This window comes from Bufo bufo, chromosome 1, assembly GCF_905171765.1.
Source record: "Bufo bufo chromosome 1, aBufBuf1.1, whole genome shotgun sequence".
NCBI classification, from domain to species: Eukaryota; Metazoa; Chordata; class Amphibia; order Anura; family Bufonidae; genus Bufo; species Bufo bufo.
The window spans coordinates 245,711,845-245,856,023 of record NC_053389.1 but is presented as its reverse complement, the minus strand read 5'-3'; the positions used below and the strand labels follow the sequence as shown (position 1 = coordinate 245,856,023).

The following is a 144,179-nucleotide window of genomic DNA, read 5'->3' as shown; positions in this document are numbered from 1 at the left end:
TTAACCTCTCAGTGTTATTGTTCAATGCTCTGCTAGTTCTGGCTGACCTGTGCTCAGGAAGTTAACAGTCACATCCCTATCTTTCCACTCCTCCCTCCACCATCGTCAGGAAGGGGCGTCTCAGGAATGTAGTTAACAACATTTCAGTCCTAATGCTAAACAGAGGTGGTTGGGAGTGCAGAAGTTACTCTACACTCTGTACAAGGCTGGAGGCCTGGAGGATGTGCTCTTCTTTTAGTCTGCACACATAGCTGTTCTAGTGTCACATCTGTGACAGGTCCCAGAAGGTCTGAAAGATGATCTACGCATTAGTTGTCTGACAGCTTCTTTTGGTTTCACTTTGTCTGTGTTACTGGTATGTCCACACCTCCTGTTCAGGTGTGGATCATGTGACCTTTACCTCGCCCTATTTAGTCTGACTTTTCCCATCACTCCTTGCTTGGGATAGCTTCATTTGGTCTTGGAAGAGCTGGAGTGGGTTCATGTTGAAGTCCTGTTCATCCTTCATTCCTCTGAAGTTAAGTGTTCCTCTTGTCGTGTTTTGTATCCCCCCCCCCCCCCCCGGTTGTTTACTAGGCCTCAGTGAGACGCTAGTTCCCTCACCAGGGAAGGAACAGGTGGTCTTTGCCTTGTCATTATCTTTAGGGCATCTGAGGGTCACCAGGGTTTTCTAGGTTCCCATGTATGGGTATCTCTACAATCGAGAGGCGCCCATACGGATAGGAGTTAGGGCCAGAAGCAGGGTTTTATAGGTGGTGACCCTTTTCCTTCCCTAGCGGTGAGGCCTTGTGTCTTTCCCCTTCCTTCTTGATTGTCTTTTTGGTGTTCTCCCCTACTACATCCGTGTTATTATCCCAAGCCCATACCGCCATTTTTTGATCTGTTGCAGCTATGTCTTGCAGATTCAGAGTCCACAGCTGCTGGTTCCGGTGTGGGTCCCAGGCCTGTCCTGAACCAAAGGTGGCTCTCCCGGACAGGTTTTCCTGGGGGTAGTGACAATTTCATCCGGTTCAGGGAGTCATGTAAATTATACTTTAAGCTGCGTCCATACTCTTCTGGGGATGAGTTCAACGTGTGGGTATGATTATTTCATTGCTTAAAGAGGACGCCCAATCTTGGGCTTTTTCTCTGCCGACCGGATCACTGTCCCTCCGGTCGGTAGATGAATTCTTCAGAGCCTTGGGTCTCATCTACGATGACCCGGATCGGATCTCTCAGGCCAAGACCAAGTTACGGAGTTTGCGGCAGGGAGATCGTTCCGCAGAGACCTATTGCTCTGTGTGACGAACTGCAACCGCCGCGGCCACAATACGTCACGAAACCGTCACAGCGCCCCTAGTGGTCAATCCGCAATTAGGCCTCCCAGCCACCTTCAGCACACCGACAGTCTAACTTGAGTCCGTACAGTCGATAGGCTGAAAGCGCAGGGATTGGACCGCCGATTGACCGCAAGTAAGCGTGTGAGCAACCGGACCAGAACCACACACAGGGTAGTTTAACTGCCACCACCTTGCAATTTATGGGAGCAAGGAACCCACTATCTGGATAACAGAACTGAGTAGCTTTCTCTTCGGAGAGGCTAGGGTAAGTTTTGCAGTGTTTGAAAGCAGGCATATGGCTAGAGAAATGACTGGGGGGTCATTTATTATATATATATATATATATATATATATATTATACAATACAAATTATCAAGATGTACAGTAATTATTAAAACAATAATCAAGGAAAGTATAGTCCAATAAACAAAAAGGGAGAAAAGAAAGAAAATACTTATTTTCCGCAGAAAAGATGTCCGTTGGTGAAATAGTCCGTTGCAGGGATAAAGTCCAAGAAACCTTTGTCCAGTGTAATAATCCGAATATGCCTACAGCACACGGGTTCTCTGGCTGAGGCCCTCTTCAGGTGTTGTTAAAAGTGGAGAACTTCTTTAGCAGATTCTAGGCCCTTGTTATAAGGATCCCAGAATCAAGGCGGGGAATTGAGAGTCCGCCTGCTGGGGCAGGCTGTATTTCTGAGATGAATGGCCAGTTCTGAAATAGGTATTTGCCATATCTCGGGATGTCTCCGCTGTACATAATTAGCAAGCACATATTCACATTCCCCACAAAATATGGAGTTCAGGATACCAAATATAACTATTATAACTGGTTCTATGATGGGGTAACACCATAACTTTACCTGGGCATCTCCTAGAATTAAGTTTGTCATATGTAAATGTCCAGTGAATTCTGAGTGACACGATGATGTAATTTTTACGTCCGTAAGATGCATGGTCTCTCTTAAAAAGGGTAAAAATCATATCTCAGATTCATGTTTCAATCTGGGAACCTGGTGCCGGCCTGTCTGACTCAAGCTAGCTTACAAGCCCCTTATGGCAGCGACACCAAATGGCTCCCCCCAGGTGTAGTCTTCACACCTAGTTGTGAATCTCTGCAGAAAGGGAAGTTCTTTTGTGTAGGGCCAACCTAAGGAAACCAGCTGTAAATTGCGTTATCGGCTGGGCATCTATTGACTGACTTGAACAAAAGTACCCTTTTGTTCTCTGGGTACACAGAAGGAGAACGCTCTGAGTAATCAGATTGTAGGTTCTGGGGCCTGTAGCTTCAGGGCCCTATGGAAATAAATACTGTTTAATAGACCCATGGATCAATAAGGGATAGGGATATTGATAATATTGGGAGGACGGTTCAATATTCTCGCGGATCATCCGTGACACCTCCCCAGCGTCTGCGGCCAGATATCCGTCCACAAGACGGGTGGCGTCGCCGCTAACCTGCGCTGATCGGTCTGGATCGCCGCTGCGGCTGGGAATGTCCACGCAGAACCGCGTCGTCTTGTCTTTCTTGGGTACTGTGGCAAAACCAACCTCGCCACTGGGTTTTGGAGAGGACTGGCTGCTGGCCTCTTGCCCCTGGATTATGGGCCATATACTAACTTTTAAACCCCTGAACCTATTCAAGTGAATTTTGGATAGGTTTGTCCCCAAGTTATACTGTTTAAATTAATGTAAGTTATATGATGGCCAATGTAAACTCACAAAAGTTGTAACAATTTATAATAAGTGTAACTTGGTCAGCTTGGGAGGAAAATGCTGGGTGTGTTTCTATTGTGCCATTGTCCCATTGTGTGTTTAAAGGGTGATGTTTGTCCTATTGTCCTGCACATGTGTATTGGTGACTTCTCTTTGTCTTGAGAGATAATTGGATTATGCCTCGGGTGTCCGCGGGGCAGAGAGGAGGAAACCATGATGCATTGTGGGGATGTGTTGTGTCTGTGTGTCCTAAGTGCTGTTATCTGTCCTATGTCACAGTCTTCATTCCTGGTCCCCTAGGGGCGTGTACTCCAGATGGGCTGTAGTTACATTGTATGTGTTGTTAATTACTTTTTTCGTTGTATTTCAAACCCCTGTGGGCAGTACTATGTTTGTGGTTTATGAATAAAAGAGGCTGTACGTGAAGTACAGTCAGACCACTGCTTGACCCTCAACACGGAGCCTTGTCTCGTTATTGGGGGGATTCGCTGTATGCTGTTAGAGGCTGATTGCCAGAAGTGTAAGCTGATTGCTGTTCGTCTGCTAGCAGCTATTCGTGAGGTTCCAGTTTGGAGTGCTACTTTGTATCCAGTTCGGGAGTTGGTGTTCTGCAGTAGCTGTGCCTGTCTCTCAGAAAGGGGCTTATCGCCTGAACGGATTTTAACCCCTTGTCTGCTGAAACGGTTCCTTACATTGGTGGCAAGCAGCGGGATCGTTCAGCCAGAAGGACAGCTACAGGAGACACCATTTCTGTGGATTCTACAATTGAGGGGCAACGCATGTCCCAGTACAGCGACCCTGACAGCACCAGAATGGAAACAGCAGTGGAGTACGATGAGGGTGTCATTGATGACCGAGATGCAGTCCGCAAAGGCATCTGGTACCAGGTACTGGGTATTGTGGAGTATATGCAGGACGAGAGACTCACCACGGAAGACCAGCGTTGCAGAAGCGAGTAGCCCTGCGGATGCCCCTTCCTGGGAGAGCAGCCCCGGGAGGAATGGGTAAAGGAATTGGAACTCCTAGCATGGCGGGAGCTGTGGCTGGAAGATGCCTACCAGGCGCTCTGGTGGTATGGGGCACAGTACCTACCCAGGACAGCTGAGCATGACAAGACCGAGGGAGAGGAGTTTAATGGTCCTGGCTTGTTATGGGAGACTTTTTTCAGAGCTGGAGTTTGGGGAGCCCTACACAAGCCCGGTTTCCATGATCTCTTGGAATGGAGGGAGAGCAGGTATGACTGGGACGACACTCATGAGATTGAGCAGGACCTGGTCCACCTGGTGACCCGGGAGATAGAGCTGGAACAGGGCTACCAGCAGCTGTTCCACGCCAGTGAGAAGGCTCAGCAGGACAGTAAGGTGACAGACCCAGTCTCCATTCCCCAGCGGCAGTGTGAATTGCAGGGAATTGGGAGCCCAGTCTCCATTCCCCAGCGGCAGTGTGAAGTGCAGGGAGAGGAGAGCAGCGTCCTCCCTCCCCAGCGACAGGCTGAGGTACAGGGGGCAGAGGTAGTTGTTCCTGCCCCCCAGCAGCAGTGTGATATGCCGGGAAGGCAGTGTGAAGTGCAGGGAGAGGAGAGCAGCGTCCTCCCTCCCCAGCGGCAGGCTGAGTTACAGGGGGCAGAGGTAGTTGTTCCGGCCCCCCAGCAACAGCATGATTTTTTGGGAATTGGGAGCCCAGTCTCCTTTCCCCAGCGGCAGGCGGAGTTACCGGGGGCAGAGACAGTCGTTCCTGTCCCCCAGCGGCAGAGTGTCCAGCAGGGAATAGAGAGCCCAGTCTCCTTTCCCCAGCAGCAGGACACTGTATTGGGAGCGGAGACGGTCGGTCGCCCTCCCCAGCGGCTGGAAGTATGTATGGGAGAGGAGCTCGTTACCCCCCCCTCTCCCCAGCGGCAGCTTAACGCACCAGGGGAGACAGTAAGCCCACAACAGTGCAGATGGGACCGTGGTCTCTGCACTTACAGCACAGGGGGTAGAGACAGTCGGTCTCCCCCTCCAACAACCAGGCTCCAACCAGGCTTCTTCCGTGGTAGCGCTGGCACCAGGGCAGAGTACCGCTGATCCCTGCCCACAAAGCAACCTCCACTCCAAGCCAGGGAGCAATACAGAGACCGGGAGTACCAGCTTCCAACATAACCTTGGTGGACTCACTGGACAGAGACAGGCTACCAAATGCAACAGGTCCAGTATTGGGTTGTGGGTGGGCTGCCAGACTAACTCAGGTACCGACCGGCGTGAGGTCAGGTACCTGGTTAGTCTTCCCTGGGGGGGGGGAGATGTGTGGCGAAACCAACCTCGCCACTGGGTTTTGGAGAGGACTGGCTGCTGGCCTCTTGCCCCTGGATTATGGGCCATATACTAACTTTTAAACCCCTGAACCTATTCAAGTGAATTTTGGATAGGTTTGTCCCCAAGTTATACTGTTTAAATTAATGTAAGTTATATGTATGGCCAATGTAAACTCACAAAGTTGTAACAATTTATAATAAGTGTAACTTGTCAGCTTGGAGGAAATGCTGGGTGTTTTTCTATTGTGCCATTGTCCCATTGTGTGTTTAAAGGGTGATGTCTGTCCTATTGTCTGCACATGTGTATTGGTGACTTCTTTGTCTTGAGAGATAATTGGATTATGCCTCGGGTGTCTCGAGGGCAGAGAGGAGGAAACCATGATGCATTGTGGGGATGTGTTGTGTCTGTGTGTCCTAAGTGCTGTTTATCTGTCCTATGTCACAGTCTTCATTCTGGTCCCCTAGGGGCGTGTACACCAGATGGGCTGTAGTTACATTGTATGTGTTGTTAATTACTGTTTGGTTGTATTTCAAACCCCTGTGGGCAGTACTATGTTTGTGGTTTATGAATAAAAGAGGCTGTACGTGAAGTACAGTCAGACCACTGTTTGACCCTCAACACGGAGCCTTGTCTCGTTATTGGGGGGATTCACTGTATGCTGTTAGAAGACCGATTGCCAGGATTGTATGCTTTTCCTGTTCGTCTGCTAGCAGCTATTCGTGAGGTTCCAGTTTGGAGTGCTACTTTGTATCCAGTTCGGGAGTTGGTGTTCTGCAGTAGCTGTGCCTGTCTCTCAGAAAGGGGCTTATCGCCTGAACGGATTTTAACCCCTTGTCTGCTGAAACGGTCCGTTACAGGTACCAAGACGACGGGTGCTGCCCATGGACTACAGGACCGCTGAACGACCCCCAGTTCTAGCATTTCTTCCACCTCACGCTGCATGTCAGCCTGCACCTCCGGAGAGACCTGATAGGCGGATTGCTTGATGGGGGGATGTGTTCCGGTATCTTCCCGGTGAGCGACCAGATTGGTCCGTCCCGGGATACCTGAGAAGGTCCGGTGGTACCGACCTAACACCTCCTGTAACTGCTCTCTCTGGGACGGGAGAGCTGCGGGTTGACATTTATGTCCCCGTCCGTCTCCCGGGTGTCAGCCAGCAGATCTACCAGAGGGTCTGTCTCGCCCTGTTCTAACCGGCTGCACACTGGGAGTACATACTGGGTTCTATCGTGGTGGGCCTTCAGCATGTTGATGTGAAAGGCCTTCTGTTTTCTACCCCCTGATGGGGTATAAGTAACTCCATTTTGTCCTGTCAGCAACGTGTATTACATTTGGTCAGTGCACTTACAAAATCTCCCTTCTCCCTTCCCCCTTTTGGAATGTGAGAAACTTCCTTAGTTTGTAACAGTCCTACCATATAAGGTCATCTTGGCTCAAGTGTCTGCTGGCCTATGTGTGTATACCTGATTGGTCAAATGCTGTTACTATGAGTCATCTATTATGTTAATGCAGAGCTCATGTGTGATCATACCATAGGTCAAACAAATGCTAACAGATGATTGGATGTCAAGGAAGCTCAACCCCCTCTATTATAACTGTTTGCCAACTGTGAAATAAACCAGAATGGATTGGAACCAGACATGTGTTCAGTGTTCATCTGATTCATTCTCCCGATACCGGATAGACTTAATTCAAGCTGATCACCGAAATCATGTGTCAGGGACACGTTAGGCAGAAGAGTCAATAATGCCCAACACCCCCCATGTTCACCAAGTATGTCAGGGGGTTCAAACGCTTCTCTATGGTGTATGGCCCCTCCCATGCGGCCTGCAACTTATTGTGCCATATGGGAAGAAGGGCATAGACCTGGTCTCCTGTTTCAAACGCCCGATCTCCTGCGGTGCGGTCGTACCATAGTTTCTGTTTGGCCTGGGCCAGATTCTTCGTTACCATGGCAGAGAGTGACTCCATTTTGTCTCTGAACTTCAGGACGTAATCCACTACAGAGACATCCGTGGGATCACCTTTGCCTTCCCACGTCTCTCGCATCAGCTGTAGTGGCCCTCGGACGTTCCTGCCATACAGGAGTTCAAACGGGGAGAACCCGGCGGACTCTTGCGGTACTTCCCTGTAGGCAAACAGCAGATGAGGCAGGTATTGTTCCCAGTCCCCACCTTGCGACTCAACGTACGTGGCCAGCATCTGCTTTAATGACTCGTTAAAGCGCTCGCAGAGGCCGTTGGTTTGCGGGTGGTACGGACTGGAGACGAGATGCGTCATCTGGATCTTTGCCGCCAGGGCATCCATCAGTTCAGACATAAACTGGGGTCCCTGATCTGTGAGCATCTCCGCAGGGAACCCTACAAGCGAAAATATGGTAATTAGCGCGTCTGCTACCTTGTCTGCCCTCAGGGAGGAGAGGGCGACCGCATCTGGGTAGCGAGTCGCGTAATCCACCAGCGTCAAGATGTATCTCCCGCTGCGGCTGGGAATGGGCAGAGGTCCAATGATGTCGACTGCCACTCGGCGAAATGGCTCACTTATGATTGGCAGTGGATAAAAGGGAGCCTTGTGCGGATTCCCAGCTCGTTTTACCTTCTGACAAACCTTACAGGAGCGACAATAATTGATGACATCTATCCTCATTCTAGGCCAGTAGAAATGTCCCTGAATACGGTCAAGTGTCCTGCGAATTCCTAAGTGTCCTGCCAAGGGGATGTCATGTGCGGATTTCAGCACATGCCCCCGGAAGGCACTAGGTACCACAAGCGACTTGGTACTCACGGTCATTTCGCCTTCGGTGGGTTGTATCGCCTCACTATACAACTTCCCACCTTCGCAGTACACTTTGAACCCGGCCCCGTCCGCGAGGGGCTCAGCAGCCTGTCTTCTGAGACCCTCGAGGCTAGGATCGGTTTGGAGTGCGTGCTCGAAGGCAGCACGATCCGTTTCAGCCAGCTGGCCCGTGGCGTACGAGGCCTGCTGCTGACAGTCACCCTCCCTGGGGTCAGAGGAGTGGGAGGAGACCGGAGCCTCTACCCCCTGTTCGGAGTTCAAGTTTTGGGTGGCCCGACTCCGAGTCACAGCTAGGACAGGTATGACTTCGGAGCAAGGCAGATTAGCATTTTAAACATCACATGTAGACAGGGCCGCTGATAGAAATCATGGGGCCCCGTACAGCATACATGACGGGGCCCCCTTCAGCTCCACCCCCTGATCCCTCCTTCAGCCACACCCCTGGCCCCGCCCTTGGCCCCTCCCCAGACGCCGCCTTGAAACAACATGCAGATTTGTCTACAAGTGATATTTATGGCGCTGGGGGGTCGTCTGTGAATGGCGCTGTTATGGAGGGGATCTGTGAATGGCACTGTTATGGAGGGGATCTGTGAATGGCACTTTTATGGAGGGGATCTGTGGATGGCACTGTTATGGAGGGGATCTGTGGATGGCACTGTTATGGAGGGGATCTGTGGATGGCACTGTTATGGAGGGGATCTGTGGATGGCACTGTTATGGAGGGGATCTGTGGATGGCACTGTTATGGAGGGGATCTGTGGATGGCACTGTTATGGAGAGGATCTGTGGATGGCACTGTTATGGAGGGGATCAGTGGATGGCACTGTTATGGGGGGATCTGTGGATGGCACTGTTATGGGGGGATCTGTGGATGGCACTGTTATAGAGGGGGATCTGTGGATGACACATACCGTATATAGCATCTTATGCTATGTGTCATCCACAGATACCCCTCCATAACAGTGCCATCCACAGATCCCCCCCATAACAGTCATCCACAGATCCCCCCATAACAGTATCATCCACAGATCCCCCCCATAACAGTGTCATCCACAGATCCCCCTCCATAATGGTGCCATCCACAGATCCCCCCCATAAGTGTCATCCACAGACCCCCCGGCCCCCCCCATAAGTGTCATCCACATGACAGACCCCCCCCCCCATAACAGTGCCATCCACGGATCCCCCGCCCTCCCTATAACAGTGCCGTCATGACGTCATCCATATAGATCCCCCCCCGCCACTCACAGTAGTATACATTAATAAATCGGTGCAGCCGTGCAGGCTGCAGACAGTAACTTTAATTTTAGCACAGGCACAGCGCTCATCTCTTTACTAAAATACTACCTTACATTCAGCTCCTGCCTCCTCCCTCCACCCTCCAGCCTCCAGTAACAAGTGCGGGCGGCAGCGCTCACTCACTGACGTCACGCGCCTGCGCCGCCTAGTGGGAGGAGCAGGCGTGTGACGTCAGTGAGTGAGCGCCGCCCCCACACTGCCTGCTGTTACTGGAGCCAGCCCACTGACAGCAAAAAAATTAAAATGGCTCGGGAGTCGGCAGCCCGGGCCCCCCTGCCAGCCGGGCCCGGTACAACTGGGCCAGCTGTACTGGCCTATCAGCGGCCCTGCATGTAGAAATCACATTAGCAGGTATGTCATGCATATCATCAACATTAACACTGGATACATTCAACCCCCCTCCCCCAGACTTTTGCCCCTGGGTACCAAGCACCTGGGTGGGGGCAGAGGGCGGACCCCCTTCCTGGGATCCCAAGGGGTTTGTGGCGGCTTCATAATAGGATACCAGCTTGCCCAAATCGGACCCCAACAAAACAGGAACTGGTAGCTGGTCTAGGATACCAACTACCTTTTCTTGAACACCCACCCCCAGTCGATGGAAACCAGGGCTTGGGGAATGTGAGAAAGAGTGCCCCCCACCCAAGTGAGGGTGAGATACTTGTCTGGGATAATATCCTTTGTTGACACAAGGTGCGGACGCACCAGAGTGACATCGGCTCCCCTGTCCCGGAAACCGGTGACGAGCTGGTCATTCACCGTAACAAGCTGGTGATTGCTGGTGATGGGGTGAATCTCCTCCCCACCAGCGAACAAAACAGTTGAAGACGATGGTTCACGCTGGGGTGCGATGGCTGGCTGTGTCTGTCGTGGGCGAGGTACAGGTTGTCCAGATGCTGGCAGTGGCTGTCTCCGCTCAGGACAGTTGAATTTCATATGTCCAGGCTTGCGGCAGTAGTGACAGGTGATTCCATCAGGTGCCCCAATTTTGGGTACCTGGAGTCGGAGTCTGCAAAAAATGAACCGACACCGACTCCTACTAGATTTAAATTGGAATAAAAAAAAAAAAGTAAGTTTAAATGTCCCAATTCACAAAAAGTTATAATTAATTACCGTATTTTTCGCCCTATAAAACGCACCTGCCCATAAGACGCACCTAGGTTTTTTAACTAATGGTGGTCTGTGGATGACACTATTATGGGGGATCTGTGGATGGCACTGTTATGGGGGCATCTGTGGATGGCACTGTTATGGGGGCATCTGTGGATGGCCCTGTTATGGGGGCATCTGTGGATGGCACTGTTATGGGGGCATCTGTGGATGGCCCTGTTATGGGGGCATCTGTGGATGGCACTGTTATGGGGGCATCTGTGGGTGGCACTGTTATGGGGGCATCTGTGGGTGGCACTGTTATGGGGCATCTGTGGGTGGCACTGTTATGGGGGCATCTGTGGGTGGCACTGTTATGGGGGCATATGTGGATGGCGCTGTTATGGGGGCATATGTGGATGGCACTGTTATGGGGGCATATGTGGATGGCACTGTTATGGGGGCATATGTGGATGGCACTGTTATGGGGGATCATTGTGGGGGCATCTGTGGATGACACATATATAGCATCTTATCTTATGTGTCATCCACAGATCCCCCCCCCCCATAACAGTGTCCCTGTGTAGTGAGTGGGGGCCGGCATCTGTTTCTGTAATGGCAGTGGGGCCCGGTGCCTGCTTCATTCATAAAGTGGGCGGAGCAGGCGCGTGACGTAGTGAGCTACGCTACGAGCGCCCACCCGGCCTCCTGATTGCCAATAAGTTAGTAGTAAGTAGTACAGCGCTAGATTTAAGATGATTGGAATACTTTAACAATACCCACAAGTTAGATATGATTACTGTATACTACAGTGAGCGGGGCCCGGTGTAGTAGAATACAGTGACTGCACCGGGCCCCGCTGCCATTACAGAAACAGATGCCGGCCCCTCCTCCCTCTCAGCCTATTCACCGGACGGTCGCAGCATTCGCCCCCATAAGACGCACTGCTATTTTCCCCCCACTTTTGCAAAAAATGCGATACTTCTCTACTGTAAGAATAAAGGCCAATACATGCAGTGCGTCACGTTACCGCAAAACGAACACGTTAAGTGACCATGAAGCATGCTTTTCATATGCTTCACTATATGGCACGCAACGCACGGTTAAGGAGCGGCAATACTTATACTTTCCATTGTGTTGTGTTCCGCTGTTACAGGGAACGCAACGCCCATGGTTAACCTAGCCTCTCACTGATAACTGATTAAGTAAATATGTTTTTTGCAGGACTAGAGACACTTGTATAAGTGAAGGGAATGGATAGTCAATAGTTCAAGACTGAAGCTGTAAACCATTTGAAAAACTGCTGTCATTCAGCTAAGGCTATAAAAACTTGTAAACTCCGATTGTTAGCTTAAACTTTAAACATGACTATGGGATTCTTCTAGGGAAATCAGGTTTTAAAATAAATGCCCCTTCCCCTGCCCCGTCCTGGATCCTCCCACTGCCCGATCTTCAGCAGAAGATCAGCACACAAAGGAGAAGGCAGCGGCTTTCTAGCCAGCAGTTCTGTGGTAATGACATGTATGTTGCCTTTCTTTCCTTCAAGGAATGTATAAAATACATTTGCATATTAAATACAGAGGAGTCGGAGTCAGAAGTACCAAAAACTGAGGAGTCGGAGTCGGACCATTTATCTACCGACTCCATAGCCCTGCTTTATTGTAGAAAATCCATTACAGATGATGCTCTCTTAACATGGCAGCAATTAGAAACGATCATAAACACAATCTTAGTCATGGTGCAAGGTAAACCAACCTGGACTTCAAAAGTTAGGGCTCTTTCACACTTGCGTACTTTTCTTCCGGCATAGAGTTCCGTCGTCGGGGCTCTATGCCGGAAGAATCCTGATCAGTTTTATCCTAATGCATTCTGAATGGAGAGAAATCCGTTCAGGATGCATCAGGATGTCTTCAGTTCCGGACCGGAACGTTTTTTGGCCGGAGAAAATACTGCAGCATGCTGCGCTTTTTGCTCCGGCCAAAAATCCTGAACACTTGCCGCAAGGCCGGATCCGGAATTAATGCCCATTGAAAGGCATTAATCCGGATCCGGCCTTAAGCTAAACGTCGTTTCGGCGCATCGCCGGATCCGACGTTTAGCTTTTTCTGAATGGTTACCATGGCTGCCAAGACGCTAAAGTCGTACGGACGGTAAGTATACTGCTCCCCCGCTCCCCACTACTACTATGGCAGCCAGGACTTTAATAGCGTCCTGGCTGCCATAGTAACACTGAACGTATTTTGAAGACGGATCCGTCTTCAAATGCTTTCAGTTCACTTGCGTTTTTCCGGATCCGGCGTGTAATTCCGGCAAATGGAGTACACGCCGGATCCGGACAACGCAAGTGTGAAAGAGCCCTAACCCTCATGATATATTTCTACCTATATGTGTATTCAGAAATCTATGGGGGAGATTTATCAAAATGGTGTAAAGTAGAACTGGCTTAGTTGCCCATAGCAAGTTGACCAATCAGAAGCCTCCTTTCATTTTGGACAGTTCCTTTGGAAAGTGAAAGGTGGAATCTGATTGGTTGCTATGGGCAACTAAACCAGTTTTCTTTTACACCAGCTTGATAAATCTCCCCCATTGTTTTTCCTCAGGAAAAGCATGGGATCTTGCACTACTTTGGTCCATCCTCCAGGAAGAATGTGACCGTTGTGTTATAATAGGTCCATGAAAACAGTTTTCACAGACAACACCCAGATGCCATCCATCTATGGCCGTTTTTTACTGATCCATTGCATAGAACAGGGGCGGATCGGCCATAGACCCTACAGGGAAATTTCCCGGTGGGCCGATGCCCCAGTGGCCCACCCAAAACATCCTCAATGCCATTGACCAGGTACATAATGAGTTCTCAACAGTAATTAACACTGTGAGAATCAGGTACCCATGTACCCAGCCAGCGGCTGCCCATGCCCTCCTGAATACAACTGCTGTGGCCCGCATCTCACCTCCTAAGCCCCCTGCTCCATAGACAACTGGAGGAGGAGGACATAAGATGTCAGCTATTGATGGCCACCACAGAGGGCCAGCTTTTGGGGCAGTATATTGTGCTACACTGTGTTATTTGGTTCTGCTGGGATGGTATTTTGCAGTATGCTATTGTTGACCCCCCCCAGGGCCACTTTAAAATCCCAGTCCGCCCCCGGCATAGAAATTTGATGCATGGTGTTGCCACATCTTTTCCGCAATGGCTCAGAATAGGCACACCTTTGGCGTTTCGTGGCACAGCATGCCAAGGCTGACAGGACATTTGTATTTATGTATGATTAGCCGCTGGGGAGACAAATAAGGACGATTAGGAAAGCGTCATCTGTCATGCATGGAATAAGGTTTCCCATCAATCAGTAACAGGGAGGGGGCAGTGGTGACAAATATTTAAAGCTAAAGAATGTCATTTGTTTCTCTTTTCTCTGTATTTCAGGTTTAAGCTTGAAGCAGCCGGTCCGCACCCCTCCCCCAGCATCTACTCAGCATTGTTCAGCAGAAATTGGTATGACTGGCTGGAGATGCTACACCCTTTCCATCGAGCCCAGGGTCTTTGCTAGGGTCTCAAAAGATCCTGGGGCTCAAGCCCCAATGCATATGTGCCATATTCTTCTAATATCTGCCCTGTCCCCTCCCCCCACATAATCATGTCTTAGCACTAGAAACAGATTATATTTTTTGGCCATTTCCGCCTGAGATCCGTTTTTTAGACAGAAAAAAAAGTACGGCATGCAGGACTCTTTTCCAGCTTAAAAAAAAAAACGATCTCTGATGTTCATAATGGATGCGCAGGATCCGTTTTTTTTTACAGGATCAGTTTTTTTCCCCTGTTCTTCAGAATGTATCAAAAGAAGGGAAAATGAAAGGTTATATATAGTTAAGGCTGCATGCAGCCTGTAATTGTGGGAGGGGCCAGGTCCCCCTTCTTAAACCCCCTCGTACAGCTCACCGCACCGCGCCCGCCGACTCGCACTTCCTGTGACTCACGTCACTTCCGGTAAGCATGCTCCCCAGGTAAGTATCGCCGCACGCCGCCCGCCTGGAGTCTCCGGTCCGTCCATCAGGGCCGTGGCCAGCCGCTGGCCCGCTCCCCCTCACCTCTTTCGGCCACCGCGAGCTCCCTTCACCGCCGCCCTGTCGCGTCCGTCCTCTCGCGAGAGGTCGGGCGCATGCGCAGCCGGCACTGGTCCAGCTCCCGGCTGCCGCATCGAGCGCTGCCGCTGGCCGCTTAAGGGGGGGGGGGACACCGAGGGGGAGCTCCGCTCACTGCCTCCGTCCCTCTGCCTCTGTCCGGCCGCACACCACGGCCGCGCCCGCCTCCCACGGACATCCCAGCCAGCCCATGGACATCGTGGTGGCCAGCCTGCAGTGGTGCAGGAAGGCCAGGTCACGATCATGGAGGTACAGAGTTGGGCTGGCAGAGATAGCGCTTAGGTCATGACCGCCACATGCGGGCGGTCATGATTCCTGACATGCGTTAATTGCCCATCACGTGTGGTCCACTGATGGGCAATTAACGGGCCGCACCCCTTCACGTCCCACCTTGCTCCATCCAGGTCGCCCGTTCCTGGCTCCGGTGCTTCCACCTCCAGCCCACCCGCTCCTGCCAGGCTGGCATGTGCCACGGGCTCCGCCACGCACACTCAGGTCGGACCCGTGGCCCTCCAGCCCCGTTCACGCCCCGGCCTACCCACGGCCTTCCAGCCGGGCCCTCGGGGGCTCCGGCCCTTGTTGCTCCCAATTTTCACATATGTGTTCCTTTCCCAGGTGCCAGTAGCGTTCGTGGTCCCCGACGTGTCTTGTCGCGACTTCCTGACGTCAGGTTTAGGTCCTGCAGAAGGTCGCTGCCGGCCACTCGCGGGAATTCTCAAACTTGAGGGTTCAGGTAGGTAATCCTGGGCTGCTCCCAGCAGTTCCTCTTACCCACATCCCGGGTTGCCTCCCCGGAGGCACGCAAGGATGTTTTCTCTCTCACTCAACCTGAGATGTTCAGGTGTCTTCTCTGTCCTTCTTAGCCTGAGGCGTTCTGGTGTCTTCTCTGCCCAGGTACCCTGAAGCGTTCAGGTGGTTTCTCTGTACATCTCGGCCTGAGACAGTCAGGTGTCTTCTCTGTCCAGGTATCCTGAAGCGTTCAGGCGTCTTCTCTGTCCATCTTGGCCTGAGGCGTTCAGGTGTCTTCTCTGTCCAGGTGCCCTGAAGCGTTCAGGTGTCTTCTCTGTCCAGCTGGCCTGAGGCGTTCAGGGGTCTTCTCTGTCCAGGTACCCTGAAGCGTTCAGGTGTCTTCTCTGTCCATCTTAGCCTGAGGCGTTCAGGTGTCTTCTCTGTCCATCTTAGCCTGAGGCGTTCAGGTGTCTTCTCTGTCCTAGCACCCTGAAGCATTCAGGTGTCTCCTCTGTCCTTCTCAGCCTGAGACGTTCAGGTGTCTTCCCTGCCAGGTACCCTGAAGCGCTCAGGTATCTCCTCCGTCCACGGTGGCCTGTAGCGTCAGGGTCGGTCCGGGTCTCTTCAGCCACGGGTGCAGCCACCTTTACGGTAGTCGCCGGTGCGTCAGGTGTCTCCCAGTTCCACGTATCTTGCAGCACTCAGGCACCCGGCTCACGTCGCCAACCTGAGACGTTCAGGTCACCCCTCGCCGCTCGTCCTGGAACTTCCAGGCCTCCTTCTTTTCGCAGTCCTTAGACTCCGCCTCCTGGCTCCCCAGATACCCCTTCTTTTTGGTTCATGTTTCATCCACGTCTCCCTGTTTCCGCTATTAGACGTCCCTGCGGTGTGTCCGCACGCATCCGCGATAGTTTTCAGGTCCCGCGCTGCAATTTTCTCACGTCGCTCCTAACTTTTCCAGTCCTCAGGGCCAGCCGGGTCGTTCCCGTCGTTCCTCAGACGGTAAGGCAAGGGTGTTGATTCCACGCTTTCAGGTACGTCCTCCAATACGTTCACCCACGATCTCAGTAGTCATGGTTCACGTCCCCATGACCTCTCCAGCTGCCATATTGTTGTCTCTAATTCCAGGTCTCGCAAGGTCTCTGCTATTTGCGAAGCCATGTCGCAGGTCTCAGACGTCGACGACGCTTTGTCCCTCCCGGGTACTTCAGTCTCCGGCCAAGGCGGCCCAGTAGCCCTCCGAAGATGGACTGTGCCAAGGCTCATTGCGGAGTTGGGCAGAAGAGGTATCAGGCACCCAGCTTCAGCCAGGAAGGCCGAGCTATACCGGCTATTGATGACCGAGCCCTGCCCTCCCGAAAGAGAAGATCCACCCCCAGCCATCCAGCAGTCCCTGGTACAGTTACAGGCCTCCTTGGATTCGCTCATCTCTTCCGTTGCCGACATCAGGACCAGGGTGGTGGACTTGGAGTCCAGAACACCGGCGTCATCCCAGGCGGTGGTCCCCTTCACTGATCCCCCTCTATCTCAACTTCCGGCTCCAGGTACGTCCCCGGCTGCTCCGGTGGTGGCTCCTGCGCACTTGGTGCCGGACCACATCAGGAGGGACATCTTGGCGGGCAAGGACGTGAATCTCGCGTCCATCCTGATTGCGTCCCACGATGCCGCAGACAACAAGACCTTTGACTGCGGGGAGGTCTTGGTGGTCCTTCGGGCCAAGGATGGCCGTCTCAACCGCAAGCTCTCGGTACCTGAGTTTGTTTTGGCCTTTGGCCTGTTTAGAGACGTGTTCTGCTCTGCCTTTCCGGCTCGCCGGGAGGAGCTGGACACGTATCTACACAAGGTTACTGGACTTGGGCACAAGTACGGCGGCACGGCTTTTTATGATTATCACCGCTCCTTTTCAGCCAAGGCCGCCGCCACGCTTACCCAGTTTCAGTTTTCCGTCAACTGGGCTACGCTGGACATGGAGTTGTTCTGCCAGCATTTCGCCGGTCTCCGGGCCCCCGCTTGTTCGACTTGTCAGTCGATTTTTCACTCCACCGAGTGGTGTCCTCAAACTGCCACGGCCCAACCAGACAAGGTCATTCCAGGCCCCTCCGGGGTCCCCCGCAGTCCCTCCGCCACTGATAAGTTGGGCAGACCCATTGTTTACCTTGGCAACAGCCAAGTTTGCAACAACTTTAAATTTGGTTCCTGTCTCTTCAGCGGTTGCAGGGCCCTGCACATCTGCTCCATCTGCTTCAGGGCTCACCCCAGATCCACATGTCCCAAGAAGGCGTACAAGCGCCTATGACTGGCCGATTGCGACATTGACCTCCTGGCCCTCCTGTTACGGGAACATCCGGTGCCGGGATTCGTGGACTTCCTGATCTCTGGCCTCTGCTCCGGCTTTGACACAGGGTTGGTGGCACTACCCCATTCCAACTGGGAGTGCGACAATCTGCAGTCAGCCAGGTCAGATTCCGCCACTGTGCAGGAACTCCTGAATTCGGAGGTGGAGAAAGGGTTCCTCCTGGGCCCTTTCAACCAGGTTCCTTTCTCTCGCTGGCGGATCAGCCCCATAGGCATAGTGTCCAAGAAAGAGTCAAATAAAAAACGTTTGATTTACGATCTCTCCGCCCCCCATGATTCCGTCATCCCCAGCATTAATTCCCTCATTCCCTCCGAAGAATTTGCCATGAAGTATGCATCCATTGACGAAGCCATTGCCCTCATCCTTAGCGCCGGGAAAGGCGCCTGGTTGTCTAAAACTGACATAGCGGACGCCTTCAAACTGCTGCCTATCGCCCCTCACCTATGGCAGTTCTATGGCATTCGGTGGGAGGGCAGGTTCTATTTTGCCAACAGGTTGACTTTCGGCTCCAAAAGCAGCCCGTGGTTATTCGACCAACTGGAGCAGGCTCTACACTGGATCCTGATCCACCACGGCAGCGCCCCAGCGGTCATCCACTACCTGGGCGACTTTCTCCTCATTGAACCTCCGCTATGTCGGCCATCCGGGCTGCACTCCCTCCTGGAGATCTTTGCCGCCCTTTCCATCCCAATATCGCAGGGGAAGACCTCGGGGCCGGTCACTTCCATCACCTTCCTGGGTATTGTCCTGGACTCAGACAGGATGGAAGCCAGGCTTCCAGAGGCAAAGCTGTCCCAAATCCGGGAAGTCGTGGCCAGGGCCATCACCTCTTCCCAGGTGGCCAAGGTCGAGCTACAGTCCATCCTGGGTCGGCTGAACTTTGCCTTGAGGGTGATGCCCCAGGGCAGGGCCTTCATTTCCCGTCTGCTCTCGCTCCTCCCCACAGCCTCCGAACCCAGCAGCATTGTCCACTTGGACAGGGCTGCCATGGCAGACTTGCGCATGTGGGACAGCTTTCTTTCATCCTGGAACGGGGTCAGCCTGTTCGTCCCCTCCTGGTCCCAGTCATCTACCAGGGTGTTTTCCGATGCCGCGGCATCCCGGGGTTTCGCTGCCATCTTCGGGTCCCAGTGGTTGGCTGGTCCGTGGCCTCCTCAGGTCAGCTCCGACCCTCAGTCCCTCAGCTCGTCACCGTTTCTGGAATGTTATCCCATCGTGGCGGCCGCATCCGTCTGGGGTCACCTCTGGGCTAATTCCAGCGTCATGTTTATCTCTGACAGTCAGGACCTGGTGGACATCATCTCCAAAGGCCGAGCTAAGGTCATGTCCCTTTTGCGCAAACTGGTCTGGCTGGCCATGATCAATAACTTTCATTTCTCATGTTCCCATATTCCAGGTGCCAGCAACACGGCGGCCGATGCCTTATCTAGGTTCAATTTTCAAACCTTCTTTCAGGTATGTCCAGAGGCAGACCGGACCGGGGCCCGGATTCCCGGCTTCAGCGACCTGATGTTGGATTGAGGTCTCTGCTGGCAACCGCCAAGGACCTCATGCACCGATCCCTCTCGGTCAACACGGCTCGCAATTACAGCACAGGTTGGAACCTCTTTCAAAAATTTTCCAGGGACCATCCCCAACAGGATACGGCCTTCATTTCTTACATCATGGCTTTCATGGCCCATTGCCATGTCAACCTCAAGCTGGCACCCAGCACCATCCGTTTGTACCTAGCCGGGGCGCAACATTTCTTGGTCCTACAGAATCCAGAAGTTCGCGCAGCGTTCACATCCCAAGCCGTCAAGGCCACACTCAGGGGCATTGAGAAAAACAGTAAAGACTCCAACCCGTCCCGTCGGCCGGTCTCCGGCGAGCTATTCAGGCAGCTGTCTGCATCCCTAGATGGCAATCCTTTTGGCCCTTCCATTAGTCTGGTCATCAAGGCCGCTATGTATCTAAACTTCTACGGCTTCCTTCGTCCAGGAGAATTCTCAGTTTCTTCCCAGAAGACGATCTTCCTGAAGAAGAAGCAGCTATCCTGGAGCCAGGATCATCTGGTGTTAAGCCTTCCTTCCACCAAGACGTCCCTGTGGCGAAACCAACCTCGCCACTGGGTTTTGGAGAGGACTGGCTGCTGGCCTCTTGCCCCTGGATTATGGGCCATATACTAACTTTTAAACCCCTGAACCTATTCAAGTGAATTTTGGATAGGTTTGTCCCAAAGTTATACTGTTTAAATTGATGTAAGTTATATGTATGGCCAATGTAAACTCACAAAGTTGTAACAATTTATAATAAGTGTAACTTGTCAGCTTGGGAGGAAATGCTGGGTGTGTTTCTATTGTGCCATTGTCCCATTGTGTGTTTAAAGGGTGATGTCTGTCCTATTGTCTGCACATGTGTATTGGGGACTTCTCTTTGTCTTGAGAGATAATTGGATTACGCCTCGGGTGTCTCGAGGGCAGAGAGGAGGAAACCATGATGCATTGTGGGGATGTGTTGTGTCTGTGTGTCCTAAGTGCTGTTTATCTGTCCTATGTCACAGTCTTCATTCTGGTCCCCTAGGGGCGTGTACACCAGATGGGCTGTACTTACATTGTATGTGTTGTAAATTACTGATTGGTTATATTTCAAACCCCTGTGGGCAGTACTATGTTTTTGGTTTGTGAATAAAAGAGGCTGTACGTGAAGTACAGTCAGTTCCTGTTTTAACCCTCAAGGTGAAGTGTCGTCTCATTCTTGGGGGGAGGATTTATGGTATGCTGTTCCAGTTTGACTGCTAGGATCATAAACCTATTCGTATGGTTTCCTATTCCACTGTCTACAGCATTCATATATTTGAAGAGGATTTATCTGCTTCTTCGGTTCGGTGATGGTGGTGTCTGCCAGAGTGCTTGGAGACCTCAGGAAAACGCTAGGAGCATCGTAAACGGAGGTACCCAGTCGGGGTGCCAGGTGATCCGTTACAGTCCCAAACCGGTCCTCCCATACAGATCCGCTTCTTCAAGTCCGAAAACGCCTGGTGTCCAGTGGTGGTACTCCAACGTCTCCTTGTTTCCACACCATCTCCAGATCCAGAGTCTCCTTTGCTTCCATTCCAAGGGAAACCTCTGTCCACGCCACAGTTCGTCTCTCACATCAGATCCCTGGTCGCAGGGTTGGGGGTGGACCCCAAAACTATATCAGGACATTCATTCCGCATCGGAGCTGCCTCAGCAGCTTCCAAGCACGGGACGCCTCCGCACGTCATCCGTCACATGGGTAGGTGGAGGTCTGCCTGTTTTTCCCGGTACATCCCGGATCCGCTGACTGAAACCCGGCAGGTATTCCTTTCCTTGGTTTTGTAATACTGTTCCAACATGCATTAAACAGCAGCACTTATCCTACTCGGTGTCTTTTTGGCCCTCTTTTAGGCAGGCCCACGTCCCGTGGCTCCAGGCACACACCAGCCACTGTTAAAGCCCCCTCCTGTCACATTACTGACCGTGGCCGCGGCCACAAATAGTTAAGGCTGCATGCAGCCTGTAATTGTGGGAGGGGCCAGGTCCCCCTTCTTAAACCCCCTCGTACAGCTCACCGCACCGCGCCCGCCGACTCGCACTTCCCCCCCCTTTTCCCACCCCTTTCTTTCTACTCTCCCTAGGGTTGGCCCTCTTTTAGACAGGCCCACGTCCCGTGGCTCCAGGCACACACCAGCCACTGTTAAAGCCCCCTCCTGTCACATTACTGACCGTGGCCGCGGCCACAAATGCCCATAGTCACATCACAGGGCACTGATGGCGTGACAGAGGGAACCCCCTCCCTCTCTTTAACCGGACAAATGTGTTCACATACAACCCCTTAACGCTTATGATGTACAGTTCTGTCATATCGTTTTTAAGGGTTAATGGCTAGGAACTGTTGGCTGTCATTTGGGGTCTTAGATGGGGTGTTTCATCTAGAGGCTTTCTGGGGGATTTTTATTTGGGGGTATGCTTGTAGATAAAGGGTGCCACAGGCAGAGTCATTTACTCCAGGCCCCTTCCATAACTTATTGGAGTGATCTTGGAATAAGCGTACTTTAACACTAGCGTTTTTCTTTTCCGGTATTGAGTTCCGTCACAGGGGGAAAAAACTGATCAGTTTTATCCTAATACATTCTGAATGGAGAGCATTCCGTTCAGGATGCATCAGGATGTCTTCAGTTCAGTCCCTCTTACGTTTTTTTGGCCGGAGAAAATACTGCAGAATGCTGTATTTTTCTCTCCGGCCAAAAATCCTGAACACTTGCCGGAATGCCGGATCCGGCATTAATTTCCATTGAAATGTATTAGTGCATTAAAATTGCCGCATTGATGTATCTGTTCTTCCGGTCCGCACATGCGCAGACCTTTAAATCTGTAAAAAAAAATGATACCGGATCCGTTTTTCCGGATGACACCGGAGAGACGGATCCAGTATTTCAATGCATTTGTCAGACGGATCAACATCCGGATCCGTCTGACAAATGCCATCCGTTTGCATCTGGATTGCCGTATCCGGCAGACAGTTCCGGCGACGGAACTGCCTGCCGAAATCCTCTGCCGCAAGTGTGAAAGTACCCTTATCGGGGAACACAAATCAGCTTTACATTAGTGTACAGTACAGACCAAAAGTTTGGACACACCTTCTCATTCAAAGACTTTTCTTTATTTTCATGACTATGAAGGCATCAAAACTATGAATTAACACATGTGGAATTATATACATAACAAACAAGTGTGAAACAACTGAAAATATGTCATATTCTAGGTTCTTCAAAGTAGCCACCTTTTGCTTTGATTACTGCTTTGCACACTCTTGGCATTCTCTTGATGAGCTTCAAGAGGTAGTCCCCAGAAATGGTCTTCCAACAGTCTTGAAGGAGTTCCCAGAGATGCTTAGCACTTGTTGGCCCTTTTGCCTTCACTCTGCGGTCCAGCTCACCCCAAACCATCTTGATTGGGTTCAGGTCCGGTGACTGTGGAGGCCAGGTCATCTGGCGCAGCACCCCATCACTCTCCTTCATGGTCAAATAGCCCTTACTTTCAAAGTTTTCCCAATTTTTCGGCTGACTGACTGACCTTTATTTCTTAAAGTAATGATGGCCACTCGTTTTTCTTTACTTAGCTGCTTTTTTCTTGCCATAATACAAATTCTAACAGTCTATTCAGTAGGACTATCAGCTGTGTATCCACCTGACTTCTCCTCAACGCCACTGATGGTCCCAACCCCATTTATAAGGCAAGAAATCCCACTTATTAAACCTGACAGGGCACACCTGTGAAGTGAAAACCATTTCAGGGGACTACCTCTTGAAGCTCATCAAGAGAATGCCAAGAGTGTGCAAAGCAGTAATCAAAGCAAAAGGTGGCTACTTTGAAGAACCTAGAATATGACATATTTTCAGTTGTTTCACACTTGTTTGTTATGTATATAATTCCACATGTGTTAATTCATAGTTTTGTTGCCTTCAGTGTGAATCTACAATTTTCATAGTCATGAAAATAAAGAAAACTCTTTGAATGAGAAGGTGTGTCCAAACTTTTGGTCTGTACTGTATATATTTATTAGACTTAGTAGAAATACAATGTAAGTCTGCTTTTTGGTCCCAGATACTGTAATTCCAAGATCATTTCAATATAGTATGGAGGGAAAGTGGAGTGAATGACATTTGACTGTAGGAAGTAGGACAACGGAGCGAGGCGCAGACGTAGCGCAGTGGAAATTGACTTAGGGGAAAGTGTGAAGACAGGAAGGGGTTAAGTTTAGAAGTCTGGGAGGAGTTTTTATGGGAGGGTGTAGGGGCGGTGCGGCAGGTTCGCGGGCTGTATATAATCTGGTGTAGAGGTGGGGCGGCACCAGTGGCCGTTTTTTTTCCGTTTCTGAGCGAGTTGGCAGTAAGTTGGTAGTGGGTTTTTTAGAGTAGCGCAGGGATATGGCTTCATTGGAAGATTTGTTAGCGGCGGTCAGGGCGAGTGGCTGCAGAGTTTTCAGGCTGCTTTGGAGTGCGCCTTCGGCAGCGCTTGTAGGAAAGGTCAGGGCCAGGAGGTCTATACCGCCCGAGCGGCTGGGCGGCTGCGGCGACGTTTGAGGGGCCCCCCTAGGGACCCTCCGCTGCCGTCGGCTGGGGTTGCAGGTGTTACTGCCAGCCGGCGCAGCGGGAGGAATCCTGTTCCACGTCGCGTGCCTGCAGGAGAGGTACAGGGTGGCGCCCGTATTAGGTCAGAGCGAGTGCGAGCTGGTGGCCGGGCATTCCTGAGCGGGAGGATGGCAGGAGTTGCGCCGGGAGTGCGAGGGATGTTGCGGCCCCACTTACCTCTGGGGGGGGCCTTCCTGCGGACGGGTCATCCAGGACGAAGCGGGCAGCGTCGCGGTCGGTGCCTTCCGGCCGGCGGCGATCTTCTGTTAGGCAGCGGCAGTGTGAGTTTTCCGGGACAGCGCCACCTGCTGGGCGGTCCGGTAGCGCAGGCAGAGTTCATCTTAGTAGTGCGTTGGCTGTGGGCCTGGACTTAGCTCCACCCACAGTGCAGCCGGAGGAAGAAGTGGCATTGAGGTTTCAGGATGCGGTTCACGGCTGTATGGCCAGGGAGCTGGGAGTGGCAGGGGCAGAGTCTGGAGGTGAGCGGGGACGTCGGCTACCTGATGGTGGGCCTATCATCAATGAGTCATCGGCATTACAACCCCGTCATACGGATCTTGGCGGTGGGTTTCTGGCGGACCAGTCTTTAGAAGAAGGAGAAGTCAGCCGGGAGGCATGGGAAGCCGAGGACAGGCTGGAAGACGCGGACGGCGCATGTCCATCAACGTCCAGGACATCGGCTGGGTCATCGATGAGAGGAGCAACGGTGCGGACGGCGGCTGCTGGGAGGATGCCCCAGGGACAGCCAGGTGAGAGGACGTCGTGTCAGGCTCCTGTGATGGGGGTTGGGGGTGTCCAGCTGGGCGGGTTGGGGGAGGAAGGTCTAGCGCAGGAATTGTTGTTGGGTATGTGGACACTTTTATCACGTTGGAGATAGGGTGCGGTGTCGTCACCTGCTGCAGTGTGGGCTTCTGCTCCGGCGGCTGGAGCAGGGGAGCGGTTGAGTGCGGTTGGCGTGGTGGGCACTCCTGCCATAGGGGCGGGTTCGTCAGTGGTAGAAGTGGCTGGGAGCGGGGATAGTAGAGAAAATGTTGGGGAGGAGGTTAGGCTGGCGGACGCCGCGAAAGGTGAGGTCTACGTATGTTTTGAGGGGCCCCTTGGGGCTCATTTGAAGGTCGAGGTCAGGGAGAAGATTTGGAAGGACGAGTATGTAGAGATATTTTCGTTGCTTCCGTTGGACAAGTTTCAATTGGATAGGGTAAAGCCGGACGAGAACAAAAAAGAGGAGGAGAAGCGGCAGTATAGGCTGATTCCCCGAACTTTTTTAAATTGGCTGCAGGCGTTTGCTATTCTAGTGAGTGTGGTGGGTAAAAAAAAGGCGCCTGAGCATTGTTCTGCTCTTTTTTTCTATATGGATGCCATAGGGGAGGCATACCGGACTTATGGGGGGGTGGCGTGGCTCAGGTACGACAAGCAGTTTCGCCAGAGGAAAGCGGTCAGGCCTAGCATACGTTGGGACCATAAAGACATTGGCCTTTGGATGTGGTTGATGACGGCTCCGAAAGGGGTTAATCAGCCCTTTCGGGGTGCAGCCGGGGGTTCCTCGGCGTCAGATGCAACCAGCGGGAATAGAAAGGGATGCTGCTGGCAATTCAACGAAGGGTACTGCAAATACCTTTCCGATTGCCGCTTCAAGCACGAGTGCTCAGGTTGCGGCGGTGCCCACAGCTTGGCGCGATGTTTCAAGCGCGGTAGAGGGAGGGGATTTGAGGTTGCACAGAAGAGGGGTGACTCCAGGGAGGGTGGACGTGATGGAGCCTTTTTTAAGGAATTATCCAAATAGGGAGGCGGCGGATTTTTTGTTGGCAGGGTTTAAGGATGGATTTAGGATCCTGTGTGCTTCGGTGGGGTCGGGGGTTGTTGCGCGTAATTTGTCCTCTGCATTGCAACGTCCGGAGGTGGTATCGGATAAGATCGCAAAGGAAGTGGCGGCAGGGAGGGTAGTGGGTCCCTTTGCCGAGTGTCCTTTGCAGGATTTATGGGTTTAGCCTTTGGGGTTGGTCCCGAAGAAGGAACCTAACAAATTTCGGCTCATTCATAATCTGTCTTATCCGGCTGGGGGCTCTGTGAATGATCGTATCGACGATGATTTATATTCTGTGTCATATACGTCGTTTGATGAGGCGGTTCGGTGGGTGCGTCGCTTTGGGCAGGGGGCGTTGTTAGCTAAGACGGATATTGAGGCAGCGTTTCGCTTGCTGCCAATTCATCTGGATAGTTTTCACTTGCTTGGTTTTAAATGGGATGGGCAGTTCTATGTTGATTGTTGTTTACCAATGGGATGTGCTATCTTGTGTTCGTTGTTTAAAACGTTTAGTTCGTTTTTGGAATGGGTAGTGAAGCAAGAGGCGGGAGGGAGTTCGGTGTTGCATTACCTCAACGATTTTTTGTTTTTGGGGCCGGCAGGATCGAGGGTATGTTCGGTTTTGCTGCGCACTATGGAACGGGTGGCTGCGATGTTTGGAGTTCCGCTGGCGCCAGAGAAAACGGAAGGGCCTTCTACGTCAGTTACATTTTTGGGGATTGTGATTGATAGTGTAGCGATGGAATGTAGGTTGCCTTTGGATAAATAGCCGATTTGAGCAGCGAGGTGGTTTTCTTGCGTAAGGCAAAGAAAGTACAGCTTTGTCGTGTGCAGTCCGTTTTGGGAAAATTGAGTTTTGCTTGTAGGATTTTGCCTATGGAGCAAGTTTTTTGTAGGCGCTTGGCCATGGCCACCGCGGGGGTAAAGGTCCCTTTTCATTTTGTGCGGCTATCTGCCGAGGTGCGTGCGGATTTGGAAGTGTGGGAACATTTTTTGTGTGAATTTAACGGATGTTCAGTATGGATGGAGGGGCCCATTTCTAGTGTGGATTTAGAATTGTTTACTGATGCGTCGGGTTCGTGTGGTTACGGCGCCTTCTTTCAGGGGCGATGGAGTGCGGGTACTTGGCCGGGTGACTGGAGTGTTGCCGGCTTACTTGGAAACTTAGCTTTGTTGGAGTTGTTCCCTATTGTTTTGGCTACCGAATTGTGGGGGGATTTGTTAAGGAATAAACGTGTGCGTTTTTGTTGCGATAATTTAGGGGTGGTACAAGCGGTTAATAGTCAGTCGGCTAACTCACCCCCAGTGGTGCGGCTGCTTCGGCACTTGGTTCTTAACGGTTTGAGGTTGAATGCTTGTTTTGTGGCGGTGCATGTACCTGGTGTTGATAATTCCATTGCTGATGCTCTTTCTCGTTTCCAGTAGGATCGTTTTCGCAGATTGGTACCGGCCGCGGACGCAAAGGGTCTGCCTTGTCCTCAGTGGCTCTGGAGCGTGGCCTTGGGGTCTCCTTAGATCTGATTCAGTGGTCCGTGAGTAGCAGTATGTGGTTGGCTTATTCTTCTGTGTGGTCTCAGTGGGAACGTTTAGTGGATCAGGTGGGGGGTTGTGAGGTAGTTGAGGATTTTCATTCATTACTGGTTTATTTTGTGGGAATGTCTTTTAGTGCGGGTGTGTATTTTTCGGTGGCGTCAAAAAGGGTAGCGGCAGTTGCTTTCTGGTTGCGGCTGCGTGGTTTGGCGGATGTGTCAAGAAGTTTTGTCGCTAGCAGTCGAGTGCGGGGTGGTGGTTTGTTGCGTGATGATGTACGTTTTTGCGAAGACAGATTGCTATGTGTATTGCGTAGGTCAAAAACTGACCAGGTGGGTAGAGGGGCATGCATTTTGTTGTGGCCTTTACTGGGGTCGGTGTTGTGCCCAATTCGGTGTTTGGAGGATTTTTTTACGCTTCGGCTGTGTTTGGCGGCTTCGTTGTTGGTACATCAGGATGGTTCGGCTTTGTCTCGCTTCCAGTTTGTTGCGGTCTTTAGAATATGTCTAACAGCAGCGGGTTATCCAGCGAATGAGTTTGCGTCTCATTCCTTCCGTATAGGCGCAGCAACTGAGGCTGCCAGATGGGGTTTAGGTGAGGATGCCATTATGCAGATTGGCCGGTGGGAGTCGGCGTGCTTTCGTTCGTATATTCGTCCTCATATGTTGTAAGGGCTGTTTCATGATGGGGGGTGGTGCTGCTTTGTTTGTTATTTGTTTTAATTGAATGTGGAGGCCAAAGTTTATTTTGTTTGTTTGCGGGGTCACCTTCATGTCTGGCGTGGATTTTCGGTCACTCTTATGTTTACTGGGGAGCTTTGCGAGCCGATGTTTGAAGGAATGGACGGCAATTAGGTTTTCAGCCGGATGAGTTGCAAGTCCGGTGGTTAGGTTTGCGGGGCCTTTTGTGGGGGCGAATGTTACCCGAATTCCATGCTTATGCATCCTTGGATAGGCACCCCGACATCGTGGTCTTGCATGTGGGCGGTAACGATTTAGGAGTACGCCATTCGAGGGATGTGATTCATGACATTAAATTGGACCTTTTACGATTGTTGAGAGAGTTTCCTGATCTGCTGGTCGTTTGGTCGGACGTGGTGGCGCGGAGGTCATGGTGTTTTGCAAGGTCGGTAGACCGCATTAATAGGGCTCGAGCGAAGCTGAACAAAGAGGTTGGGCGTTTTGTACGTCGTCAAGGTGGTTTTGTGGTGCGCCATAGGGAGTTGGAGGCGGCATCGCCTCAATTCCTCAGGGCAGATGGGGTCCATCTCAACGAGGTCGGTATGGATTTGTGGGCCTTAGGGCTTCAAGAGGGCTTGGAGACAGCTTTTTGGGTGTGGCAGGACGTCCATAGGTGACGTGTCTCCTATGTTCGTCGGTGGCAGGTTAACGGGGGGTCCTGGAAGGCAATACAATGTTTAATAGGTGCATGACACGTTGGAGCGTGCATCTTATGAGGTTCGGTAAGCTAAAAGCTGGAGGCTCCTGTTTGGGCTAAAAAGGCCTACAGGGGTAGATGAATATTGATTTTGGAGGATTTGGTGCCCTTGGGTCGGTGAGTGCGGCCAAAGGTAAGGAAAAGATGTGGGGAGTGAAGAACGCAGCTTGCTTGGGTTGCCTTCTAGGATCCTTCCGCAATGTGAATGTTATTGCATTGTATTATATGTTTATATTATTGTCTTCATTAATAAGATGTTGGATAATGTTTTGGATTAATAAACTGGCTGCTATGGCCTTTTTCACCAAGAAGTTGGACTCAAAATGTTATTTTGAGGGAGATGAGTAGATGTGGGTTTAGTAGGGGTCTGAAAGGATCTTACATCCTTAAAGAGGACCTTTCATCAGAATCAAGTATGTAAACTGAATATACAGACGTGTAGAGCGGCGCCCAGGGATCCCACTGCACTTACTATTATCCCCGGGCGCCGCTCCGTTCTCCGGTTATAGCCTCCGGTATAGTCATAGTTAGGCTCCACCCACTTGAGCCTGCCGGCGTCTCTTTCTCCTATGCTGTAGCGCTGGCCAATCGCAGCGCTCAGCTCTTAGCCAGGCTATGAGCTGAGCGCTGCGATTGGCCAGCGCTACAGCATAGGAGAAAGAGACGCCGGCAGGCTCAAGTGGGTGGAGCCTAACTATGACTATACCGGAGGCTATAACCGGAGAACGGAGCGGCGCCCGGGGATAATAGTAAGTGCAGGGGGATCCCTGGGCGCCGCTCTACACGTCTGTATATTCAGTTTACATACTTGATTCTGATGAAAGGTCTTCTTTAAGTCATCACTCTCCCCACCTTTCGAAAATAAAGTGAGTGTAGCCTGCATTGTATCCACAACCTTCCCCTGGAATGTGCAGTAGCCGTCCTGCTGCCGGTGCCCTCATCCACCCCCTCCCCACACATAACAACCACCACATTCCAAGAACACAGTTGTAGAACATACACTGTGGCTGGCTGTGGCTGGCTGTGGCTGGCTTTTCTCATGGTGTGATAGAGCCGGCCAGCGCTTCCAGCTCGCTCTATGTCAGCGTGCAGGAGGAGGCTCTGATTAGTGGAGCAGCAGCAATGAGAGAAGTCTGCTGACTGCTCCTCCACCAATCAGCGTAGGTATTGAAGAAGAGAGTAAGGAGCACTGCTTGTCTCCTTATCTCTGCGAAGTATTAATGTATCACACTGTGCCCTGCGACTGCCATAACATTCGGTGCCCTGGACAAAACATCCGGGGCTCAAGCCCCGAATGTTTTGACCTGGCAACTCCCCGGATCGAGGCCAATATTCACTGGTGAACGCTGGGCTCAGACAGACCTACGGGGAAGTAAATGAATCCCTCAGTGGGCCCCTAGTCCCCCACCACTTGCACTGGTTTTACATGGCACAGTACACTGACTGCACTACACACAGGCAGCGTACAGCATATCAACCAGCCTATGCATCCATGTAAAACTAGCTATAAATGGTTAATAAACTACCCAGTGACTTCCAGGGACCGAGGCAGACCATCAAATAGTCTCTTGGACCAGAATAGCTGCAGGGCCCCCATCATCATTTTGCAGACAGGGTTGCCAACTATCCAGAAATTCCTGAACAGTAAGCAAAATTAGGACATTTTTTGGATAGAGTCTGTGATAAAACATAGATGTGTCCTGATTTCTTTAAAGAGGTTTTCAGAGACTTATATAGGTCATCAGTATCTGATAGGTGGGGGTCCGACACCCGATCAGCAGTTTGAGAAGACACCGGTGTTCCTGTGAGCAGCGCAGCCTTCTCTGTGCTCACCAGGCACACCACTATATATTGTATGGCGGCTGTGCTTGGTATCGCTGTCTAAGCCATGTGACCGATGAACCTGACGTCACTTGACCTAGAGAAAGATGCGAGAAGGCCACGGCACAGGTGCCTTCTCAAACTGCTGATTCTGGTTGTCCTGGGTGTCAGACCCCCACCAATCAGAGTGCATAGGTCATTAGTATATAAGTCTCTGAAAACCCCTTTAAGACTGGTGGTACCTGAGCAGGTATTGTGACTGCAATTATCATCATTTCACGGCTCACAGATTGGGGGACATTTATCAAGACTGGCATATCCATATGGCTATGGCAGTCATGATCTACCTGCACTGGCCTCTGAACAAATTAGTAGCATCTCTTCCCTGCCATTCGCTAGAAACTGAAGTCTACGCCACAATAGTGGCATAGAGCACTTAATAAATGTCCCTCCATAGGTTGCTAATGCGGTTTATTTCAGTATATTGAGCTATAGACATGTATTACTTATCATTAGAGATGAGCGAATTTCCGCTTATGAAATTCGTTCACACTTTGTTGGTTAAAGGTGAATTGCGTCTATGACGGAAAGCCTTTAGAGGCATTCCGTTATTTAATCCGTCATAATAGAAGTCTATGGGCTGCAAAACGGATCCGTCCCGTTTCCGTTATGCAGGGGGAGGACTTATAGACTTCTGTCATGACGGAATGAATAACGGAATTCCTCTAAAGGCATCCCGTCATAGAATTGCGTTATGGTCCGTGGTAACGGAATCCATAACGCAATTCACCTTTAACCAACAAACGAAGTGTGAAACGAATTTCAAAATATGAACTTCGCTCGTGTCTACTTATAATCTTTATCAATCATTGTCGTTTTCCAATTCGTCAGTAAAAACTGTTGGCAGATTTTTGGATGACTTGTCCAGAAAAAGAAAAATTCAAGGTTAGCAAGACTGCTTGCAGCATGTTACTGCTGCCTGCCCCCTGCGATATGTTCCTGGCTGAGAGGGCCCTAGTCCAGAGTAAGAGCCAGTCAGCAGGATACCCACAGGGTCTCCGAGACAGAACAGTCTGAGACACAGGCTACTATAGAAAAAAACATATTTGTTGGGGATACTGAAAAAAATGTGAGTTGGCACAGTTTATTTGCTAATGAGGGTCAGGTAGTTACATGTAGCGGTACAGTGGGCCCCCAGAATTTATTATTGTGCTATTTACTTCATGATCATCATGAACATAGGGAAATTCAACAGAACCATTTTTCTCATCAAAGAAACACTGAATGTCTACTTGTCAGAGCTCTATTTTTTGAATACAGAACTCCAAATTCCCTGTAAAAACATGGATACATGATACAATTCTGTCAGAAGCCACCACTAGAGGGAGCTTTGTGCATACTGGTCTACTGCTGATGTCTTAAGTGTACAACCTTAACACTGGTTATGGAAACAATGGAATAACATACCTAGAGAAAGTTAAAGGGGTTCTGCACTTTGTTTAAACTGATGATCTATCCTCTGGATAGATCATCAGCATCCGATCAGCTGTTTGAGAAGGCAGCGGAGCTCCAGGAGCGCTGAGGCCTTCTCACTGTTTACTGCCGGCCCAGTGATGTCACGACTAGTATTAACTTGCCTGGGCGGGGCTAAGCTCTGTTCACTTGAATGGAGCTTAGCCGTGCCCAGGCAAGTTGATACTAGTCGTGACGTCACTGGGTAAACAGTGAGAAGGCCTCAGCGCTCCTGGAGCTCCGCTGCCTTCTCAAACAGCTGATCAGATGCTGATGATCTATCCAGAGGCTAGATCATCAGTTTAAACAAAGTGCAGAACCCCTTTAACTGTGAAGGAATTTCATAGTGTGAATGCATGGCCTCAAGTTACTATCAAAATCCTGGAAGATGTAGATCTGGAAATATTCTTTAAGACCCAACGCTGATTGTCAGACTTCATTCTCTGCTGTGTGAAGATGTTTGTACATGTCTGCCTAGAGTGGATTATGTGGAATAAAGCCAATACCTCTCTGCCAGTATCAAAAGCTAGACTATTTCGTGTAGGATTGCATTTTCTAAGTGTCTTTATGATAGGTTGACCCAATTTCCCAAAATGTGAACAGAATAAATATACATCAATGTGTACATACATAACATTACTTATCCTGTATTGATCCTGAGTTACATCCTGTATTATACTCCAGAGCTGTACTCACTATTCTGCTGGTGGAGTCACTGTGTACATGCATTACTTATTCTGTACTGATCCTGAGTTACATCCTGTATTATACTCCAGAGCTGCACTCACTATTCTGCTGGTGGAGTCACTGTGTGCATACATTACATTACTCATCCTGTACTGATTCTGAGTTACATCCTGTATTATACTCCAGAGCTGCATTCACTATTCGGCTGGTGGAGTCACTGTGTGCATACATCACATTACTCATCCTGTACTGATCCTAAGTTACATCCTGTATTGTACGCCAGAGCTGCACTCACTATTCTGCTGGTGGAGTCACTGTGTACACACATTACTTATCCTGAACTGATCTTGAGTTACATCCTGTATTATACTCTAGAGCTGCACTCACTATTCTGCTGGTGGAGTCACTGTGTACATTACATTACTTATCCTGTACTGATCCTGAGTTACATCCTGTATTATACTCTAGAGCTGCACTTATTATTCTGCTGGTGGAGTCACTGTGTACATACATTACTTATCCTGTGCTCATCCTGAGTTACATCCTGTATTATACTCCAGAGCTGCACTCACTATTCTGCTGGTAGAGTCATTGTGTACATACAATACTTATCTTGTACTGATCCCAAGTTACATCCTGTATTGTACTACAGAGCTGTGCTCACTATTCTGCTGGTGGAGTCACTGTATACCTATATAACATTACTTATCCTGTACATTACTTATCCGTGATATCACTGTGACCTCCTGCACCGGGTCTCAATTGATCACATCATCGCACAAGACCAAGCACAGTAGGATGCAACGATGTCATTGCGACTGCCTGCGCTAAGATGAGGCAACTTGGGCCACAGGCCGGAAGAGGACTGTGGTCAGCATAGGGGCGAGATGGAGCATTTTATATTCCTGGCACTATGGTGAAGTATTATATACTGGCATTAAGGGGGGGGGGTGTTGGAGCATTATATACTGGCACTATGGGGGAGTGGAGGAGCATTATATACTGGCATTACAGAGGGGTGCAGAGAATAATTTATATACTGGCATTACGGGTCAGAAGAGCCTTATACCCTGGCACTATAGGGGGAGCATTATATACAGGTATTAAGGTGGGCGTTGGAGCATTATATACTGGCACTATCGCGGGGGAGGAGAAACATTATATACTGGCACTGCAGAGGAGCAGTATATATACTGGCACTTTAAGGGCATAGAGGAGCCTTATATACTGGCACTACAGAGGAGCATTATATACTCACACTAGAGCGCAGGACAGAGGAGCATTATACATACTGGCAATACATGGAGGGGGGAGGATCATTATATATACTGGCAATAAGGGGGGTATTATACAGCAGTATGACACTGTATGGGCACCAGGAGGAGGCACATAATCGAAAAGTGAGAAATGTAATATGTCTTTGTGGCAAGCTTTACAGGGACAAGACATGGCTGAAAGAACTCATCATGGCGGTCTGCTCCCAGTGGATAAGATGAGGAAATAGAGCATTTGCATCAAAGGAGATATCATTGGATATAAAAGGTATGTGATGCTGATTTCTTCTGTATGTTTGGTAGTGCGGAATGTAATGTCCATCCAAATATGTCTTTAGCGGTAGGGCTGGTGGGACGCCATCTAATTTTTTTGGCCTCAGGCAGAAAAGAGTATCTAGAATAGTCCCTGCCTATAACATAGACTTTACCAGGATCAATAGCACAACAAGATAAGAGATGTAATGTGACTCAACCTGTTCTGTGCATCACTTCTATATGTTCAAAGGTGAATGCACACATAATCTCCACTATTTACCTAATATCGGCCACTAGAGGGCGCATATTTAACAAAAATAACAAAAATGGGTTGTCATCATTATTCAGCAAAAAGTAAAGTATATTAACTTTGACCGGGCTTAGGCTACTTTCACACTAGCGTTTTAGCTGGATCCGGCAGGGTTCAGCAAAAACGCTTCCGTTACTGATAATACAACCATCTGCATCTGTTATGAACGGATCCGGTGGTATTATCTTTAACATTGCCAAGACAGATCCGTCATTAACTCCATTGAAAGTCAATGGTGGACAGATCCGTTTTCTATTGTGTCAGATTGTGTCAGAGAAAACTGATCCGTCCCCATTGACTTGCATTGAGGGTCATGACGGATCAGTTTTGCTCTGCATCCCAGGACGGAAAGCAAACCGCAGCCGGTTTGCTCTCCGGTATGAGAACGGAATGCATTTTGGAGCACTCCGTTCTGTTCAGTTACGTTTTGTCCCCATTGACAATGAATGGGGACAAAATGGAAGCTTTTTTTTTTTCCAGTATTAAGACCCTATGACGGCTCTGAATACCGGAAAATAGAAATGCTAGTGTGAAAGTAGCCTTATACATTAAAATTCACAGCGATATGCTTAAATGTACATGAAGGCTTCTTCACAGTGGTGGATATGACCTCTAAGGAGTCTGCTGAAATGGGTAGTAATAGAGCACACGCCATAGAACGACTACATGAATAGATCTTATTCATAGAGTTGCCTGTGCTAATATTCATCATGATAAGGGTATTTTGGATGGTCCTTCCACCTATGCAGACATAAAAAAAGAAGAAAAAAAAACGTTATTTAGATATAATTCAAGGAAGAAACCACGAGCAGACAAACAGTTAACAAGACAGGATAGACCCAGGTTGTCAGTGGTGCTCTCTACATTAATAGTGGTCAGTCCTGGATCTGTCAGATGCAGAATTAAAGTCAATGTGTCATCAGAAACTGACCTATTCTTTAAATAAGAGTTTTATCTTTTAGAATTGTTGGTGATTTATTTTATTTTTTCCATGTCCCTATCTATATTTAAAAACAATACTAGAATTGTGCATTTCTCAAACTGGCCTCTAGGCCTAAAATATGTGAAGGCTTCCTGTTTTTTGAGAGTAGCCACAAGGCCATAGACACAATGGACAGGAGGGGACCTCATTGCCTTCTATAAGACACTTTTCTTGGTGTGCTCTGTGACCTGTGCAGAGGTCAGGAGGGAGTAGATAAGCTGTGATATCACCTATTATGGATGATGGACCCTGTGTTATCTGTACACAGGTGATATCTATATTTCTGCCTGTGGTGATAATGATAATAGCTACTGAAAAGCTACCTACACTGAACAGAACTCAACATATTATAGTGGCCAGTGTGGAACCTGCACGATTTTACATATTTTTATATACAGATAGTGACATGGAAAATTAAAACAAAAATATCAAAAAATTCTAAAACTATTTAATGTATGTTTAACATAAAAATAAGATTTACCAATAGGTCATTTTCTGATGACACATCCCCTTTAACCTTACGTTTATACCGGCCCAGCAGATAGCAAAGGGAATGTTTCAGCATCTGTCTGGCCCACATTGTGTAGGCACCAGGGTGAACCGACCCATACATACAACCCGATCTCAGTGTTGCAGATCTGTGTAGGCTGTTTACAACGACACATGGCAAAGCTGGATTCCAGTGAGGACTGAAGGGGTAAATGAGCCTCCATCATCTAGAAGCCCATACCACACTCAGAAGGGACAACTACTTAAGGCTACTTTCACACTAGCGTTTTTGCTGGATCCGGCAAGGTTCAGCAAAGACGCTTCCGTTACTGATAATACAACCATCTGCATCCGTTATGAACGGATCCGGCTGTATTATGTTTAACATTGCCAAGACGGATCCGTCATGAACTCCATTGTAAGTCAATGGGGGACAGATCCGTTTTCTATTGTATCAGATTGTGTCTGAGAAAACGGATCCGTCCCCATTGACTTGCATTGTAGGTCCCATGACGGAAAGAAAACCGCATGCTGCGGTTTGCTCTCCGGTATGAGAACAGAACGGAATGCATTTTGGAGCACTCCGTTCTGCTCAGTTACGTTTTGTCCCTATTGACAATGAATGGGGAGAAAACAGAAGCGTTTTTCTCCGGTATTGAGACCCTATGACGGATCTCAATACCGGAAAATAGAAACGCTAGTGTGAAAGTAGCCTTAGGCTTGAAAACCCAGGTTCTGAACACTCTTTTTTGGCCATTGTTATTTAGGCACTATATGGTGACATTATTTTGACATTATATGGTTCTATAATGCCAACCTCTAGGCTTCTATGTTATGACAGTGGCAGGCACCACATATATAGCAGACCTTAGTAAAACCTGTGGATAATACTTACATTAGAATGCTGTCATAACGCTGATTTTTATTCTGGCCATCCAGAGTGGTCATGTCTTCTTGTGAAAGATGGAAATCTAGAACCTGGGATTAAAGTAGACAAGTCATACCACAATAAAGAATATCTCCGCCACTACTGATACTTATATTTTAATTGGGAATATCCCTCCTATCATGCCTAAAGGTCCCTTTACAGGGTCCTATAATCGGACCAATTATCAGGGATGATTGTTTGTAGAAACACTTGTTCCCAATAATTGTCCAGGGTAATGGTGTCAGCTCTCACTCTCGCTCATCGGGTGATCGTGTCTTTCAGCTGGCAGCTCATCTCCCTGTGTAAACAGGTGTCTGCTGCCTAGAAACAATCGGTCCATGTAAAGGGACTATTGTGGTGGGGCTTAAATTTAGTATTCTCTATGGTGTAGGGGGGGCTTTCTATTTACAGCCATTTACAGTTGCATAGCTCCCAACTGTCCCACATGTGGCAGGACCATCTAGGATCTCAGTGGCTGTCCCGGGAGGGGGAGGATATGTGCCCTTCATCGTGGGAGCAGGGCTAGGTGAGTTTTTTGTTTGTTTGTTTTTTATCTACAGGGGCCAGCACCACTGTAAGGGGGCACTAAGGGGACAGCACAGCTGTAAAGGGCACCAAGGGGGCATCACAATTGTAAGATGAGCACTAACGGGGCAGCCCTACTGTAAGGGGAGCACTAAGGGTCCAGAACAACTGTGATAGGTGTACTAAGGGGCAGCACAACTGTAAGGACACTAGGGGGCAGCATAACTGTAAGGGGGGAATTAGGGGACAGCACAACTGTAAGAGGTGTATTAAGGGGCAGCACAACTTTAAGGGGGTACTAAAGGTGCAGCAGAATTGTGGGGAGGCACTAAGGGGCAGTACTAATGTAAGGGGGCAATAAAGGGGCAGCACCTAAGTAAGGGCCCAGAGAGAGGGAGCAGCACAACTGTAAGGGACACTAAGGGGGCTGCACAACTATAAGGAGGTCAGCACAACTGTAAGTGGTACACTAAAGGGGCAGCACTACTGTAAAGGAGCACTAAGGGGGCAGCACAGTAACTAATGTATGAGGGCACTAAAGGGGCAATCTTTCTAAGGGGGCCCAAAGGGGACAGGATGGGATTGGGCATGTATAGATTAGAGGCATGGGGCAGAGAGAGAGATGTGGCTTATTGTAAAAAAGAAATAAATAATTGTCATGGTGCATGCAGTGTGCCAGAGATTGTGTCCCTCCTTCAGCTTTTCAAAAGTTGGGAGGAGTGCAGTTGGAGTGCTTATTCCCTATAGTATACATTATGGTCCCTATTAAGCACATGTCCCAATTACCTGTAAATTCTGTTTGATCCTTGCTGGAGAGAAGCTCTTCGCAAGCACAACAATTCCTCTCTGCAGCAGGTACCGCATTGCTACCTGGGCGGGGGTTCGGCCTAGTTTATCAGCTATTGCATGCAGAATGGGATCCTCCAGGAGAACGGGGGCGTCCTTACCTATACTGTATACAGAACCACAGATTAGAGGATTTCTACAAGAGTCATTTTATATTCCACCAGACTCACTATAATGATACCTACTCCCATGTTTCATCCCGACTGGACCCCAAGACACTATACGCAACCAGCAGGACATCTTGTGATTTGCAGAACTCCAGCAGCTGGCTTTGGTTCAGGTAGATGTGACATTCTACCTATACAGAGATCATTCACATAAGATAGATACTTCAGAACATGACTGTGGCTATAGAGACCATTAGCTGCATTCATGAACAGAATGCTAGAACTACAGTGAAGACTGTAATATGTAATAGCGACTTTTATTTGATGTCAATCATCATCTTTGATCCACATACAAGATCATATAGCAAACATGGCGCTGTTACTTCCAGGGCTCCAAACCTCAGAAAGATTCACTGACTGGAGCGTGGGGAAGCTAGCATTACCTGATTACAGACTGGTTTGTATTTGAGTCCTGGTTTATCTAGGATCAACTTCAGCTGGCTGCGGTTAAAATTGGACACACCTATGGATTTCACAAGGCCGGCGTCCTTACACTGTTCCATAGCCTGCAAGTGTGTAAGCAGAAAACATCCAGTAATATTCCTGTAATCCAGACTCAATGGGAGCCAACATCAAACAAAGGGAGATTTCTGATACAGGGATATATAATGTAATAGAGTATAATAATAATCACTCACTGCCCAGGTGTCTCGGAGGTCGGTGTTGTTGTAAAGACATTTTCCATTTTCATCCAAAGGTACCAGATCTTCTCCAGGCTTAAAAAGATGATACTATGTGTCAACAGACTGTGCCCCCATAAACCGTGCTAGAAGAATGCCTATCAAAGACAATGCCTACAAAGTGCATCCCATAAACAGTGCCAGGAGAATGCCTATCAAAGACAATGCCAACAAAGTGCCTTCCATAGCAGTACCAGCACATTACCACCATAAACATTGCCAGCAGAGTGCCTCTTGAAAACTGTGCCAACAAAGTGCATCCCATAAACAGTGCCAGGAGAATGCCTATCAAAGTCAATGCCATCAAAGTGCCTCCCATAGCAGTACCAGCAGAATACCACCATAAACATTGCCAGCAGAGTGCCTCTTGAAAACTGTGCCAACAAAGTGCATCCCATAAACACTGCCAGCAGAATGCCTATCAAAGACAATGGCAACAAAGTGCTTCCAATAAACGGTGCGAGAAAAATGCCTACCATAGACAATGCTGGGATTTACTGCACAGGAAAAATATTTTTATATTTTTATAGTTTGGGCATTTTACATTGTTTATTTTTTTAGGTAAAATTGGTAACAGTGGTGATTTGCATCTTTAAAATTTCTATGTGGCATTTTTATTTAAAAAAAAAAACATTTATAAATTATTTTTGCTATTTTTAGTTTCCTTAGGGGATTTGTACATGCAGTCTTTTGATTGGTTGTACCATGGACTGAAATAATATACTATTGCAGTCTATGTGATTCCGACCGGGTGCCTGTGAAGCCGTACCTCAGGCTCAGCTTGGTAGGCAGCTCACTATGACAGTTTTGTCTTGGGGGCTCCCATAGGAGGGCAGCTTCTATCTTACACAGTGACCTCGATTAAACAGTACTAGTGTGGTACTGACTAATGTGAATGCATTTTCTGTTTGGATTTGTTCATCTTGGATGGTCCACAGTAATCTGGAAAGTGGAACGTAATTGGATTTATTTATATTAGATTGCCCCAAGGAATATGGTCAGCCAAATGAACCTCTAAACTGTGATAGCAGAGCATGGTCAATAAACAATACTGCCAGAAAAATGCCCCATAGAATTAAATACTGTAATTTCTGATCAATAGCAATATTTGAGCTTTCTGTTGGCACTACATGGGGGTGCTCTGTGAATACATATTTATGTAGCTTCTAGTCAAGTCAATGGTGTTGATAAATGGACACATGTAATTAGCTATCCCCAGTGGTGGCTGCCAGTAGTCTACACAAGAATATGCTGTTTGTCTATTCTGCAATCAATCTGTGAAACTTTCACTGTTTCCAGAAATTCACCAGGAAGCAAGATAAATAATTTGTAGAGCCCCAGAACTCCCTCAACACCCCAACCCCACCTCAACGTCATAATATCCCCCAACCATGCCCAGTTTTAGTTAAACGGCAAGCTTAAAAGGCAGGCTGACAAACAATATGATGACCATTGCAGCTCACAAATGTTTCTGAGTGTTCAATCTTCCCATATATGAAATTATTTATCTCCTGGTCAACTGTATAATGATTAGATTTACAATACAAAACTGTAAGAAAGCTGGTTGGGAGCTGTAATGATGGTCACATTGACTGTAACACAACTTTCCTAGAAACAGAATGGCTAAATGAAGTAGAGTTTCATAATGTTTTATCTTCTTAGGACTCACCTTAAACTCAACAGGCATGTGAATGAGGAAAAGATCCAAGTAATCCATCTGGAGGTCTTTTAGGGATTTCTCCAGAGCTGGGCGCACCAGTTCTGGAGAGTGGAATGTGCTCCACAACTGAAAGACACAAAATATTCCTATTTATTGGTTCCAGGACCAGAATCCAAACTGACAAATATTCTTCCCCCAAGGATATATGGTTGTAAATCATACTTGGCTATTCTTCTGTACTCTATGGAAATTTATTGGTATGGCGATCACCAGGAGAACCACCAGTTGCCACTAGGGGGAGCGTGTGTATTTTTGTTACTTAAATTGACTTCTAGAGGAGCTATACACATTCATATGCATTGAGCTCCCTCTAGTGGCTCCTGAAGCAGCTGATTTTACACATTTCCAGGTTTTTTACTACTTGACTGATAGAAGTTTTCTTCTTTTATGAATTCTGAGGGTGTATCAGGCAATAAGTATGGAGGGACTTCATATACTTCCCCCATGGATTCAATTTTTGAACCAGGACAATAGCTCCATTAGGAAAATAACATCACTGTTTTTATAAGAATATCTTACTTTTCCAGTATGGAACAAGTCTTCTCTTTTTATGGTTCCATCTGTAATCTTCTCTTTAATGGCCCGACCAACTTCCACCTCATTGCCGTACAAGTAGGCGCAGTCAATGTGTCGGTATCCAGCTTCAATGGCCAGTCTTGTAGCCTCTTCTGCCATGCTTTTAGGAAACTGAAAATATTGAGAGTCAATACAGCTATCTAATGAATGTGACTGAATTGTATTACAACAGTAGTAGTAGTCTTATGGGGGTGTAGTGCAAAGCTTTTTGGAGCTCGTTTCCCTCTATCACAGGTTTTTTAAAAGCTAGAATGGTATTTTTGCCTTGTTGTCGTTTAGAGAAGGGGTACACAACCATTTTTGGTATGTATGCGACTCTGTCAGGTTTTACCACTCCTTAAAGGGGCTGTCTGGTTTCATGATAGTGCAGGGCAGTTAGACATTTTTGTCCCATTCACCTGCCTAGGAGAGGAAGTTGTAATTACATTGCACTGCCACTAGATGCTGGATTTTATACACTGTGGTAATGGAACTGAATGAAACACCTAAATTCAATGATTAAGAAGTGTCTCCCATTACTTTTCTTGACATAGCTATATATACAGTTCAGCATGTGTGTGGTTACAGTTTTTCATACAGAAGGCACAGTACTTGAACATTACTGTGTTTAAAGGCTATGTGCACCTTTGGATGCAATTTTTTATGATTGCATGTTACTTGTTTTTGGCTAAAAAATTATTTTTTCCATTGGCCTTTTTTAAAAAATATTGAGCTGTTCTTGCTTAAAGAGGACCTTTCACCAGAATAAAGCATCTAAACTAACTATACAGACGTGTAGAGCGGCGCCCAGGGATCCCCCTGCACTTACTGTTATACCTCATATATATCTCATAGCCTGAGAGAAAAAAAAACCTCTCAGGCTATGAGCTGAGCGCTGCGATTGGCCAGCGCTACAGCATAGGAGAAAGAGACCCCGGCAGGTTCCCCTGGGTGGAGCCTAACTATGAAGATACCGGAGGCTACACCGGGCGAACGGAGCTGCGCCCGGGTATAACAGTAAGTGCAGGGGGATCCCTGGGCGCCGCTCTACACGTCTGTATAGTTAGTTTAGATGCTTTATTCTGGTGAAAGGTCCTCTTTAAGATCAGACAGATGGATATGATACAGGGCTTTTCGATGGGCCAATACACTCATAAAACAGCTGCTTTTGCAGATGATCTTTTGCTATTAATCTCTAATCCTGTGGAGGCATTTCCAGGGATCATGAAGATCTTCGAGGACTATGGGAGAGCATCAAACTTCAAAATTAACTTTACCAAATCTGAAGCACTAAATATATCCCTGGCCCCACATCATCGTTCAGGCCTTAAGTCCTTCTCACCATTCAAGTGGCAAACCACGGGCATAAAAAATTTAGGCCTCCAAATACCGGAAGACCCATCTCGTCTCTTCAGCTGTCACGGCCTCTGTTGTGTGCGTCGTGACACAGTTGCAGTGCATGATCTGGCTGGTGAGGATTTAGGTGTGTCTTGGGTGTGTCCTCTTGGCTCCTTATATGTTGTGAGCGAGAGGTCAGTGGCCCTTCAGCCTTTGTGCGAGCTGGAGTGTTGCTCCTTTCCTGGATATACCATCTGTCCAGTGGGAGGGCCTCCTAGCTAGACATACTGTAATGGTGGGGAGTGGGGGAAAACTCCCCACCATATAGCATAGGAAAATGGGGAAGCAGCTAGGCCTGGACACCAAGAAAAGGGAGCAGGTCACCTCATAATGCCCCCTAATCCTGGCCCTGGCTCCTAACCGTATGAGCAGACCCAGATGGTAGGTGGGCTCATACACAGGAACCTCGGACCCTGATTTGCCCTGAAGATCCCTGCAATGAGGTTAGGAGCAGGAGACGACCTGTTCAACCCAGACATGGATGAACAGGAGACTCCACTGACCTAGCTACAAGGAAAGGGACAGCTAGTGAACAGCCACTGGATCAGCAGGTAAGAGCCCTGAAACAACATGCACTTACCTGCCACGGTCACAACATCCACCTAACCCACATGCGGACAGGAAGCATGGCGGCCCCAGGCCTAGCTGCTCACAACTTGTGATTCCCCCTCCGGGGAACCCTGACACCCCCTTCCAAAGGTTATGCGACTCACAAGGGAAAATGTCTAGCAAACATGCTGGAAGACAGACACCACATGCCAGACACGTAATGACAACTAGACATACAACAGACCCCGCACATAACCCACACCAAACATAGGTACAAGGAAAGGTAAAGACATAGGGAACATAGGTGAGACATCAAGGTGAAATTGATGTCTAGCTAGGGGGCCCTCCCCCTGGACAGGTGGTTTATCCAAGATAGGAGCAGCACTCCAGCTCACACAAAGGCTGAAGGCAACTGGCCTCAGGCTCACAACACAACATATAAAGACCCAAGAGGCCACACCCACCTAAATCCACACCAGCCAGATAATTAACCCCTATGGCATCAGACAGGGAAGGACCCAGGGGAAAGGAGGAGCCACCTACATGCTGCAACCACTACACATTGCCGCAGGCAAAAGAATGCACGGCAACCATGTCACAGCGCACACAACAGAGGCCGCGACATCAGCTTAAATTGTACTCCACTCATTTTAAAGAACAAGTCATATCTAAATAACATCAATGTACCTTTTATGTCTTGGTTTGGTAGTAAAAATCTGTTGTCTACTTATGTCCTTCCACAAATCTTATATATAATGCAATCATTACCAATTACTGTACCATCAATATATTTCTCTCAATTTAGTAGCCTCTTCATTTCCTTTCTTTGGAGAGGAAGAAGACCTAGGCTAACATACTCATTGCTCACCCAGAAAAGGAGAAATGGTGGAATCTCACTTCTTGATTTGGCTCTCTATTATAAATCGATCCAATTGGCCAGATGGTCACTGCTGACTAATGCCAATCTGAACACCCCATACCTTGATATTAAACGGTGCCTGATCGGCCGCAATTTACACACCGTCCTTTGGCTAAACCATCTCGCCCCCAACGCCCAGATTATACTGAGCAATATGACCAAGGGTATGATCAAAGTTTGTCTCCAAACTACTATTTTACCACAATCCAAGGGAAACATTTCCAAACTGGCACCTATGAGTATCATACCCAATTTTCTAGATCACAGGTTGCTAAAGGTAATGAGTTGGTGGCATAAGTTGAGCAATATGAAAATAGCCGAAGGATTCAAATCTGTTACAACATTGTCTCTACCTGACATATTCACAAAAATGAATCAGGGCAGCCCTTCCCCTATTAATTGCTTAGATTATGCACGGACATGTAAAAAATTCCGTAATCAGATATCTGGGCCTCTCCCAGACCCAACCTGGTTGGAAAACATCTCATTACTCCTAGAACCGCCAAAAACATAGAATCTATGATTTACAGTAACTTGTTACATAATCAGGGATCTACTGAACCTTACTATTTACTACAATGGGAGAAGGAACTGGAGAGAACCTTTGCAGAAGAAGAGTCACAGTATATAGTAGCTAATGCATGTGGATTTTCCAGATGCATTTACTTTCAAGACAATTCATATAAAACCATCACTAGATGGTATAAAACACCAGTCTTTCTTTCCTCCATAGGACTGTCATCCAGTGACAAATGTTGAAGATGTAGTGGAGAAAGAGGTACTATGCTGCATATATGGTGGACTTGCCCAAAAATCCCCAAATATTGGAAGGATATTGAAAGTAACATAAATGCTATTTGCTCCACCACCATCATACTAACACCCCAATTAGTCCTCCTGTGGTTGCCTCTACAAACCTTTAAACCCTCCAAGCATAACCTTCCCACACAAATGACAGCAGCAGCTAAGCTCCTCATACCTACCAAATGGAGAGATACTGTATATTCCTGCGTATAAGACTACTTTTTAACACATAAAAATCTTCTCAAAAGTCGGGGGTCGTCTTATACGCCGGGTATGGCGGGCGCTGCAGTGCCGGGACGCCCGAATTATCAACAGAGAGAGCCCGAGCTATTGCCTTGTATCCCCAGCAGCTGAGAGCTGCGATGTAACCCACGGCATATGCCCCCCCTGCGCTGTACCTTGTATACCGCCCCGTGCTCTGTACCTTGTATGCTCCTTGTACCGCCATCCTCCCGGCCGCTCGCATCTCGCTCCTACGCATGTGCGAGATTTCATGCGGCGAGCGTGGATACACGGGATCCTCACGGCCGCTCGCATCTCGCTCCTGCGCATGTGCGAGATCTCCGTGCGGCGTATCTAAGTGCGGCGCAGATGTGCATATGTGAATATGAATATGAAGAATAACATAACAAAAACATGTTCAGGGTATAGGTGGCACATGTTTAGGGTCTGGGAGGCAGGGAGGGGGGACAAGGAAGGTGGTGGGATGCAGGGATGGTGGTGATACCATGGGATGGCGGTGGTACCTAGGGATGGTGGTGGGATGCAGGGATGGCAGAGGTACCCAGGGATGGTGGTGGGATGCAGTAATGTACTGCTGTGTGTTGAAAAAGGGGTAGTCTTATACGGCGAGTATATCCCAAACTCTATATTTTCAGTGTAAAAGTTGGGGGTCTTCTTATACGCCCAGTCGTCTTATACGCCGGCATATACGGTACATCAGCTCCTAACTTAGACATGTGGAAAGGGAAAATACATCAAGTCAATAGAATGGAGGAGTTGGCGGGTTGGAAAACTAATAACAAAAAAGGGTACCTTAAGGTGTGGCAACCCTGGAGAGATGAGCAGAAAGAGAATGACAGGGATTTGTCTCATCAATAATTAAGTACCTACCTATGTAATCTTGTAGTAGGTTGCAGCATGATTGTCTCACATTCCCACAAACCACTACACTAGGCAATTAACCACGGGCTTTTAGTATTTTTCTTGTTATGTTATTTTTGCATGTTATGTATCTAGAGGATGCTCATGCGGATACGAAGGAGCAATAGCGGAGTACTTATCCCAACAGGAAAAAGGGACGTAGTCACCAATAAGAGATTCCTGGGACAGTATAACAACCAATATGCTTTTTCTAGATTTGCTTTAACTAATTTGTTGCTTTTTGTTACTGCTCTTGTCGATTTGTATGAGCACGTTACAATGTACCAAATGTATGTCCTTGTTATCTTTTACATAATAAAAAGAGAATTTACCCCCCAAAAAATATTGAGCTGTTCTGTCACAAAGGGTTAACTGTTTTTCTAGCTGTGTGACTGGTACTTTCACTTTCACTTTGTGCCAGTCGTCTAATAAAACTTTTGCACCTATCGGAGTTAAGAGAAGTGGGATGCAAAGATATTATTGGCCATTCCCCATATAGTTCTGACAGGAGAGCTCTTCTATTGGATAATGACAAACAGGAATCCGCCTTTTGGATTTAAAATACACCTGATGAGAGTGCTCTTGTTAGCTGTAGCTCCATTTACCCTGAGGACGCCGCTGTAAGCGGTAAAACATGTTGGGGGAGCTGCAAACATAGGGCCAGATTTATCATTAGCTCAAGTCAGAATAATGGAGTGAAAAAGTCGAAAAAAATGCGCAAACGCTAAAACTGCGCACAAATTTGCGACTTTTTACTGCTCTGCACTATGCTCGCCAGTTTTCTGAAAGTGGGCGTGTTTACTTATGTAAATTTATCTCTAGACAGATTTACTATTGGGACTATTTAAAAAGTCGCAAAAAAATGCGCAATTTCACTCCAGTGAGGACAATGCTTATCTTATGAGACTTTTTAATAGAACATGCGACTTTTTCGTAAAACGTGCGACTTTTTCGTAAAAATGTGCGACTTTTGTAAAGCTGCTTACTGACGGATAAACTGCTACCGTCAAACCACATTTATTACAGTCTTAAAGGGCCGATCATAAATCTGACTTGGCTAAAACAGACTTTAGCCATATGTGAAAGTGGAGTGAGCTGTCAGAGGAATGATAAATCTGGCCCAGTGTGTTTTAATACAAGTGACCAAATAAATGAATGAGTGCGGTGGGGTGAACTGCAGACACCCTGGCCGACTATGGCAATAACTGAATAAGAAAGAAAACACAGCAATGAGGGCCAGGGCCACAAATATAAGATCAGGTTCAGTAGGATAGATTAGAGCCAATAATTACATCATAGATATAATCCCGCTACAGACTATAAATGTGCTGAGGGCAACTAAGTAATAAAGGAGGGTAACTCAGTTGCAACATTAGTAGCCATATATTGGCATCATTCATCATAAAGTAACTATGGAATGAATAAGGCCACAGCACAGTGACCAAAGGGGATATAAAGGTAATATCCCTGTTGATCTCTCATAGCAGTTAGAGAAATTACTGCAAAAAAAGAGAACACTCAAAAGGTCACTTTAATTTTTAATACTGTTTGGATGAAAAAATGACCTTAAACAGGAACACAATAGCCTTTGGTTTTTGGATTTGGTAACAACTATAGATACTGGTAGAACTTACTTTGCAGTAATCCTAACTCCAGTTGAAAGCTTTGAAGCACTTTAAAGGTTCATTTCTGAACCCTGAACACCTGTCTGCACATCCACATTAGATGGTTGAGGACCCACCATTAGAAGAGATGACTTGGTCCAATTTATAGTCAAGCCAGACAAAAGACCAAAACTGTCTACAATCCACATGGCTTTCTCCAAACAGGGTGGCCAATTGCCCAAAAACAGTAACATATCATCTGTGTATAACACCACTTTTTCATGCTGGAATCTACACTGCCTGTCCCAAAAAAAAGTCGCCACCAAAAAAGTCTTTAGCTTTGATTGCGGCACGCATTCGCTGTGGCATTGTTTCGATAAGCTTCTGCAATGTCACAAGATTTTCATCCAGTGTTGCATACATTTTTCACCAAGATCTTGCATTGATGATGGTAGAGTCTGACTGCTGTGCAAAGCCTTCCCCAGCAGATCCCAAAGATTCTCAATGGGGTTAAGCTCTGGACTCTGTGGTGGCCAAGCCATGTGTGAAAAATATGTCTCTTGCTCCCTGAACCACTCTTTCACAATTTGAGCCCGATGAATCCTGGCATTGTCATCTTTAAATATGCTCGTGCCATCAGGGAAGAAAAAATCCATTGATGAAATAACCTGGTCATTCAGTATGTTCAGTTAGTCAGCTGACCTCATTCTTGGAGCACATACTGTTGGTGAACCTAGACCTGACCAACTGCAGCAACCCCAGATTATAGCACTGCCCCCACAGGCTTGTACAGTAGGCACTAGGCATGATGGGTGCATAACTTCATCTGCCTCTCTTCTTACCCTGATGCGCCCATCACTCTGGAACAGGGTAAATCTGGACTCATCAGACCACATGACCTTCTTCCATTGCTCCAGAGTCCAATCTTTATGCTCCCTAGCAAATTGAAGCCTTTTATTCTGGTTTGCCTCACTGATTAGTGGTTTTCTTACGGCTACACAGCTGTTTAGTCCCAATCCCTTGAGTTCCCTTCGCATTGTGCATGTGGAAATGCTCTTACTTTCACTATTAAACATAGCTCTGAGTTCTACTGTTGTTTTTCTTCGATTTGATTTCACCAAACGTTTAAGTGATCACCGATCACAATCATTCAGGATTTTTTCCCACCACATTTCTTCCTCGAATACGAGGGTCCCCACTATCCTTCCAGTTTTTAATAATGCGTTGGACAGTTCTTAACCCAATTTTAGTAGTTTCTGCAATCTCTCTAGATGTTTTCTCTGCTTGATGCATGCCAATGATTTGACCCTTCTCAAACAGACTAACATCTTTTCCACGACCACGAGATGTGTCTTTCGACATGGTTGTTTAAGAAATGAGAAGCAACTCATTGCACCAGTTGGGGTTAAATAACTTATTGCCAGCTGAAAGATAATCGCCCATGCAGTAATTATCTAATAGGAGGGTCATAACTATTTGCATAGTTAAATCCAGGTGGCGACTTTTTTTTTGGACAGGCAGTGAATGCAATCCTGCAATGTTAGGTGCCCTTATAGCCGCTGCCAAGAGTTAAATCGTGATCGCAAATAAAAGGGTAACAAAGGTTACTCCTGCCTCATCCCCCTGTGTAGAGGGAAAGATGTGGAAAGAAGACAGTTGGACCTAACCCTAGCCTTGGGAGCTGAGTATAACAGTCTAACCCACGCTATAAACGTATCCTTAAAAAACAGACGATGCAGAGTATTGTTAGCTACTCTATTGATTGACCTCTGGAATTTGACCTTGACCGTTTCCTGACCTCCCTTTGCCTGCTCCCTTGGTTTTGGCGCTACATCTCGGATTCTGACCTCGGCTCATTATCGGATTTGCCACCTGCCTCTTCCCTTTGTATTGACGTGACCTCCCGGACTGACCTCGGCTAGCTGACCCGCCTTTGCCTTCTCATTCACAGGGTACCTCTCTCTTGTTCACTTCCTTGTCTATTTGTCTGCCTGCATCTCGCGTACCATTCTCTTCCTAGCTGTCCGGTACCCTCTTTGTTTCTTCCTCCCCTACCCGGCACTTACAGAGGTTAGGGACCTTCGCCCAGTTGCGCCCCGTCACCTAGTGCGGGTGGTGCAAGTAGGCAGGGACAGGGTTGAGGGTGGCAGTCTAGGGGGTGCACTTCCTTCTACCTTCCCTTCCCGTGACATCATGATAGCCACATTCATAGATGCCGGTAGGCAGCTCTTCTGTAATTCTGCTTAATATACATTGACATTAGTGCGCTTGTGCCGTCTCCCTTCTCTCAAAGACCATAGACCACAGCAGCGGACAGGAAGAGAGAAGGGAGACGACACGTGCACACGCACTGTCTTCTTGTACAGCTGATCGGCTGGGGTGCTGGGTGTCAGACCCCCACCGATCTGCTATTGATGACCTATCCTGAGGCAGGGGCGTAACTACCATAGCGGCAGACCATGCGACTGCTATGGGGCCCAGGAGAAGAGGGGGCCCAGTCGTAGTTGGTATTATCTCCTCTTCTACTGGAGGTAAAAACTTGGTCAGGACTCTACCCTCTAAAAGAACAACTTTTAGCAAGTGAGGCAGTGGAAAAATGGTCCAAGGGTCATTGAAAAGGTTTTAGGCAGAAACCCTTCTGTCCTGTGTGGGGGCCTGGTTTGATCCTTGCTATGGGGCCTTACTTCTCTATGTATGCCACTGTCAGGAGGATAGCTCATCAATAGTAAAATAACTATTTATTCAATTTATTACTTTTTATTCCATTTTTTACAAAAGACAAAGAGACCAAAAAATGGTGAATTGTGTGTTTTTATTTTTCTTGCACCGTGCAGAAAAAATATTTTGCTAATTTAATGTTATATTTGTTTTTTATTGTTCATTTATATATATAACATTATGAAAGGAGCAGTTGAATTTTTATTTTTTGGTGATTTTTCAAATAAAAAAAAAACATTTTTACACTATAATTTTTAGTCCCCTCAGTGGACTTGAACATGCGATCTTCTGATTCTTTGGAATTCTGACAGGATGCCTGCAAAGCTGTGTCTCAGATATAGCTTTGCAGGTAGCTAGCCATAATATGTCTGGGAACCTTCACAAGGCCCCAGGCTGTTATGGCAACTGATGGGAGCCTACAATTTCAAGGCAGGAGCTCCAATCGGTGGACAAGAGGGAGTTCTGCCCTCTGTCTAACCCTCACAAATGCCACAGTCGCTATTAAAGGGGATATCCCAGGGGCATAGCCAAAGGCTCATGTGCCCTGATGCAAGAGTTCAGCTTGGGCCCCCCTTCAGGGCCGGACTGGGGATAAAAACCAGCCCTGGAAAAAGTTGCATACTAGCCCCACAGCATTGCGTCATTATTTACTTGTTTATAATAGGAGAAAGCATTCATTTTAAAACACTTGTGTAAACACGAATATGAACTTTGCCCCACGATAGCTCTTTTGTAGAACCCTCATAAAAACTTACAATTACTTGGCTTGGCCCTTGGGGATCTCGGACACCACTTCAACACTTTGGCCGGGGGCTGATGTTGTGTTTTATCCTAATGAGAAAGATTTCATAATAAGGATTTGGAGAAGGGGCAGAGGGATAGCAGAGCAGGGAGAGGCTGGTGCTGCTACTAGGGGGTCATACCATGGGGGAGTAATAAAGCCCACCATAATGCCCCCCAGTAGTAATAATTCTCCTTATAATGTGCAAAACATACCCCTTTGTAATGCCCCCAGTTGAGCTAATGTTCCCATAATGTGCCAATTTAAAATACCCCTTCTCCGTGCCCCCGTAGATGACCCCCATAGTGCTCCCCCCCTTCCCCATAGTACCCACCATAATGTGTCCCAGTATAAAATGCCCCTATACAGAGCCCCCATATAAAATACCCCTTCTTTTTAGCCTCAGTAGATGCCCCTATAGTGTCCCCCAATAATCTGGCAGTAAGATGTGCCCCCATAGATGCCCCCAATCATGTGCCAGTAATAAGAGCCCCCCACCATCATGTGCCAGTAGCCAGAGCCCCCCCATATCATGTGCCAGTAGCCAGAGTGCCCCCCCTATCATGTGCCAGTAGCCCCAACCTTAGTATGTGCCAGTAGCCCCCCTTATGTGCCAGTAGCCCCCCATCATGTGCCAGTAGCCCCCCCATCATGTGCCAGTAGTCCCCCTTATGTGCCAGTAGCCCCCCTTATGTGCCAGTAGCCCCCCTTATCATGTGCCAGTAGCCCCCCTTATCATGTGCCAATAGCCCCTTATGTGCCAGTAGCCCCCTTATGTGCCAGTAGCCCCCCTTATCATGTGCCAGTAGCCCCATCATGTGCCAGTAGTCCCCCTTATGTGCCAGTAGCCCCCCTTATAAGCCAGTAGCCCCCCTTATGTGCCAGTAGTCCCCCTTATGTGCCAGTAGCCCCCTTTATCATGTGCCAGTAATCCCCCTTATAATGTGCCAGTAAACCCCCTTATCATGTGCCAGTAGCCCCCTTATCATGTGCCAGTAGCCCCCCTTATGTGCCAATAGCCCCCTTATGTGCCAGTAGCCCCACTTATGTGCCAGTAGCCCCCCCATCATGTGCCAGTAGTCCCCCTTATGTGACAGTAGCCCCCCTTATGTGCCAGTAGCCCCCTTATCATGTGCCAGCCCAGTAGTCCCCCTTATGTGCCAGTAGCCCCCCTTATGTGCTAGTAGCCCCCTTATCATGTGCCAGCCCAGTAGTCCCCCCTTATCATGTGCCAGCCCAGTAGTCCCCCCTTATCATGTGCCAGCCCAGTAGTCCCCCCTTATCATGTGCCAGCCCAGTAGTCCCCCCTTATCATGTGCCAGCCCAGTAGTCCCCCCTTATCATGTGCCAGCCCAGTAGTCCCCCCCCCTTATCATGTGCCAGCCCAGTAGTCCCCCCCTTATTATGTGCCAGCCCAGTAGTCCCCCCTTATCATGTGCCAGCCCAGTATTGTACCTATATAAAAAAAAAAAGAAAACACTTATACTCACCTCCAGTGATGCGATGCGATGCAGGCCTCTTCCGGCCTGTGTCCCTCGCTATACGGCTCAGGTGGCGCGATGACGTCATCGCGCCGCCTGCACCGGCCTCTGATAGGCTGCCAGCACTAGGCCGGCAGCCTATCAGAGGAACAGGAGGGGACACACCTCTCCCTCCCCTGCCGCAGCACAGGCATCTGTATCGCCGTCCTGAGGACGGCAATACAGATGACTATGGAGATGAGCGCTTCCACAATGGAAGCGCTCATCTCCTGCTCTGCCCTGCCGCCGGCCGCCCCCACTTGTCACCAGTCCGGCCCTGCCCCCCTTCCCTTAGTGCTTTGTGGCCAGGAATAGGGAAGCACATGTGCTGCATGAGGCAAAAATTTCAACAGCACCCCCATGCCAAATTCTTAACCTAAACCAGGCTCGGATTGGCCCACAGGGCAACAGGTGAATCCTTCGGTGGGCCTCTAGTTCCCCACTCCCTACACAAGTGGCACAAGTGACAGTAGACTGACTGCACTAGATTTAGATAGGCAACATCCCAACTAGCTTAGGCCTCTTTCACACTTGCGTTGTTGGGATCCGGCATGCACTTCCGTTGCCGGAGGTGCCTGCCGGATCCGGAAAAACGCAAGTGTACTGAAAGCATTTGAAGACGGAACCGTCTTCCAAATGCTTTCAGTGTTACTATGGCACCCAGGACGCTATTAAAGTCCTGGTTGCCATAGTAGGAGCGGGGAGCGGGGGAGCGGTATACTTACAGTCCGTGCGGCTCCCGGGGCGCTCCAGAATGACGTCAGAGCGCCCCATGCGCATGGATGACGTGATCACATGGATCACGTGATCCATGCGCTTGGGGCGCCCTGACGTCACTCTGGAGCGCCCGGGGAGCCGCACGGACGGTAAGTACACTGCTCCCCCGCTCCCCACTACACTTACCATGGCTGTCAGGACTTTAGCGTCCCGGCAGCCATGGTAACCACTCTGAAAAAGCTAAATGTCGGCTCCGGCAATGCGCCGAAACGACGTTTAGCTTAAGGCCGGATCCGGATCAATGCCTTTCAATGGGCATTAATTCCGGATCCGGCCTTGCGGCAAGTGTTCCGGATTTTTGGCCGGAGCAAAAAGCGCAGCATGCTGCGGTATTTTCTCCGGCCAACAAACGTTCCGTACCGGAACTGAAGACATCCTGATGCATCCTGAACGGATTACTCTCCATTCAGAATGCATTAGGATAATCCTGATCAGGATTCTTCCGGCATAGAGCCCCGACGACGGAACTCTATGCCGGAAGACAATAACGCAGGTGTGAAAGAGCCCTTATGCATCCATACAAAAACTGGGTAGATGTATTTAACAAACTACCAAGTTTATTATTCTAGATACATCAGATGGTTGAGATGATATGTATGTTCAGAGGCAGACCAGCCAGCATGCTCTTTCCCCAGGGATCCATCTTCTCAAAGTCTCTACAGGGACCCCCAACAATCAGTCATCATGTAGCATCTTGCAGCTTCCTGCCACTGTGTTAGCAGATTTTATTTTGCATGTAGCTGTACAGTGGGCCCACAGAACAAATTTTACTGGTGGCCCCAAGGCAGGCTCGGACTGGCCCACAGAGGTACAGGGGAATCCCCTGGTGGGCCCCTAGTCTCCCACCCCCTGCACAAGTGGCACATAACACATTAAATTTAGTACACTACATACATATATTCAATGTACAGCACCTCAACCAGCTTATGTTCATATAAAAAAAAAATTAGATTATTTATTATATTTGAATGTATCCGTACGGTGGGCCCCCAATTTTTTTTTTACTAGTGGTCCCTAGGTACCCCAGTCCGACACTGCCCCAAGGTACCCCAGTCCGACATTTGTCACATTTATTAAATCTACCAGAAACAAAACCGCAGCATTTCCTCATCGGATTTCAGCTTTAAATTTCTTTAGTGTCTGAAGAATATGAAAGCTGGAATCGTACTAAAGGTAATATCTATAGGGCCAGTGCGATATCACAGCCTGCAAGCAGAAGGTAAAGACCAGTGCATGCGCAATATGACTAGTGGTTCCTCTGCCCATAAGGGCAGGGCAGTGCGCATGTGCAGGCCAACCATGGAGCGGTACACGCGCAAGATCAGGGAGGCAGAGGAGGACGTGATAGGAGGAAAGTAGGGCGGGCCAGAGGGCTGAAAGAAGTGTGGTTTTCTGGGCACATCGCCGTAGTAGTAACTCCGCCCCTGACCAGGGCCGTCTTTACCGCAGGGCAAAAGGGGCAGCTGCCCCGGGCCCAGTTGCTCCTGGGGGGCCCAAGCAGCATTTTACTTGGATTTTACTTGGGCCCCCTATATTTTGTTGCCGCCGCCGCCCGCCGGCCATCTAACAGCACAAAGTCACGGTCCGCCGTCCGGTCTATAGGCTCTGCTGCCTGGCCTCCTGTCTCTTTAACAGAGCAGACCAGTGGCTGCTGGAGCGTGACGCAGCTGAGCTGCCGCACAGGCAAAGAGAGAGGAAGGAGGCGGAGCCCGAGCCAGCAGCCCCAACACACAGCCTGAGCCAGCCAAGCAACTGACAGAACTTACAGGTATTTGGTAGCCCGAGGGGGGGCGTCCCTGTGTGTGTGTGTCTGTCCCTTTGTGTGTGTGTGTGTGTCTGTCCCTTTGTGTGTGTGTGTGTGTCTGTCCCTTTGTGTGTTTGTGTGTCTGTCCCTTTGTGTGTGTGTGTGTGTGTGTCTGTCCCTTTGTGTGTGTGTGTGTGTGTGTGTGTCTGTCCCTTTGTGTGTGTGTGTGTGTGTGTCTGTCCCTTTGTGTGTGTGTGTGTGTGTCCCTGTCCCTTTGTGTGTGTGTGTGTGTGTGTGTCTGTCCCTTTGTGTGTGTGTGTGTGTGTGTGTCTGTCTGTCCCTTTGTGTGTGTGTGTCTGTCCCTTTGTGTGTGTCCCTGTCCCTTTGTGTGTGTCCGTCCCTGTGTGTGTGTGTCTGTCCCTGTGTGTATCACCATGCCCACAGTGTTCCTATGTCTTGACGCAGCTGCTTCAGAACGTTCTGTGCGGGACAAGAGGAAGAAGATGGAAGAGGAGGCAGCGCCAGCATGGAGTCCGTGCGATAGACACAGGGAGGCACACTAAGGACGAAGGTAACACTTCCACATGATCTACACTAGTGTTATCTGTGGTTTTACATAGGACTGCAGGTAACACTACTACATTATTTAGCACTAGTGTTATCTGTGGTTTTACATAGGACTGCAGGTAACACTACCACAAGGTTAGCTCACACAGGGCGCCTGAACACCTAAGGCCGGCCCTGGCTGCGCACCCCAGCGCCAAGGGATGACGTCACTGATGTAATATGCCTCTTATATGTGGAGAGCGGTGATGTCACTGATGTAATATATTACTTATAAGTGATCTATTACATCAGTGACATCACCACTCTCCACACATAAGTAATATATTACATCAGTGACATCACTGCTGTCCACATATACCGGTAAGTAATATATTACATCAGTGACATCACCGCCCATCACATATATGTGGAGAGCGGTGATGTCACTGATGTAAAATATCACTTACAGTATATGTGGACAGCGGTGATGTCACTGATGTAATATAACATTATATGTGGAGAGTGTTCATGTCACTGATGCAATACAGCGCTCCAGATGGCGACCAAAATGGTCGCCAATGCGCCTTAAAATTTGCAGATGGCGACAAGACTTGTCATAGGCTACAGGCCTGAGGTCTATTTGGTAGTGAAATCCCAGCGCAGGCAGGCGTAATGATGTCATCACGCCCGCCTGTGCCAGGACGGGTGAGGTGTGCGCGTCTGCGTTGCACCATCCCTCGCCGTACCAGCAGCTAGTGAGCGCCAGTGAAAGGACACAGGTGAGTATAAGATTTTCGCTTTTTTTTAAGGTGTGGGAAGGCGGGATCCAGGGGGCCCAAGTAAATTCTTGCCCGGGGTCCAATCAATATTAAAGACGGCCCTGCCCCTGACCACTTGCCAAAGCTGATTTGCATAAGTTTATAAAGTGTATTTTTCCCAATCTCGACAAGGGACACAGACAAGAGAGGTACCATTGTAATGGGGGCAAAGCAGTCTATAACCTGTTCTGAGCGCTCTAAAATGCTCAGATTAGGGGACAGACTCCCTCTAAAGCAGGGATGCCCAACCTGCTGCCCTCCAGCTGTTTCAAAATTACAACACCCAGCATGCCCCGACAGCCTACAGCTATCAGCCTACAGCAGGGCATTATGGGAATTGTAGTTTTACAAAAGCGCCCCTTGGCAAATTTTTCCCACTCTAGGCCATGCCTCTATCTCTGCCCAAAACATAACTATAAACCTGATCCCACCCAGTCCCCTAAATGCCCCAACATAGTAATTATTCCCCCTTTATTACTACAAGAAAATTTTGACTAGAACCTTCAGACTTCTGAGCAGAGTACGTATGTAGCTGGTTCCTACACTGCCCTGAATATTGTAGGCTTAGGTAAGTCCAAAGAGAGGCAGTATATTAGTGTTAGGGACCCATCTGCGGAAGCCACCTTGGCACCTGGTAGATGGGCCCGACACACGTTTGATCAAATATGTGCGCTAAGAGCTTCCATTGACTCATTTATAGTAGGTATTAGTAGGTATTATACCACTTTTATTTAGAATGACCCCCATTTCTTAGATCTATTGTTTGTATGTATAATGGTGTGCAGCCATTTTCTTTTTATAATCATGCATGCTTCATGAATATGCACCTGTGATTTCTGAAGGTTCTAGTCCAAATTTTCTTGTAGTATTAATTGAGGGTAGCGCCTCTTTTAGACTGAACATGCCCATCTACCTGGGACTTCAGAGCAGAGTACGTATGTAGCTGGTTCCTACACTGCCCTGAATATTGTAGGCTTAGGTAAGTCCAAAGAGAGGCAGTATATTAGTGTTAGGGACCCATCTGCGGAAGCCACCTTGATGCCTGGTAGATGGGCCCAACACATGTTTGATCAAATATGTGCGCTAAGAGCTTCCATTGACTCATTTATAGTAGGTATTATACTACTTTTATTTAGAATGACTCCCATTTCTTAGCGCTATTGTTTGTATGTATAATGGTGTGCAGCCATTTTCTTTTTATAATTATATTCCCCCTTTATGCCACCACACAGTATTTTTGCCCACATTGTGCCCCTGTCATGCCCCACTCTGACGATGTGCGGAGGTCGGCCAGGATTGCAGCACGAGTTTAGTGTTTGTTTTGGAGTCGTGCTGGATCCGCCCCTCATCAGGTGCACTGGGTGGAGTCATTAGTTTAAATAGCTCATCATCCCAGTGCCCTGAGCGGATTATACTCATCATTGTGGTCTTGGAAGCTAGGAAGGAAGGTTGGCTGTCTGTTCCAGTTCAGGAAGATAAGTGTTATTTCAAGTTTGGTTGTTTTGTGTCATCTATCCCATCCAGGTTCTGTGCGAGCAGGCTGCTCCTATTTCCCACTTCACCATCTCAGGGAATTCAGGGTTTTGTCAGCCCAGGCACGGGGACACCTCATACCTACCTTAAAGGTCTGTAGGTGGGCTGAGCAGTGCAGGGAAAGAGGTCAGGGATTAGCTAGGAGGTGACCCTTCCCCTGTCTTTCGCCCAGAGCCTGGTTGGTGCGTTATCTGTATACTGAGTGCACGCCCGCCGTGACATTATAATCCGCCATACTGTGACTGCCATCACTCAGCGCTTTTGTGATGGCGTCAATTGATGCACTGAGTGACCGCATGCAGGGTTTATCCCTAGAGGTTGCTGATCTGCGTAGTTCGGTCACACAGTGTCAGAGGTTTCTGGCATCAGGTACAGGTCAAATTGGTGGGGAGCCTAAAGTCGCTCTTCCCAAGAGATTTACAGGGGGTATGGATGATCTTTTCCGCTTTAAAGAGTCATGCAAATTGTACTTTCGACTGCGTCCATTTTCGTCAGGTAATGAAGATCAGAGGGTTGGTATCATCATGTCTTTGCTTAAAGGGGACGCGCAATCCTGGGCTTTTTCTCTGCCGCCCGGTTCTCTGGCTCTCCGGTCGGTGGAGGAATTTTTCCAAGCCCTGGGATTGATTTACGATGACCCAGATCGGGTCTCGATGGCAGAATCGAAATTGCGTAACTTGCTACAGGGTAAACATACTGCAGGTTACTGCACAGAGTTTAGGAGGTGGGCTACTGAGTCGGGGTGGAACGACCCCGCGTTACGTAGTCAGTTTTGTCAGGGGTTATCTGAAAGGTTGAAGGATGCCCTGGCTTTTCATGAGTATCCGGATACTTTAGAGAATGCAATGTCTTTGGCTATACGGTTGGATAGACGTATCAGAGAGAGGTGTAAGGGTCCCCCCGTGCAGGTGATCCCTCCTGCGTGCGGTTTTGTTTCTCCTACTGCCCAGGGTGATATTACTTATAACTCTGGGGTAGGGGAGGAACCCATGCAGTTGGGTCAGATATCTTGCCATTCTGATAGTAGAGACTTTAGAAAAGTGCACAATCTATGTTACTTTTGTGGAAAGAGGGGTCATTTTATTTTTTCTTGTCCTTATGTTAAATCACAGGTGGAAGAGAAAAAGAAAAAAGAAAAAAAAACTTCCCTCACACTTGGTTGTATGAATGGTGTGGTGGAGCAGACAGGTATGCAAGCTCCCTGCAGTTCCCGTTTTCTCCTTTCAGCTATGGTGGCGCTAGAGTCAAAAATGTGTTTGTTGATGTATTCCTTGATTGTGGTGCTGGGGTAAACCTAATTGACTTTCTTTTTCTTCAAGGCCTGGGACTAAGTACTTGCACGTTAGAGAACGAGATTTGTGTTTTTGCAATTGATTCTTCACCTCTTTCTCAAATGAGCCTAAGGGCTCATTCAGACGGCCGTATGCTGTCCGCAAAAATACTGAATGCTATCCGTTTTTTTGCGGATCCGCAAAAAAACGGGTCTGCAAAAAAACGGATAGCATTCAGTATTTTTGCGGACCCATAGACTTCAATGGGGCCATGTCCTGATTTTCACGGACAAGTATAGGACATGTTTCATTTTTTTTGCGGATCCGCAAAAAAACGGATAGCATTCAGTATTTTTGCGGACAGCATACGGCCGTCTGAATGAGCCCTTACTCACATTGTTCATGGTATTCACTTAAGGGTGGGTAATTCACATGCTGAAATTATTTCTTGTTTTGTCATGAAGGATTTGCCAGCTCCTATAGTTTTGGGGTTGCCATGGTTGACTAGACAAAACCCAATTATAGACTGGCAAGCGAAACAAATCATTGGTTGGAGCGAGTTTTGTTCGGATAATTGTCTTGGCACATCTATCTCTGGTGTGTCCATTACGGCTTTACCTCAGTATCTCTCGGATTTTGCGGATGTCTTTTCGGAGGGTGGGGCTCAGGAATTGCCCCCCTTGTCCAGTTAATCTCATTCCTGGCGCTAAGTTGCCAAAGTCTCGGCTTTACAACCTCTCTCAACCCGAAAGAGAGGTCATGCGAAAGTATGTCGCCGAGAGTTTGGCAAAGGGTCATATTAGACCATCTAAGTCTCCAGTGGCAGTAGGTTTGTTCTTTGTGAAGAAAAAAGATGGATCACTGAGACCGTGTTTGGATTTCCGGGAATTGAACTGTATTACAGTCCGGGATCCATATCCCCTGCCCTTGATCTCTGATCTTTTTGATCAGATTGTTGGAGCCAAGGTGTTCTCCAAGTTGGATTTGAGTGGAGCCTACAATCTGATCAGGATCAAGGAGGGGGATGAGTGGAAAACGGCCTTCAATACGCACGAGGGTCATTTTGAGAACCTGGTGATGCCTTTTGGGTTGACGAACGCGCCAGCAGTATTTCAGCGATTCGTCAATGCCATTTTTCATCACTTGGTGGGGAGGTTCGTAGTAGTTTACCTGGATGACATTTTAATTTATTCTCCTGATCTGAAGACCCATCAGGATCATGTGAGACAGGTTTTGACGATCCTTCGGGAGAATAAGTTATATGCCAAATTGGAGAAATGTTTGTTTGCGGTGCAAGAGCTTCCGTTCTTGGGATACATGCTTTCGGATTCCGGTTTTCGTATGGACCCCGAAAAGGTCTGGGCGGTTCTGGAGTGGGACCGACCAGAGAATCAGAAAGCTTTGATGCGGTTCTTGGGGTTTACGAATTATTATAGAATTTTTTTTTCAAATTATTCTACCCTAGTAAAACCTCTTACTGATATGACCAAGAAGGGCGCCGATGTCTCTGTCTGGTCGGATGAGGCATTGCAGGCCTTTTCGGCTGTTAAGGAGCGTTTTGCATCCGCTCCCATTCTAGTGCAGCCGGATGTGTCTCAACCATTCGTAGTAGAGGTTGATGCATCAGAGGTGGGGGTTGGGGCGGTGCTGTCACAGGGTTCAACCCCTGGCAAGTGGGTCCCGTGTGCCTTCTTCTCCAAGAAGCTCTCGGTCGCCGAGAGGAATTATGATGTTGGAGATAGAGAGTTGTTGGCTATCAAGTTGGCCTTTGAGGAATGGCGTCACTGGTTGGAGGGGGCGTCTCACCCCGTTACGGTGTATACTCACCATAAGAATTTGGCTTACCTGCAGTCTGCCAAGCGTCTGAAGGCAGGCCAGATGGTTACTGTCTTTTACCAGGTTCAATTTCGTGGTTACCTTTCGCCCAGGGGTCAAGAACGTCAAGGCAGATGCCTTGTCTCGCAGCTTTCCTGGGGGAGGTGATTCAGAAGATCCGGCGCCGATTTTGGCGGATGGGGTGGTGGTCTCCGCTCTGTACCCTGAATTGGAGATGGAGGTGTTGGGAGCCCAGGAGGGGGCTCCTGGTTCTTGTCCCCCAGGGAGGTTGTTTGTTCCTGAGGGCCTACAATACAAGGTGTTCAAGGAATATCACGATACTGTTCTCGCTGGACATCCTGGTGGTAAGTCCACCTGTGATCTAGTATCCCGGAGGTTCTGGTGGCCAGGGTTACGTAAGAGCATTGAGAATTATGTGACAGCTTGTGAAACCTGCGCTCGGTCAAAGGTTGCTCATACTTGACCGCCTGGTTCACTTCTTCTATTGTCTATTCCATCTCGTCCTTGGACGCATTTGTCTATGGACTTTATTACGGATCTGCCGAGTTCCTCCGGGAGAACAGTGATTTTGGTGGTAGTTGACCGTTTCAGTAAAATGGCTCACTTTATACCACTAACGAGTCTGCCTAACGCTAAGACTCCAGTAAGCAGGGGACCAGGAGAGCAGGGCAGGCCAGACAGGTGCTGGTAGTGGGAGACTCAATTATTAGGGGAACAGATAGGGCAATCTGAAAAAAGAGACAGATGATACTTTACCCGCCCTCCATATATAACCAGGGGAAGGAAGATGGAAGGAAGCACCGCCTTCCCTAAGGAGACGCCAGCAACAAAACAGTAAGGCAAAATTATCATGTACAGCGACTTGAGCGAGAAGGGCATCGCTCGCAGGTCAATGATGAATTTTGTAAAGATTGGACTGGCAGTCTTCGGCATGTTATCTTGTACATGCCTTCATGCACTCAGAATATTATATCTGGAGAGACAACATCCTCTCGAGGAATAAACTTATGGCCAGAACAGGTGGAGAAACATCAATCACCTGCCACAGAGACATCATGAGAAGCCTGCCTGATGTGAACATGCTCTATATAACACAATAGAGACAAGATGCCGGTGGAGGAGATCATAGTAGAACAGGTGGAGAACTGCTATTACACTTTTTGTGATGTAAGGTGACCAAAAATGCCTTTTTTTACACCGTTTTTATTTTTATTTTTTTACGGTATTCACCTGAGGGGTTAGGTCATGTGATATTTTTATAGAGCAGGTCGATACGGACGCAGCGATACCTAATATGTATACTTTTTCTTTTTTTTTATGTAAGTTTTACACAATGATTTTATTTTTGAAACAAAAAAAATAATGTTTTAGTGTTTCCATAGTCTGAGAGCCATTGTTTTTTTTGTTTTTGGGCGATTATCTTGGGTAGGGTCTCATTTTTTGTGGGATGAGATGACGGTTTCATTGGAACTATTTTGGGGTGCATATGACTTTTTGATCGCTTGCTATTACACTTTTTGTGATGTAAGGTGACAAAAAATTTTGATCGCTTAGGCCTCTTTCAGACGGGCGTTGCGGGAAAATGTGCGGGTGCGTTACGGGAACACCCGCGATTTTTCTGCGCGAGTGCAAAACATTGTAATGCGTTTTGCACTCGCGTGAGAAAAATCGCGCATGTTTGGTACCCAAACCCGAACTTCTTCACAGAAGTTCGGGCTTGGGATCGGTGTTCTGTAGATTGAATTATTTTCCCTTATAACATGGTTATAAGGGAAAATAATAGCATTCTGAATACAGAATGCATAGTAAAACATCGCTGGAGGGGTTAAAAAAAAAATTTAAAAATTTAACTCACCTTAGTCCACTTGATCGCGTAGCCCGGCGATTTGAGCAGGCACCTTGTTCCGATCACCGCCCGCCTGGCGGCAGTGATCGGAAATACACATGACGTACCGGTACGTAATGTGTCCTGAAGAGTTTAAAAACAGATTTTATAGATATGTAAAAGAGCCTGGTAAGGAGCCCAAGGGGCTGTACTAACCTTCTTGGAGCCAAGCCACGCCCCCTGTGAAGGAGCCCAGCACCGCCTGCGTCCTCCGAATCTCCTCCTTGCTCACAGTTTGATCACCGTAATCTCGCGATATGCGAGCTCGCGGATGCGCAGTTCTTTCCCTGAGGCTGATGCCAGCACAGGGAAGGAACACTATGCCGGCACTGCACATGCGTGAGCTCACGCATCGCGAGATTACGGCGATCTAACTGTAAGCAAGGAGGAGATTCGGAGGACGCAGGCGGTGCTGGGCTCCTTCACAGGGGGGCGTGGCTGGGCTCCAAGAAGGTTAGTACAGCCCCTTGGGCTCCTTACCAGGCTCATTTACATATCTATAAAATCAGTTTTTAAACACAATAAAAGGGCACAGCACTATAGGACAAGTATATTGCGGACATGCTAGCGCCGATCTAGCCGTGCATGTCCGCAGCTCTATAGGCTAAAACGAGGTGTCAGAATCCCTTTAAACCTACTTAAAGGGGTTTTCTGAGACTTTTTAACTGATGACCTATTCTCTGTACATCTCATCAGAATCTGATCGGTGGGGGGTTTAAGACCTGGGATCCACACCGATAAGCTGTTTGAGAAGTTTCACTCATCTAAACAACGTCACTTAGATGACTGGAACTGATTTTTAGTCACAGAAATTTTCTTAGGATGAAGGCACGGTAAGGGTATGTTCAGACTGTGATTTTCCAATGTAGATTTTTTCGGCAGACTCATAAAATCTGCACAAAAAGCGCATGCAATCCACCTCCCATTGATTTCAGTGGGAAAAACTGCCTGGTAATTTACACGGTATGTTTTCTTCTTCTAGGACAGTTTGATAAAAATGGTTGTGTGGAAGAAAGAAGTGACATTCATTTTTGGTGCAGATTCTGCATCAAATCTACATCTCAACTTCCCATCCATATGGGAAAGCTCTGTGTGAATGCATTTTGAGGGTACAGCTACATAGTGCGGTATTGTCGCAGTTGGTACGCTGCGGTCACATACCACGTTGCCGTACAGGCCACAGTGAGCGCCTGTTAACCTAATGAGGAATGCACTGTGTAGCAGGTCTGAACTGTTAATGGCCATGCAACACCTACAATACCAAATGGCCATTAACAATGCAGAACGACTGAACAGTGCTGATTCGTTTTACAGGATCCAGCTGTGGCCTGTACTGCCACGAAGTGTGAGACCACGGCAAGACCATGACGCAATCAGGACACAACCACAACATCTGGTCATACCCTTTCACAGAGAATGACGCCAGCAGCAAGGTTGGCAGATGAGGGGGATGTCAGTTGAGAGAGAGCACTGCTGGAGCCGGACACTTCCTTTGCCAGTCAGGGGAATGTCGGCTCCAGTAAGCAGGGGACCAGGAGAGCAGGGCAGGCCAGACAGGTGCTGGTAGTGGGAGACTCAATTATTAGGGGAACAGATAGGGCAATCTGAAAAAAGGGTAAACTTTTCAGCTCTAAACAACAGTGAGTACTTTATTTGCAGTGCGGTAAAAACTTCCAACTCTCAAATGCAGGAAACAGTCTATGCGTTTCGGACCCTCCGCGTCTACGCGTTTCAGAAACAAAAGGGTCCGAAACGCATAGACTGTTTCCTGCATTTGAGAGTTGGACGTTTTTACCGCACTGCAAATAAAGTACTCACTGTTATTTAGAGCTGGACTTTTCACCCTTTTTTTCAATTTCCAAGTAACATCCGTGTCCAGGCTGATAACCGAGCTCACAACAGATGTAACAGGTGAGAACTGCATTTTTTTTATTTAGATAGGACGATCTGTCACAAAGACCGGGATCGTCAAACGATGTGTTGTCTTCCTGGCGCTCGAGTTCGACACATCGCGGATCAGGTTGACAGATTACTGGGAGGGACTGGAGAAGATCCAGCAGTCATGGTCCATATCGGAACCAATGACAAAGTCAGAGGTAGGTGGAGCGTCCTTAGAAATGATTTTAGGGATTTAGGTCAAAAGCTTAGGGCAAGGATCTCAAAGGTAGTATTTTCCGAAATACTGCTTGTACCACGAGTCACACAAGAAAGGCAGCGGGAGATTAGGGAGGTTAACAAGTGGCTCAAGAACTGGTGTAGGAAGGAGGGGTTTGGGTTCCTGGAGAACTGGGCCGACTTCTCTCTCGGCTATAGGGTCTATCGTAGGGATGGGCTGCACCTCAATGGGGAAGGGGCAGCTGTGTTGGGGAAGAAGATGGCTAGAAGGTTGGAGGAGTGTTTAAACTAGGGACTGGGGGAGGGTAATTACATTATAGGAAGGGAAGATAGTGAAGATAGAGACTGGGGGCAAAGGAATGGGACTGGGGGAGGAATGGATGGAGGGACTAGAACAGTTCAGAAGGAAAGGTGTAGGGTAATAAATATACATAAACCTCTTAAATGTATATATACTAATGCCAGAAGCCTGACTAATAAAAAAAATAATAATAATTATGTGTGAGGAGGACTATGACATAGTGGGAATAACTGAGACATGGCTGGATGATAGCTATGACTGGGCAGTTAATGTACAGGGTTACAGTCTGTTTAGAAAGGATCGTCAAAACCGGAGAGGGGGAGGGGTTTGCCTTTATGTAAAGTCTTGTCTAAAGCCCACAGTCCGAGATGATATAAGTGAGGGACATGAACATGTGGAGTCACTGTGGGTAGAGATACATGGAGCTAAAAACAATAATAAATTACTAATAGGAGTTTACTATAAACCACCTAATATACCAGAGTCCACAGAAAATCTACTACTGAACGAGATAGACAAGGCGGCAAATCATAATGAGGTGCTTATTATGGGGGACTTCAACTACCCAGATATAGACTGGGAAAATGAAACTTGTATAACTCATAAATGGCAATAACCAAAGACAATTACCTTTCCCAACTGGTTCAGGACCCGACTAGAGGGACGGCCATACTGGACTTAGTATTAACCAATAGGCCTGACCGGAACAACAGATGTGTAGGTTGGGGGACACCTGGGAATTAGTGATCATTAAGTAATAACCTTCCAATTATCATTCAAAAGAGCAGCAGTCCGGGGGCACACGTGAACTAGCGGCAGGACGGATTCGACAGGCTGTTCACCCGCCAAAACAGCCTGCCGGAGTCCCCTGCCACTAGTATGAAACTAGCTGTAAAAAGGCAGCTGCTGCCAAGGCAAATGAGATAATGGGTTGCATCAAAAGGGGCATAGATGCCTGTGACGAGTACATAGTCCTACCACTTTACAAATCACTGGTCAGACCACACATGGAGTACTGTGTACAGTTCTGGGCTCCTGTGAACAAGGCAGACATAGCAGAGCTGGAGAGGGTTCGGAGGAGGGCAACTAAAGTAATAACTGGAATGGGGCAACTACAGTACCCTGAAAGATTATCAAAATTAGGGTTATTCACTTTTAATTAGTATGTATAAATAGTGATGGATGAACATCGGCCAGGACGATTCGCGAACGAATTTAATAGCAGGCAAACCTGAAAAACTTTCAGGTCATATTTGCAGCCACCAAATACAAACTATGAGTGCACAAATAGTCCCACAACATTGACAGTGATATACTAGAGGAGGATCATTGGCAACAATTCCCACAAAAAAAATATGTATTTTAATCAGGGGCCGTTTTTGTGTGTCTTAAAGGGAAACTGTCAAAAATGTGCCCTGCTGGAGCGTAGAAAAGTGTTATTTCCTATCGGTTTGATGTATACTAATGTGCAGCACTCCACCTTTTTGTGTCCTGCAGCGTCTAAAAAAAATGCATACGTTAACGTAATTTTTTTTTTCTACCATGGAACTGTATGGTGAACGGACGCCACTGTACGGCATCAGTCTGAGGCATCTGTTAATGCATACATTTTTGGTATGAATTAAATGGATGGCAAAAATAGGATGTGAACCCAACCCTAGTGTCAGAATAAGCAGCAGTACACAGCGGAGCAGCGTGGCAGAGAGGGGAGGTGTAATGACCGGCGTCACGCAAAGGGAGGGAAATGGGAAGGCCCTGTCCAAGGGAGAGGGAAAGGTGGTGACCCCTGACTCACCTTGCGGCTGGCACCTGACTGCCCTGACGTCCCTAGACGGGTTCCTCACCCGTACGCCGATCACGTGCCTAAACCCTGGCTTTCCCTAGGATGAGCCCTATGTAGTGAACGGGGCGGTGGGATCACTAGTCCGCACCACTGACACTAAAAGGAAAACACCAAGGAGAGGACAGACAATACAGACAAACATATAATCCCAGGTGGGCGACAACAGCAGACCACAAAGGCCCAACAGGGATCCGGAGGGTAACGTTCTGGAACAACCAGGGAACACAGCTACACAGCTCCAGTGGGTCAGTATAGAAGTCCAGGCAGGAAGCTCTATATCTGGCAACCAGAGAAGTGAGAGAGGGGAATATAAGGAGGTTAGGAGTGCTGGACAAGAAACAGCTGAGGAGAAGCAGCTACGGATCCCTGAGTGAGCCAAAAAGGGTTGCAAGGCAAACCCAGAAAGCTACCATTAAGACACAGCACTATCTTTATACCTAGAACGCGCAGCCACCCGCTGCGACTTCCTGACCCCGGGTATAACGGAGTCAGACGTGGCTCTTGTCACCCTCTTGACAGTACCCCCCCTTCCACGAGGGGCCTCCGGACACTCAGGACTAGGTCTCTCAGGATGAGAGGCATGAAAAACCTGAACTAACCTGTCGGCGTTTACCTCAGACGCTGGAACCCACATTCTTTCCTCGGGACCGTAACCCCTCCAATGCACCAGATATTTAGGAGAACGGCGGACCCGACGAGAATCAACAATTTTGGATATTTGAAACTCTAGATTACCATCCACAATAACAGGAGGGGGTGGCAGCGGTGATGGTTCTAGAGGTGGAACATACTTTTTGAGTAACGACTTTTAAAAGTAAAATGAATGAATTTTAAAAGTCTGAGGTAGCTCCAGGCGAAAAGCCACGGGGTTAATGATGGCTACTATTTTGTAAGGACCAATAAACCTAGGACCCAGTTTCCAAGAGGGAACCTTTAATTTAATATTCCTAGTAGATAACCACACATAGTCATTCACTCCTAGGTCCGGACCTGGCGACCGTTTTTTATCAGCCATGCATTTATATTTACCTCCCATATTTTTCAAATTAGCTTGCACTTTCTGCCATACAGATGAAAGAGATGACGAAAACCGTTCCTCTTCGGGAACCCCAGAAGACCCCCCCTCTTTGAAAGTACAGAATTGGGGATGAAAACCATATGCACCAAGAAATGGTGACTTGCCAGTAGATTCCTGACGGCGATTATTTATGGCAAACTCGGCTAACGGTAAATATGATGACCACACCTCTTGGTTTTCAGATACAAAACATCTTAGATATGTCTCAAGGTTTTGGTTGGTACGCTCAGTCTGTCCATTCGACTGAGGATGGAAAGCTGAGGAAAAGGACAAGTGTACCCCCAAACGGGAACAAAAAGCTTTCCAAAATTTAGAAATAAACTGGGTTCCCCGATCCGAAACAACATCGGAAGGGACCCCGTGAAGCTTCACGATTTCACTGATTAATACCTGAGCAAGAGTCTTAGCATTAGGTAGTGCGGGTAACGCAATGAAGTGTACCATTTTGCTAAACCTGTCCACTACTACCAAGATAACTGTTTTACCCGCAGACAAAGGTAAGTCAGTGATAAAATCCATTGACAGATGTGTCCATGGCCTATTGGGAATGACAAGTGGCAATAAAGACCCTGCAGGACGTGTATGAGAGACTTTTGCGCGCGCACAAGTAGAACAAGAAGACACAAAATCCATTACATCCTGACGCAACCTTGGCCACAAAAAACGACGAGACAATAGCTCCAAGGTTGCTTTACTACCCGAGTGCCCAGCAAGTGCCGAATTATGATGTTCCTTTAATAATTTGAGACGCAGGTTTAACGGTACAAACAATTTCTTTGAGGGGCAAGAGACCGGGGCGTCCCCCTGGGCCTCTAACGCCTTCCCCTCCAGAACAGAGTGTACCGCAGAGACAACCACTCCTCTTTGTAGAATGGGTACCGGATCACTCACATTACCCCCTCCAGGGAAACAACGAGATAATGCATCTGCCTTGGTATTTTTGCCCCAGGACGATAGGTAATAACAAAGTTAAACCTGGCAAAAAATAGCGACCACCTAGCTTGTCTAGGGGTGAGACGCTTAGCTGATTCGAGGTACAGAAGGTTTTTGTGGTCCGTAATCACAGTGACGGGATGGATTGCCCCCTCTAAAAAGTGACGCCATTCTTCAAACGCTAGTTTAATAGCTAATAGTTCCCTATTGCCAATATCATAGTTCTTCTCTGCTGCAGATAGTTTTTTAGAAAAGAAAGCACAAGGACGTCATTTGCCAGGAGACGGACCCTGAGACAGCACAGCCCCCACTCCCACCTCTGACGCATCCACTTCAACAATAAAAGGCTGGGAGACATCAGGTTGGATTAGTACAGGTGCCGAGGTAACCCTCTCTTTTAGAGAGGAAAAAGCAACTTTAGCGGCGTCAGACCATTTAGAAAAATCAGTCCCCTTCCTAGTCATGTCAGTAAGGGGTTTTACAATAAGAGAATAATTTTTAATGAATTTCCTATAGAAATTCACGAAGCCCAAGAACCGTTGCAGTGCTTTGAGGTTCTCAGGAAGATCCTAATCTAAAATTGCCTGGACCTTCCTAGGATCCATACGGAAACCTGAAGCAGATAATAAATACCCTAGGAATTGTATTTCCTGAACGGCGAAGACACACTTTTCAATTTTAGCATATAATTTATTCGTCCGTAGGACCTGCAGTACCTGTCTGACATGCACCTCATGTGTTTTCAGATCAGACGAATAAATTAAAATATCATCTAGGTATATCACCACAAACCTGCCGATAAGATGACTAAAAATGTCATTAACGAAATGTTGGAAGACAGCAGGAGCATTGGTCAGACCGAAAGGCATGACTAGATTTTCATAATGCCCCTCAGGGGTGTTAAAAGCTGTCTTCCACTCATCCCCTTCCTTGATATGAATCAGATTGTAGGCCCCCCTAAGATCAAGTTTGGAGAACCACCTAGCACCCGCAATCTGATTAAACAGGTCAGGAATGAGAGGAAGAGGGTATGGGTCTCGGATGGTTATCCGGTTTAATTCGCGAAAATCTAGGCAAGGACGCAGGCCCTCATCTTTCTTTTTAACGAAGAAAAACCCTGCAGCCACGGGTGAAGAAGAGGGTCTGATGTGTCCCTTAGCCAAGCTCTCGGAGATAATCTTTCATTGCTTGTCTCTCCGGACCCGAAAGATTATATAACCTGGTCTTGGGTAATTTTGCACCGGGAATCAGGTTAACCGGGCAATCATAAGGACGGTGAGGTGGTAACTTCTGGCAACCCTTTTCAGAAAAAACGTCCTCAAAGTCCGAAACAAATGTAGGTAGGGTAGCTATGGAGGCGACTAAGCAATTGCTATTTGTAGTGGAGAGGTAGCACGATCCACAAGGTCTCCGCTGGTAGACAGGAAAAGCAGGCAATGATCCAAATAGGCCGGTACAGCATACAATCCTTCCCTCCCAAGAACTGTAACGGAACACCTAGCACCCCGACCGGGTACCTCCGTTGATAGTTGCTCCTAGTGCTTCCAGAAGACTCCAAGCACTCCACCTGACACCGTCAGCACTGCAGACCCCATGAACCGCCGAAGCTTGGTGGAGGTCTCGCCATCTCCTACCCACCCTGGACCTATGACAAGGCTCCAGGCTCCAGTGGGTGAACCTCTCCTAAATCCAGAGACAGGAACCAGGAGCAAGCTCTTACAAGAGCTAGGAGTTATAGCCAGGGGAGTATACAGCGTATAGCAATCCCAATACACATGAGACGAGGCTCTATGTTGAATGTAAAACAGGAATGCCTTATTGAGGGCTACCCGCCCGTATTTATGCAGCTCCCCATCTGGTGGACACGCCCCTAGTGGACCAGAAGGAAGACTGCGACACAGGACAGATATGTAGCAACTCAGGATACACAGACACAACACATCCCCACAATGCATCATGGTTTCCTCCTCTCTGCCCTGGAGACACCCGAGGAGTAATCCAATTATCTCTCAGGACAAAGGGAAATCGTCAATACACATGTGGGAACAACAGGACAGAAATCACCACCCAAACACACAATGTCACACCCCCACATGAATGCTGGCGGTTTCCATGCCGCCAGCATAGGAACGTTACAGCCCACCTGAATCATATTACACAAAACATATATACGCTTGGTTCTTTAAAGTGGAATACACATATGCAATAACATCGTACATACAGGAATGACAATATACAGTGACTGGGTTTGCCACAATGCTCCCCCAGAACCAAGCCGGCATACACAGTCTGATCCTAACGGATCGGCTTGGGGATGTCCGGAGGAGTACTCAGAGTGGTTAGGTGGTGCTGTGGTGCGAGCCTGTTGCCGGGTCACAACCGGATAAGCTTCATGGCTGATGGACTTGGGAACAAAAGCTGAAGTCAGTTCCCCCAGGTCGTTGCCCAAAATAACGTCTGCGGGTAAGTCCTGCATCAGGCCCACCTCCACATTCCCATTCCCCGCTCCCCAATTCAGGTGGACTTTGGCCGTGGGGATCTTGTAGATCGCTCCCCCTGCTACACGCACTGCTACACACTCCCCCGTGAGGTTGCCTTTGGGTACTAGGTGGTTGCGGACCAGCGTTATAGTAGCCCCAGAGTCTTGTAACCCCTGTACCTTTCTCCCCTCCATCTGTACCTCTTGTCGGTGCCCTTGGCGGTTGTCAGAGGCGGCCTGGATAGGGTTCACCTCATGTAGTGTGCCCAGGGGTTCCTCGGTGGAAGCTAGGACCTCGGGTACTCTGTAGGGTTCCGCTTGGGCACAATGAACCGCTGCTCGGTTGTTGGGTACCGGGGGGTTCCAGCTGGGCCGTGGTCGGTTGCGGGGACAGTCCCGCTGCATATGTCCCTGTTGGTTACAGGTGTGGCATCGTATCGGGGGGCGAGCTTGATACCTGGGGGTGTAGGTGTTATTGCTTACCCCCGGGAGTGCTGGAACGGCTGTGTTTACGGTTGGTACTGGTGCGGTAGATCCATAGGTTGGTTTCGATTGAGTGCGCTGTTCCCTCCTGGTATCCTGGAACTCATCTGCTAGCTTGGCTGCGTCTTGTACGGTGCGTGGCTTCCGATCCCGCACCCAATTCTGCAGGTGCGCGGGTATCCTGTCAAAGAACTGCTCCATTACCATGAGTTGGAACAGGTCTTCCAGGGTGTTAACTTGGGTGGCCTCCAACCACCCCTTTGCCGCTCGTTGTAGGCGGTGTGCCCATTCTGTGTGAGTGTCTCTGGCGAGCTTTTTAATGTCTCTGAACTTTAGTCGGTAGGCCTCGGAGGTAATCGCATACCTAGCTAAAATGGCCTGTTTTACCTTGGCATAGTTTGTACTGTCCTCGTCAGGTACGGCACGATATGCCTCTGCGGTGCAACCAGAAAGTCTCCCTGCCAGTAGGGGGACCAGATCCTCCGCACTGATATTGTGCAACTGGCATAACCGTTCAAAATCCTGCAGGTAGTCATCTACCTCACCCTCCGCTTCCGAATAGCTCTTAAAAGCTTGGTAGGGAATTTTAGCTTTCCCTGGCAGGATGTTAACAGGCGTCGTGGCTCTTTCTCCAGTCTGCTGGTTCATCTGCGACCTCCGAAGCATGATGTATTCCTGCACATCTCCAAAGACTCGGTCAGCCATCTGGTCATATAGCGCTGGTGGAAGTAGAGCCATCCTGCTCCTGTATTCCTTTTTCGAATTCTGTTGGCTCCTCCTCCCTTGGAGGTGCTGCAGCAGCCGCGGCTCTGTCTCCTTCCATTAGCTCTGCGATTAATATAACCTTTGTCTTGTTGCTGGCTACTGTTCCCCTTGCCTCCAGTAACTTTTCCAAAGTACTTCGTTTCAAAAGTGCATAATTCGTGCCCATTCACCGGCCGTTCGTGAGTTTCCACGTGTTCCGTTTTCAACCGAATGAGTAAACTCACGAATTGCTGCTTCCTTTCTTCTATTCGCTAGAATTCAGCCGAAAGTTGCTTTGCTGGGTAGTTGAAATCCCGTTGCTTGCCACCAATTGTAGCGGAGCGGTAGCACGATCCACAAGGTCTCCGCTGGTAGACAGGAAAAGCAGGCAATGATCCAAATAGGCCGGTACAGCATACAATCCTTCCCTCCCAAGAACTGTAACGGAACGCCTAGCACCCCGACCGGGTACCTCCGTCGATAGTTGCTCCTAGTGCTTCCAGAGGACTCCAAGCACTCCACCTGACACCGTCAGCACTGCAGACCCCACGAACCGCCGAAGCTTGGTGGAGGTCTCGCCGTCTCCTACCCACCCTGGACCTATGGCAAGGCTCCAGGCTCCAGTGGGTGAACCTCTCCTAAATCCAGAGACAGGAACCAGGAACAAGCTCTTACAAGAGCTAGGAGTTATAGCCAGGGGAGTATACAGCGTATAGCAATCCCCATACACATGAGACGAGGCTCTATGTTGAATGTAAAACAGGAACGCCTTATTGAGGGCTACCCGCCAGTATTTATGCAGCTCCCCATCTGGTGGACACGCCCCTAGTGGACCAGAAGGAAGACTGCGACACAGGACAGATATGTAGCAACTCAGGATACACAGACACAACACATCCCCACAATCCATCATGGTTTCCTCCTCTCTGCCCTGGAGACACCCGAGGAGTAATCCAATTATCTCTCAGGACAAAGGGAAATCGTCAATACACATGTGGGAACAACAGGACAGAAATCACCACCCAAACACACAATGTCACACCCCCACATAACAACATACAATTGCATGAATGCTGGCGGTTTCCATGCCGCCAGCATAGGAACGTTACAGCCCACCTGAACCATATTACACAAAACATATATACGCTTGGTTCTTTAAAGTGGCATACACATATGCAATAACATCGTACATACAGGAATGACAATATACAGTGGCTGGGTTTGCCACACTATTTAAGCAATTTTCTCTGCAATGCTCACTCCACTCCAATATCTCCCTGGCCTGCCAATCCACCACTGGATTGTGCCCTACCAACCAGGGAAGACCCAACACCACAGGAGTGGGAAGCCCCTCCAGAACATAACATGAAAGCCACTCTTTATGGTGTTTTTTCCTACCCGAAGGAGTAAGTTATGGACAATGCGAGTGAGGTTTCTCTGAGACAGAGGAGCAGAATCAATAGCGAATATGGGAATAGGTCTCTGTAGCGTACAGAGAGACAAACCCATAGTGTGGGCAAAATGGGCATCTATCAAATTTACTCCTGCTCCACTGTCTAGAGAAAAAGTAATAGTCTCCGTCTTAACACCAAAAACAACAACCGCTGGCAACACAAATTGCGATGTACGTATGGAGGAAACGTATACCCCCCGGCTGACATCCTCCACACAGCCTGGGGTTAGTAGTTTTCCCGACGTTTTTTTGTTTTTGAGAAAGGAAGGACAGACATTAATAAAATGACCCCTCTCCCCACAGAAAAAATAAACCCCACGCCTACAGCGAGCCTCAGGAGGATGGACCTGACGAGTAGTTCCTCCTAGCTGCATAGGCTCGTCTAAGTCCGTACAGACTAACTGCTGCTTGGGAGGGGTTACCAATTGCTCCGGATTTTTCAATCTGTCCCTAAGACGTCTATCTATTCTGATAGAAAGAGACATAACCGCATAAAGGGAAAAGGGAGTCTCATACAGCGCAAGCGCATCCTTAATCCTTTCGGATAACCCAGAGCAGAACTGACTCCTGAGAGCCGGGTCGTTCCACTGGGTATCCGTAGCCCACCTACGGAACTCTGCGCAATACTCCTCTGCTGGCAGCTCTCCCTGTAGGAGTCTCCGTAATTTTGATTCAGCCAGTGCGACTCGGTCAGGGTCATCATATATGAGACCCAAGGCCCCAAAAAATTCATCCACTGACCGGAGAGCCTGGGAATCAGTGGGTAAAGAGAACGCCCAGGATTGCGGGTCCCCCTGCAGCAGGGAAATAACAACCCCCACCCGCTGTTCTTCATTACCAGAGGAGTGCGGGCGCAGCTTAAAATATAATTTACAGGCCTCACGGAACATCACAAATTTGTCCCTTCCCCCAGAAAACCTGTCAGGAAGAGCAACCTTGGGTTCCGCAACAACCTGGTTACCTGTAGCAACCGCTGGGCTTGCGGTCTGTTGCAATTGCTGCTATTGCTGGAGGACCGACGCCTTCAATCCTGCCACCTCCAAAGACAGGCCTTGAAGTTGCTTTGACAAAGCAGCAATTGGATCCATACTGGATTCTAAGTAGGTAGAAAGAAAAAGTCGATTTATTTTTTTATTTTTATTTTTTTTCCCCTACACAAAATAAGGGCCAGATATAATGTAATGACCGGCGTCACGCAAAGGGAGGGAAATGGGAAGGCCCTGTCCAAGGGAGAGGGAAAGGTGGTGACCCCTGACTCACCTTGCGGCTGGCACCTGACTGCCCTGACGTCCCTAGACGGGTTCCTCACCCGTACGCCGATCACGTGCCTAAACCCTGGCTTTCCCTGGGATGAGCCCTATGTAGTGAACGGGGCGGTGGGATCACTAGTCCGCACCACTGACACTAAAAGGAAAACACCAAGGAGAGGACAGACAATACAGACAAACATATAATCCCAGGTGGGCGACAACAGCAGACCACCAAGGCCCAACAGGGATCCGGAGGGTAACGTTCTGGAACAACAACCAGGGAACACAGCTACACAGCTCCAGTGGGTCAGTATAGAAGTCCAGGCAGGAAGCTCTATATTTGGCAACCAGAGAAGTGAGAGAGGGGAATATAAGGAGGTTAGGAGTGCTGGACAAGAAACAGCTGAGGAGAAGCAGCTATGGATCCCTGAGTGAGCCAAAAAGGGTTGCAACGCAAACCCAGAAAGCTACCATTAAGACACAGCACTATCTTTATACCTAGAACGCGCAGCCACCCGCTGCGACTTCCTGACCCCGGGTATAACGGAGTCAGACGTGGCTCTTGTCACCCTCGTGACAGGAGGCTGCCATGTACTGACAGAGCGCTACCTGGTCCTGGTGGTCAGGGATGAAGACTGTGTTTCCCAAGAATCATTTTCTATTGGGAAATACAGGGCACAGTATACAGTATAATACACTAGAATCTATATAATATAAAGATATTAGCCCTACCCCCGAATAATAATACATATAGGTGGTTATTTATTATATAGAAATACGTCTATGTTAGGCGTATTTATGACACAGATTGTGGTGCAAAGGTCCTTAGCACCACAATCTGCATATTTTTCCCGCTCATGCCAGGTCTAAAAAAGGATGGCATGGGCAGGGAAAGGGATACAGTTATGGCCATCCAGTTATTGGATACCACTGCTATACATTGACCGGATAACACCTCTGTACAGTGACCGGATAACACCTCCATACTGTGACCGGATAAAAGGGTATAAGAGGGCACAGGACAGGGAACGACTAGGAACACTGCACAGGGTGTGGTAAGAGGGCACAATGCAGGGTATAAGGGGGCACAGTACGGGGTGGGGGGCACAGTTGCAGTGTCCCAGGGGGTCAGTAGTGTAGCTTTTAAGTATGCAGGGATTTGTAGTGCAGGGCAACCCACTAACCTGGGATTCACTGTCGTCTTCAACCGGGTCAATACTGGAACAGGCAGTTGATAAAGGTCGTGACGCCAGTGCCAATCGAACGGTGACACACCGTGTAGTGATAGGTGGAATAATGGAGCAATCCGGATATTTATTTAACAGGTTAACTTTACTGAATGAATTTGTAGTTGGATGGACAGTCAGTGAATACAGTTCCAGAGTTGTTCCACAATTTACCATACAGTTACAGCAGTAGTTCAGGCTTTTACTCACAGTCACAAAAAGACTAACTTCAAGACAGGCCTCCTAGGATCAGGGATTTCCTCTTACGCAAAATGCAGCAATACCCTTCAGGCAACTATTCTCTCTGCAGGGGTACACTTATTTCTTCTCCTGCTTTAGTTCCTGGCTGTAGGCAATACCCTCAAGGTCCAGACACCTAAATCCTAGTGATAACCCTTTAGTAAAGGTTTGGTAGAGGTTTCTTCTCTCCTGATGGCAGGCTCTATCTTTGGAGTACCTCAGGTATAATCAACCTGGAAATCAGGGTGGGAATGATCCTCCACACCAGTAGTGCAATTTCTGCACTCCTTACTGAGTCCTGAATCTCTCAGAACTAACTCTAGAAACTTCCAACTAACTCTCTAGGCTAGGCCCTAGCCTATTTATACTAAACTGGGGGCTCCCTCTGCTGGCTGGAATAAGAATTGCCTGCAACAGGCCTAACTTTCTTAAAGGGAGATACACATTATAATATAGCAGTGTCGGGTAACCTACCCGTATGCTGCACAGTCACATGACCCTGTGACATTATAAGGTCTTTATGGTGAATGTGGTTCATACGCCACCATAATGAGAGGCAGAGGAGTGAGACAAGGGTGTGATTATGTGGCTAGAGATAACAAATTTAATTGTTGTCCAAAACAGGCCCCAAAAATTTGGCAATAGGCATTCACCTGACAGCAAAGAACTTTGGATTCTGTGTCTGGCGGTACATTAGGCAGTCAAAGGATAAATATGTAACTGTCGGCCAGTACAGGCCCCAAAAATTAGGCATTCATCTGACATAAAAGGCCTTTTATGCCGCTGTATATACATAAGGCAACGACCATTCTTTGTTCTGGGTGATGGCGGATATGTGTGGGCTGGCATGAGGAAATTCAATTACACGTAGTCATCACAGGTGTTGAAATCCTCCGAGATCCATGCCTCATTCATTGTTAAAAATGTGAGGAGGTCCACACTGTCCCCCTGCTGCGCTGAAAGTTCTTTCGCACAGGACACTCGACGAGGGGCAAGCCAAGAGTTCCATGGCAAATTGTGCCATCTCTGGCCACAGGTCAAGCCTGCACACCCAGTAGTCAAGCGGTTCCTTGCTTCTTAGAGCGTCCGCATCGGCCGTTAACCCGATGTAGTCGGACACCTGTCGGTCTAGGCGTTCCCTGAGGCTGGATCCGGAGGGCGGCTCTCGATGGGTTGGTTGCAAGATCTCATGTCCGAATGATCTCATATCCGAAGTGACCAACACATCTTTAAACCGCCCTCTTTTTGCAGGCGCGGTAGTATTGGTATCCGCACCAATTTCGCTGTGGTTGGAAATTCCTCTGCCAGTGCCCGCAACAGCGGAATGCAGTATCTCTCGCAGAAAGGCCTAAGTACGTTGCCACCCAGTACAGGTCCTTTACCTTTATGTTTTTTATACGGGGGTCCATCTTCAAACACTGGAGCATGAAGGCCCCCTTTTGCACTAAATTGGAAGTGGTGGAGCACCCTGGCTCCTGCTCATCGCCCAGGAGAATGTTGTCCTCGGTCTCCTCCTCCCAGCCACGGAAAGCTCCCCGAAAAGTTTAAAGTCTGCTCTTCTTGCTCCTCCTCCTCTTCCTTCCCCCAGCCACCATCCTCCTCTGACTCCTCTTCAGACTCCTGCTGACGTGTCTCAGATGGAGTAGCCCCCCCCTTGGAATTCATTCAGCATTGCGACTTCCTCATCTTCCGGCTCTTGCTCCTCGACAGCTTGATCAATGACACAACGCATTGCACGCTCCAGAAAGAAGGCGTAAGTTGCGATGTCACTGATGGCGCCCTGGCTGCCACTGACCATTTTGATGAACTCATCAAATGGCCGCAGAAGTCTGCATGTGTTGCGCATGAGCAGCCACTGGCGCGGTGAAAAGAAACCAAGCTCCCAGAACCTGTCCTGCCGCAGAGTTCGTACAGGTAGTCTTTAACGGCACATTTCTGCTGGAGCAGCCTATCAAGCATATACAAGGTGGAGTTCCAGCGCATCGGGCAGTCACAAATGAGACGTCTGACGGGCAAGTGGTGTCGCCGCTGAACGTCAGCAAGGCGAGCCCTAGCCGTGTAAGATCTTCTAAAATGGCCAGAGATTTTCCTGGCCTGCCGCAAGATGTCCTGGACCCCGGGGTATTTGGAAACGAATCGCTGCACGACTAAGTTCATGATGTGTGCCATGCACGTGTGTCATTTTGCCCTGTTTCAGCGTGCTCAGCAGATTGGCACCATTGTCGCACACCACTTTACCAACTGTCAAATTGAGTGAGGTAAGCCACTGATTGGCCTGTGACCGCAGAGCTGAAAGCAGTGCAGGACCGGTGTGGCTCTTGGCTTCCTGGCACAACAGCCAAAGCACAGCATGGCAACGTCTCACCTGGCACGTCGAATAGGTTCTGGGGAGCTTGGGGGGTGCAGCGGAAGAAGCGGCAGCAGTGGAAAAGGGGGAGTCAACCGAAAAGGAGACGGAGGAGGAGGAGAAGAAGAGGCAGGCCTGCATGCAATCTGTGGCGGTAACACCAAATCCACACGGGTGCCACGGGTTACATGCTTGACGGCCGTCAGAAGGTTCACCCAGTGGGCAGTAAAAGCTATGTACCTTCCCTGCCTGTGTTTGCTAGAGCACGTGTCTGGTCAGATGTATCTTGGCACTGACACTGTGTGCCAGAGATATATTAACTTGCTGCTGAACGTGGCCATATAGTTCAGGGATGCCCTTCTGGGAGAAATATTTCCTTCTGGGGACCTTCCTTTGCGGTGTGCCAATGGCCACAAATTTTCTAAAGGCCTCCAAGTCCACCAATGTATATGGCAGTAGTTGGTAGGCTAGCAGTTCCGACAAGCCAGCAGTTAGCGGATTAAGAGATGGGTAAGAGGATTGACCGGCGTCATACTTTTTTTACACTCGAACATTTGGGCCACGCAAGCCTGCCTTGTGTCAGATGAACATGGCGATGGCACGGTGGGAAGGTGGATTGGAGGACAAATGGGAGGAGAGAGGAGAAGGAGAAGAGGCAGGATGTGGAGTGGCAGGAGTGTGGCTTTGTGGGTTCTGACGGCGTTGCTTCCACTGGGCTCGGTGATGGGAGGCCAGGTGCCTTCTTAAGGCAGTCATCCCTAGGTGAGTATTGGGCTTACCACGACTTAGGGCTCTTTCACACTTGCGTTCTTGTCTTCCGGCATAGAGTTCCGTCGTCGGGGCTCTATGCCGGAAGAATCCTGATCAGGATTATCCTAATGCATTCTGAATGGAGAGAAATCCGTTCAGGATGCATCAGGATGTCTTCAGTTCCGGAACGGAACGTTTTTTGGCCGGAGAAAATACCGCAGCATGCTGCGCTTTTTGCTCCGGCCAAAAATCCGGAACACTTGCCGCAAGGCCGGATCCGGAATTAATGCCCATTGAAAGGCATTGATCCGGATCCGGCCTTAAGCTAAACGTCGTTTCGGCGCATTGCCGGATCCGACATTTAGCTTTTTCTGAATGGTTACCATGGCTGCCGGGACGCTAAAGTCCTGGCAGCCATGGTAAAGTGTAGCGGGGAGCGGGGGAGCAGTATACTTACCGTCCGTGCGGCTCCCCGGGCGCTCCAGAGTGACGTCAGGGCGCCCCACGCTCATGAATGACGTGTCGCATGGATCACGTCATCCATGCGCATGGGGCGCTCTGACGTCACTCTGGAGCGCCCGGGGAGCCGCACGGACGGTAAGTATGCTGCTCCCCCGCTCCCCACTACTACTATGGCAACCAGGACTTTAATAGCGTCCTGGGTGCCATAGTAACACTGAACGCATTTGGAAGACGGTTCCGTCTTCAAATGCTTTCAGTACACTTGCGTTTTTCCGGATCCGGCGTGTAATTCCGGCAAGTGGAGTACACGCCGGATCCGGACAACGCAAGTGTGAAAGAGGCCTTATGCGTTGACAGCACAGGACGCAGATGACAACACTATTATCAGCAGCTGACACGTTAAAAAAAAGCCCACACTGCGGAGCCGTGTGCCGGCGTCCTGGGAGCGCAAGATGTGACCATGCATGGTGGATGGCTCGCTCCATATACATTTGCAGTCTGCTTTTTGCCTCCTGTGCACTGCGAGTTCTGCATGCTTCTCCTCCTTCTCCTCCCTATCTGCTGCTCCGTCTCTCCCTCTGAACTCCCCTCCTCTTTCTCTCTTGTGGGCACCCACGTGACGTCCATCGAGACGTCATCATCGTCACCTTCACCACCACTGACATTAGAGATCTCGTAGGCAGCAACAGTGGGGACCACCCTCCTTGGGCTGATCCGGGTACTGTCGTCAGACCGCTGGGTGGCGGCCGTTGCTACCTCCTCTTCCTCATCCGATGACAAGAATGGCTGCGCACCTGTAAGGTATGGGAATGGATGGGAAAATAATTCCTCGAGTGGAGGGCCTATGATGGTGGTGATGGTCGTGGTGTCTTTGGGAGTGCACACAGCAGAGAGTGAGAAGGGTGCAGATACAGAGGATGAGGACGGTGCAGAAGCGGAAGACTGAGTGAGCCACTCAACCAACTCTGGTGCGCCCTTTGAAGTTATCGCACGCGCCTTCCCCAACTTTCCACTTAGGCTCCGGCCTGGTGCACCTGCCCGACCCCTACCATCCCTGCGGAACGGTCTGCCTCTTCCTCTGCCTGTCATTTTCTAAATGACCCTCTGCCTAAGTCCGTAGAGAAGAGCAGTATTTGTGAAACAAGGTATATCGCAGCCCTCAATCAGTATTTGGTGGAAAAAGGTATATAGCAATAGCACCCCTCAATCAGTATTTTGTGGAAGAAGGTATATAGCACCCCTCAATCAGTATTTGGCGGAAACTGGTATATAGCACCCCTCAATCAGTATTTTGTGGAAGCAGGTGTATCGCAGCCCTCAATCAGTATTTGGTAGAAGAAGGTATATAGCAATAGCACCCCTCAATCAGTATTTTGTGGAAGAAGGTATATGGCACCCCTCAATCAGTATTTGGCAGAAACAGGTATATAGCACCCCTCAATCAGTATTTAGCGGAAACAGGTATATGGCACCCCTCAATCAGTATTTTGTGGAACCAGGTGTATCACAGCCCTCAATCAGTATTTGGTAGAAGAAGGCATATAGCAATAGCACCCCTCAATCAGTATTTTGGGAAAGAAGGTATATGACACCTCTCAATCAGTATTTGGCGGAAACAGGTATATAGTACCCCTCAATCAGTATTTTGTGAAAGAAGGTATATGACACCTCTCAATCAGTATTTGGCGGAAACAGGTATATAGTACCCCTCAATCAGTATTTTGTGGAAAAAGGTATATAGCACCCCTCAATCAGTAATTGGCAGAAACAGGTATATAGCACCCCTCAATCAGTATTTGGCGGAAACAGGTATATGGCACCCCTCAATCAGTATTTTGTGGAAGCAGGTGTATCGCAGCCTTCAAATCAGTATTTGGAGGAAGAAGGTATATAGCAATAGCACCCCTCAATCAGTATTTTGTGGAAGAAGGTATATGACACCCCTCAATCAGTATTTGGCGGAAACAGGTATATAGCACCCCTCAATCAGTATTTGGAGGAAATAGGTATATGGCACCCCTCAATCAGTATTTTGTGAAAGCAGGTGTATCGCAGCCCTCAATCAGTATTTGGTGGAAGAAGGTATATAGCAATAGCACCTTTCAATCAGTATTTTGTGGAAGAAGGTATATAGCACCCCTCTATCAGTATTTGGCGGAAACAGGTATATAGAACCCCTCAATCAGTATTTGTCAGAAACAGGTATATAGCACCCCTCAATCAGGATTTTTTGGAATAAGGTATATGGCACCCCTCAATCAGTAATTGGCCGAAACAAGTATATACAGTAGCACCCCTCAATCAGGATTTGGCGGGAAACAGGTGTATGGCACCCCTGAATCAGCATTTTGTGGAAGCAGGTGTATTGCAGCCCTCAATCAGTATTTGGTGGAAGAAGGTATAAAGCACCCCTCAATCAGTATTTGGCGGAAACAGGTATATAGCACCCCTCAATCAGTATTTGGCGGAAACAGGTATATGGCACCCCTCAATCAGTATTTTGTGGAACCAGGTGTATCGCAGCCCTCAATCAGTATTTGGTGGAAGAAGGTATATAGCAAAAGGACCCCTCAATCAGTATTTGGAGGAAGATATATGGCACCCCTCAATCATTATTTGGCAGAAACAGGTATATAGCACCCCTCAATTAGTATTTGGCGGAAACAGGTATATAGCACCCCTCAATCAGGATTTTGGGGAAGAAGGTATATCGCAGCCCTCAAACAGTTTTTTGGGGGGAAACAGGTATATCACACCCGTTGCAATTAGTTACTCCAATAGCACTTGTCCCTCTATCTAGCAGCGGTATTGCAGCAGAACCGCACAAAACTGCTGCACAATACAAATACACTATAACATAATTTCTATGTTAGAAAGTATATTATAAGTAAATCACACCCCTCCATATCACACCTATCAATAGCACACCTATACCAGTCCTTTAAAGTACTTTTGTGGCCCAATTAGCTAGCGTTTGGTGTTCCTAACTGTCCCTGCTCCAAAATGCAACCTCTCCCTACACTGGCAAAACACATAAAAATTGATGCCAGATCAGGTTCTGTTAAAGGGTTGGGGGGGTGTCCATGTGCTGAAACGTCCTGTCCCACCTATTGGACGTGTCATGGGTCAAAGTTTGGCGCTATGCAAAAAAAATGGCACGTGCGAATATCGCCATATGTTTGCATGTTCGGCGAATCGCAAACAAGCAAAGTTGAACCGCAAGGCCATCTCTTTGTATATATATATCAGGGGTCAGTACAGAGATCTCTCCCATCATCTATTTATCCCCAGGACTGTGACAAGGGGACATCCTCTGCGCCTGGAGGAAAGAAGGTTTGTACGCAAACATAGAAAGGATTCTTTACGGTAAGAGCAGCGAGACTACGGAACTCTCTGCCTGAGGAGGTGGTGATAGTGAGTACAATAAAGGAGTTCAAGAGGGGCCTGGATGTATTTCTGGAGTGTAATAATATTACAGGCTATAGCTACTAGAGAGGGGTCGTTGATCCAGGGAGTTATTCCGATTGCCCGATTGGAGTCGGGGAGGAATTTTTTTCCCCTTAAGTGGGCAAAATTGGCTTCTACCTCAGTTTTTTTTTTTGCCTTCCTCTGGATCAACTTGCAGGATAACAGGCCAAACTGGATGGACAAATGTCTTTTTTCGGCCTTATAGACTTATATACTATGTTATACATAGTGGAAGCTATTACATCACAATGGAAACATTTACTAATGTCGGTGCACCTTGACCCTGCCATAAACTTTATCGCAATCTGGTGCAAATTGATGCAATCTGGCGCCTCTAGTTCTTCTAGCTGTACAACCAATGAGGATAATGAGTGATAGAGTCAGATAGAGAATAGACTTCATAACCCTAAATAATCATAATCTTTTTCTTTGTAATGCCCCTAGTTCCCCACCCCCTACACAACTGGCACAAGTGACAGTAGAAGTAGTAGTAGTAGGCAGCATCCCAAATAGCCTATGCGTCCATATAAAAACTGGATAGATGTATTTAACAAACTACCAAGCGTGCTGTTTCCCCAGGGATCCATCTTCTCAAAGTCGCTACAGGGACCCCAACAATCAATCATCATTGTTGCTGCCTGACACTGTGTTAGCAGGTTATATTTTGCATGTAGCTGTACAGTGGGCCCCCAAAACAACTTTTACTGGTGGGCCCAAGGCACCCCAGTCCAACATTGACATAACCCCTTCCCTCCAGTCAGAGGAGTAACTTGACCAGCACTTTCCACTTAAGGCTACTTTCACACTTGCGGCAGGACGGATCTGACAGGCTGTTCACCATGTCGGATCCGTCCTTCCGCTATTTCGCCGTGCCGCCGGACCGCCGCTCCGTCCCCATTGACTATAATGGGGACGGGGGCGGAGCTCCGGCGCAGCACGGCGGTGCACGGCGAAAGCCGCCGGACTAAAAAGGCGGACATGCAGGACTTTTTAGTCCGGCGGCTTTCGCCGTGCACCGCCGTGCTGCGACGGAGCTCCGCCCCGTCCCTATTATAGTCAATGGGGACAGAGCGGCGGTCTGGTGGCACGGCGAAATAGCGGAAGGACGGATCCGACATGGTGAACAGCCTGTCGGATCCGTCCTGCCGTAAGTGTGAAAGTACCCTTAGAAATAAAATACCGAAGTTATTCAACAAAGTCTAGCGCCTCATCGGAGGCCGTACAAATTTATTCTGTACAGAGATGGATCTCCATACAATATTATTCCAAAGTTTTGAACTGAGAGATTTGGGATCTATGATACGAAGCTTGCTTTGCTCATCACTAGAGACAGCACTGCTGTAAGGATGTCACTAAGGCCTATTGCACACGACCGTATGGCTTTTTCAGTGTTTTGCGGTCCGTTTTTCACGGATCCGTTGTTCCGTTTTTTGTTTCCGCTGTGTTTCCGTTTCTGTTCCGTTTTTCCGTTCCGTTTTTCCGTATAGCTTATACAGTATACAGTAATTACTTAGATAAAATTGGACTGGGCGTAACATTTTCAATAGATGGTTCAGCAAAAAACGGAACGGAAACGGAAGACATACGGATGCATTTCCATATGTGTTCCGTTTTTTTTGCCTTGGAGTCACGGAACGTGATTTGCGGGCAATAATAGGACATGTTCTATGTTAAAACGGAACGGAAAAACGGAAATACGGAAACGGAATGCATACAGAGTACATTCCGTTTTTTTTGCGGAACCATTGAAATGAATGGTTCCGTATACGGACCGTATAAGGAACGCAAAAAAACGGCCAGTAAACGGGGAAAAAAAACGGCCGTGTGCAGGAGGCCTAAGGGGGCAACATTACAGCACTACTGTAAGGAGGCATAACTACTGTGTGGGGACAGTAAGGGGGCATAAACACTGTGTGAGGCTCTAACCGGGGATTATTACTTTAAGGGGGCACTAAGGGAGCATAACTGTGTGGGGCCACTAAGGGAGCATAACTACTGTGTGGGCACACTATGGGGGCATAACTAATGTGAAGGGGGCACTAAGGGAGTGTTATGCTGTGAAGGGGGCAGTAAGGGGAAATAACTACCTTCTGGGGACTGGGCAGTATTGGGTGTGTATAGATAGTTTACGGGCCCACGCTAATATTGTCCCTCCATGGGTTTTTGAAAGTTGGGAGTTTTGTGGTCATGTAACTATTTAGAAAGTATTGCCATTACTAACCTTGTCAGGGGCATACGTCCCAAATCCAATAACAGGAATTCTGTGACCATCGTTAAGAAGAACATAGGGCTCTACCGCCATAATGTTGATGATAGTAGGAGTCACTGTGTACACAGTGGAGTTTAACCTCTCAGTGTTATTGTTCAATGCTCTGCTAGTTCTGGCTGACCTGTGCTCAGGAAGTTAACAGTCACATCCCTATCTTTCCACTCCTCCCTCCACCATCGTCAGGAAGGGGCGTCTCAGGAATGTAGATAACAACATTTCAGTCCTAATGCTAAACAGAGGTGGTTGGGAGTGCAGAAGTTACTCTACACTCTGTACAAGGCTGGAGGCCTGGAGGATGTGCTCTTCTCTTAGTCTGCACACATAGCTGTTCTAGTGTCACAGTGAGGCCTTGTGTCTTTCCCCTTCCTTCTTGATTGTCTTTTGGTGTTCTCCCCTACTACATCCGTTACATTATCCCAAGCCCATACCGCCATTTTTGTTCTGATCTGTGCAGCTATGGATACTATGTCTGCACTGGTCGAACAGATGCAGAATCTGACTTTGGAGGTAGCAGACCTCCGCGCAACTGTCTTCAGAGTCCACAGGCTGCTGGTTCCGGTGGTGGGTCCCAGGCCTGTCCTGAACCGAAGGTGGCTCTCCCGGACAGGTTTTTCCGGGGGTAGTGACAATTTCATCCGGTTCAGGGAGTCATGTAAATTATACTTTAAGCTTTGTCCATACTCTTCTGGGGATGAGTGTCAACGTGTGGGTATGATTATTTCATTGCTTAAAGAGGACGCCCAATCTTGTGCTTTTTCTCTGCCGACCGGATCACTGTCCCTCCGGTCAGTAGATGAATTCTTCAGAGCCTTGGGTCTCATCTACGATGACCCGGATCGGATCTCTCAGGCCAAGACCAAGTTACGGAGTTTACGGCAGGGAGATCGTTCCGCGGAGAGCTATTGCTTTGAATTTAGGAGATGGGCTACCGATACTGAGTGGAACGATCCTGCTCGCCGCAGCCAATTTTGTCAGGGTCTCTCTGAGAGACTTCAGAACGCGTTGGCCTTTCATGAAAATCCTGTGTCATTGGAGGCAGCTTTGTCCCTTGCTGTACGTCTAGATAGACGCCTGAGGGAGAGATCTAGGGGTCCTCACCTTCAGGACATACTGTCCAATGCTTCCTTTGACACTTATGGTGGAGAGACACTGGTAGTTGCACCTTGTGATGAGCCTTTGCAGTTAGGAGGAGCTACTCCTGGCAAAAGCTTGGGTCATGTGAAAGGAGTCTGCTTTTATTGTGGCAAGAAGGGACATTTTGTGAATATTTGTCCGTACTTGCAGCATCAAGGTGAAAACAAAAAGAAAAAACCTTTTAATCCTCAAATTAGTATTGGTGGTGTGGATGGGGAGCAATAAAACCTACATTTGTCTTTTACTGGTAGTACCCATTTTCTCCTGTCTGCCAAGGTGGCGCTAGAGTCCAAAACTGTGAAAATCGAAGCATTTATCGACAGTGGGGCAGGAGTTAACTTGATTGATGGAGAGTTTGTACGCATTAATGGGTTGACTACTAATGCATTCGAGAAAAGTATTTCTGTCTTTGCAATTGACTCAGCTCCTCTCACCCAAAAATGCCTGTCGCAGGTAGTGAATGACATTCATTTAAGAGTGGGTGTTTTGCATCAGGAATCTATCTCCTGTTATGTATTGGAGGGTCTGCCTGCTCCGTTAACCCTAACATCGACTGGCAAGCGAGACAGATTCTCGATTGGAGTGATTTTTGCATGGACAACTGTCTTAATGCATCATTCTCTATGGTGACCACTAAAACTGTACCCTCGTTCATTTCAGAATTTTCTGATGTTTTCTCTGAGAGCGGTAATCAGGAGCTGTCCCGTCAAACTTATTCCTGAGCAAAATTGCCCAAATCTCGGTTGTATAATATTTCGGAACCCGAAAGAAAGGCCATGCGAGAGTATATTACCGAGAGTTTGGCAAAGGGACATATTAGACCATCCAAGTCCCCAGTGGCTGCTGGGTTTTTCTTTGTAAAGAAAAAGATGGTACCCTGAGACCATGCCTGGACTTCCATGAGCTCAAATCGTATTACCGTCCGTGATCCTTACCCCCTTTCTTTGATTCCGGATTTGTTTAGTCGGATTGTCGGTGCCAAGGTGTTCTCTAAGTTGGATCTGGTAAGGATCAAGGAGGGGGATGAGTGGAGGGGGATGAGTGGAAGACCGCATTTAATACCCCTGAGGGTCATTTTGAAAACCTGGTCATGCCCTTTGGGTTAACCAATGCTCCTGCGGTTTTTCAACACTTTGTCAATGACATCTTTCATCATCTGGTGGGGAGGTTTGTCGTTGTATACCTTGATGACATACTAATTTATTCGCCTGATATGGAGACTCATCAGGATCATGTGAGACAGGTGTTACAGATCCTAAGAGAGAATAAGTTGTATGCTAAGATGGAAAGGTGTGTATTTGCTGTACAGGAAGTGCAATTTCTGGGTTGCCTGCTCTCATCCTCAGGTTTTCGTATGGATCCCGAGAAGGTTCTTGCCGTGTTGGACTGGGATCGACCCGAAACTCTGAAAGCGCTTATGCGGTTTTTGGGGTTTACCAACTACTACCGTAAATTTATCTTGAACTATTCATCGGTGGTTAAACCTTTAACAGACATGACTAGAAAGGGTTCGGATATTTCTGTCTGGTCTGATGCGGCATTACAGGCCTTTTCTGCTGTGAAAGAATGTTTTGCTTCGGCCCCTATTTTGATGCAACCGGACATGACTCAGCCATTTATTGTTGAGGTTGACGCGTCCGAGGTAGGGGTAGGAGCAATCTTGTCGCAAGGTCCTTCACCTAGTAAATGGCGCCCATGTGCATTTTTCTCTAAAAAACTCTCTACTGCTGAAAGGAATTATGATGTGGGGAATAGGGAATTGCTGCCAATTAAGTTGGCGTTTGAGGAATGGCGGCATTGGTTGGAAGGAGCAATTCACCCTATTATGGTAATTACGGATCACGAGAATCTGGCCTACCTGGAGTCGGTTAAGTGACTGAACCCAAGGCAGGCCAATGGTCATTGTTTTTCACCAGATTAAACTTCATCGTCACTTACCGCCCTGGGGTTAAGAACGTCAAGGTGGATGCTTTGTCACGTAGCTTTCCTGGGGGTGGTGAGTCTAATGACCCTAGCCCTATTTTATCTGAAGGGGTAGTCATATCCGCTCTTATCCTGATCTTGAGGCCAGGGTGTTGGAGGCACAGGAGGATGCTCCGGACTCTTGTCCTCCGGGGAAGTTGTTTGTTCCCTCCAAATTACGTCACAAGGTGTTCGAGGAACATCACTGTACGGTGCTTGCTGGGCACCCTGGGAGCAGATCGACTGTCGATCTCATCTCTCGCAGATTTTGGTGGCCGGGGTTGCGTGTGTTGAGGACTATGTGTAAGCCTGTGGTACCTGTGCACGTGCTAAGGTGACACATACTCGGCCTTCCGGATCTCTGCTTCCATTGCCCATCCCGTCCAGACCTTGGACCCATTTGTCCATGGATTTTCTCACGGATTTACAGAATTCTTCGGGAAAAACTGTGATTCTGGTGGTTGTTGATTGTTTTAGTAAAATGGCACACTTTATTGCATTACCTACGTAGTCTACCCAATGCTAAAACTCTTGCACAGGTGTTTGTCGACAACATCATGAAACTACATGGCATTCCCTCTGATGTGGTGTCCGATAGAGGGACTCAGTTTGTTTCCAGATTTTGGAAAGCGTTCTGTACTCGTCTGGGTGTACGATTGTCCTTCTCTTCGGCTTTTCATCCTCAGTCGAACGGACAGACAGAGCGCACTAATCGTAATCTGGAGACTTACTTGAGATGTTTTGTTTCAGAGAATCATGAAGAGTGGTCTTCATTTTTGTCATTAGCTGAGTTTGCTATAATTAACCGTAGACAGGAATCCACTGATAAGTCGCCGTTTTTTGGGGGATACGGGTTCCATCCACGGTTTGGTACATTTTCTGGTGCTCAAAATTCCGGCATTCCTGAGGAGGAACGATTTTCCTCTTCTTTGTCTTCTATTTGGCGGAAAATCCAAAATAACCTGAAAAAGATGGGCAACAGGTATAAGCGTGTGGCTGACAGGAGACGTATGAGTGGTCCGGACCTGAGAGTGGGTGATTCTGTGTGGTTGTCTACAAGAAACATTAAACTTAAGGTACCTTCTTGGAAGTTGGGCCCAAGATTTATTGGTTCATATAAGATCACTGCCATTGTTAACCCTGTAGCCTTCCGCCTTGAACTTCCTCAGGCATTGAAAATCCATAACGTATTTTATAAATCGTTGCTAAAGAAATGTGTCAAACCTGTTGAGCCGTCCTCCTTGCCTCCCGCTCCTGTCATGGTGGACGGCAATTTAGAATTTCAGATCAGCAGGATTGTGGACTCCCAAGTTCTCCGGAGATCCCTCCAGTATCTCGTTCATTGGAGAGGGTACAGACCAGAGGAGAGGATGTGGGTTCCAGCGACCGATGTTAATGCTAGTCGTCCACAGAGCTCATCCTGATAAGGTCGGTCCTGGGTGCCCGGAGGTCACCCGTAGAAGGGAGGGTACTGTCACATCTGTGACAGGTGCCAGAAGGTCTGAAAGATTATCTACGCATTAGTGATCTGACAGCCTCTTTTGGTTTCACTTTGTCTGTGTGTTGCTGGTATGTCCACACCTCCTGTTCAGGTGTGGATCATGTGACCTTTACCTCGCCCTCTTTAGTCTGACTTTTCCCATCACTCCTTGCTTGGGTTAGCTTCATTTGGTCTTGGAAGAGCTGGAGTGTGGTTCGTGTTGAAGTCCTGTTCATCCTTCATCCTCTGAAGTTAAGTGTTCCGCTTGTCGTGTTTTGTATTCCGCCCCCCCCCCCCTCAGTGAGACGCTAGTTCCTTCACCAGGGAAGGAACAGGTGGTCTCTGCCCTGTCATTATCTTTAGGGCATCTGAGGGTCACCAGGGTTTTCTAGGTTCCCGTGTATGGGTATCTCTACCATCGAGAGGTGTCCATACGAATAGGAGTTAGGGCCAGGAGCAGGGTTTTATAGGTGGTGACCCTTTTCCTTCCCTAGCGGTGAGGCCTAGTGTCTTTCCCCTTCCTTTTTGATTGTCTTTTGGTGTTCTCCCCTACTACATCCGTGACATCTAGAGGCCCGGAGTATGTGTTCTTCTCTTAGTCTGGTTGTAACCTTGTCGCACTCTGTTCTAATTTGCTTGGAGTAGGGTTCCCGCCCCAATTATACATGAAGAAAAAGACTCCAGCGTAATTTGAATAATCTTGATTTCTTTTTGTTGTATTGTAATCAAGATTATTCAAATTACGCTGAAGTCTTTTTCTTCTCTTAGTCTGCACACACAGCTGTTCTAGAGGCCCGGAGTATGTGTTCTTGTCTTAGTCTGCAGATGCGGCCTTAGTCTGCAGATCCTCGTGCAGAAAAACCACAGAGTAATATGGTACCAGCAAAATGTATGAGATTAGATAAATCTCACGTACACTTAGCTTTTTTCTTCCGTGCGGAAATTGACCTGAGGTGCGGATTCTGAAATCTGCAGCATGTCAGTTCTTTGTGTGGTTCTCTTGTGCAAATTTCAGCCTTTCAATGCATGGGCGAGATCTGCGGCAAAACGGCTTCATATTTCCATGCGGATTTCTGTGCGTTTCCACACCAAACACTGCATGTGTTATTTACACTTTTTGGTGTGGAATTGCGCAGAAATCCACACAGAAATCTGCACTGATTTTCTGTTTGTAAAGCTGCACCCATGTGCAGGTAGTCTTATAGGGCGAAAGCTTGGTGATATCATAGCCAGTCATGAGACATGTAATAGTCTTTTCCATGTCTAAGATGAGTCCCTTATCCTTCAAGGGAATAACACAAGATTACATGGAAAAACAGGAGGATTTATGCTTCAGCCTTCGTGGGTGTTTCATGCATAATTGAAATTTCAGGCAAATTTTGTTGCTGAACCATACTCCCTGGAATCACTGTAAGGGCTCATGCACACGACCGTTGCCCAGTCCTGGCCGTATTGCGGCCCGCATACAGCAGACAGTCGTGTGCATGAGCCCTCAGTCATGGCATTCACCTGAACACTGATGTCCTAAAAAACTGGAAAGAGAAAAGACATCTTAAATGGCCACTACCAGTTTTACATTTATGTCCATTTACAGACGTTTCCCCTTTAACCATGAGCCAATTTTACTATATATATATATTAATTCCACTTAGGGCACTATGCGATCATCCTATTGCTTCTCCCATGGACTGCAATGATTTAACATTGCAACCTATGGTAGATTCATTGTGTTCCTATGAAGGCCTACCAAAAGACGACAGCCTTTTTATACAGTGTGCAAGCATAGCCACCACTGCTGAACTGCAGGGTGGTCGTAATCTGAGCAGTGTATAATGTGATGAAAAAATGAATCAAACCAGCAAAGGAGGCAATATGGACAAACACAATATATTAGTAAGTGCTTTGTATTAACTTTCTCGACATGATAATAGCCATTAGCTGAAGTGAGGCAACCCCTTTAAACTTTGGGTGGGAGTTCCAGCCACACTCATAGGTGGAATTATCCCTTGACTAGGCAGTTTTGTTGAAGGGGCTGTATATATTTATTTATATCACAGTTTACTGCTCCTGATCAGGAGCGTAACTAAAGGCTCATGGGCCCTGAATCAAGAGTTTAGCTTGGGCCCCCTTTTCCTCCGTGCTAGCTCTGGTGGACTAATTTCTTTAAATTGTCGACATGTAATACTATATTTTCCATATAGTAGCTGCTGCGGGGCAAGATATGCCATTTTGTGATGTTATTTACCATGTTGCTGTGAGACAGCAGCAATAAAATGGTAAATGTACAGTATGTGCACTACTGTGGGTAAGATGGCCTAATGTATAGCGATGATGTTCGGACACTATGGGAGTCATATATATGCTTTGAGTAGGATGTAATAGATATTTAAACTGCAAATAACAGGCATGAAGAAGGCAGCACTCCAGAATACCTTCAGGTTTTCATTCACCCAGTGTCAGCAACGTTTCAGCTGCTCAATGCAGCCATTTTCAAGCATACAACAGTGGCACACAGCAGAGTATATATAGGTGGAGCTTAATTTACCAAAATTGATCTAATAACATCATATACAGCAAAAACCTTGATTGTGTGAATCCAATTCAAGTGAATATGTAACATCCCAGAGTTATGTTACTAAACTCTTTTTCCCGCTACTATTTGTTGGTAACATGTGCCTTGTCATCTAATGTCATTTTATGTAATATCCCTCACAAATGTGCATTTTCTAAGCCTGTTACATGTATTTGCTGTAATTTCCATGTATACCAGCAGGTGGCAGCAATGTGTCAGCAGGACCTTAGTTCAGTTTAGCATATCTAGACTGGAATAGTTTATTCCAGTTTAGCTCCCCCCTCTTTGAGCAGAGTGAGCTGGCCCATGTCCTGCCTCATGGGGAGGGAAGGAAGTTAAAGTGAGTGTGCCAGCCACCCCGGCTAGGGGAAGGCTGTGCTGGTAGGAGCTCCCAGAAATAGGGATCCCAACCTAGGATCTTGTCTCGATTGAGACCAAAGATCTTCATTCCCAGTCTGAGCCCTTCAGCCTCAGCTAGTCAGTCCCATACACAGCAGAAGATAGACAGAGCAGAAGACAGATTCCTGCCATATTCTCCAGGCACATGATAGAAACAGAAGAGATATTGATCCCTGTCATACATTGCCAATACCTGCTGGGACCCAAGACTATTGCTGTATCTCATGTGGATTAATGCTGCCTCCAGTAAAGACAAGTTGAAATATATTTCAAGTCTGGATCTCATTCATTACTACCAAGTTCCTTAATTACTCCTACTAGCAACACACTCATTTATTGCAAGTGAGCCAGGATCCAGGAGTTTAGCCGTACCCAGGTAGGAGACACCGTTGACACTATACCTACTACTACACAGAGACATTATACCACTCTGGCATTCCTCACCTGGTACGTGAGTTGCAACACCTTAAAGAGCCCTGAGACTGTACCCTGCGCACGCTGCAATTGGCATCACGAACAAAAACTCTTAACTATCATTTACACCTGACCCAGTCAGTGCATATTATTGCGCCAGTGTGCATTAGTCCAATCCGGCTTACTGCAAATACATAGCATGATAATACAAAAAATATAAATATTGTATCATGATATACCGGTAATAAAAAATACATAAAGCGCCAGTAATGCACATCTAAATATATTCACCTAATTGATGAACATTAAAAACAGCTAATGAGGTGCTCATCATTCATGAATATTTAACAGCAAAAGTAAAGTATACCGCCCGCTTCGATGTGTTGATCCTCGTGCTACATAGTATTAACGAGCATCAGGCCCATGCCGGCGTCTCAGCACCAACATTGCGCATGTCCGAAGTAAATGGCAGAGCGCACTGGCATGAACAGGGCGCATTACATAACCGCCCAACTGGGAAAAAATGTCACAACAGGTGCATCACCTCATCCCCTATGTCTCCTGCTGCCAATCTCTGGATCGAGCATGCGCATCCAGTACATAATCTTGGATGCGGCCATCTTGAAAGATGGCAACAAAAGGGGCAAACTTCAAATGCAAAGAAATAGGAAAATCGGTTAGAAAACAACTGCCAATGGTGCGATACTACTCAGAGGTGTATGCTCATTGGAGGGAGATGCCTCTACTGAAAGCAATTCGGGCAACTACTCCTCCAGGCCGCAGCAATCAAAACCACCACGTATTTAGTGCAGTGATATGTTCGCCACCGCTGACATGGAGTCGCCACATTCCACATATGCACCTATAGCTAAAAAAAATAAATTGTAATTATAGAAGGTTGCCTCACTTTATTCAATTATAATAAAAATATACAAATGTACAAGTGATAAGGCTGGCCGCAGGCTAGCCTGGATTTGTGGGAGGGACCAGTACCTGTTTTAAGCGGCCCACTTCTCCCAGGCAGCACATCGACATTCGGACATCGCTACTTCCGGGTGTGACGTCATCACCAAGCGTCCGCAAGTGTTGGAGCTCCTAGACGCCGGGTGGTGCTTTTCGTTCTGCTACAAGCTTTTTCCAGCGCTGGTTTTGTTCAAGAAGGTGGGGTAAGCGAAGCAGGGCAGGAGGTTGTGAGGGTAGGGGGTAGTGTGCGGCAGGATCGCTTTTCCTTGCGATCAGGCACCTGCGGTTTTCAGGTTTGACACCGGGGGGCAGCATTGCTACACGCACCATTGCCGGCTCAGCTCCGCTGCTCATTTGATTCATAACACAGTGGGGCTGCAAGTTACCGGGGCACAGCTGCCTAGGCCAGTGGCTGGGTCCCGGTGTCATTTCTGTGCATTTTTCTGCAACGCTTCTGTCTGTGCACACGTTGTCCTCACATACATATACCACGTACTTACCCTATACATGTAGTCCGCACATGTGACAGTGGCGAAAAAAAAAAATATATATATATATAAAGAAAATTTTTCCTTTAGGGGGCGTGGTTAATAAAAAAAAAAAAATTAATTAATTAAGGGATTTTTAAAGGAAAAATTTTCAGGCTGCCTGGGGGAAACCTTTCCGCCAGGCCTCTTGCAGACACCACTAGCATAGGTACATTCACCAACTACAGCCTCACTCTCGCACGACAGTCAGAGACACCTCGTATCATCTCGTAGAATAGTGTCATACGTCATACGGTCTGTTTTCCACGACTCCTATACTTACATACATTCACCTACCACGTCTGTAGGTTCGATAGCCCACAGTATTCGTTTTTAATCAGTCTGCCACGCCACAGATTCAGACAAACTCGGGCTCGCTTCATCCGTCAGTGGAAACGACTATCATACGTCACGTGAGCCTCGTCGACTGCTCCTCATACGTTCATTCTGTCGGGGGAGGGGGGTTAGGTTCTGTCAGTTGTCTGTCGGCTTACGGGCTGCAGGTCGTAGGGTTAACAGGTTGTTTTTTTTTGTTTTTTGTTTTTTTTTCCTCTTCCCTCTTCTTTCTTTCCACGTTTTTTTTTTGTTTGTTTGTTTTGTTTGGTGTTTTCTTTCTTTTGTTGTTTTATTTAGTCGTCATGTCTCAACCATCAGACATTGAGGAGTTTGTGTCTTTGCCTCCGTCTCCAAGAGGGTCCGAACACGGCAGCACTCCATCCATCAGGGCTTGGACTGTGCCTAAGTTAACGGCAGAGTTACTCAGGAGAGGGATTCCGTTCGCGGCTACTGCCAGAAAGGCGGAACTTTTCAAATTGCTGTTTCCCGCTACACCACAGGCCGGCCCGGCTTCTTCCGGTGACAATACCACCATCACCAATTCACTGGTACAGATCCACTCGGTCTTGAATTCGCTCACTAGTTCCATTCAGGATTTACAAGCCCGGATGGAAGTAATGGAACAGCATCGCATCCCCCCCCCCCAGCAGTTGGGCCGGCTGGCGGCGCGGCATCTCCGGCTGTGGTCACAGGTACCGTGCCTTCCCTACTTCCGGCACCTAACCTGTCGCAGGGCGGGAGAGCGCCTTCAGTGGCGCCGGTATATTTCGTTAGGCCCAGCATTAGGAAGGACATATTAGAGCGCAAAGATGTCAATCTGGCATCTTTATTGATTACATCTCACGATGTAACGGAGAACAAGTCCTTCGGGTGCAGCGAGTTATCTGTGGTACTCAAGGCCAAAGACCCCAGGCTCAGTCGCAAGCTGACCCTGGCTGAATTCGTCCTGGCTTTCAGTCTTTTCAGAGACGTGTTGTGCTCTGCCAGCCCCAATAGGAGAGAGGAGTTGGACATTTACCCCTACAGGGTGGTAGACTTGGCGCATAAGTATGGGGGCACAGCATTCTATGACTATCATAGGTCATTCTCGGCCAAAGCGGCAGCCATTTGGGCCCAGTTCCAGGTAGTCACGGACTGGAGCGACATTGACATGGAGCTGTTTTGCAGGCATTTCGCCAGCCTGAAGTCCCCGGTGTGCGCAACATGTCAGTCTCCTGCTCATACTACCGCCTGGTGCCCTTTGGCCGACCTCACTGCTGCCCCCAGTACCTCCAGAGGTGGGATCAACCCGGGTCCTAGCCTGCAGGCTACCCAGTTTGATAAACTGGGGAGACCCATTCACTACTTGGGCAAAGCCCAGCTCTGTAATAATTTCAACTATGCGGTATGCAACTTCAGCCAGTGCAGGCTCCTGCATATTTGTGCTACATGCTTCAGGGCACATCCGGTCACGGTCTGCACCGTGAAGCCGGCATGACTGAGCCGGGTGAATGTCGAGGTCCTAGACCACCTGCTGCGGCTTCATCCTGTTCAGCCGTTCCGCGCTTTTCTGGTGGAAGGTTTCTTACGGGGATTCCACACTGGGCTCATAGCCTTGCCTCAGCAGACACATGAATGCCCCAATCTGCAGTCGGCTTCTAACCATGCTGATCTGGTGGATCTGCTGCTGGCTAGTGAGCTGGAGAAGGGCTTTATCATCGGTCCTTTCCAGTCCTCTCCTTTTTGCACGTGGAGGGTGAGCCCGGTGGGGGTGGTGCAGGGTAAATACTCAAATAAATTCCGTTTGATTTATGACTTGTCTGCTCCACATTCTTCCCACGTTCCTAGTCTCAACTCTCTGATTCCGTCTGAAGAGTTTTCATTGAAGTATACTTCCGTGGATCAAGCTATCCAGGTCATTCTACAGTCAGGCAGGGGCGCTTGGCTGTCCAAGGCAGATGTCTCTGATGCGTTCAAACTGCTGCCTATTAGCCCATCCCTCTGGCAGTGGCATGGCATCAGATGGAGAGAGGCATACTATTTCGCCACTAAGTTGACGTTTGGTTCCAAGAGCAGCCCCAGTCTGTTTGACAAGTTAGCGCAGGCTCTGGAATGGATTTTATTGGAAGTTCAGGGTTGCCAGAATGTCATCCACTACCTGGATGATTTTCTGTTGATTGAGGAATCCTCACGGGCGCCTGCTGACTTGCAGGTTCTCTTGCAGGTGTTCGAGGAGTTAAACATTCCGGTGGCCGCCCACAAAACGGAAGGGCCTGCGCAGGTTGTCACATTCTTGGGAATCTCTCTGGATTCACGTGCCATGTCGGCCAGTTTACCACTAGATAAACTCGACAGAATCAAATCAGGTGTCCGTTCCTTGCTCATGTCTCAGGTGTGCACCAAGAGAGAGTTGCAGTCTCTGTTGGGCATGCTGAACTTTGCCATGAGGATCATTCCTCAGGGTAGATCATTTATTTTAAGGTTGTTAGTCTTACTGCAACAGACCAGTGATTTGGACGCATCAGTGCATCTTGATACCAACGCCCGGGCAGATCTGTTCATGTGGGACGGATTTCTTAGTGAGTGGAACGGCATTTCCATGTTTATTCCGAGGGCCACTTCTGATTCTCCACACGTATTTTCAGACGCGGCTGCCTCCATAGGTTTCGCAGCCATATTTGGCCCTCACTGGTTCGCCGGCTCATGGCCCTCGCACGTACTACAGTTGCCGGGGTTTTCTCAGACGTCGGCATTGTTCGAGATCTATCCTATTGTGGCAGCCGCTATAGTTTGGGGGCGTAGGTGGTCGGGTCACACGGTGGTTTTCCACACTGACAACATGGCGACCGCAGAGATCATTAACAAGGGTAGGTCCAAATCGCTGCTCATTATGTCTTTCATGCGTAGGTTGACCTGGATAGCTCTGGAACAGGGGTTTCATTTCCATGCCCAGTTTCTGGACGGGGTCAGCAATGTGGCGGCTGATGCTTTATCTCGTTTTGACTTTGCACGCTTTTTCTTACAGAACCCAGAAGCAGACGCGGTGGGCACCCCGGTACCGGACTGGCGGCTGCTGGTCTTGGACTAGACTCTCTGTTGGTGGTCGCCAGTTCGCTCATTACGAAATCTTTGTCGACCAGTACTTTGAAGTCATACCGCCGAGCATGGGTAGTTTTCTTAGGCTTCCAGTCGGTATATCCTAGGGGTGACGCTGGTCAGGTCAAGTATATGGTGGCTTTCGTATCTTACTGTCACTCAGTACTAGCGTTATCCTACAATACCATCAGGCTATATTTGGCAGGGGTGCAACATTTTTTGGCACTTCAAGAGCCAGACAGACCCTCCATATTTGCAGCTCACCCGATTAAGGCCATCCTCAGAGGCATCCAGAAGAGCCAGGTCACGGTCAAGTCGATCCGTCAACCTATTACGGGGGTCACATTTCGTAGCCTGTCGGACGTCCTCTCGTTGTCACCGTTCGGGGCCCTGCCCAGCCTGGTGATCAAAGCAGCGATGTACTTGGCCTTTTATGGGTTTCTAAGACCAGGTGAGGTGACACAGGCCAGACGAGGGGCGGTGGCTCTCCGCAAGGGAGACTTAGTCAGGATGGGCAGTATCTTCCATCTACAGTTGCCTCACAATAAAACCAGGCAGGTAGGTCTTGGCCACGTAGTCAAATTCTTCCAGACCACAAACGCCTGGTGTCCAGTGGCAGTCTTGGACAACCTCGCGCTGGCCCTTAGTCTCCACGGCCCCACCGACCCGCTGTTACCATTCCCTGTTGATCCACTCACGACCAGCCAGTTCACCAAACATATCCGTACCCTGTTGGCCAGTATTGGATTGAATCCGGCGCAGTTCTCGGGGCATTCTTTCCGCATTGGGGCTGCATCCGCAGCGTCCAAACATGGAGTGCCTGCGCACATCATCAAGCACTTGGGGCGCTGGCGCTCAGGGTGCTTTGTCCGGTATATCCCGGAGCCTCTAGCAGAATTGGTCCAAGCATTTAGTACGTTGGCAGAGTAGCACGGGGACCATCCTTCCCTCACTGGTGGATTTTGCCCCCTTTTCCAGGCATACCGACCTAGTGAGGCCAAGGCACACCTCAGGCCAGGTAGGTAGGGGGGTTGGTGGTTGGGCGTCCTCCATTCGCCAGGTCCTGTCCACAAGTGATAAGGCTGGCCGCAGGCTAGCCTGGATTTGTGGGAGGGACCAGTACCTGTTTTAAGCGGCCCACTTCTCCCAGGCAGCACGTCGACATTCGGACATCCCCTGCCCACCCATTCCCATTCTTCAGTCAGTCATCCAACTTTCACATCCAGGGTATGCCCCCTTTTCCAGGCATACCGACCTAGTGAGGCCAAGGCACACCTCAGGCCAGGTAGGTAGGGGGGTTGGTGGTTGGGCGTCCTCCATTCGCCAGGTCCTGTCCACAAATGATCAGGATCCACAAAAGAAGGGGAAAGTCCACATTATCCATTCAACGACGAGCACCTCAGTCAGAAGAAATAAAAAATTTGTGTCTAATAATATTTTAATACCACATCTACACTGTTGAGGTGTGACAGGCTAAAAGTGCAAAAACCAAGGACGTTCATATAAATGGTTTCAATGAAAAATCTATATTAAAGGGTTTCTACCACTTCGTTTTTACATATTTAGCTGTCAGACACTAGCGATCTGCTAGTGTCTGATCTACCTAACCATCCTAATATAACAGCTTATTGTCCTGCCGTTTCGCTAAAAAACGAACTTATATAGATATGCTAATGAGCCTCTAGGTGCTATGGGGGCGTCATTAGCACCTAGAGGCTCGGTCTACCTTCACAAACTGCCGCCGCCCAGAGCGTCCCTCCAGCCCGCCCATCTCCTCCGGAATGCGATCCTCTCTGTGAGCCAGCGGACGAATTTCGCACATGCGTAGTGCGCGTATGTATTTGGCGCATGCGCAGTGAATGTCTGACCGCTTTCTGCACAGACATCTCCACTGCGCCTGTTCCTCGGAGCACTATGACGTCATCGGCGCAGGCGCAGTGGAGATGTCTGAGCAGGGAAGCGGTCAGACATTCACTGCGCATGCGCCGAATACAGACGCGCACAGGGAGGATCGCATTCCGGAGGAGATGGGCGGGCTGGAGGGACGCGCTGGGCGGCGGCAGTTTGTGAAGGTAGACCGAGCCTCTAGGTGCTAATGACGCCCCCATAGCACCTAGAGGCTCATTAGCATATCTATATAAGTTCGTTTTTTAGCGAAACGGCAGGACAATAAGCTGTTATATTAGGATGGTTAGGTAGATCAGACATTAGCAGATCGCTAATGTCTGAAAGCTAATTAGGTGAAAACGAAGTGGTAGAAACCCTTTAAGGCCTGTAGGATGCAAGGCCTCCAATTTACTGATCCATTGTGCTTCGCATCTTTTAAGCCTCAATTACAAGGGCAAACCAAAACGTATACCACATATTCTGATCTACAGGTCAAAAAGTATTTAATGTAATATTTCTTAAAGTTACCTGGATGACAAAAACCTTTCACCATCTGTGTACAGTTCTCACAACTTACAAGCAGCCTTTCTTATTGACAGTGACAAGAGATCGATTTAATAGGGGACCAATGTTCGCATGCACTAATCTATCACTTAAATTGCGGGATCGCCTATATGAAAACAATGGCAGAAGTGAGAATTTCAGAATATTATGGAAATAATCATTTTAAATCCCATAAGTGGAGACAAAAGGAATTCTCTTCTTAGAGGGTCATATATCAGTCGTAGAAGGTGATTTACCTCTATAAATTGCTTTAGGGAGATGGGCCTCAATTAAATGATAAGGATATCCATGAGCCCCAAATCTGACGCTCCAAGCGTTGTCTGCATTATATTTAATCATCAACAATCTGTCCAACCCTTAGCATTTGGCTAAAGGGCAAGGGTTGGATGACAAATTTAGGGTGACAGCTTTTGCAGTACGCCAGTCCTTCAGGGTGAGCGAATATGAGGTCACGGGTTAATAGGCAGAACGAGGGTTGCTCTTAGTACTCACAGTTTGTAGAAGACCCTGGGCAGGCGTACAGCAGTGATAGAGAGGCTGGCACATAGATCCTCTGGGGCACTCTCTGAATATAGGGACCAGGCCGGGTGGTAGGTGAGGTGCCCTGGTTGTTGGAAGTTTAGTGTGCCGGTGGCAAGATCCCTTACAATTCGTGACGCCAGTGCCGGTAACGGTGGCACACGGATTTGTTGGAGGAATAATTGAGGTACACACGAATATGGTGAACTAGAACTCCTCTTTACTAAACAGTTCAACTATATACAAGTTTCAGACAGTTCCATATGAAGTAGATTTGGTAACAGGCAGGCTTTACATTAATGGCAGGTAGAATCCTAGCAAGATTACTCAGAGGGCATCAACTTACAGATCAGGCTGTACTTTCTGCAGAATCCTGTCTGACTTTCTCCAAGGCCCGAATGCCTAATAGCTGGCTTTATCCTTGGGTAGGGAAACCTTCCTCTGGTATAAATCCACTTGCTGCAAATAAACTTCTGCCCTTCAGCTTTCTACTTTTAAGCCCAACTACCCGGCTCAAACAACATCTGCAGCCCCTAGGGCCTCCCTAAACCACCCGCCGCCGGGCTCCGCAGCAACCCCTCGACCCCCTGCAGTGTGCCATTATTGTAAGAAGCCGGGACATTACAAAAACCAGTGCCCTCGTTTGAACCGGGGAGGCTGGGAAAGGCAACCACCACAACAACCCAGGGCAGCCGCTCATTGTGTCCAGCAAGAAAGTACAACCTACGTCCCTAATCAAGAAAAGCAGTGGAGTGCACTACACGAGGTTAATCCAGTGCAAGCGGGAGGTGACAACCGCGACCACCACCGGCAATGGATTACAGTGGATGGCATGGGGACACGAGCTATGAGAGACAACAGGAGGAGGGAACAGGGGGTGAGCAGACCAACTTTTAAGCCCAACTACCTGGCTCCAACAACATCTGCAGTCCCTAGGGCCTCCATAAACCACCCGCCGCCGGGCTCCGCAGCAACCCCTCGACCCCTTGCAGTGTGCCATTATTGTAAGCAGCCGGGACATTACAAAAACCAGTGCCCTCGTTTGAATCGGGGAGGCTGGGAAAGGCAACCACCACAACAACCCAGGGCAGCCGCTCATTGTGTCCAGCAAGAAAGTACAACCTACGTCCCTAATCAAGAAGAGCAGTGGAGTGTACTACACAAGGTTAATCCAGTGCAAGCAGGAGGTGACAACCGAGACCACCACCGGCAATGGATTACAGTGGATGGCATGGGGACACGAGCTATGAGAGACTCTGGAAGTGTGAAAATAATCTGGAAGTGTCCCTCCCGAGACCAGGCTCTGGATCCGCCACTGGTCTGGACCGCTCACAGGAGTGTACATTTCTTCTAAACTGTAATCCGTATCCTCTGACATGCAAAAATCAGCACTCGCTCAGTAACAACTAACAGGCAGTGACTTTAGGCTGTAGCCTGGCCCTGTTACCAAAGCTAGCCTAGTGGTGTAAGGTTAAGGTACTAGTAGAGATGAGCGGCCGCTGAATCCTGATTTAAAGTTAAAGTTACTGCAGGATATCGATTACAGTTTAGAAATGTCAAATGTACACTCCTGTGAGCGGCGGGGAGGGAGATCTGTGGATGACACTGTTATGGAGGGGGATCTGTGGATGACACTGTTATAGGGAGGGGGATCTGTGGATGACACTGTTATAGGGAGGGGGATCTGTGGATGACACTGTTATGGAGGGGATCTGTGGATGACACTGTCATGGGGTGGATCTGTGGATGACACATATAGCATAAGATGCTATATACGGTATGTGTCATCCACAGATCTCTCTCCATAACAGGGTCATCCACAGATCCCCCCCCCCCATAGCAGTGTCATCCACAGATCCCCCTCCCTATAACAGTGTCATCCACTAAGGACATGTTGAAATCTGACTGATAGTTGTTTTTTTTAAACCACAGACAGCAGGACTTTTCTTCCCTGTTGCGGTTTTAGGTATTGGGTAAAGTATCGCAGCATTTCTAAGCATACTTGTGTAAATGTATCGATGTTATAGCTGCCCCCCTACTTTTGTCCTGGCCCCCCGTGTGTTCCCCAAAAATTTGAAAGCTAGAGACGCCACAGCTCCCAACCGTCCCAGATCTGGCGGGACAGTCCCGAATTTCAGTGGCTCAGACATCCCAACCTGCAAAAACTCATTTCAGGGAGGTGCACTTCTCATTTCAGGGAGGTTTTCTTATTTTTTTCTTTCACAGTCTTTTTATTACATTTTCCAAACATATGCAGTATCTGCACACTTTGCTCTATAGTGTGGAGGACTGGGCTCATTACCCTGCCCCAAATTATCATATTTCTGTATATGATTAAAGGGATTCTGTCACCACCTATAAGCCCTGTGAGCTAAACATATGCTCATGTCCAGGGTAGCATTCTTATTTCTAAGGTGGCCTTATAAAAGCTATTTGTGGCTTTATTCTGCGGAAAAACTGGTTTTACTAACCTGTCAATCACTGAATTAAGGTGCCCAAGCAGGGGAGGTCTGTGGATGCATGGTGCCCGGCCGCACGCATCGCCATTCGTGCCCAGCGCCGCCTTCTACTCCTCAGTGCCGCCTCTCCCTCCCTCCCCCTCCTCCCGCTTTGAGATCCCGCGCATGCGCACAGGCTCAGCCTGATGCGCCGTTGCGGACTGCTGGCATCGACTTCTTCTTGCACTGTGCGCACGCGCCGAGAAGGGGACACTGCTACAGGTTGCCGGAAAGGTTTACTGCGAGTAAACTAGAGATGGGAAGTTCGGATCTTTCACATGAATCAATTCATTTGAATCAGTTCATTCAAATGAACCGATTCATGAATCAAATCTTCGGTTCAATTGCTGAGCTGACAAGAAGCAAGTGAACTGAAGCTTAGGTTGCGCAATGCGCATGCGCGGATGCTTCGATTCACTTGCTTACTCCCTGAGTTGGCTCTTGGTCTGAGTCAGGAAGTTTATCTTTAAAACCCTGTGTGTAATTATCTACCACACTGTAGGAAAAAAACAAGCATCAAGGGGGTGTGAATTTAACACTGGGGTAAATAATATAATTAAAATGGAGGGTTAAATGTGTAAATGTATTTAAAAAAAATACATCTCTCTCAATAGTTATATAGCTACTGAATGAGACAGAAGAAGGGATGCCTTTAACATATACAGTACAGACCAAAAGTTTGGACACACCTTCTCATTCAAATGACTATGAAAATTGTAGATTCACACTGAAGGCATCAAAACTATGAATTAACACATGTGGAATTATATACATAACAAACAAGTGTGAAACAACTGAAAATATGTCATATTCTAGGTTCTTCAAAGTAGCCACCTTTTGCTTTGATTACTGCTTTGCACACTCTTGGCATTCTCTTGATGAGCTTCAAGAGGTAGACCCCTGAAATGGTTTTCACTTCACAGGTGTGCCCTGTCAGGTTTAATAAGTGGGATTTCTTGCCTTATAAATGGGGTTGGGACCATCAGTTGTGTTGAGGAGAAGTCAGGTGGATACACAGCTGATAGTCCTACTGAATAGACTGTTAGAATTTGTATTATGGCAAGAAAAAAGCAGCTAAGTAAAGAAAAACGAGTGGCCATCATTACTTTAAGAAATGAAGGTCAATCAGTCAGCCGAAAAATTGGGAAAACTTTGAAAGTAAGGGCTATTTGACCATGAAGGAGAGTGATGGGGTGCTGCGCCAGATGACCTGGCCTCCACAGTCACCGGACCTGAACCCAATCGAGATGGTTTGGGGTGAGCTGGACCGCAGAGTGAAGGCAAAAGGGCCAACAAGTGCTAAGCATCTCTGGGAACTCCTTCAAGACTGTTGGAAGACCATTCAGGGGACTACCTCTTGAAGCTCATCAAGAGAATGCCAAGAGTGTGCAAAGCAGTAATCAAAGCAAAAGGTGGCTACTTTGAAGAACCTAGAATATTACATATTTTCAGTTGCTTCACACTTGTTTGTTATGTATATAATTCCACATGTGTTAATTCATAGTTTTGATGCCTTCATAGTCATGAAAATAAAGAAAACTCTTTGAATGAGAAGGTGTGTCCAAACTTTTGGCCTGTACTGTATATCAACTTGACCCTAAAGGGTTAATTCAACCTATAATCTAAACTCTGTCCTGTCACTTCTCTTATCTCTCTGCTGACTGCCCGTCTGCCCCTTAACCTTATCACTGCTGCAGCCTGGTCATTAGCCTCAGTGTAAACTGTTCGAGTGACTCACGGTTCTTTTAAGGCCTCTTTCACACTTGCGTTGTTGGGATCCGGCATGCACTTCCGTTGCCGGAGGTGCCTGCCGGATCCATAACAACGCAAGTGTACTGAAAGCATTTGAAGACGGAACCGTCTTCCAAATGCTTTCAGTGTTACTATGGCACCCAGGACGCTATTAAAGTCCTGGTTGCCATAGTAGGAGCGGGGAGCGGTATACTTACAGTCCGTGCGGCTCCCCGGGCGCTCCAGAATGACGTCAGAGCGCCCCATGCGCATGGATGACGTGATCCATGTGATCACGTGATCCATGCGCTTGGGGCGCCCTGACGTCACTCTGGAGCGCCCGGGGAGCCGCACGGACGGTAAGTACACTGCTCCCCCGCTCCCCGCTACACTTACCATGGCTGTCAGGACTTTAGCGTCCCGGCAGCCATGGTAACCACTCTGAAAAAGCTAAATGTCGGGTCCGGCAATGCGCCGAAACGACGTTTAGCTTAAGGCCGGGTCCGGATCAATGCCTTTCAATGGGCATTGATCCCGGATCCGGCCTTGCGGCAAGTCTTCAGGATTTTTGGCCGGAGCAAAAAGCGCAGCATGCTGCGGTATTTTCTCAGGCCAAAAAACGTTCCGTACCGGAACTGAAGACATCCTGATGCATCCTGAACGGATTTCTCTCCATTCAGAATGCATTAGGATAATCCTGATCAGTATTCTTCCGGCATAGAGTCCCGACGACGGAACTCTATGCCGGAAGACAATAACGCAGGTGTGAAAGAGCCCTAACTCAAAGAATCAAATGAGTCTCTAAGTCGGATCTTTAGATTCTTTTAACCTGTAGACTCGATCGATTCATATACTCCCTCCTGTACAGTGTGTGACTCAGAGCTGCTTGCCTGAGCTCTGATTGGTTGCAGGCCGGGGTGGGCGGGGAGGGGAGGGGCTGGCTTCCACTCTAGGATCAGATTACACTCCTCCCTCCCTGCTGCCAGTGTCTCTCTGCTCTGCTATCACTAGAGTAAATCTTTCCGGGATATATTGTTTCACATGCGGGCGTCAGGGAGCCACTATCTAATAGCGAGAGACTCCCTGAACGTCCGGGAGACTTGAGATCCCTGGTGGCTGTCCCGCGGTCTTGGTACGGGGGGGGGGGGGGGGGGGTTATTCCCTGCTCTCTGGCAGCTGTCTCTATTTCCATAGGAAGCAGAGACAGCTGCCTGTAATGAAGTAAGAGCCGTCGATCGGCGCTCCACACTGCAGGTCTGGGCAGGGGGCAGGGCCGGCCTGGAGCTCCATGTATCATCCTGCTGCTGCTGTGGAACTAGGTGAGTATGTGGAGTTTTTTGTTTTTTTTACTGCCTGTGAAGGGGGCACTTGACTTGGCATATTACAGTGAGGGGGCACAGCTGGGCATACTACTGTGAGGAGGCACAGGTAGGCATATTACTGTCAGGGGACACAGCTGGGCATATTACTGTCAGGGGGCACATAGCTGGGCATATCTACTGTGAGGGAGCACATATCTGGCCATAACTACTGTGAGGGGGAGCATATCTGGCCATAAATACTGTGAGGGGATGCATACATGGCCATAACTACTGTGAGGGGCCACCTATCTGGCTACAACTACTGAGAAAGGGCACATACATGGGAATATTACGGTGAGGGTCACATAACTGGGCATAACTACTGTGAGGGGGCACCAATCTGGCCATAACTACTGAGAGGGTGCACATATCTGGCCATAACTACTGTGAGGGGGCACATACAGTATCTGTCCATAACTACTGTGAGGGGCACATATTTGGGCATCGCTACTGTGAGGGGCACATATCTGGGCATAACTACTGTGTGGTAGCATAAAGGGGGAATAATTACTATGTTGGCCCATTTAGGGGACTAGGTGGGATCAGGTGTTTAGTTATGTTTTGGGCGGAGTTAGAGGCGTGGCCTAGTGCAAAAAAAATTGCTGTGGCGAGCTTCCTTCTTTTCAAAAGTTGGGAGGTATGGGTCTGTCCGTAATCTATTGTAATCCTTATATACTGCAGTGTCCAAGAACTGAATCAACATATCGGAACTTGTCATGGTAAATTTTATATCCTCATCAATCTGGTTAAGAAAATAAAAACATTCATGAAATTGACATAATGAGCCCGTCCAGATGAGGAAGATTACAGCCTCCTCCCTCTGGGCCATAAAAATGCTAACATATGTTGAGGCGACATTTGAGCCCATCATGGTCCCCCACAATTGGACCCAAAATTCATCAGCAAACAAAAAATAATTACAAGTCAAAATAATTTCAAGTAAATCAATTATAAACTCTCTACAAGCATTAGAAAAAGATGAAGGGCTTGTTTAACACTCAGGAGTCCACGTTCATGATTAACAGAGGTGTACAATGATTCCACATCAAAAGATACCACAATAACTCCATTAGGGATATAAATATTCCTGACCTTCATAAGGAAGTCAGAGGTGTTTCTAATATACAAACTGAAAAGAATGGCGTGGTATTAAACAAGCAGGAAGTGCTCAAACCCACATGCAGTTGTGCATATATATACAGGGGAGCAGATCCTGCACTTGTGGCCCGTTGCTAATGACGATCCCCAGCAAAAATGCATACAGTGGAGGATGCCCGCAGCGAACCACAAGTACCACAATAGACATCCTACACAAGATAGCAATTATGTGGATGTGATAATCAATATAACAATATAACAAAATAATAGCAAAGACAGGTGCACTCTGCGGTCTTACTAAACCCTCAAACTGATTTTAAAATTGAGAGATTAGCCAACATGTCCTACGGTGTGGGACATGTCTGAGCCCGAGCACCGCGCCAAGGTTTCTCAAGTAGCTCCAAGTGTTTCTAATATAGGATTTAGTACAGATCTCAAATTGTCTCAAGGCCCGGTCTTGCACAATCGCTGAGAGAGTCAGTACCTGCAATGATTGGCCAGCCTGGTGGTCGCTCAAGGTTCTCGCAAATCTTGGAGAGACAGTATAATACAGGAGTCACAGGGTATTTAAGTAGCAATAATGTGTGCATATCTTTATCAATGAGAACAATGGCATAAGCATGATCAACCAATGCTTTTAAGCGTTTGAATGTACCTGAAGTTATACTTTGCACTTAGTAAAAGAGACTGTTATAGGTTTACTTCTGGCCTCATTCTTCAAAACTACATTTCCACTGCACTGATACCCAGGAACCACCAGTCTGAACCATGACACATCCTCTGCACCAGCTCCTCAGGGGCTCACTACATACAGGTATGTTAGCATCCAGTGGTAGTGCTCCCTACCATCCATACAAGGCATCCCATAAAGTAGGTTGAGAGAGAGATGGAGGCCACACCAGAGTACAGCAGAACTAAAGACTTTACTGGAGAACGTTGTGCAGCAAGTAGGTTACAGTCAGGGGTGTAGCTATAGGGTATGCAGGGGTAGCTGTCGCTACCGGGCCAAGCAGCCTGAGGGGACCCAAAGACCCTTGTGCCAACAAGACACCGGTATTATAGAAAGTGCATGCTGGTCAAGTTACACCTCTGCCTGGAGGGATGGGGTTAAAAAAAGAATTTGTCATGGGGGGGGGGGCTTTTCAATTTTTGCCTCAGGCAGCACGAAGGCTATGTGCTTCCCGGCCCCTGGCCACAAACACTGAGGGAAGGGGGGCCCAAGCTGACCTCTTGCACCAGGGCTCATGAGCCTTTAGCTATGCCATTGGTTACTGTACGGTACAGATGTCTTAGTATAGTCTCCTTTCATAGGTGAAATGTATAAGGAACACTTCCATACTGGTAGCTCACCATAGATGCTGTTGACAATGAAGGCACTGAGTATTTTCAGCTAGTGCATAATTAGTCTTCTTTTCTGCACAATCGCACAGTACTTATTTTCTTTTTTTAACAAATCTCTTTTTAATAATATTTTGCAGCAAAAGGATATACATTATACATTATTGTGTTTAGAACATTACAGAGAAAAAAAGGGTATACAAGAGATAATCCCATTTATAAATCATATAGCAGAGTCAACCTAGTCAATTGTGACAAGGGAGGGGGGAAGTAGGGAAGGGGGGAGGGAATAGAAATGAGGGGAGGGGGGGGAAGGTAAAAGAAAGGGACAAGGGAAACACCAAAGTAATATAACACAATATTCTGTGGTCATTTATAAGTACCGTAAATAACATTGTAGAGATCAATGTGCAACGACAGAGCGTGGCATCAGAAATAGTTAACATAAAACAATATAAACATAGACCTGTAAACCTATGAAACCTTGCATGTAAAAAAGGTGATTTTCTAGGGGAAACTTGGTTTGTAACAATATTACTTGATCTCATGCACGTCTTCTACTATGCTGGATGCTACATATTGTATTCATGGAATTAATTTTATGATTGATCATGTAATGCTTTGGTAATACCTTTATTGGCTGTTGCATGCATATTGTGCAGACTATTTTCTTTCTCTGTATTTTTGCAATTTACAAAAATTTTAATAAAAATTATCTGATTTAAAAAAAAAAATAAGGTGATTTTCTAAATGTACTGAAATGAAATTGAGCTTGTTTATCTGAATGTTAAAGGTACATCCAATGTTAAAGGGTTTATCTCTGAGATGTTGTTTGTTATGGGAGAAAAAAGGCCTCACTTCCTCTCCATGAATCTCACTTTCCATGGCTTCCACAAACTCAAAAATCTGGAATGCGATCAGGTAGCCCAGTTTGCTAATTCTTCCATTGAGTGCATCTGATCAATCCTATCATACCAATTTTCTAATGAAGGGCGTGAAGTATTTAACCAGTTAAGGGGTATCAACAATCTGGCTGTCTGAATTAATAGGGTCGGTAGGTCGAATAATGATGGCTGCCACTATGTCGTGGGAAGCCATGGAAGGACTGATTGAGGAGAGAGCTCAATTGAGGAATTGAAAATCTCATTTATTTTGCGTTCAACCATATCCCAAAATGAGCAAATTATCGGGCAAAACCACATGATGTGACCTAAGGTACCTCTCTGTGCTTTGCATCTCCAACACAAATCGTTAGTAATAATTTCTATTGGTGGGACTTTGGGGAGAACTATTACTGTGGTGGGCACCCTAGCACAGTATCAGATTAGCACAATTATTTTTGGGGGACATTATGGATAAACCGTCAGAAATACAATTTCCTAGGGGCAGTTATTTTTATTGTGTTAGTTTGTTATTATTTTATTTATTGTCTTTTTGTTAAACTCTGCAGAACCAAGAGATGGCTGAAAGAAGTCGTCATGGCGGTCTGGTCTGAATGGAGAACACACGGAAAGAGAACAATTACATCAGAGGAGACGTCACTGGATATAAGAGGTATGTGGGGCTGTATTCTCCTGTATGTTTGTAGCACTGTATGTAATGGTTTTCAAGTATGTCTTTAACAGTAGGGCTGGAGGGAAGGGGTTAGGTTGAGAATTTGGCATGGGGGAGGGGTGCATTTAAATTTTTGACTCAGCAGCAGAAATGTTAGGTGCACTCTTGTGCATTCTTTGCACAGGAATCCTCTGCTGTCTGTGTCCGCCCCTAATCCAAGGTCTTTCTTCACTCAATGTGTAAAAGTGATAATATAGTTTTGCCACTAGACAGCAGCAGAGTAACAATAGTTACATCAGTATGTACAAAAGAAATATGGTTTAACCCGTAGGATACCAGCGCTGAATATGGGAACTGGGTCAGAAATACCAGCGCAGTACAGATACGGCACGCGGATCGGGAGCTGCTCCCGCCCGATCAGCAGCAGGGGTCTGGCAGTCACAGATAGCCAGACCCCTGCTGTATGCACCGGCATCGGTGAAAACAAAGATGCCAGTGCATTAACCCTTGCACTGATGGGTCCGCGTGTCCATCGGGTCCCCGGGCTGCTGTGACGGGAACATAGATGGCTTGGACGGCAGCCCGATGCCTTCCTTAGTCATCGTGGCTGCCATCCGTGTCAGCCTGTGAGATTCAGCCCCCTGGGATCTCAGAGGTAGGAAGGCTGTAAGTGTATTACACTGGTAATGCTCTTACAGCCAATGCATTACAATACAGAAACATTGTAATGCATCGTAAAGGGGATCAGACCCCCAAAAGTTGAGGTCCCAGAGTGGGACAAAAAATGTAAGTTAAAAAAGATGTAAAAAAATAAAGTTTTATAAAAAAAATAAAGGACATATTAGGTATCACCGCGTCTGTATTGACTGACTCTATAAAAATATCACATGATCCACCCCTCCAGGTGAACACCATAAAAAAAAGTGCCAAAACAGCAATTTTCTGGTCACCTTGCCTCACAAAAAGTGCAACACGAAGCGGTCTATAAGGGTATTAAGCCAAAATGGTACCAATCAAACCGTCATCTCATCCCGCAAAAAATGAGACCCTATCTAAGACAATCGGCCAAAAAATTTAAAAAAATATGGCTCTCAGAAAATGCCACCCAAAAACAATATTTTATTCTGTTTAAAAAGGCTTTCATTGTGTAAAACTTAACAAAAATAAAAATTATAGACATATTAGGTATCGCCGCGTCCGTAACAACCTGCTCTATAAAAATATCACATTACTAGACATTAAGCCCGTTACAATAATAGGCGCTAGAACAGTATTGCATAAACATTAGTAGAAACAGTCTATATTAAATGGCAAGGGGACGGCTGGCACTGACTGGTGGTGCTGAGACTGCTGGCACTGACTGGTGGCTGAGACTGCTGGCACTGTGACTGGCGGCTGTGGCTGGTAGCACTGGCTGATACGGCTGGCACTGACTGGTGGCTGAGACTGCTGACACTGTGACTGGTGGCTACCTTGATAGTAGTTATGCCCACTGTTCTAGTAATGCCTTCTGTGCCCCCTCCATAGTAGAAATACCCACTGTTCCCCCTTCACAGTAATAATGCCCACTGTGCCCCCTTCATTGTAGTAATGACCTCTGGCTCTGTGCCCCCTCCATAGTAAAAATGCCCTCTGTGCCTCCTTCACATTAGTAATGCCCTCTGTGCCCCCTCCATAGTAGTAATGTCCTCTGTGCCCCCTCTGTATAAAATTTTTAAAAAAACACAGTAACTACTCACCTTATTCCATTCCTGAAGCTCACATACCTCTCTTCCCTGCAGGCACAGATCGCTCTGCAGCACTGTGTGGGCGGAGCTTATGAGGATTAATGGGCTGAAGGCTCCGCCCACACAGGCTGCCAGCGCGATCTGTGTCTGAACACAAAAAAACGGCCCGTACACTCGCAAAAAAAAAAAAACGTTCGTGTGAACTAGGCCTAAGGCCTCATGCACACGACCGTATTTTGTTTCCGTGTCCGATACGTTTTTTTTGCGGATAGCATGCGGACCCATTCATATCAATGGGTCCGCAAAAAACGCGGACAGCACACCGTGTACTGTCCGCATCAGTATGTCCGTTCCTCCGCAAAAAAAATAGTCCTATTTTTTTCTAGTTTGCGGACAAGGATAGGCATTATTACAATGTATCCGGAAAAAAACGGATCCGAAAAAAAAACTGATGCCATACGGAACGTCATCCGTTTTTTTTGCGGATCCGCAATTTGCGGACCGCAAAACACATACGGTCGTGTGCATGTAGCCTAAGGAAGAGGTTCTCTGGCTGAGAAGGGCATGCATATTCCTGTGGAGATTTCAGCTAGGTCCTTTCTAGTTTTCTGGCTTCACCTTATACACTGGCAAACGGGAGTCAATCTGCTGGATCACCATGTGTGGCTGCCGCTGCCATCGGGGACCCAACTTCCCTACTCACCAAGCTGCCATATTGGGGACTAGCACCCGATCTCCAGACAGGAAAAAAACTATTAGAACTGTTTCCTTGGTCCTTGGTCACGGATGTGCTTCCCTCTTTAGAGTATGAGCTTGCTTAAAGGTTATGTACACCTCTAGGGGCAATTTTTTTTATTATTGTATTGTACTCATAATGAGCTAATAGAACGTCATGATGGCAGGTGCGTTTCCGCATTTTGACATACTATTACGTCAAAATGATAGCCGAGCCCCTGCTGTATCCCCCAGCATCGCTGTACAAGCCGATGCCGGCGGATTAACCCCTTATATGCCGCGATCGGCGCTGACCGCGGCATACAAGGGATTTGCAGCAGGTAAGGGAGCCCATCGGGTCCCCACGCTGCTGTGGCAGGGACCCGATGGGTGAGAAGGCAGCCCGATGCCATGCAGAGGCTGCCCAATGCCTTGCACGGCATCGGGACCTGCCTTCTCCGGGTGCCCATGAGATCCAGCCACTAACAGGCAATGCATTACAATACAGATGTATTGTAATGCATTGCAGAGGGGATCAGACCCCCAAAAGTAAAGTCCCAGAGTGGGACAGAAATAAAGTCAAAGAAAGAGTTTGTAATGTAAAAAAAATAATGTTTCAAGTAAAAAAAAGAGAAAAAAAAACGTCCCTTTCCTCTGATTTTATATAAAAAAAAGAAAAAAAAAAGAAAACACACACATATTAGGTATTGCCGCGTCCGTAACGACCGGGTCTATATATCTCATGATCCACCCTGTCCGATAAACATCGTAAAAAAATTTTTAAAAACTGTTTAAAAAAAAAGCTATTTTTGTCACCTTACATAGAAACATAGTTGAGGAGATAGCTAAAATGACATTGAAGGGGGAAGTCATCATTATGGGAGACTTCAATCTTCCAGATGTAAACTGGAAAACCAAAATAGCTAGTTCTGCCAAGAGTACAGATATTCTAAATTCCCTACTGGGATTATCTCTACAGCAAGTAGTGGAGGAGCCAACCCGGAAGGAGGCCATTTTAGATTTAGTATTCACAAATGGGAATTTGGTATGTGATATTACTGTAGGGGAAAGCTTGGGATCTAGTGATCACCAGTCAGTGTGGTTTACTATAAGTACAGTGACTGAGTCACACCACACAAAAACAAAAGTTTTAGATTTTAGAAAAACTGACTTTTCTAAAATTAGATTAGTGGTATACGAGTCCCTATCAGACTGGAACAGTTTAATTGGAGTCCAGGAGAAATGGGACTACTTAAAAGTGGCACTATTGAAGGCAACAGAAGATTGCATTAGGCTTGTCAGTAAAAGCAAAAAAAGGAAGAGACCACTGTGGTACTCAGCAGAAGTGGCCAAAATCATTAAAAACAAAAAGATAGCATTTAGGAATTATAAAAAAAAAAAAAAAACGAGGATGACAGACAAATTTATAAGATTAGGCAGAGAGAGGCCAAACAAGTTATAAGAGCTTCTAAAGCACAGGCAGAAGAGAAATTAGCTCAATCAGGGAAAAAAGGCGATAAGGCATTCTTCAGATACATAAATGAAAAAAGGAAACTAAAACAAGGAATTACCAAATTAAAAACTAAAGAAGGAAGGTATATGGAAGAAGATAAAGAACTAGCTGACTGCCTCAATGAATACTTCTGTTCAGTTTTTACAAAGGAAAATGAAGCAGAAGGACCTCAGTTGGGAAAGAAGACTAATGAATCTTTTGACGCATGTGTCTTTACAGAGGAAGAGGTTCTAAGTCAACTGTCTAAAATTAATACAAATAAGTCACAGGGGCCTGATGGGATACACCCAAAGCTATTAAAAGAGCTCAGCGGTGAACTAGCAAAACCATTAACAGATTTATTTAACCAATCACTGGCAACAGGAGTCGTCCCAGAAGATTGGAAATTAGCAAATGTTGTGCCCATTCACAAGAAAGGTAGTAGGGAGGAATCGGGCAACTATAGGCCAGTAAGCCTGACATCAATGGGGAAATTAATGGAAACCATACTTAAGGAGAGGATTGTGGACCATCTAAAATCCCATGGATTGAAAGATGAAAAACAGCATGGGTTTACTTCAGGGAGATCATGTCAAACTAATCTTATTGATTTTTTTTGATTGGGTGACTAAAATAATAGATGGAGGAGGTGCAGTAGACATTGCTTATCTAGACTTTAGTAAGGCTTTTGATACTGTCCCACATAGAAGGCTTATCAATAAAGTGCAGTCATTGGGCTTGGACTCCCATATTGTTGAATGGATTAGGCAGTGGCTGAGGGACAGGCAACAGAGGGTTGTAGTCAATGGAGTATATTCAGACCAAGGTCTTGTTACCAGTGGGGTACCTCAGGGATCTGTTCTGGGACCCATATTGTTTAATATCTTTATCAGCGAAATTGCAGAAGGCCTCAATGGTAAGGTGTGTCTTTTTGCTGATGACACAAAGATTTGTAACAGGGTTGATGTTCCTGGAGGAATACACCAAATGGAAAAGGACTTAGGAAAACTGGAGGAATGGTCAAAAATCTGGCAAATAAAATTTAATGTTGATAAGTGCAAGATAATGCACCTGGGACGTAAAAACCCAAGAGCAGAATATAAAATCAGTGATACAGTCCTAACCTCAGTATCTGAGGAAAGGGATTTAGGGATCATTATTTCAGAAGACTTAAAGGTAGGCAGACAATGTCACAGAGCAGCAGGAAATGCTAGCAGAATGCTTGGGTGTATAGCAAGAGGAATTACCAGTAGAAAGAGGGAGGTGCTCATGCCGCTCTACAGAGCACTAGTGAGACCTCATTTGGAGTATTGTGCTCAGTACTGGAGACCATATCTCCAGAAGGATATTGATACTTTGGAGAGAGTTCAGAGAAGAGCTACTAAGCTGGTACATGGATTGCAGGATAAAACTTACCAGGAAAGATTAAAGGACCTTAACATGTATAGCTTGGAAGAAAGACGAGACAGAGGGGATATGATAGAAACTTTTAAATACATAAAGGGAATCAACAAGGTAAAAGAGGAAAGAATATTTAAAAGAAGAAAAACTGCTACAAAAGGACATAGTTTTAAATTAGAGGGGCAAAGGTTTAAAAGTAATATCAGGAAGTATTACTTTACTGAAAGAGTAGTGGATGCATGGAATAGCCTTCCTGCAGAAGTGGCAGCTGCAAATACAGTGGAGGAGTTTAAGCATGCTTCTAAAATGCTATTATTTAGTAAAACTTAAATAAATAAGAAAAAGTATACATATTAGGTATTGCCATGTCCGTAACGACCTGCTCTATATAAATATCATGTGACCTAACCCCTCAGGTGAACACTGTAAAAATAAATAAAAACTGTGCCAAAACAACCAATTTTTTGGGTCACGTTGCCTCATAAAGTTTAATAATGAATGATTAAAAAATCATATGTACCCAAGAATGGTACCAATAATAACATCAACTCTTCCTGCAAAAAAATTAGCCCCTGCACAAGACGATTGGCATAAAAAAAGTTCAGAAAATGGAGACACAAAAACATATTTATTTTCAAAAATGCTTTATTATGTAAAACTGAAACAAACAAACAAACAAAGTAGACATATTTGATATCACCGCGTCCGTAACAAGCTGCTCTATAAAAACAGCACATGATCTAACCTGTCAGATGAACGTTGTAAAAAGTTTAAAATGAAAACAGTGCCAAAACAGCCATTTTTGGGTTACCTTGCCTGACAAAAAACGCAATATAGAGCGATTAAAAATCATATGTACCCCAAAATAGTACCAATAAAACTGTCACCTTATCCCCTAGTTTCCAAAATGGGTTCACTTTTGGGAGTTTCAACTGTGGGGGTGCATCAGGGGGGCTTCAAATGGGACATGGTGTCTAAAAACCAGTTCAGCAAAATCTGCCTTCCAAAAACCCTGCGGCAGTCTTTTCCTTCTGCGCCCTGCCGTGTGCCCTTACATCAGTTTACGACCACATGTGGGGTGTTTCTGTAAACCTCATAATCAGGGTAATAAATGTTGAGTTTTGTTTGGCTGTTAACCCTCGAAGTGTTAAAGAAAAAATGGATTAAAATGGAAAATCTGCCAAAAAAGTGAAATTTTGAAATTTCAACTCCATTTATGTCACAACAATACTTAGTGCACCAATCAGTAATATCTACTCAGACCTGATAAAATGTGAAGTTGCATGTATTGTGCCAAAAAATATGTGCATCATTAGGGCCAATTGGCACAATCGCGAATATATTGGATCTATCTATCTGCATTTAAAGCTATTGTTCTGCCATGCATGCGAAATGTTGAAAACAAATATTGGCTATGCTGCTAATCACTATTAATGAACTCTGGCTAGCGCTTTTGATGCTCTTTTCCCAACATTACGTTTATTCCTAGAAGTGTTCGACTGGTACTGGCACAATTCCTGGATGACCTCAGCTAAAATTCAGACCTTGATTGGACAAAATACGCTTGGGACATCTATACAGCCAGATTACATGCTTCCACAGTGCTTTTGCAGTGGTGGTTGCTGTCTGGTCATAAATTGGCATGGCCACTGTGAATCTGGAGAAGTGGCCAACACAGACAAGCACATATTTGTGCCTGGAGGTTATGGCTTTCTCCTAACTATCTTAACATTGTCCCTAACCAACTTCAAATTTGCACACAAAAATAATACAGGCGAATGCTCAGAGGGATATTAAAACCAGCTTGAAATCCCTCACTAAGTAACCTTGCTTTTCCTCTCCTGGAGTACAGGTCTAGCCACTGCCGCATTAGGGCTCACGTTGTTGTTTTGCGGTCTGTTTTTCACGGATCCGTTATTCCGTATCTGAGGTTTTTTTTCTCTGATTTAAGTCCTCTTCCGTTTTGTTATTCCACAAAAGATATCCGTATGGCTTCCGCATGCGATCAGTTTTTTGCGGATCTGAAACGCAAACAGTAACTTATTAATCACCAAACACATGAGAAATATGGGCTGGGCATAGCATTTCTACAGTATGGATCCGCAAAATATGGATGGAATACTGATGACATACAGATGTGTTCCGTGTGCGTTCTGTATTTTTTGCGGACCCATTGACTTGAATGGGGCCTCGGAACGTGATTTGCGGACAATAATAGGACATGCACTACTTTTTTGCGGAACAGGAATACGGAAACAGAATACACACGAAGTACCTTCCTTTGTTTTTGCGGACCCATTGAATGAATGGTTCCACATACGCTCCGCAAAAAAACCTGAATGGAAGCGGAAAGAAAATACGTTTGTGTGCATGAGCCCTATGCTGCTTTTGACCTAAGTTCCCAGCAATATTGGCAGAGCCCAAACTTGGTGAGTGCTGAGTGGGCTCTGTGAGAAATTGGCCGCAGCAACACAAAACTTCTTGAGACGACTTCTTCTTGAGAAGATTCTTTCGTTTATTCAGAGGATCACCACCATCACTAGTAGGTCTCTCACTTGGGAACCTGACAGGTAGGGACATCACAATAGGGCACAGCCACCGAGAAGTGGGGCCGCCCCTTTTGGGGCGATTACTCCGCTTGTAGGCAGGGTGAGCATAGGCTGTAGGGATTTTTCCCACACTGCCTAAAGCGGACTTGTATATAACTTGCCCTGTATCCTGGAATGAAGACAAGCTGGTCTGGCCTGGCTACACAGAGATCCAGTGTGACTCGTCAGGAGAAACAAGTCAGACATAACAGCACCTGTCCTGTATCCATTGCCCTGTAAGGGGAAACTATCATACTCTGGGACCTGTACTCCTATTGATGCAGACATTTTTTCACTTGATCAACAGTACCGTGAGAAACCACATGGTGGTGATATACCTATATCTTGATTTGATTATATCATAGTTATAGTGGGATTTTAGTAATAAGAATAAATGTTATGTTTTAAGGGGAATTTATTGATACATTGTCGGTGATTTGTTTGTTTATTCAGAGACAAGAGCAGCAAAGACAGCATTGAAATAAATATACTGTAAAAGTTAGGCAGAATATGGCATGTATTAGATGGAAGTGTGAAGCAGCAGTAGAAAAATGGCAGTGCTGTGTGTGTTTATGTACCCAAATACGGTTTATTATACCCCAGAAAACAAAGGAATAATTAGTGTTATAATACAGGTTTGTCGCAGTGCACCGCAATCCATAGGAGTGAACGGTGACACACCTAAATCACATCATTGCATCATTATTAGGCCTCCTGCACACGAATGTGTGCTGCCCGTTGCCGTATTGCAGACCCCATTTGCGGATCCGCAATACACGGGCGCCGTTCTGTGAGCATTCCGCATTACAGATGCAGACCCATTCACTTCAATGGGTCCGCAAATCCGGAGATACGGAATGGTACGGAATGGTGCGGAATGGAAGCACGGAACGGAACCCTATGGAAGCACTACGGAGATCTTCCGTGGGGTTTCGTCCCGTACTTCCATTCCGCAAAAAAGATAGAACATGTCCTATCTTTTTGCGGAACGGGCAGATCGCGGACCCATTAAAGTGAATGGGTCCGCGATCCACTGCAGCTGCCCCACGGTCAGTGTTTGTGCATTTCGGCCCCCAATTTGCAGGCTGCAGCACGGCCACGGGGGCGCACACGTTCGTGTGCAGGAGGCCTTATACATAACATGTGACCTCACAAATGCTTTTCTATTCATAACCATTGACGTACCTAACACCTTGAAAATAAACTTAAATTTCCTGTCACACTCCAAAGACATACTGATAGGGACCTTAGATTGTGAGCCCCATTGGGGACAGTTGGATGCTAATGTCTGTAAAGCGCTGCAGAATATAGTAGTGCATACAATAAATAAATAAATAAATATCCTTAAAATGACCTAAATGGTCAAACAATACACATTTAACCCTAAACGGGATGAAAAAAGGGCCCAGGAGTGAGTGACAAGAGGAAAGCAATCATTCAGGGACAGCACTATCCCTATTATGAGCCTGATTGATCCTCAGCCTGGAGGCATCACCTAAAAGTGGTGACCCCCCATCCTCGTACCTATCCTGGATTACCCATGTTAGCCCTACGAAATAAGGGACAGGGTACTTGTGCACTTTTATGATACTGGATCATGTATATGTGATACTATCATGTTTTTTATGTTCATTTTTGTAACTTATTGATTGTTTTGCACTAATTGGATTAATTGAATAATTGATTATTGCACCTCCTTATATACCTGTACTGGCACTATTGTTTGTTATCACTGCTTGAAAAAGGTTCCATGGAGTGAACCGAAACCTTGCGCCTTATTGGTGAATAAAGCACATTCGTATTTCTATTATATATACAGTGGATATAAAAAGTCTACACACCCCTGTTAAAATGTCAGGTTTCTGTGATGTAAAAAAATGAGACAAAGATAAATCATTTCAGAACTTTTTCCACCTTTAATGTGACCTATAAACTGTACCACTCAATTGAAAAACAAACTGAAATCTTTTAGGTGGAGGGATAATAAAAATATAATAATATGGTTGCATAAGTGTGCACACCCTAAAACCAATACTTTGTTGAAGCACCTTTTGATTTTATTAGAGCACTCAGTCTTTTTGGGTATGGCACATTTTGACTTGGCAAGATTTTCCCACTCTTCTTTGCAAAAAACACTCCAAATCTGTCAGATTGCGAGGACATCTCCTGTACACAGCCCTCTTCAGATCACCCCACAGATTTTTTATCTGATTCAGGTCTGGGCTCTGGCTGGGACATTCCAAAACTTCTCTTTTCATCATTCCAAAACTTTTATCTTCTTCTGGTGAAGCCATTCCTTTGTTGATTTGGATGTATGCTTTGGGTCGTTGTCATGCTGAAAGATGAAGTTCCTCTTCATGTTCAGCTTTCTAGCAGAAGGCTGAAGGTTTTGTGCCAATATTGACTGGTATTTGGAACTGTTCATAATTCCCTCTAGCTTAACTAAGGCCCCAGTTCCAGCTGAAGAAAAACACCCCCTTGGCATGATGCTGCCACCACCATGCTTCACTGTGGGCATGGTGTTCTTTTGGTGATGTGCAGTGTTGTTTTTGGGCCAAACATATCTTTTGGAATTATGGCCAAAAAGTTCAACCTTGGTTTGATCAGACCATAACACCTTTTCCCACATGCTTTTGGTAGACTTCAGATGTGTTTTTGCAAAATGCAGCCTGGCTTGGATGTTTTTCTTTGTAAAAAAAGGCTTTTGTCTTGCCACTCTACCCCATAGCCCAGACATATGAAGAATACAGGAGATTGTTGTCACATGTACCACACAGCCAGTACTTGCCAGATATTCCTGCAGCTCCTTTAATGTTGCTGTAGGCCTCTTGGTAGCCTCCCAGACCAGTTTTCTTCTCGTCTTTTCATCAATTTTGGAGGGACGTCCGGTTCTTGGTAATGTCACTGTTGCGCCATATTTTCTCCACTTGATGATGACTGTCTTCACTGTGTTCCATGGTATATCTAATGCCTTGGAAATTCTTTTGTACCCTTCTCCTGACTGATACTTTTTAAAAATGAGATCCCTCTGATGCTTTGGAAGCTCTCTGTGGACCATGGCTTTTGCTGTGGGATGCGACTAAGAAAATTTCAGGAAAGACCAACTAGAGCAGCTGAACTTTATTTGGGGTTAATCAGAGGCACTTTAAATGATGGCAGGTTTATGCTGACTCCTATTTAACATCATTTTGAATGTGATTGCTTAATTCTGAACACAGCTACATCCCCAGTTATAAGAGGGTGTGCACCCCTATGCAACCACATGATTTATTTTTTATTTATTTTTCTTCCCTCCACCTAAAAGATTTCAGTTTGTTTTTCAATTGAGTGGTACAGTTTATAGGTCACATTAAAGGTGGAAAAAGTTCTGAAATGATTTATCTTTGTCTCATTTTTTTACATCACAGAAACCTGACATTTTAACAGGGGTGTGTAGACTTTTTATACCCACTATATTTTTATATCCACTGTATACATGTGTGATATTTAGTTTCTGTAAAGTAGCATAACACATGACTAACGTTGTCCTCCATTACATAGCACATGTTAAAGGGGTTGTCCGGGTTCAGAGCTGAACCTGGACATACCCTTATTTTCAACCAAAAAATTGATCATAATATACCGCGGCACTCTCTTATCTTCATCAATTCAGTATTTATTCACCCATTCTTAGCTAAGAATTGGTGAATAAATACTGAATTGATGAAGATAAGAGTGCCGCGGTATATTTTGATAATTTTTTTGCTGTGATGGGGTATGTACGGACTGTTACCTGACACTGCGGGCACCACCACTATACTATCCCACTGTTGTGCTGTTGCACTTTTCTTTTTTTCTTATTTTCACCCAGGCAGCCCCCCTGAGGCTAGCATCAGAGCATCTCATGCTCCGATGCGCTCCCTTTCCCTGCGCTAGATCGCGCAGGGCACGGGCTCTTTTGTTTATCATAAAACACTGCCAGGCGGAAACTTCCGCCCGGCAGTGTGTTCGTGACGTCACCGGCTCTGATGGGCGGGCTTTAGCGCTGCCCTAGCAGTTTTACTGGCTAGGGCAGCACTAAATCCCACCCATCAGTGCCGGTGACGTCACCGGGCTTCCTGGCAGCCCCATGGAGAGCCCCAGTACGTCACCGGATCTCCAAAAAATGCCTTTGCCCTGCGCGATTTCGCGCAGGGCAAAGGAGAGCATCAGAGCATGAACTGCTCCAATACTCAAGTCAGGGGGGCTGCCGGGGTGACATTGTTTGACCGAAGACATTGTTTGACATGTGTTATGCTAGAGAGGCCATTGTTTGACATGTGCTATGCTAGAGAGGCCATTGTTTGACATGTGCTATGCTAGAGAGGACATTGTTTGACATGTGCTATGCTCGAGAGGCCATTGTTTGACATGTGCTATGCTACAGACGACACCCCTAGGTTAGCACATGGTAGTGATACCGTTTTTAATGTATTAAAAATGTATTAAGAAATGACCCATCAAGGCCGCAGTGGGTTGGGCCCACTTAAGAAAAGGCCCTATATGTATAAGGAACAACTAATGTTCCTTCGTGAGATAATGGATGTGCGCCTGTAAATATAAATATATATATATATATATACTCACCTAAAGAATTATTAGGAACACCATACTAATACGGTGTTGGACCCCCTTTTGCCTTCAGAACTGCTTTAATTCTACATGGCATTGATTCAACAAGGTGTTAATAGCATTCTTTAGAAATGTTGGCCCATATTGATAGGATAGCATCTTGCAGTTGATGGAGATTTGAGGGATGCACATCCAGGGCACGAAGCTCCCGTTCCACCATATCCCAAAGATGCTCTATTGGGTTGAGATCTGGGGACTGTGGGGGCCATTTTAGTACAGTGAACTCATTGTCATGTTCAAGAAACCAATTTGAAAGGATTCGAGCTTTGTGACATGGTGCATTATCCTGCTGGAAGTAGCCATCAGAGGATGGATACATGTTCTCATTCTGTTTACGCCAAATTCGGACTCTACCATTTGAATGTCTCAACAGAAATCGAGACTCATCAGACCAGGCAACATTTTTCCAGTCTTCAACAGTCCAATTTTGGTGAGCTCGTGCAAATTGTAGCCTCTTTTCCTATTTGTAGTGGAGATGAGTGGTACCCGGTGGGGTCTTCTGCTGTTGTAGCTCATCAGCCTCAAGGTTGTGCGTGTTGTGGCTTCACAAATGCTTTGCTGCATACCTCGGTTGTAACGAGTGGTTATTTCAGTCAATGTTGCTCTTCTATCAGCTTGAATCAGTCGGCCCATTCTCCTCTGACCTCTAGCATCCACAAGGCATTTTTGCCCACAGGACTGCCGCATACTGGATGTTTTTCCCTTTTCACACCATTCTTTGTAAACCCTAGAAATGGTTGTGCGTGAAAATCCCAGTAACTGAGCAGATTGTGAAATACTCAGACCGGCCCGTCTGGCACCAACAACCATGCCACGCTCAAAATTGCTTAAATCACCTTTCTTTCCCATTCTGACATTCAGTTTGGAGTTCAGGAGATTGTCTTGACCAGGACCACACCCCTAAATGCATTGAAGCAACTGCCATGTGATTGGTTGACTAGATAATTGCATTAATGAGAAATAGAACAGGTGTTCCTAATAATTCTTTAGGTGAGTGTATATACACTGCTCAAAAAAATAAAGGGAACACAAAAATAACACATCCTAGATCTGAATTAATTAAATATTCTTCTGAAATACTTTGTTCTTTACATAGTTGAATGTGCTGACAACAAAATCACACAAAAATAAAAAAATGGAAATCAAATTTTTCAACCCATGGAGGTCTGGATTTGGAATCACACTCAAAATTAAAGTGGAAAAACACTACAGGCTGATCCAACTTTGATGTAATGTCCTTAAAACAAGTCAAAATGAGGCTCAGTAGTGTGTGTGGCCTCCACGTGCCTGTATGACCTCCCTACAACGCCTGTGCATGCTCCTGATGAGGTGGCGGACAGTCTCCTGAGGGATCTCCTCCCAGACCTGGACTAAAGCATCTGCCAACTCCTGGACAGTCTGTGGTGCAACGTGACGTTGGTGGATAGAGCGAGACATGATATCCCAGATGTGCTCAATTGGATTCAGGTCTGGGGAACGGGCGGGCCAGTCCATAGCATCAATGCTTTCGTCTTGCAGGAACTGCTGACACACTCTAGCCACATGAGGTCTAGCATTGTCTTGCATTAGGAGGAACCCAGGGCCAACCGCACCAGCATATGGTCTCACAAGGGGTCTGAGGATCTCATCTCGGTACCTAATGGCAGTCAGGCTACCTCTGGCAAGCACATGGAGGGCTGTGCGGCCCTCCAAAGAAATGCCACCCCACACCATTACTGACCCAATGCCAAACCGGTCTGGCAAATGCCAAACGTCCTGCACGGTGTTGGGCTGTAAGCACAACCCCCACCTGTGGACGTCGGGCCCTCATATCACCCTCATGGAGTCTGTTTCTGACCGTTTGAGCAGACACATGCACATTTGTGGCCTGCTGGAGGTCATTTTGCAGGGCTCTGGCAGTGCTCCTCCTGTTCCTCCTTGCACAAAGGCGGAGGTAGCGGTCCTGCTGCTGGGTTGTTGCCCTCCTACGGCCTCCTCCACGTGTCCTGATGTACTGGCCTGTCTCCTGGTAGCGCCTCCATGCTCTGGACACTACGCTGACAGACACAGCAAACCTTCTTGCCACAGCTCGCATTGATGTGCCATCCTGGATAAGCTGCACTACCTGAGCCACTTGTGTGGGTTGTAGACTCCGTCTCATGCTACCACTAGAGTGAAAGCACCGCCAGCATTCAAAAGTGACCAAAACATCAGCCAGGAAGCATAGGAACTGAGAAGTGGTCTGTCGTCACCACCTGCAGAACCACTCCTTTATTGGGGGTGTCTTGCTAATTGCCTATAATTTCCACCTGTTGTCTATCCCATTTGCACAACAGCATGTGAAATTGATTGTCACTCAGTGTTGCTTCCTAAGTGGACAGTTTGATTTCACAGAAGTGTGATTGACTTGGAGTTACATTGTGTTGTTTAAGTGTTCCCTTTATTTTTTTGAGCAGTGTATATATAGAATCATATATGCTTTGTAATTTAATAGAAATTATTGGTTTGACCCAAATCAAATGTGTAATTTTTTATATTTTTTTGGTATGCTTTCTCTATTGAAGAACAGAGGACAACCTGGAGGAAGAGAGTGACCAGGCTGCCCAGCAGCATTCTTCCTGAGCTGAGGAGGAGAATTCCCCTTCACAGGCTACGGAAGATATGGCCGAAGCAGTACCTTCTACCACCTCCAGGCCCCACATCCCTCCTGCAGTTGAGTTGGCACCTTCACTTCATCTGCCATCAGTTTGTTGCCATCAGCTGAAGTGGAGGTGAATAGTCAAGTGCTCGACCACCTGTCACGAGCCCGCCATGAGGACCATTACAAAATGTATGGTTGGAGTCTGGGTGCTCTTTTGAAGAAAGTGCCTGAGGAGCTCTATCTTCGTACCCAAGGTGCACTTGGGATTGTTCTGGAGGCAGCCACTCCTCCAAACAACCCCACAGATGTCTTTCTTGCCCTTGAAAACTGGCGATAACATCGTAACATCAATGTGCCACCACCTAGGGCTCCTCCACATATACCCATCAGGGCTCCCCACTACCCTCCTCCTCGCCAAACATTTGCCCCCCAACAATATTGGCACCAATACATTGCTGACACATCATATGTGCCACAAGCTCCCTCCGCAACTCAGGCTGCTCCACCCCAGCACTTCGGACCCTCTTCTCAAGGCACTTACCAGCCCTCTCAATGTGAGGTTCCGCTGTCCACACCATCTCATTATTATAATTTTTAATTCTGTGTGGTATTTTGCACAATATTTTCTTTACCTTGTCGGATCTGACTATAGTTTTTTATTTGATTATATTGTAAATAAAATAATAATATAGACAAAAAAAGGACTTGGTTTTATTTTTTATTTTAAGTGATACACACTGTCATTTTATTTAAATTAAGTTGTAAAGAGGACTTATTATATTGTAATATTGAGGGATTAGTTTATATTTCACACTCATTTTAAAAGGTTTCTGTCACCAAAATGAACCCTATTAAACTGGCTTACATTAGAGATGTGCTAATGTCAGCAGATCCTAACTGTACTATTTTTATGCTTATGGATGCCCCGGTTACTGCGCAATTTTAACTTTGATATGCAAATTAGCCTCTAGGAGCAGGGGGGGCGTTGCTCTTAATCCTAGAGGCTCCGTTCTCCCACATCAAGTCACGCGCTGCTGTCCTTGATTGACAGGGCCAGGCAGCGTTTGTCTCCTCCTGCCTTCCCTGTGTGCTGGGACTGCACAGGCGCAAGATTTATCCAGCACACAGGGCTGGCAGAAGAAGACGAACGCTGGCCCTGTCAATCAAGTACGGCTGGGCGTGACTTGAGGTGGGAGAACGGAGCCTCTAGGAGCAGGAGCAACGCCCCCCTGCTCCTAGAGGCTAATTTGCATGTCATCAAAGTTAAAATTTGTTAGGAAGACCATAAAAAGCTCTGGTGCAACCAATTACCTTCAGAAGTCACATAATTCGTGAAATGATGCCTGCCTGTGTGCAATCTGTCACATGATCTATCATTACATGTACACACCTTTTTTGAAAGGCCCCAAAGGCTGCAACACCTAAGCAGGAGGCATCACTAACCAAATACTGCCTTGAAGACCAAGTAACTCTCCAAACAAATAAGGGACAATGTTGTTGAGAAGTATAAGTCAGGGTTAGGTTATAAGAAAATATCCAAATCTTTGATGATGCCCAGGAGCACCATCAAATCTATCATAACCAAATGGAAAGAACATGGCACAACAACAAACCTGCCAAGAGACGGCCACCCACCAAAACTCATGGACCGGGCAAGGAGGGCATTAATCCGAGAGGCAGCACAGAGACCTAAGGTAACCCTGGAGGGGCTACAGAGTTCCACAGCGGAGAGTGTAATGTCTGTACATAGGACGACAATAAGCCGTACGCTCTATAGAGTTGGGCTTTATGGCAGAGTGTCCAGAAGAAAGCCATTACTTTCAGCTAAAAACAAAAAGGTATGTTGTGAGTTTGCGAAAAGGCATGTGGAAGACTCCCAAAATGTATGGAGGAAGGTGCTCTAGTCTGATGAGACTAAAATTAAACTTTTTGGCCATCAAAGAAAATGCTATGTTTGGAGCAAACCCAACACATTACATCACCCAAAGAACACCATCCCCACAGTGAAACATGGTGGTGCCAGCATCATGCTGTGGGGATGTTTTTCAGCAGCCGTGACTGGGAAACTGGTCAGAGTTGAGGGAAAGATGGATGGTGCTAAATACAGGGATATTCTTGAGCAAAACCTGCACCATTCTGTGCGTGATTTGAGGCTAGGACGGAGGTTCACCTTCCAGCAGGACAATGACCCAAACACACTGCTAAAGCAACACTTGAGTGGTTTAAGGGGAAACATATAAATGTGTTGGAATGGCCTAGTCAAAGCCGAGATCGCAATCTAATAGAAAATCTGTGGTCAGACTTAAAGATTGCTGTTCAGAAGCGCAAACCATCAAACTTGAAGGAGCTGGAGCAGTTTTGCAAGGAGGAATGGGCAAAAATCCCAGTGGTAAGAAGTGGCAAGCTCATAGACACTTACCCAAAGTGACTTGGAGCTGTGATTGCCTCAAAAGGTGGCTCTACAAAGTACTGACGTTAGGGAGGTGAATAGTTATGCACATTGACGTTTTCTGTTATTTTGTCCTATTTGTTGTTTGCTTCACAATAAACATAAAAAAATCTTCAAAAGTTGTGGGCATGTTCTGTAAATTACATGATGCAAATCCTCAAACAATCCATGTTAATTCCAGGTTGCGAGGCACCAAAATACAAAAGAAGTCCAGGGGGGTGAATACTTTTGCAAGGCAGTGTATATTATGCATGCGAAATATGTAAGCTCGCAACCCACTTTAAGGGTCTTTGTCATTTTGCGAGTCCCTAACTAAAAATATATAAAAGTACTAACTCATACACTGTATAGTCAGCTTGAGGGTAATGAAACTTAATTATGTAGCTCCATGTGAAGATTGCTATGGCTGAAAAGGAAATTAACCAGCTGGAGACATGAAATAATCAGAAAAAATTCCCTCACTATCAGTCCTGCTGAACCAGCTCTTTCAAGAGAGGGGTCTCCATGGGCTGCTGCTGTAAAGATGAAATGACCCAGAGTGCCATTACCACCTCCTTTTGTACCCCCACTATCTGTGTTGTATGACCCTGAGTCATCTCTCATGTTTATTGCCACTTCCTGCAATGTGTGTATGCATTTCCTTGTAAGTGTAATGTTCAAGTGTAATAACCTGGTTCACCAGCAGATGGTGGCAGTATTGGCAGAGATAGTTTCTCTGAAAAGGAACCTTCTGCTTCCTTTCAGCCCTCTGTAGCTAGAGGGAGGAGTTTAGTTAGTGAGAGGTCAGTGTCTAGTCTACCCTCCTTAGGGAGAGGTTGTGTGTTCAGCTTGGGTGAAGGCAATGCAAGCCCAGGAGGGGTCAAGCAACCATGTAGATATCGTAGGCAGGGCCTGCAGGACGGGGTTAAAAGCAGAGTGTGCCTAGCGTGCATGCTGTACCTGCGCTCCCTGGACTTTGTGTGGCTATCATGGCCCATAAACAGGTAGGAACTAGTGTTAGGGACCACTCATAGAGGCGACCTTGACGTGGTGAGTGGCTTATTACGCTTTGGCCAAAATGTACACCAATGCCTCATTCAGCATCCAGCATAGAGGCAGGGCAGAGTGCTGGTTGCAGAGTGCTATTGCATTTGTGTTTTTGCGTTTGTATGTGTATTTCGCCATAGCGATGTGCACCTGCATACAGGGTTGTGCTGACTGAACCCCCACATTTTTTCTTTGTAGTATATATTGGAGGCGTGGCGATCTCCATGCAGTCATGCACACCTGACCAGTTAGTCTGCCCTGGAGGCTGGTTTTAAAGTCAGTATAAAACTGAGTCTGCTTTTACAGCGCCTACCAGTAGCCATTTGGCTCCAGGAGAAGTATATAGTGGGCTCAGCATGCATGTTGGTACCTGCATCCCTGGATCCGATGAAAGCTTTCACGGCACCGGACGGGGTTAAAAGCAGAGTGTGCCTGGCGTGCATACTGTACCTGCGCTCCTTGGACTTTGTGTGGCTATCATGGCCCATAACAGGTAGGTACTAGTGTTAGGGACCACTCATAGAGGCGACCTTGACGTGGTGAGTGGCTTATTACGCTTTGGCCAAAATGTACACCAATGCCTCATTCAGCATCCAGCATAGAGGCAGGGCAGAGTGCTGGTTGCAGAGTGCTATTGCATTTGTGTTTTTGCGTTTGTATGTGTATTTCGCCATAGCGATGTGCACCTGCATACAGGGTTGTGCTGACTGAACCCCCCACATTTTTTCTTTGTAGTATATATTGGAGGTGTGGCGATCTCCATGCAGTCATGTACACCTGACCTGTTAGTCTGCCCTGGAGGCTGGTTTAAAAGTCAGTATAAAACTGAGTCTGCTTTTACAGCGCCTACCAGTAGCCATTTGGCTCCAGGAGAAGTATATAGTGGGCTCAGCATGCATGTTGGTACCTGCATCCCTGGATCCGATGAAAGCTTTCACGGCACCGGACGGGGTTAAAAGCAGAGTGTGCCTGGCGTGCATACTGTACCTGCGCTCCTTGGACTTTGTGTGGCTATCATGGCCCATAACAGGTAGGTACTAGTGTTAGGGACCACTCATAGAGGCGACCTTGACGTGGTGAGTGGCTTATTACGCTTTGGCCAAAATGTACACCAATGCCTCATTCAGCATCCAGCATAGAGGCAGGGCAGAGTGCTGGTTGCAGAGTGCTATTGCATTTGTGTTTTTGCGTTTGTATGTGTATTTCGCCATAGCGATGTGCACCTGCATACAGGGTTGTGCTGACTGAACCCCCCACATTTTTTCTTTGTAGTATATATTGGAGGTGTGGCGATCTCCATGCAGTCATGTACACCTGACCTGTTAGTCTGCCCTGGAGGCTGGTTTAAAAGTCAGTATAAAACTGAGTCTGCTTTTACAGCGCCTACCAGTAGCCATTTGGCTCCAGGAGAAGTACACTGCTCAAAAAAATAAAGGGAACACAAAAATAACACATCCTAGATCTGAATTAATTAAATATTCTTCTGAAATACTGTGTTCTTTACATAGTTGAATGTGCCGACAACAAAATCACACAGTGTGTGTGGCCTCCACGTGCCTGTATGACCTCCCTACAACGCCTGTGCATGCTCCTGATGAGGTGGCGGACGGTCTCCTGAGGGATCTCCTTCCAGACCTGGACTAAAGCATCTGCCAACTCCTGGACAGTCTGTGGTGCAACGTGACGTTGGTGGATAGAGCGAGACGTGATGTCCCAGATGTGCTCAATTGTATTCAGGTCTGGGGAACGGGCGGGCCAGTCCATAGCATCAATGACTTTGTCTTGCAGGAACTGCTGACACACTCCAGCCACATGAGGTCTAGCATTGTCTTTCATTAGGAGGAACCCAGGGCCAACCGCACCAGCATATGGTCTCACAAGGGGTCTGAGGATCTCATCTCGGTACCTAATGGCAGTCAGGCTACCTCTGGCGAGCACATGGAGGGCTGTGCGGCCCTCCAAAGTAATGCCACCCCACACCATTACTGACCTAATGCCAAACCGGTCATGCTGGAGGATGTTGCAGGCAGCAGAACGTTCTCCACGGCGTCTCCAGACTCTGTCACGTCTGTCACATGTGCTCAGTGTGAACCTGCTTTCATCTGTGAAGAGCACAGGGCGCCAGTGGCGAATTTGCCAATCTTGGTGTTTTCTGGCAAATGCCAAACGTCCTGCACGGTGTTGGGCTGTAAGCACAACCCCCACCTGTGGACGTCGGGCCCTCATATCACCCTCATGGAGTCTGTTTCTGACCGTTTGAGCAGACACATGCACATTTGTGGCCTGCTGGAGATCATTTTGCAGGGCTCTGGCAGTGCTCCTCCTGTTCCTCCTTGCACAAAGGCGGAGGTAGCGGTCCTGCTGCTGGGTTGTTGCTCTCCTACGGCCTCCTCCACGTCTCCTGATGTACTGGCCTGTCTCCTGGTAGCGCCTCCATGCTCTGGACACTACGCTGACAGACACAGCAAACCTTCTTGCCACAGCTCGTATTGATGTGCCATCCTGGATAAGCTGCACTACCTGAGCCACTTGTGTGGGTTGTAGACTCCGTCTCATGCTACCACTAGAGTGAAAGCACCGGCAGCATTCAAAAGTGACCAAAACATCAGCCAGAATGCATAGTAACTGAGAAGTGGTCAAGTCACCACCTGCAGAACCACTCCTTTATTGGGGGTGTCTTGCTAATTGCCTATAATTTCCACCTGTTGTCTATCCCATTTGCACAACAGCATGTGAAATTGATTGTCACTCAGTGTTGCTTCCTAAGTGGACAGTTTGATTTTACAGAAGTGTGATTGACTTGGAGTTACATTGTGTTGTTTAAGTGTTCCCTTTATTTTTTTGAGCAGTGTATATAGTGGGCTCAGCATGCATGTTGGTACCTGCATCCCTGGATCCGATGAAAGCTGTCACGGCACCGGACGGGGTTAAAAGCAGAGTGTGCCTGGCGTGCATGCTGTACCTGCGCTCCCTGGACTTTGTGTGGCTATCATGGCCCATAACAAGTAGGTACTAGTGTTAGGGACCACTCATAGAGGCGACATTGACGTGGTGAGTGGCTTATTACACTTTGGCCAAAATGTACACCAATGTCTCATCCAGCATCCAGCATAGAGGCAGGGCAGAGTGCTGGTTGCAGAGTGCTATTGCATTTGTGTATTTCGCCATAGCGATGTGCACCTGCATACAGGGTTGTGCTGACTGAACCCCCCACATTTTTTCTTTGTAGTATTATAAACCTGTAGTTTGTGTCAGCCAGGGCCAACAAAACTACTGAGAAAAACTGTTTATAATTATAGAATCGGGACCCTGAGTTCGGTGGCTTCTTCACTCGTATGTGCTTCCTGTCAAGGGCACCAATACAGTTGAGAAACTGTGCCCTCTCCAGGAAGCCCTGGGCAATCTGAAGCCACTACTGCCTTGTTGGTTGTGGCAGCACAGCAGCTCACAGTCGCAACCAAATGGTGGCACAAGTTGCCCTCACTATCCCAGCAATGGTGGAGGTCCCCATGCGGAATTCAAAATGTAAGGACGAAAATGAATTTCCTGTGGACAAAAATCTGTGGAAAAAAAACAGGGAAATCAGAGAACGCTGAAAACACTATCACCATCCATTTTATTTTAGTAATATGCTTCTTTAAGTTATCTATATATCGTAACTAATTTACTTTTATGTGTTTATAACTACACAAATATTTACATACCTCAGAGTTATTATTAACCGTTCCTCAGCTGAAACACAACGCCGCATGTTGATGTCCATAAAGGTCAAGCCAGGCGTTAACTCCGCCAAAAGCCGATCAAAAGTGGGAATGGACATTCTACAGTAATTATAAAATTTTGCAGAGTGCTCACGTAGGTCTGCATAGAGACTCGTAAACTGACCTTTGCAAGCCCTCTGCGAAATAATAGGATGAACCTACATCCTCTTCCTCTGCGGTTCCTCCTCAAGCATTTCTCTCCACTCTCCAAAACATCGGTACACCAGTCAGTGCAAAAGCACATGATCAGGATTTGATAACGGGAAAGCGGACATCCTGCAAAGGAACAAATGCAAACACTCCACACAGTAGATTATATCCTTGCAAAATGGAGCTTTCCCAAACAGAAAAGCGTGCAGTTTTTTTTTATATGTGTTTAAAATGAACATGTGACTCTAGAGGATGGTTGCTTTTTTTTTTTTCAAGCACGTTAAAAACGCATGCCATCCGGATGTCATCCACGCGGAAATAACGCAAACACTGAACGCAATTGCAGTCAAAATTGACTTATTTTGAGCGCAAAATCGCGCGTTTCTAACTGAACGCATCCAGACCTCGGTGTATCCTGAAATGGCATGGAAAAAGTGTTTGAGGAAGGGGAATATTATTGCATGGTGTGTTGCTTGGTTTAAATCTTTGCCTTTTTTATATGTCTCCACCTTGGACATTGTGAGCAAGTAAGAGGGAAAGTCTTTTGTATAATTCATCACCTCTCTTATGCCACTCTAGATTCTGTGAATGTTGTCATGAATAAGGATTGGGCTGTCACTTTGATCCATTCTGCTGACTAGTGTGTGTGCTCATGGTAAAGTCCGACATAGAATCGACCTTCTGTTTGTCACTCGCACATGAGTACTGTTTCCTTCATGCATTCACCTATGGATGCAATTTCTTGTCGCAGCTTGTTTTTAATTTTTAGTCTGTTCACTGTGACGCTGCATTACCATGTAGGCTGGCTGCTTGTGTTGTGCGTGCTGGCTGCAGACTTCTGTGGGTATATGTTACCTGTTCATGTGACTTGTATTCTCCCATGCTCCCTGGGTTTTGTGCATGTAAGGGTTAATGTTTCCCTGGTCTGTGTGTCTGAACATCAGGTGGTCAGAAGTCTGTCACGAGGGTATCAAGAGCCACGTCTGACTCCGTTATACCCGGGGTCAGGAAGTCGCAGCGGGTGGCTGCACGCTCTATATCTAAAGATCACCTTGTTTTTTAGTGATTGTTTTCTGTGTTTGCCTTGCTATCCTTTTTGTCTCTCTCAGGGATCCGTAGCTTCTCCTCCTCAGCTGTTTCTTGTCTGCCACTCCCTACCTCCTTATATTCTCCCCTCACACTTCTCTAGTTGCCAGTTATAGAGCTTCCTGCCTGGACATCTATACTGACCCACTGGAGTGGTGAATCCTGCTTGTCATTCCTGAGTGCTACCCTCCGGATCCCTGTTGGGCTTATTGTGGTCTCCTGTTGTCGCCCACCTGGGAATATATGTTGAGTCTGTGTTGTCTGTCCTCCCCTTGGTGTTTTCCCTTAGAGTTAGTGGTGCGGACTAGTGTTCCCATCGCCCTGTTCACTACCTAGGGCTCAGCTCAGGGAAAGCCAGGGCTTTAGGCACGTGATCGGCGTACGGGTGAGGAACCCGTCTAGGGACGTCAGGGCAGCCAGGTGCCAGCCGCCAGGTGAGTCAGGGGTCACCATCTTCCCTCTCACTTGGGCAGGGCCTTCCTCGTTCCCTCCCTCTGTGTCACGTATGTGATAGCCACGCCGACCGTGATATTATAACTGGCCCTTACTTTTTGAGAAAAAATAAAAAAAAATTATATAATTTTTTATTTGTTTTTTTTTTTTTCTCTCTCTACTTAGAATCCAATATGGATCCTATTGATGCCTTGGCAGAACAGCTTCAAAGCCTGTCTTTGGAGGTGGCAGGATTGAAGGCGTCTGTTCTCCAACAACAGCAGCAAACCGCACCCCCAGCGGTTGCTATGGGTAACCAGGTTGTCACTGAACCCAAGGTTGCTCTTCCCGACAGATTTTCTGGGGGAAGGGACAAATTTGCGACGTTCCGTGAGGCCTGCAAATTATATTTTAAGTTGCGCCCTTACTCCTCAGGTCATGAAGAACAGCGGGTAGGGATTGTCATTTCCCTGCTTCAGGGGGATCCGCAATCCTGGGCGTTCTCGTTACCCCCTGGTTCTCAGGCTCTTCGGTCAGTGGAGGGATTTTTTGGGGCTTTGGGTCTCATATATGATGACCCTGACCGAGTCGCCCTGGCTGAGTCGAAGTTACGGAGACTCCTACAGGGAGATCGGTCAGCAGAGGAATATTGCTCAGAGTTCCGTAGGTGGGCTACGGATACTCAGTGGAACGACCCGGCTCTCAGGAGTCAGTTCTGCTCTGGGTTATCTGAAAGGGTTAAGGATGCACTGGCGCTGTATGAGACCCCCCTTTCCCTTGATGCTGTTATGTCCCTCTCTATCAGAATAGATAGACGTCTTAGGGAGAGAAAAAATTCCGGAGCAATTGGTTACCCCTCCCAAGCAACAGTCAGCCTGTACTGACTTAGATGAGCCTATGCAGCTAGGCGGAACTTCTCGTCAGGTCCGTCGTCCCAAGGTTCGCCGTAGGGGGGGGGCTTGTTTTTTCTGTGGGGGGAGGGGTCATTTCATTAATGTCTGTCCCTCCTTTCTCAAAAACAAAAGACCGTCGGAAAACTACTAACCCCGGGCTGTGCGGAGGATGTCAGCCGGGGGGTATACGTTTCCTCCATACGAACATCTCAATTTGTGTTACCAGCGGTCATTGTTTTTGGTGTTAAGACGGAGTCTATTTCTGTTTTTCTAGACAGTGGAGCAGGGGTAAACTTGATTGATGCCCATTTTGCCCGCACTATGGGTTTGTCTCTCTGTACGCTGCAGAGACCTATTCCCGTATTCGCTATAGATTCTGCTCCTCTGTCTCAGAGAAACCTCACCCACATTGTTCGTAATTTACACCTTCGGGTAGGGGACCACCATAATGAGTGTCTTTCATGTTACGTTCTGGAGGGCCTTCCCTCTCCGGTGGTATTGGGTCTTCCCTGGTTGATAGCGCACAATCCAGTGGTGGATTGGCAGGCCAGGGAGATATTGGAGTGGAGTGAGCATTGCAGAGAGAATTGCTTAAATAACAATTGCTTAATCGCCTCCATAGCTTCCCTACCTACATTTATTTCGGACTTTGAGGACGTTTTTTCTGAAAAGGGTTGTCAGAAACTACCACCTCATCGTCCTTATGATTGCCCGGTTAACCTGATTCCCGGGGCAAAATTACCCAAGTCCAGGTTGTATAATCTTTCGGGTCCCGAGAGACAAGCCATGAAAGATTATATCTCCGAGAGTCTGGCTAAGGGACACATCAGACCCTCTTCTTCACCCGTGGCTGCAGGGTTTTTCTTTGTTAAAAAGAAAGATGGGAGCCTGCGTCCTTGCTTAGATTTCCGTGAGTTAAACCAGATAACCATCCGTGACCCATACCCTCTTCCTCTCATTCCTGACCTTTTTAATCAGATTGCGGGTGCTAAGTGGTTCTCCAAACTTGATCTTAGGGGGGCCTACAATCTGATTCGTATCAGGGAAGGGGATGAGTGGAAGACAGCTTTTAACACCCCTGAGGGGCATTATGAAAATCTAGTTATGCCTTTCGGTCTGACCAATGCCCCTGCTGTCTTCCAACATTTCGTTAATGATATTTTTAGTCATCTCATCGGCAGGTTTGTAGTCATATACCTAGATGATATCTTAATTTATTCGGCTGATCTGAAAACACATGAGGTGCATGTCAGGCAAGTACTGCAGGTCCTACGGACGAATAAATTATATGCGAAAATTGAAAAATGTGTCTTCGCGGTTCAGGAATTACAGTTCCTGGGATATCTATTATCTGCTTCAGGTTTCCGCATGGATCCTGGGAAGGTCCAGGCAATTTTAGATTGGGATCTCACTGAGAACCTTAAAGCCCTACAACGGTTTTTGGGTTTCGCTAATTTCTATAGAAAGTTCATTAAAAATTATTCAGTGATCGTTAAACCCCTTACCGACATGACTAGGAAGGGGACGGATTTTTCCAAATGGTCTGTCGCCGTTAAAGATGCATTTTCCTCTCTAAAGGAGAGGTTTACCTCGGCACCTGTTCTAATTCAACCTGATGTCTCCCAGCCTTTTATTGTCGAGGTAGATGCGTCAGAGGTGGGAGTGGGAGCTGTATTGTCTCAGGGTCCGTCTCCTGGCAAATGGCGTCCTTGCGCTTTCTTTTCCAAAAAATTATCTTCTGCGGAGAAGAATTATGATATTGGAAATAGGGAACTGTTGGCGATTAAACTGGCGCTTGAAGAGTGGCGTCACTTCTTAGAGGGAGCAATCCACCCGTCACGGTGATTACGGATCACAAGAACCTTCTGTACCTAGAATCGGCTAAGCGTCTCACCCCTAGACAAGCTAGGTGGTCGCTATTCTTTACCAGATTTAACTTTGTAATCACCTATCGTCCTGGGGCAAAAAATACCAAGGCAGACGCATTGTCTCGTAGTTTCCCTGGAGGGGGTAATGTTTGTGATCCGGTACCTATTTTACAAAGAGGAGTGGTTGTCTCTGCTGTACACTCTGTTCTAGAGGGAAAGGTGTTAGAGGCTCAGGGGGACGCCCCGGCCTCTTGCCCCTCAGAGAAATTGTTTGTACCGTTAAACCTGCGTCTTGAATTATTAAAAGAACATCATAATTCGGCACTTGCTGGACACCCGGGTAGTAAAGCAACCTTGGAGCTTTTATCTCGTCGTTTTTGGTGGCCAAGGTTGCGTCAGGATGTAATGGATTTCGTGTCTACTTGTTCTACTTGTGCACGCGCGAAAGTCTCTCATACACGTCCAGCAGGGTCTTTATTGCCACTTTTCATCCCCAATAGGCCATGGACACATCTGTCAATGGATTTCATCACTGACTTACCGTTGTCGGCGGGTAAAACAGTTATCTTGGTAGTAGTAGACAGGTTTAGCAAAAATGGTACACTTTATTGCGCTACCCGCACTTCCTAATGCTAAAACTCTCGCTCAGGTGTTTATCAGTGAAATCGTGAAGCTTCACGGGGTCCCTTCCGATGTGGTTTCGGATCGGGGAACCCAGTTTTTTTCTAAGTTTTGGAAAGCTTTTTGTTCCCGTTTGGGGGTTCACTTGTCCTTTTCCTCAGCTTTCCATCCTCAGTCGAATGGACAGACTGAGCGTACCAACCAAAACCTAGAAACATATTTAAGGTGTTTTGTGTCTGAAAACCAAGAGTTGTGGTCATCATATTTACCGTTAGCTGAGTTTGCCATAAATAATCATTATCAGGAGTCCACTGGCAAGTCACCATTCCTTGGTGCATACAGTTTCCATCCCCAATTTTGTACTTTCAAAGAGGGGGGGTCTTCTGGGGTTCCCGAAGAGGAAAGGTTTTCTTCATCTCTTTCATCGGTATGGCAGAAGGTGCAAGTTAACTTGAAAAAGATGAGTGGTAAATATAAATGCATGGCCGATAAGAAACGGTCGCCAGGTCCGGACCTAGGAGTGAATGACTATGTGTGGTTGTCTACTAGGAATATTAAGTTGAAGGTTCCTTCTTGGAAACTGGGTCCTAGGTTCATTGGTCCCTATAAAATAGTAGCCGTCATTAACCCTGTGGCTTTTCGCCTGGAGCTACCTCAGACTTTTAAGATCCATAACGTCTTCCATAAATCGTTACTCAAGAAGTATGTTCCACCTCTAGAACCATCGCCGCTGCCACCTCCTCCTGTCATTGTGGCTGGTAATCTGGAGTTTCAAATAGCCAGAATTGTTGATTCTCGTCGGGTCCGCCGCTCTCTTCAGCATCTGGTGCATTGGAGGGGTTATGGTCCCGAGGAAAGAATGTGGGTTCCAGCGTCAGAGGTAAACGCCAACAGGTTAATTCAGACTTTCCATGCCTCTCATCCGGAGAGACCTGGTCCTGAGTGTCCGGAGGCCCCTCGTGAAAGGGGGGGTACTGTCACGAGGGTATCAAGAGCCACGTCTGACTCCGTTATACCCGGGGTCAGGAAGTCGCAGCGGGTGGCTGCGCGCTCTATATCTAAAGATCACGTTGTTTTTTAGTGATTGTTTTCTGTGTTTGCCTTGCTATCCTTTTTGTCTCTCTCAGGGATCCGTAGCTTCTCCTCCTCAGCTGTTTCTTGTCTGCCACTCCCTACCTCCTTATATTCTCCCCTCACACTTCTCTAGTTGCCAGTTATAGAGCTTCCTGCCTGGACATCTATACTGACCCACTGGAGTGGTGAATCCTGCTTGTCGTTCCTGAGTGCTACCCTCCGGATCCCTGTTGGGCTTATTGTTGTCTCCTGTTGTCGCCCACCTGGGAATATATGTTGAGTCTGTGTTGTCTGTCCTCCCCTTGGTGTTTTCCCTTAGAGTTAGTGGTGCAGACTAGTGTTCCCATCGCCCTGTTCACTACCTAGGGCTCAGCTCAGGGAAAGCCAGGGCTTTAGGCACGTGATCGGCGTACGGGTGAGGAACCCGTCTAGGGACGTCAGGGCAGCCAGGTGCCAGCCGCCAGGTGAGTCAGGGGTCACCATCTTCCCTCTCACTTGGGCAGGGCCTTCCTCGTTCCCTCCCTCTGTGTCACGTATGTGATAGCCACGCCGACCGTGATAAAGTCCTAATCACTCTGCTATTTAGATCTGTGAGCTGTGTGCCAGGGAGATCAGTCTGTCTACGTTATCCTGACCAGAGTGTTTGTGATCTCAACCCTGACTCTTGTGGTCAGCTTGATTGTTCATCGATGTCTGATATGTCTTTGTAATTTCTTGGTTATTTTCTATTCTGTCCGTGCACACCATGTTTTCTGAGTGTATCCTAATCCGCATGGGTTCCAGTTTATGCCTGATTCCGATCCTGAGTCTGTGTCTTTTGACCTGGTTTGTTTGTGACCTTTATTCTGGCTGTTTGAACGGATCCCGGCACTTTTAACTGTGGGTGCTTGAGCTAGGTCCCTGCACTTAGCCAGCATAGGGACTGTCGACCATTTGGGGGCTGTTGTTCAGGACAGATCATCCAAGCAGGTAGGGACAGTGGTTGGTTAAGACTAAGTGTGCACTGTTCCCTACCCTTATTGATTCTGAATAGGTTTGTCTTGTTCCCTTTGTTTAACTGTGTCCTTATGTCTTGTCTGCAAACGCTTATGTTCAGTGGTTCTGCTAAACCTTGAACATGGCAGATTAGTTTTTTTCTAGGCCCTGGTGGTTCTCTTCAATGTCAATTTAGTTGTGGACATTGCATTATTTATCTATTTGATTAGGTGGAGATTAAATTGATAAAGTACGTGAGAAGGTTAGGCTACTTTCACACTAGCGTTTCTATTTTCCGGTATTCAGATCCGTCATAGGGTCTTAATACTGGAAAAAAACGCTTCCGTTTTGTCCCTATTCATTGTCAATGGGGACAAAACGTTACTGAACAGAACGGAATGCACCAGAATGCATTCCGTTCTCATACCGGAGAGCAAACTGCAGCATGCTGCGGTTTGCTATCTGTCCTGGGATGTGAAGCAAAACAGATCCGTCATGACCCACAATGCAAGTCAATGGGAACAGATCCGTTTTCACTGACATAATCTGACACAATAGAAAACAGATCCGTCCCCCATTGACTTTCAATAGAGTTCATGACGGATCCGTCTTGGCAATGTTAAAGATAATACAACCAGATCCGTTCATAACGGATGCAGATGGTTGCATTATCAGTAACGGAAGCGTTTTTGCTGAACCCTGCTGGATCCAGCAAAAACGCTAGTGTGAAAGCAGCCTTATCTTGTTTTTGCAGCCTCCCAAGGTGATCCTTGACAAATGCAATATCTTTATGGTTTACTGTTTTTCCTGTTGAGTGATGCCTATGGGTCTTGTCCTTCATAGGCAGTTGTCTCTGGCCACTGTAGGTATTTCTGACAAAATCATTGTCACTCATCCCATCAAGGATGATCTTTAAACATAGGAATCCTTCTAAAATATGTATAATGGGGCACGCTTTTTGGAGAATGGAGAAAATTTATAGACCTGAGCTGAATTTCTTCATTCATGCAGCTGTTACTAAAGGTTTTGGGGCTATTTTTCAATCATCAATAGTCCCAGTTTTACTGCAGTCGGTGTGGAAACATTGTGCCAACCGATGGATTTGGTTTAGGGCTAAAACTAAGGGAACAATCCTGGCGGTTCCCTGGTTCTCACCTTTTAACCCCAGGGGTTAACAGAGATCTGGACTTCACTGCAAGGAATGCACCAGGCTGCAACCTCTAAAACATAGTTAGAGACAGGCCAAGTTCAGGACAGGTGGAGTTTGTGCAATGCAGTAAACAGTTTGAGTTAAAGGCGGACAGCAAAGGGTCAATACCGCAATCAGGCACTGGTCAGGTCAAGCAGCAGAGAATCAAAGTCAGGAATCAAGAAAAGGTTGTGCATAGGCAGACAGATGAAACAGCACACCTTCGCAGGGACTACCAAGCTAGACAAACCCATTGCTCAAGCACCTTTCCACAGGAAAAGATACCTCAAGTACCCCAGGGCTGCAAGCCATTGGCTGATGAAGAATAGAGTACACGCTGGCCCTTTAGGACCACACATGGGCTTCTGGTGGCAGGACAGGCTTCTGGAGGGAACAGGAGGGCCATCGGGTCTGGAGCACTGGAACAGAAACAGAGATGGCAGCAGGGTAAATAGAATGGCATCAGTGTCTGATCGGGGAAGCTACTGACATAACACAAAGGATTGGTGCCATAATTTGACCCTCCTAGAGCTCTTTCCTATAATCATTCCAGTTAAGCATTGGAAAGAATGTATGTCAAACAGACCAGTGCCCTTTTGGTCAGACAACCTGGGCGTGGTTCAATGCTTTAACCGGTTGTAACAAAGTTCCCCCTTGGTTTAGTTTTTCTGACAAGGTTTACATTATTGGAAAATACATTTTTCCTCACTGACTGACACCATAAATGATCAATTTCAATTTTTTTTTTACAAAACAAACCATATGACTGCAAGGTTCAGGGGCTGAACTGAAATAAGTGTAGTGGGCTTATTTTTTTTCTGGCTTTGAGGTTATTTATCTCTCCATATCAGCGTATTCAATTACACCTGTGCACACTTAAAACCTCTGCATAATTTGTGGCTGTATTTTATTTTAAAAATTGACAGGAAAAATTGATTTGTTTAAAAAAAAAAAAGCCATGATCAAATCATTGGTGTCAAATAACACCTTGCGTCTATACCCCCTTTTTTTTAGCCATGTAAACTTGGTCACCTTTGTGGGTGGCTTAGCACTACGGTAAAGTTTATGATTATATCAAATAAAGTTATCCTCTTGTGGAAGTTAAGACATACAAGTGCAGTGACCCACTAGTACACTGGTAAAGGGTTGATGCTATGGTTCACTACTAAAGTTATCAAATGGTTCACTGTTAAGGTTGTTAGGATGTTTACAGAAAGGTTAATTATGCACTGATACAAGTGGTTTATATAAATTTACTATACAATATCTATTCCAAACGGCTGATTATAGGTAAGAAATAGTTAACTGGCAGTTTTTAGTGATAGTTGTTGGGTAGTAGGCTGGATCCATTTCCCCTTATATTCTGGTAAAC

At 47.2% G+C, this 144,179-nt stretch overlaps 1 protein-coding gene across 1 annotated transcript; it reads right to left on the bottom strand.

The window, feature by feature from the left end:
• Positions 1-34,957: 34,957 nt before the first annotated feature.
• On the bottom strand, positions 34,958-86,767 carry LOC121005417 (aldo-keto reductase family 1 member C1-like). The gene is made up of 9 exons (XM_040438174.1): positions 86,632-86,767; positions 41,357-41,524; positions 40,787-40,903; positions 39,076-39,153; positions 38,821-38,943; positions 38,456-38,568; positions 38,211-38,376; positions 36,867-36,949; positions 34,958-35,241 (listed from the first exon to the last, which is right to left on the bottom strand). The coding sequence occupies exons 1-9, from the start codon at positions 86,710-86,712 to the stop codon at positions 35,199-35,201; spliced, it is 972 nt and encodes a 323-aa protein (XP_040294108.1). The 5' UTR covers positions 86,713-86,767; the 3' UTR covers positions 34,958-35,198.
• Positions 86,768-144,179: the final 57,412 nt, after the last annotated feature.

Bases quoted from the DNA above. Each gene is read 5' to 3' on its own strand.
- LOC121005417 (XM_040438174.1), bottom strand. From the start codon at position 86,712: ATGGCGGTAGAGCCCTATGTTCTTCTTAACGATGGTCACAGAATTCCT. The intron at 40,904-41,356 runs GTAAGATATTCT...TGTGTCTTTCAG, and splicing joins ACTTGTTCCATACTGGAAAA to TTGTGGAGCACATTCCACTC. The intron at 38,377-38,455 runs GTAGGTATCATT...TTCTGTATACAG, and splicing joins AGTCGGGATGAAACATGGGA to TATAGGTAAGGACGCCCCCG.